General features: G+C 49.8%; 2 protein-coding genes and 4 long non-coding RNA genes across 8 annotated transcripts; 3 read left to right on the top strand and 3 right to left on the bottom strand.

Annotated features, from left to right (window-relative positions):
• Positions 1 to 19,434: 19,434 nt before the first annotated feature.
• Positions 19,435 to 41,750, bottom strand: E2F2 (E2F transcription factor 2). 2 transcript variants are annotated; one of them, XM_038531630.1, is made up of 7 exons: positions 41,499 to 41,750; positions 35,643 to 35,748; positions 33,203 to 33,422; positions 32,369 to 32,527; positions 31,244 to 31,358; positions 29,080 to 29,272; positions 19,435 to 22,893 (listed from the first exon to the last, which is right to left on the bottom strand). In XM_038531630.1, exons 1-7 carry the CDS (start codon positions 41,748 to 41,750, stop codon positions 22,604 to 22,606), a joined length of 1,335 nt encoding a protein of 444 aa, XP_038387558.1. In that variant the 3' UTR covers positions 19,435 to 22,603. The 2 variants fall into 2 exon arrangements, with proteins under 2 accessions (XP_038387558.1, XP_038387559.1); XM_038531631.1 differs by lacking the exon at positions 41,499 to 41,750 and adding an exon at positions 36,159 to 37,422.
• Positions 41,751 to 44,085: 2,335 nt separating this feature from the next.
• Positions 44,086 to 49,952, top strand: LOC111094704. The gene is made up of 3 exons (XR_005355092.1): positions 44,086 to 44,185; positions 49,547 to 49,573; positions 49,694 to 49,952. It is a non-coding gene; the product is annotated as an uncharacterized LOC111094704 (long non-coding RNA).
• A 6,765-nt stretch (positions 49,953 to 56,717) lies between these two features.
• LOC111093589 lies at positions 56,718 to 74,556 on the top strand. Of its 2 annotated transcripts, XR_005356024.1 has the most exons (6): positions 56,718 to 57,038; positions 58,744 to 58,803; positions 60,008 to 60,119; positions 67,174 to 67,248; positions 72,079 to 72,177; positions 73,747 to 74,556. It is a non-coding gene; the product is annotated as an uncharacterized LOC111093589 (long non-coding RNA). The 2 variants fall into 2 exon arrangements; XR_005356025.1 differs by lacking the exon at positions 72,079 to 72,177.
• Positions 61,000 to 62,128, bottom strand: ID3 (inhibitor of DNA binding 3, HLH protein). Its single transcript, NM_001003025.2, has 3 exons — positions 61,766 to 62,128; positions 61,564 to 61,646; positions 61,000 to 61,038 (listed from the first exon to the last, which is right to left on the bottom strand). The coding sequence occupies exons 1-2, from the start codon at positions 62,063 to 62,065 to the stop codon at positions 61,587 to 61,589; spliced, it is 360 nt and encodes a 119-aa protein (NP_001003025.1). The 5' UTR covers positions 62,066 to 62,128; the 3' UTR covers positions 61,000 to 61,038; positions 61,564 to 61,586.
• A 4,092-nt stretch (positions 74,557 to 78,648) lies between the features above and the next one.
• LOC119870427 lies at positions 78,649 to 85,655 on the bottom strand. Its single transcript, XR_005356027.1, has 3 exons — positions 85,549 to 85,655; positions 82,242 to 82,293; positions 78,649 to 78,969 (listed from the first exon to the last, which is right to left on the bottom strand). It is a non-coding gene; the product is annotated as an uncharacterized LOC119870427 (long non-coding RNA).
• Positions 85,656 to 93,699: 8,044 nt separating this feature from the next.
• Positions 93,700 to 114,696, top strand: LOC111093588. Its single transcript, XR_005356026.1, has 5 exons — positions 93,700 to 93,816; positions 94,674 to 94,885; positions 104,048 to 104,173; positions 104,717 to 104,859; positions 114,610 to 114,696. It is a non-coding gene; the product is annotated as an uncharacterized LOC111093588 (long non-coding RNA).
• Positions 114,697 to 135,352: the final 20,656 nt, after the last annotated feature.

Raw genomic sequence — 135,352 nt, 5'->3', positions numbered from 1 at the left:
TTCTTCATTTTTTTTTTTTTTTTAGTGTGGCAGGGGGAGAGAGAAATTTTAAGCAGACTCCATGCCCAGCAGGGAGCCCAACCCCAAGATCCTGAACCAAAATCAAGAGTCCCAGGCTGCCCCAAACCTGAATGTTCAACTCTTAAAGTGGCCTAATAGTATTTTACTCCATAAGGTGATTAAGAGTATTACATACTTGACAGAAAACACACACACACACACACACACCAAAAAAATAAACACTAAGATATTACCTGCTGAGGATATTATGAATAGTAATTTTTTTCTCTTGGCTAATTTCTATACCCTGACTTCTCTGTAAGGAGCATATACTACTTGTGTAATAGAGTTAATAGTTGAAAAACTGTGTATAGACTGTTGGAGGGAACAGGGCAAATATGCTGTGAAATAGAACTCAGTCACCCTTAATTAAACTCACTCTAGTCTGTTTCCAGCTGGAATTCCTTTAGTGTTATTTCAAGGTCAACTAGGATTTCTCTCTTAAAATGCAACAGTCATTTCTCTCGCTTGACTTCTAGGAGCATTTTGCAAGGTTAACCATTCCTTCCTTCTTGAAACAGTCTTTCCTTTGAATTCTGAGACAATTGTTTTCCTTTTCCTTGGTGGTCTTCCTCCCTCTGTGGCTGCTCCCTGGGTTCTTCCTCTGCACGTATCTTAAGTGCTGGAATCACTGGGAGCTGCTACACCCTTTACTCTTTTCTCTCTACCCAGGTTTCCTGGAGACTTGGATCTATCCCCACCAGCTTCCTTCACACCATTAATATTGAAGCTTCTTTTTTAAAAAAATTTTTTTATTTATATTTATTATTCATGACAGAAACAGAGAGAGGCAGAGACACAGGCAGAGGGAGAAGCAGGCTCCATGCACGAAGCCCAACGTGGGAACTCGATCCCAGGTCTCCAGGATCAGGCCCTGGGCTGAATGGGGTGCTAAACCGCTGAGCCACCCGGACTGCCCAACATTGAAGCTTCTTATGTTAGTTTCCTATAACTGCTGTAGCAAATTATTGCAAATGTGGGGGCTGCAAGTAACACACATTTATTCTCTTACAGTTCTGGAGATCAGAAGTCTGAAATGAGCTTCACTGCGCTGAAATCAAAGTACCAGCAAGGCTGCATTCCCTCTGGAGACAGTAAGTGGGCATCCATCTCTCCTTACCTTTCCCAGCTTCTAGAACTGCATTTCTCACATTCTTTGCCCTATAGTCAACTTCCTCCATCTTCAAGGGCATCTTGCTTCTGTGTCATATCATACCGCTTTCATTTCTGTGGTCAAATTTCCCTCAGTCTCCATTTTATAAACACGTTTGTGATTATGTTTAGGACCCGCCCAGATAATCCAGGATAATCTCCCCATCTCAGGATCCTTAAATTAATCACATCTGCAAAATTCCTTTTGGTATATGAGATAATGTCTATAGGTTCCAGGAATTAGGACCTGCATCTATTTGAGGGCTGTGATTGAGCCAACCCCATTTTCCAAGGCTCTAGCTCCAGCTCGGACCCTTCTTTGGCTTAAGATCGGTATATCCAATGGCCCATGGTATGGTTTCCCATGCTTATCTCACAGACGGACCTCTCAAACTCTGCAAGTCTAAAACTGAACTCACCATCTTGTACCCTGCCCCCTGGACCTGGCTCCTTCCCTGTCCCTGTCTTGGTCAAAGGTACCACCATGTACCCCCTCGGGGTCATCCTCCCCCATCTCCTTCCACCAACTTTCACTCAATCGAGTCTTAATCACTGTCTCCTAAGGTCTCACCAGTATGGCCACCTTCTTCTCCAGCCCAACCCCAGTCCAGGCCACGCCACCTCTCACCTCCTCACAGGTCTCCCTGCCCCCAGCCCTGCATGTCTGATCTGATACTGTCCTGCTTAGAACTCTTCAATGGTCTGCATTTGCTCTCTGGGTGAAAGATGAACTTTTTTTTCATGGCTAGCTGGTCCTGCACAATCTTGTTGCTCCTGCCAATTGCAGCCTTATCTCTCATCCCACTGCCCATCCCTGACATGATCTGAGCCCTCTCAGTATCCTGCCTGCTGCCTGTAATACTCCCCGACCTCCTTTCAGATGCCCACATTTAATGTCTCAACCCTAGGAAGCCTTCCCCAACGTCCTAGAGATTTCTCCAGGACCTGGTATACCTTGCCACAGCACTTCTCAGTGTGCACTGTACTGCCCTGTTTGCTGATCTGGGTCTCTGGCCCACTTATTTATTTACTGAGCACTTACTATGTACCTGTCACAATGCCAAGGGCTATACAAGCAATGGTTCACTCAATACTCCCCACCCCCAACAACCCAGTGAAGCAGGTAACACTATTCTTGCCCATCTCTGTGTCATGGGTGGGAAAACTAAAGCTTAGAGAGATTAATTTATGTAAAATCAGGATGAACAAGCAATATAACCAAGATCCCAACCTGGGTCTGCCTGACTTGGAAGCCCGTTCTCGTTTTGTATTATTATTAATCACCAAGCTATGCTACCTAACTTGAAAATATCATCTCTTGCAAGTGAAGTAGATCTAAATGTTCCATATATTCTCTCCTATCATTAAGAAGTGCCACCTACCAGAGGCAAAATACTGTTGTAATATCTTGCAGGCTAACAAATTCCTTCCTATTTTGTAAAGCAGCTACTTCAATGTCAAGTCTTATGTCAGGTGCTCGGACTGAGAGACATGTGCTAGTACGGTGGGCCCCTTTCTGAACCAAAGTTTAATTTCAACATTTTGGGGAGGAAATTAAATAAGTCATAAATAAATTATAGTATTTCAGGGAAATCAGATAAACCCGGCACTATATCAGTGTAGGTTACAAAATTTGGGGGAATTTTCAGAGAAAATATGTGCCTTCAAGGAAACTTCCAGTTCTTTCAAGTTATTATTTCCCCGGGCCACCCTACAAAACCATTCAGACTTTACCAGGGCTATTTCAAGGGAAGACTTGGAGACACTCTGCTTATAAAATAGCTGCTTCAAGGCCCCTAGACCAATCTGTACAAATCTGACTCCTGGAAATTTACTTATTCACTCAACAAACATTCACCAGGTTGTTACAGGTGGATTCCTAAGTGGCAAATGAGCAGTGGGGGAAGCTGTGGATATAAAGATTGGCACGATATAGGGAGGTTCTCAAGGAACTTGCACTCAAATAATCATAAGATCCAGACTGTAAATGCCCTTGAAGAGGTGCTATGGGAATGAGGGGTGGGGAGGGGAAGAGAGAGCCCTTTGGGTGTGTGGCTCAGAGAAGCTGGAGAGGTTTCAGAGAAGGAAGGACAGCTGAGCTGAGCCCTGAAGAATGTGAGGGAGCTGGGGCCAGAATGAGCCCAAGCAGGGAGAAAAGACGATTCAGAAAATCCACTCCCATCGGCACAGATGCATGCCATAACAGCTCTCATAATATAGCAATCACCTCTTTATTTTTTTTTTTAAGATTTTATTTATTGGGGATCCCTGGGTGGCTCAGCGGTTTAGCACCTGCCTTCGGCCCAGGGCATGATCCTGTGGTCCCGGGATCGAGTCCCACATCGGACTCTCTGCATGGCGCCTGCTTCTCCCTCTGCCTGTGTCTCTGCCTCTCTCTCTGTCTCTCATGAATAAATAAATAAAATCTTTAAAAATTGTATTTATTCATTTATTTGAGAGTGAGCAAGAGAGAGAGAGCATGAGCGGGACAGAGAGAGAGGGAGAGGGAGCTGACGTCAGGCTCCTCCCTGAGCAGGGAGCAAACATGGGGCTCCATCCCAGGACCCTGAGATCATGACCTGAGCCAAAGGCAGATGCCTAACCTCTTAACGGCTGAGCCACCCAGGAGCCTCTAAAGCAAATCCTCTTGATCTCACTTCTCCCTCCAGCTATTGCCCCATTTGTCTGCTCCCCTTCGCAGGTAGAGTCCTCGAGAGTCACTGCTGTCTTCACCATATCCAATTCCTCTCCCCCATTATTTTTTTTCAGCAAAATAACCTTTTGCTTTTGTTGAAATATTATGTGAGCAACTCAATTAAACTGCAATTTTCCCTAAGTTTCCATGCTTAGGGAACTCACTGAGGTAATCGATAGGTGTTGGGTATCAGGGTATCATGTTGTGCCCAAGATTATGTTTATACTGGAACAAAATAGAGGAGAAAAAAGTAAGGATGTACCCAATGCAAATGCTTTCTTTCAGTGTCATCACCTTCTAAATAGAACCTCTTAAGATAGCTTCTCTTCATTTCTGCATGCACCCAGTAGTTTAGAGTCGGGAGCAGCTGCTTCGACATCATTCAGTGGCATCATTGGATTACTGTGCTTGATTTGGGATTACAGGCAAAATGTATCTGTCAGGAGGAGAACCCAGGATGTCACTGGGATTGACTGCTGGGGAGGATGAAAAATGAGCTCAGAGGGACCTGGAAGCAGGTTCCATGGAGCCACGAGGGACAACAGGAGTCCCTCAAAGAGACCTGAAGTGCAATATTCTCTTTAATTCCCTCTGTTGGGGCTTTTGCTCCCACCAGCCACTGCAACTGTTCGCAGTAAGTGGTGTGCTTCACGTTGCTGGACCTAGCAGTCAGTGCAACGTCCTCCCCTGCTTGGCCTCCCTTCCTGGTGCCTTCCTCTGTGCTATGTGTGCTTCTCTTGGCCTCTGGGACACCACACTGTCTTGATTTTCTTCCTCCCTCCCTCGTGGCTTCTTCTCAATCTCCCATGTCAGTTCTTATTGTTTCTCTGGCTTTGTAACACCGAGGACCTCAGTCCTCGGTCATCTCCTGCCCGATGTGTGTTCAGTCCCTTGATGATCTCACCCAGTCCCACTAGTTTAAATATCATTTGGATCCTAATGATTCCCAAGCTCCTAACTGCACCCTGGACCTGTCTCCTGAACTTCAGCCTCCTACATCCTACATCGCCTCCTTGGTGCTCCTGGAACACAACTGGGGCATCTTGAACTTACCGAATCCAAAGCTGAACTTTAGATTTCCCTCCCCAAAGCTTCCCCACAGTGAGATATCTGTTGCATCTAAACACCCAAAATAGATCCCAAATCTACCACTCCTCATCACTTCACTGCTCCCAGCCTGATTTAAGCCATATTATCTCTTGCCTGGATTACTTCAGGAGCCTTCTAATTGGTCTCTTGGCTTCTACCCTTGCTCCGCTATAGTCTACTCTCAACAGAGAAGCAAAGGATTCTTTAAAATATCATGTCAGATCATGTAATTTCACTCCTTAAAAGCCTCTAAGAGGCTTCAGGTCCCTCTGAGAGGCACCTGGGTGGTTCAGTCAAGCATCCAAGTCTTGATTTCGTCTTGGGTCATGATCTCAGAGTCATGAGATCGAGCCCCACATTGGGTTCTGTGCTTAGCGGGGAATCTGCTTAAGATTCTCTCTCTCCCTCTCCCCTGCTCTCTCTAATAAATAAATAAATCTTTTCTATAAAGCCTCTAATAGTTCCTCATTTCACTCAGACTAAAAGCCAAGTTTCTACATGGACTGAAAGTCCCTACATCATCTGCCTCTCTCTGATATCATCTATTCTTACTCTTCCCTTTGTTCTCCACCTCTGTTCCATTCACACTGACTTCCTTGTTCCTTAAATGTACTAGGCACACACTCACCACAGGACCTTTACACTGGCTGCTGCTGATTCCTAGAATGCTTTTTCCACAGACATCCACATGATCCACTCCGTCAGCTTTTTTCCAGACTTAGCTCAACTGTCTCCACATGCTTATTCTGTCTCATTTAAAACTGTAGTCACCTGTCTCTCCACATACTCTCTATCACCCTTACTCTGCTCAATCTGTTTTCTATTTAGCTCTTATACCTTTTAACATGCTGCTTTTCTTATTTACCTATGTTTTTTTTTAATTTACCTATGTTTTATTATTTATTCCCTCTAATTGAAACATAAGTTCTGGGATCCCTGGGTGGCACAGCGGTTTGGCGCCTGCCTTTGGCCCAGGGCGCAATCCTGGGGACTCGGGATCGAATCCCACGTCAGGGTCCCTGCATGGAGCCTGCTTCTCCCTCTGCCTGTGTCTCTGCCTCTCTCTCTCTCTCTGTGACTATCATGAATAAATAAATAAAATCTTAAAAAAAAAAAAAGAAACATAAGTTCTGTGAGAGCAGGGACTTCTCTGTCCTTACTAGGACTTGGTGGGAAGCCAGGTTATGTATCCAGACTTTGGAGCCAGACCACCTGGGTTTGAATCCTGGCTTTGCTATCTACCTTGGATAAATAGCCTAATCTCTGTGGGCCTCAGTTTCCTCATCTGTAAAATGGGGGGGGGGATGGCACCTCCCTCATAATGTTATAGAAATGGGTTAAATGAGGTGATGGATACAAAGGATTTGGCAATAGTGCCTGGCACATAGTACGTCTTAGCTCATTAAATGTTAGTTATTGTCTCCATATCTGGTCCATAGTAGGAATGTTGTAAATATTTGCTGGATCAAGTAGGTGTCATTATTCCCATTTTACTGATGCCCAAAGTTACATGACTAGTGAGTGGCAAGCAGACTTAGAATCCAAGCTTATCTAATGTCAAAGTTCTTGCTTCTTCCACTGCTCTCTGATCTGTCTACCTTCTGGAGAGTTGAGGCTGAGTTCCAGGGAGTGGAAAATTCACGTTTCAGGTCATGGGGAGAGATGAGACCAGAGACTAGAAGGAGTGAACAATGAGGATCACCAAGGGAAAGTGGATGCAAAGAGGCGCTTCTCCCCACCCTTAAGATCAAGCCCATAACTTTTTGCCAGGCCATAAGCCCCTTCCAATCTAGCCCCATCTCCCTCCCTCAACCCTCCCTCTCAGGAGGAGAAAACTGACCTCTGCCCAGTTCCTGAGGCCACCAGACCACCACTTCTCTGTTCATGCATGGCTATTTCTTTTCCCTGCACTCTTCTTCCAACTTCTTTGCCTGGACATCTCCTATTCATCCTCATGACCCAGGTGTCATAGATGTCACTGCCTTATGAAGCCTTCCCTGAGGCTGTGAGATGGTCTGGTGCCCTTCCCATAAGTCCCCGTGCTTCCCCATTGCATTTCACATTTCCTTGTTTTTCACTCACTCCCAGTGTGTGTACATGTGTGTAAAGACCCACTCCCACCCTTTGCTAGACTGTGAGCTCCATGATCCTGTGGCTTCAAGCTGTCTAAGATCTTTCCTACCCAAGGGTTCCACAAGAAACTGGCAGGTACTCAAGCACCAAGAACAGCTACTCTCTAGGGCCAAATGGTCTTCATTTGCATATTCTCAGTTCAAGCCACCAGTAGAGACTAATCTCAGAATCTCAACTCTTAAATTCCCTTGAGAGAGAGTTGGGTAGCCAACTCTCACAAGGCTCCCTGTTGTACAACTCCAGGATTATGAATTGTAGTCTAGGTCATGGTGCCCCTTAGAGTTGGGCAGTGCACAACCTGCACAGCTGGGAAGCTGGAGGAAGTAGCCCTGGATGTCCATGAGGGTGGGCCAGACTCCCTGTGAGCTGTGGAGGCCCACCAGCACCCACAGAGTCCAAGCATAGCTGCTAGGACCCATCCCTGTGCACCCAGAGGCAATTTTCAGAGAAAATTATGGACTGATCAGATATATAAAGGTCTGTAGTTGCCATCAGAGTTCCTAAGTGTCCACAAACCCACCAAAGGTTGAGAACTCCTGAAGAGATATTTTGTGAACATGTAAAAATATTCATATTAAAAGGGTGTATGTGCGAATCCATCAGCATGGCTTATCCCCACCACCACCACTGTTCCTGAGAAGGGGGCTTGGGGTGGGGTGGGTCTCCCATGAGATGAAATGATAAAGCAAATAATGATAACAGTTATCAGACTCGCTCTGTGTAGGTAATGTATAAGTCCGTTAGAGACATGCCATAACCCATAGAACACTCTCGAAGGTAGGTACTATTATTTATCCCTGTTTTACAGAGTAGGAAACTAAGAGAGTAGTGAGGGGCTTGCCTGGGACCAGGAGACAAACGCAGGCAGTCTGGCTGTGAGCCTGTGCCCCAAGCCTGGGCTTCTGTCTCCCCTGGCCTGGTTGAAAGCAGACCCACGGCAGGTCTTTACCAGCCTCCTCATGAGAGCGGGAGGATGTCCAGGGTCCTCCAACCACCTGCCCCTGCTCCAGCCAAGAAAGGCCCCCAGCTCCTTGGGCTGAAGCCCACCCAGGCAACCTCAAGTGGAAGCTGTCATTGTGGGCTAAAGTCTTCTCAAGCCTAGTGCGGACGAGCTTTGGGGACAAGTGTGGGTTTCAGTGCTGGCTGTGCTCCTTATTAGTTCCGGCAAGTCTCAGTTTCCCCAAATGGAAAAGGGAGATAATAACGCCCATGCCATGGAGGTATTGTGAGGATTAAAGGGAGCATGTTCATAAAGTATACAACACTGTAAGCACTTAGAAAATGCTGACTAGGGGGCACCTGGGTGGCTTAGTGGTTGAGCATCTGCCTTCAGCTCCGGGTGTGATCCTGGGGTCCTGGGATTGAGTCCCACATCGGGCTCCCTGCAGGGAGCCTGCTTCTCCCTCTGCCTGTGTCTCTGCCTCTCTCTGTGTCTCTCATGAATAAATGGATGGATCTTAAAAAAAAACAGAAGAAGAAGAAGAAGAAGAAGAGAAGAAGAAGAAGAAGAAAGAAGAAGAAGAAAAGAAGAGAAAATGCTGACTAGGGGGCCCCTGGGTGGCTCAGTCGGCTGAGCACCTGCCTTCGGCTCAGGTCATGATCTCAAGGTCCTGGGATTGAGCTCTGCATCAGGCTCCCTGCTCAGTGGGGAGCCTGCTTCTCCCTTTTCCTCTGCCTGCCGCTCCCTCTGCTTGTGCTCTCTCTTGCTCTCTCTCTCTCTCTCTCTCTGGATCAAATAAATAAAATCTTAAAAAAAAAAAAAGAAAATGAAAATGCTGACCGATGTTAGTATTTGTTTTTGATTGAAGAAAAGAAGACTTTTTACAGTTTTCTGGAGGTCTATCCCAGAAGGGATAGCGCTGGAGGTGAGAAGTCTCAAATGGGTCTCATTGGGCTAAAATCAAGGTGTTGCAAGGCTGTGTTCCTTCCGGAGTCTGCCCATCTGATGCTCCGCCTTTCCAGCTTCTAGAGGCTGCCTGCATTCCTGGCTCGTGGCCCCTTCCTCCATCTCCAGAGCCAGCAGTGTAGCATCTTGAAATGTCTCACTGACTCTGGCTCTGACTCTCCTCCCTTTGTCATTGATAAGGAGCCTGTATTACATTGGGCCCACCTGGATAATCCAGAATAATCTCCCCATCTCAAGGTCAGCTGATTATCAGCCTTAATTCCATCTGCAATCTTCATTGTCCCTTGCCTTGTATATGGCATGACATATTCACAGACCCTGGGCATTAGAACATGAACATCTTCCGGGGCCGTTATTTTGCCTATTACGGTGGGTAAGCAAGAAAATGCTGTGGCATTCTGGGACTTCGAGCTATGACCATACCTGTGCTCAGAAGTCTACCATGACTCCCCACTGCCTCTAGGATAAAGAGCCTGGTAGGCAAGACTTTTCATGCACTGGCCTCTATCCCCCTCGTGAACAGGCACTTCCTGGCCTGCTTGCCTCTGCTCTGCCTGAAAGGCTTTTCTTCCATTTATGATCTTTAAAGTCCTTCCACTCATCATGGCCAGGATCAAGTGTCATCTCTTCCATGAAACCTTTTCAGAACCCCAGAACTCTCCCCCTCCCCTGGCACTATAATAGCATGTCTTGACTGGGTTGTCCCACTTTGGTTGGTCTCTGTCTGAGTGTGGACGGAGTACAGGGACCATTATAGTAATGGTCTATGGTTCTCACACTGGAGAACACACAGAATCACCTGGAGGGCTTGCTGAAGCGCAGGTTGTTGGGTCCAATGCCCACAATTTTGGATTCAGTAGATCTGTGGTGGGACCTGATAATCTGCATTTCTAACAAGTGTCCACGTGATCCTGATGCTGCTGCTCTGGGGAACACTCTGAGGACCACAGGCACAGAAGTCGAGGTGTTGGCACGAGGCTAGACTTGGACACGAATCTCAGCTCTTCCTCTCACTGTGTGACTTCAGATACATCCCTTGCCCTCTCTGGGCTGCTTCCTCATCTCTGAAAGGATTCATTCTCTCCTCCTTCTGTCCCCCCACCCACCCCCAACACAGTGTTGATGTAAAGAGAACCAGGCTTAGGACAGTGCCGGGCACCCTGCTGGTGCTGAATTAATGTCCTAGAGCTCTCCCTCTGCAATTGCCCTCTCCCTGTGTCTGGCTGCTCAGTTTAAACTTGTGAATTGGTTCTGGCTTGGATCCTGATGAAAAATGGTGGCAAAATGAGAAGAGCTACAACAGCCAAGCTAAGTATGTCTGGTCAGAGGAATGCTCATTCCCTTCACACCGTGAGCATATTCCTTCTGTGCCTCATGACCACACAGTACAATAACAATCGTGTATATCGTCACAGTGGGAGCAGACCAACTGCTGAAAGTGTGTGGTCATTTATCCCACAAACGTTTCCCCAGCACCTCTAAGGAGCCTACGTGGTGCTGACTGGCTTGTCTCAGGGGATGCACTGCCTGGGGAAGAAGACTCCTGTGGCCAGGACACCGCCTTCGGGCTTCCCCCCAGGACCTATTCCCTTAGGACACCAAACACGCATTCCCTAGGACACCAAACACAGGGTCTTGTATCAGGTTCCCCTTCGGGAGCCTGGTTCTCCCTCTGCTTAGCCTCTCATGAGTAAATAAATAAAATCTTCAAAAAAAAAAAAAAAAAGGATTTGTGCCTCTATGTTTAAGAGAACTCCTCTGTAATTTTCTTCTCTTTCCTTCCTTTGCTGCTCCAGGAGCAAGGAGTCTTCTGACACCTACATTTGCAGGACCCAAGTCACGTTCTTCATGGAAAAGGCTGTCTTTGCTTCGCACATCTAGCGTTGCACACACAAAGGAGACATCCAAGGTCAGAACGGAACCCTCATAATAAAAAGTAGGTGGCTGAGCCACCAGGTGTTAAGATCAGGAGCCTGTGATGGCACAGGACCTGATTCCATTCCTGTGCCATCACCGGAGCTGGGGTTAGGATGGAGCAGGTGAGGGGTCTCTCTTGCCGCCACCTCCTGCCTCACCCTAGTGACAGTCCATCACTTCTGGCTATGTGACTTCAGGCAAGTAGCTTCACCTCTCTGAGCCTCGCTGGGGATAATGCCTATTTTATAAGGTTTTGGGGGGATTATATAAGACAAAACCTGGTCCTTAACGGTCTCAGTAAAGGGTAATTCTTTTCCTAAATTTGGCATTAGACAGAGTGGCCACCAGAGGGCAGTGGTCCCCATGCCGGGAAAGTAACCTGCCTGGTGATGAGTGAGCCCTTTGAAGGAACACACACACACACACACACACACACACACACACACACACACGAGCGTGCATGTGTGCATGTGTGTGTGCACGTACCAGGATGGGTGTGTGCCTTGATTGGGTCAACACAGCCACCATGCAGCAGATACATTGGGCATCCTGGTAGTCACTCGTGGCTGTGGTCACTTGAAGATTGGCAGGAGCCTGACACCAGTGAATTGAGATTCACTAAAACACTCTATTCTACTTTCCTAGAGTTGATGGAAGGATCAAGAGATCAACAAAATATATGAATACATGTAACAAAGTACTATTGTCACACTGCTGCACTCTGTTGGAAACTCTCCTTTAGAACCCCCAGGGACATCTGATCTCCTTGGTATAATCTAGTATATGTGCTGCTGAAGTGAGCACTCCCTGCTGTAATCTAGAACCCTTCACGTACCATAAGAGCTCTGCTGCAGACGTACACCTGCCATGTGCATTCATGGAAAGAGGAAGACTTCCCCCCTCCCCCCCCCCCCAGAAAAAGAGAAAGAGAGAGACACAGGCAAAGGGAGAAGGAGGCTCCATGCGGGGAGGCCGATGTGGGACTTGATCCCTGGTCTCCAGGATCAGACCCTGGGCTGAAGGTGGCGCTAAACCGCTGAGCCACCCGGGCTGTCCAGAAGCCAACTCTAAAAAAGGTCAATACCCTTGACAAGTGAGGAGTGGTAGTTATGATCCCATCCTGGCACAGGGTAGATGCTCAGTAAATGTTCAATAAATAAATGACTCTTGTCTAGGAGAGCACAGTAGTTCATTGCTTTGGATTTGGGGTAGTCAGATCATGGCTTTTTTTCTCCCTCTTGTTTTATTGCTTTGTCCAGAATCACCAGGATGGTGTTGATTTACAACAGTGATAGTAGATGTCCTTGGCTTGTTTCTAAGGTTTTACCATTGAGTATATTTGCTATAAAATAGTAATTCCTGTGTATTTTCATGTATCAGGTTTCTAAAAATCATAAATGAGTGTTGAGTTTTTCAAGTGCTTTTCTTTTATCTATGGAAATGGTCACATGGGTTTCATGGGTTTTTCCTTTAATTTGTTAATGTGGAGGATTGCATATATTGTTCTCTTCCCATTTTTGAAGGCAGGAGTTTATGTGATGCTCTGGTATCAGAACAGTACTGAGCACTTAATAGGCACCAAATATTTGTTGAATGAGTAAATGAGGAACAACAGATTCCTGGGAAAACTTCCAAAAAGTAACATTTCTATGTCACATCACATCGTGCACATGAGAAAAGCTTGGAATTTTGTAGCAAATAATGTGCTTGCATTCCTGGGATCAATCCAACTTGGCTATGATTTTTTTTTTTTTTTGCAAGGCTCTATTTGACTAATTTTTATTTAGGATTTGTGCCTCTGGGATACCTGGGTGGCTCACTGGTTGAGCGTCTGCCTTTGGCTGGGGTCGTGTTCCTGGGGTCCTGGAATGGGGTCCTGCATCAGGCTCCCCTTGTGGAGCCTGCTTCTCCCTCTGCCTAGCCTCTCTCTGTGCATCTGTCATGAGTAAATAAATAAAATCTTTTAAAAAAAGGATTTATGCCTCTATGTTTAAGGGAACTACTCTGTAATTTTCTTCTCTTGTATTGTCTGTTTCTGGTTTGGAGATCTAGGTTATCCTATCCTCATAAAATCAATTGAATGACTGACTTTCCTTTGTCTCATTCTCTGAAAAATGTATATGTTCAAGACTAGAGTTTAATAAAACCTGTCTGTAAATCCATCTGGCTCTGGTGTCATTTTGGAGTCAGAAACTCCTGAATGCCAAGTCAAATTAGCTAATGATTTCTATTTCTTTTTGAGTCCATTTGGGTAAATTTATTATTTTCTAGAAAATTCTCCCCTTCACATACATTTTCAGCCTTGCCTCTCATTGGTTGCATTACCTGGGAACTCCTTTTTTTAAAAAAAACAAGTTTATTGAGGTATGTTCCATGTAATATAAAATTCACCTATTTCAGGTATACAATGAAATTTTATCAAGTAACTATGACCATTGCTGTAAATCAGCTTTAGGATATTTTCATGCTTCCAATAAGATCCTTTTGTCCTTTTATAAAATAAGCTTTATTAAGTTATAATTCATACACCATACAATTCACCTACTGAAGGGATGCAATTCAGTGGTTTTTAGGATATTCACAGTTGTGCAACCATCACAACATCAATTTCATAATATTTTCATCACTCCCTCCTATTAACACCCTGTACCCATTAGCAGTCACTCCCCTCCCCCACCCTCCTAAAGTCTTAAGCAACTACTAATCTACCTTCAGTCTATAGATGTTCCTATTCTGGGCATTACGTGTAAATGACATCATATAATACGTGGCCATTTGTGTCTGGCTTCTTTCACTTATCATGTTTTCGAGGTTCATCCATGTTATAGCAGATATCGGTATATTATTTTATTGCTAAAGAATATTCCACTATATGGATATACGATATTTTATTTGTCTATTCATCAATTGATAGACATTTGGGTTGTTTCACTCTTGGGCTACTATAAATAAGGCCGCTACAAACATTTGTGCAGTTTTTGTGTGGACATGCTTATGTGCGCTCATTTCTCTTGGGCATGTACCTAGGAGTGAAATCACTTGGGCTGCATGGTGGTTCTAGGTTTAATTTTCTGAGACCCTACCAAACTTTTTTCATAGTGGCTGTACTAGGGTGCCTTGGTGGCTCAGTCCGTGAAAGCGTCTGCCTTTGGCTCAGGTCATGATCCCGGGGTCCTAGGATTGACTAGCCCTTTGTAGGGCTCCCTGCTCAGCAGGGAGTCTGCTTCTCCTTCTCCTCTCTGCTGGTTCTCTCTGTCGCTATCTCTCTGTCTCTCTGTCTTTCTCTCCTAGATAAATAAAATCTTTAAAAGCGAAAAACAACAAAACAACAAAACCCAAAGTGGCTGTACTATCTTACATCCCAACTAACAGTGTACAAGGGCTCTAATTTCTCCATTTCCTTGCCAACATTTGTAACTGTCTTTTTGATTATTGCCATCCTAGTCGATGTGAGGTGAGATCTTACAGGTTTTTTTTTACAGATTTTTATTTATTTTTTAAAAGATTTTATTTATTTATTTGAGAGCGAGAGAGCGAGAGAGCATGAGAGGATGGAGGGGTAGCGGGAGAAGCAGTCTCCTTGCTGAGCTGAGCAGGGATCCTAAGTGGGGCTCAATCCTGGCCCTGGGATCATGATCTGAGGTGAAGGCAGACACTTAACAGACTGAGCCACCCAGGTATCCCTTAAGATTTTTATTTTTAAGTAATATCTAACCCTACGTGGGGCTTGGACTTACAGCCCTGAAATCTAGTGTCACATGCTCCACCAACTGAGCCAGCAGACACCCCAACATCTTATGGTTTTGATTTGCATTTCCTTGATGGGTGGCTGATGTTGCTGAGCATCTTTTCATGTGCTTTTTGGCCATTTGTATATCTTCTTTGGAGAAATATTTATTCATATCCTTTAAGTGGGTTATTTATATTTTTATTATTGAGTTGTCTTTTCATTTACTTGAGTGTTCTTTAATTTCTTCCAACGATGCTTTGTAGTTTTCAGAATATAAGTTTTGCACTTCTTTTGTTAACTTTAACTTAACTATTTTATTATTTTTGATGCTATTGTAAATTAAATTATTTACTTAGTTTCATTTTTTGCATTGTTCATTGCTAGTGCATAGAAATACAACTGATTGTTGTATGTCAGTTTTGTATCCTACAACCTTACTGAACTCATTTATCAGTTTTATATTTTTTTAACAGATTCCTTAGGATTTTCTATATACAAGATCATGTTACCTGCAAATAGAGCTCGTTTTTCTTATTTCCTATCTGCATGACTTTTATTTAATTTTCTTGTCTAGGGACGCCTGGGTGGCTCAGCAGTTGAGCAACTGCCTTTGGTTCAGGGCATGATCCCAGAGTTCCAGGATCGAGTCCCACATCAGGCTCCCTGCATGGAGCTTGCTTCTACCTCTGCCTATGTCTCTTCCTCTCTCTCTCTCTCTGTGTCTCTCATGAATAAACAAAATCTTTAAAAATTAATAATTTGGGCAGCCCGGGTGGCTCAGAGGTTTAGCGCCGCCTTTGGCCCAGGGCATGATCCTGGGGTCCCAGGATTGAGTCCCATGTCAGGCTCCCTGCATGGAGCCTTCTACTCCCTCTCCCTTTGTCTCTGCCTCTCTCTCATGAATAAGTAAATAAAATCTTTAATAATAATAATTTTCTTGGCTAATTGCCCTGGTTAGAACCTCCAATACAATGTTGAATAGAAACAGAAGGAATAGATATCCTTATCTTCTGATCTGAGTGAGGAAGCATTCAGTATTTTACCATTAAGCATGATTCTAGCTGTGGGTTTTTCATAGATGCTCTTTATCAAGTTGAGAAAGTTCCCTGCTATCCCCAGTTTGTTTAAGGTTGTTCTTTTTTTAAGTGTTTCATTTTAATTCCAGTATAGTCAGCATATGGTGTTATATTAGTTTCAGGCATATGACTTTCTTTTTTTTAAATCATGAAGTGATTAAAAGTGATTGAATTTTGTTAAATATTTTTTCTGCATCTATTGAAATGATCACATGGTTTTTATCTTTCATTCTACTGATACATTAATTGATTTTCAGATTTTTGTTTTAAGAAAGAGAGAGAGAGAGAGCACCTGTTGGGGGGACAAGGAGGGGAAGAATGAGATGGAGAGAATCTCAAGCAGGCAGCACACCCAGTGGGACTGCACACTGAAACGTGGGGCTCGATCTCACAACCCTGAAATCATGACCTGAGCTGAAATCAAGTCAGATGCTCAACTGACTGAGCCACCCAGGTGCCCCTGATTTTCAGATTTTAAAATAACCTTGGGATAAATCCCATGGTGTGTAGTCCTTTTTATTTATATGTTGCTGCATTTTGCATGCTAGTATCTTGTTGAAGATTTTCATAACTCTATTCATAAGAGCCAATTGATGGATAGTTAGATGTTTACAGTTTGGGTCTATTATGAATAATGTTGCTATGAATACTCATGTGCATGTCTTGTCTTTGCATGGACATGTTTTCATTTCTTTTGAATAGATACCTAGGGGTGGAATTCCTGGGTCCTATGGCAATTTTAGCTTTTTAAAGATTTATTTATTTGAGAGACACAGAGAGACAGAGAAAGAGAGAGAGGGGAGGGGCAGAGGGAGAGAGAGAATCTCAAGCAGACTCCCTGTTGAGCTCGGAGCTGGACTCAGGCCTCAATCCCATGACCCTGAGATCATGACCTGAACCAAAATCAAGAGATGCAGCTCCCTGCATGGGGCCTGCTTCTCTGCCTGTGTCTCTTCCTCTTTCTCTCTGTGTCTCTCATGAATAAATAAATGAAATCTTTAAAAAAAAAAAAAGGTGGGGGGCAGCCCAGGTGGCAAAGCGGTTTAGCGCCGCCTTCAGCCTAGGGCGTGATCCTGGAGACCCGGGATCGAGTCCCATGTTGGGCTCCCTGCATGGTGCCTGCTTCTCCCTCTGCCTGTGTCTCTTCCTCTCTTTCTCTCTCTCTGTGTCTCTCATGAATAAATAAATGAAATCTTTAAAAAAAAAATCAAGAGATGCTTAACCGACTGAGCCACCCAGGTGCCCCAGTAGTTTTATATTTTTGAGGAACTACCAAAATGTTTTCCAAGTAGTGGTACCCTTTTACATTCCCATCAGCTAAGTATGAGGGTTACCTGAGAATTCATTTAAACTAAATGTTTCGGGACACCCACGTGGCTCAGTGGTTGAATGTCTGCCTTCGGGTCAGGGCGTGATCCCGAATCCGGGATAGAATCCCACACCCGGCTCCCTGAGAGGAGCCTACTTCTCCCTCTGCCTGTGTCTCTGTCTCTCTCTCAACTAAATAAGTAAAATCTTTAAAAAAATAAATAAACTAAATGTTTCTTCATCTATAATAACACTGACTTCATAAACTCAGGGAGATTATGGTAATAACACTGACTTCATAAACTCAGGGAGATTATGGTAATAACACTGACTTCATAAACTCAGGGAGATTATGATGTGTGAAGGATTTAGCATGGCACTGGGACCAGACACACATAAATCTCAACATATGACAACTTTTTTATGTTCCCTTGTCTTTACTAATGTCCTAAGCTTCAGACCTGACTTCATCGACCTGGATGAGATTATCTTCATGCCTTCCGCGTAAACTGACTTCTTTATTTTTTTTTTTTAAGATTTTATTTATTTGAGAAAGAGAGCACACGCTCAGGGGGAGGGGCAGAGGGAGAGGGAGAAGACGACTCTCTGGTGAGCAAGGACAGCCATGTGGGGTTCAATCCCAGGACCCTGAGATCATGACCTGAGCTGAAGGAGCTGCATAGCAGACTGAGCCACCCAGAAGTCCCATGTAAACTGACTTCTTGGTGTCAGGTTTCACACCCTTCTCATTAGTCTAACTATTCATGGTCTAACAGGACCCTAGGTCTAACCTAGGCCCCCATCCCACTGCCCTCAGGGTTTGTGTCAACCTGTTTGGCGCGGTGGGCTTTCCCAGGGCAAAAGCTCCAAATTGGCCAAGGTGGGGCAGCAGACAGTGTTCCATGAAACTCTCTTGTCTACTGAATGACAGGACAGAAAATATTCATTGTTCTGCTTGGAAGGGAGGTCTCCTATTCCCCATATATCCTAATTCCAGGCTAATCCTATTTATCCTTTAAGTCATAGTTTGGGCATCGCCTCCCCCAGGAAGCCTTTCCTAATGAACCTCCCTCCTACTCCTATAATGTAGGTTACTGCAGCCATCACGTTATTTGTAATTGTATTTTTATACATCTGTGTCTCATGAACATCCTAAGGATGGGGACTACTTTTATTTACTTCAATCTCCTCTGTGCCTAGCACATAAGAGGTGTTTAATAACCCATAAAGAACTATATCTGTGTGCAAAGTATTAATGGTTACATTGAGTATCTAAGCAAACTATAAAAAAGGCTCTTGGGATGCCTGGTGGCTCAGTGGTTGAACATCATCTGCCTTTGGCTCAGGTTGTGATCCCAGGGTCCTAGGATCGAGTCCCGCAAAGAGGGAGCCTGCTTTTCCCTCTGCCTGTGTCTCTGCCTCTGTGTCTCTCACGAATAAAATAAATAAAATCTTAAAAAAAAAAAAAAGGCTCTTGATATGGGCCTTAAGGAGTAAGCAGGCACCTTCTCAGTTGGAATGGAAGGGAAGGCACGCTGGCTGTAGTGAACAGTATGTGTAAAGGGCCAGCAGAGGGAAAACATTTTTTAAAGATTTTATTTATTTATTCATGAGAGAGAGAGAGAGAGAGAGAGAGGCAGAGACACAGGCAGAGGGAGAAGCAGGCTCCATGCAGGGAGCCCGATGTGGGACTCGATCCCAGGCCTCTAGGATCTCGCCCTGGGCCGAAGGCAGGCGCTAAACCCCTGAGCCACCCAGGGATCCCCAGAGGGAAAACATTTTCGGTAACTAAGAAGTCCAATGTGGCTATGGTGGGTGGGACGCAGTGGCCAGTGAGGGTGCAGAGGAGCCATCCCTTAAACAGGAGTGACATAATCAGAACTGCACTTTAGAGGGAACTCTGGGGTGGTGGAGGGTATGAGTACTCCAACTGCAGCTGCCTTAGAAGTACCTGAAGGACTCACTAAGTTCCAGATTCTGGGTCCCACTCTGAGTTTTAGAAGGTCTGGGGCAGAGCCTGAGAATATGCATTTCTCCCAAGTTCCCTGGTAATGCTGGTCCTCGGACCATACTTTGAGAAGAGTGACACGGAGGATGGGATGGAGAAGAATGGGTAGCCAGCTTGCCAAGCAGTCCAGGTGAGAGGGGATGGTGGCAGAGCAGGGGAGGTGCTCACATTTTAAATCTGGGTGCTGCTAACTCTTCAGTGGCTTAATAGTAAATTTTCAGGCTTGGTAATAAGCCAATGTGAGAAAGAGGGGCTGTTTCTGGGGAGAAACCAGCCAGGTGGTCAGGATAATCCCCACCTTCGACCTGAGAGGACCAGATCCACACCACACTCAGTAATGATTTTCAGAAAGCACAAGAGTCAAGGTGTCTAGAGTTGCCATTTAATGCCCAATTATCACAACAGGAGGTTTACATGGTGCTCATCAAGGCAAGACCCAGTGTAAAACCAGCCCAGAGGTAAAAGACCTGTATAGGGTCCCAGCACAGGGACCAGGTTCCCTTGGGCCTAATCACCCTTGAGACACATGTGCCGTATACAAAGCTTCTTCCCTCACCCAGGAACCAGCAGGCTGGCTGGGCTTCTGGTCACCCAGGGTCCTCGTGGGAGAACAGCGTCCTGGGATGAGGTGGGGACCCTGGGACACAATGATGAGAACCAGACAGCTGCTTGCAAACAACCCCAAAAAGGTTTTCACTTCAAATGCACTAAAGCCACACGGCACTCGGATGTGGGAACACCCCAACGCTTTTACTAAGAACCAAACACAGGGAAGAACGGAGGTTGAGAACACTTGGGGAGGGAAAGTCAAGTCAAAACCATCCCAGAACCAGCTTTCTGATTTTCACAATCCCCCTCTTCCTCCCACAGCAAACACTGGTCCAACCACAGCATTGCTGTGGAGAAGGGACACCACCATGCTAGTCTAGAGAACACTTTTAATGGAAAGGGAAATGGGAGCGTGTCCCTGGTTTGAGGAAATCTCTCTGAATCTCCAACTCTACGCTCCCTGGAGCCCCTGAGCCTCTGGCGGCCCTGGGGACACAGGTGACTTGGGGGTCAGAGAGCAAAGTGGCTTTTCTTCAACCCCTAGTTCTAAAGTTTACATGGCCCCTAAAGGAAATAACCATCCAAAATGCATTCTTACAGCACTTGATGGAACTCTGAGAGGTTTCAAGTGTGTCACTGGCAAGAAAGAGGCGTGAGCTTGTCACTCCCCACAGTCTGCAGCTTGGCCTGGGTGGTCCAGTCCCGGGGCCGGGCAGGGTGTGGAGGGGATAGCCCAGGATGGAGGCAGCTGCTCAGGGCACAGGCCACGGGCCCAAGGGGCAGCCCCTCTGTCCAGCACTATGTCTGGGCATTTGGGGAATGAGCTTGCATTCTGGCCAGACTTTACTATTAAACCCATTCCCAGTGGGTCCTGCAGGCCTCTTCTCCCTTTTCTCTGATTTAATTCTAGGAGAAAACTCTAGACAGAGCCAAAGGCATGGAAGTCAAACATCGGTCTTCAGAGATGGGACATGGGTAAATGGCAGCCCCCCAGACCACAGAACAGCAAGGCCATCTCGGCCGGACTCCCATGCCCCTCTGCCCCCATGCACATTCCACGCATCACTCCCATCCCCTGCCCAAGGGCCAAGGTCATCCCTTGACTCTGGATGTGGTGGGCTTCCAAAGAGATTTCTGATGAGACTCCTGAGTGTCTCTGGGGAGGGGAGGCCAAAGCATTTCCATAAAGCAGACAAAATTAGCCCTGTTTCCAGGGCTGGGCAACTGTGACCTGTCGACGATTCCTATGAGGGCATAGTTTGGGGCCAAGGGAAGTTGCGAAAATGACAAGGTATGACTGTCCCCGTATGGGAATTAGCTCACATCAGACCCCCCCTCTAAAGAAGTCCACCTCCCAAACTTCAGATGCCAGCTTCTGGTCAGCAAAGGAACAATCCCATGAGGCCAACTACATATTTAAAACCAACTTAATGCTACAAACTTAAAAAAAAAAAAAAAAAAAAAGTGCTGCCCAGCTGAGCCCCTGAGGAAACCTAGCTCCCTGAGGGTGGGTGGCAGGCCTCTTAGACCACCATCCCGGGTGGCCTCTCTCCAAAGGGCACAGCCTTGGTTCAGCCCAGGGCAGCCCCGCCCCAAGTTGGGTGGGGAGGAGAGCTGATCCCCTCCCCTACACCCACACCCAAATGGGCCTCAGAGACACTGTGGGATGGACAAGCCTCTGGGTGGGACGTGGCGGGGCGGGGGCGGAGAGCAAGAGACCTCAGGACCCTGAGACAGGTAACATAAGCCAGTCTCCCCATTAGCTGCCAAGGTCTGATCTGCAGTGAAGACTCCTCCTGTCAGCCCTGTGGCATTCCCTTGACAAAAGGAGCCAAAATGCCACCAAGTCCTGGTCACCTCCGTCCTGGGGGGACGAGGAAGGTCTGTGTGACAGTGGGTGTGGAGAGAGGAGATCTTCAAAAGAACGACTCCTTGAATAAACAAAAAAGTCCTTCTAGGGAGGGGATGATAGTACCAGCAGCTACCAGAGGGGGTGCTTTCTGGCAGTTTCTTGTTTTAATCCCATCTTTCTCTATGGGGGACTGCCGCTCCCTCCCTCACTGTAAGACACCCCTTGTCCCAAGCAAGAGGCAAAAATGGAGGAAAAGTGCCCTAGGCAGCCACTCTAGCTGCTTCCACGCTCCTGTCTGTGCCTCCCCGGGGGCTCTTCAGTGCTGACTCCCTGGAGGGTCACTATGCTCTAAGGGGAAGGAGAGGTAGGGAATTCCATAGGAGCCGCCCCTGGGATGGCTCCCGGCAGCCATCTCTGAGACAGAGGAGACCAGGAGTCCAAGGCTGCGCCTCAGCTGGAGACCAGGGGCAGGAGAAGCCAAAGGGCCTGTGGCCACCACCTACTGGCATTATGAGGCCTAAGTGCAAGTAGCCTTCTAGCAGACTGGACGGCTCCCCAGCGACCCAGCCCACTGCTGCGGGGAAATCCGGGAGGCGGCCTGAGGCCCTGGAAGCCCCAGCCGGCCCTTGGACAGTAGACCGCACTGGGCCTGTCTGAGAAGTCTTACTAGAAACTAGAACAATCTCCCTGCTAAAAACTCAGGGAAGACAAACAAACAAAACTCAACCTGAAATAAATACAAAGGCATTAAGTGCTTCTTGATAAATTCAGGGTCCTAATTCTATCCCTGGTCCCAAAGCCAAAGGCAGGGGCAGGGCCTTTCCCTGGACTTGGCTGCCTCACCTGTGGCCCTTCACGTCAGAGGTCAGAGGTCAGAAGCTGGACGGGCCTTCCCAGGCCCAGCTTCCATCAGGAAAGAGAGGACCCAAACCCTGATACACTCCTCCCCCAGATCCTCTACATGCCCGCACCCCGAGACAGCTTCGGCTGGCTGGGGGGCAAGACAGAGAAGAGGCCCCCATACCCTGAGGGCAACACCTTGTGTCCCACGTCCCTGTGCGGGCAGAGGGCCTGTCCATCTGTGAGGAGGTAGAGACAGGGCGGGCTGCTGACGGCAGGCAAGGCCACTCAATTAATCAGCAGGTCCCCGAGGTCATAGGAGTCGAAGAGGTCACTGATGCCCTCACCCCCATCCAGGCCCCACAGGTAGTCGTCCTGGTCCAAGGGCGGGGAGAAGCTGATCAGGGGAGAGCTGCATGGCAGGGTTGGGGACAGGAACTGGTCCTCAGTCTGCTGCAGAAGTGGGTGTGGCAGCTCCAGCATGCTGTCGGTGGCCTCCAGGGGGACAAGCGGTGGTGGCGGTGGTGGTGGCGGTGGGGCTGGCGGCTGCAGAACCTGTTGGGGAGTCAGCGCTGGCGCTGGAGACAAGCAGACAGAGGTCATACCTGGACCTGGAGCACAAGAACAGTTCTCCTGTTCTCTGGACGACTGTGCATCCTCTTCTCTCCTGCCACACACCCAGTGACACGGGACACCCTCCCTCTCTGGGCACAGCTCTAGCCACCGCCCTCATTCTCCCACACTCTCTCTCCAACTCTTGAAGGAGGTGGGATCTCTTGCTCCCCAAATCCTACCCCTTGGGGCGTCTGGAAGTTGGAAGAGCCTGTGACTCTTGATCTCAGGGTTGTGAGTTTGAGCTCCCCACCGGATGTGGAGATTACTTAAAAGTAAAAATCTTTAAATAAAACAAAAAAATCCTACCCACTTGCACCATCAAAGCTCTGGACGCTGAAAGCACAGTCTCTGTTTCCTGCATCACCAAATTTCTTTCTCTCCCAGATCATTCCCATCATCGCACAGACACATTCTGAGGTCTCCTAAAAAGCATCCTCCCCGACCTCATGACTCTTTCCAATTCCCACCCAGTTGACTGCTCCTTTTTATAGCAAAATTTCTCAAGAATTGCCTGTACTTACCCTCCACTTCCCCCCATCATGATTCATTCTTCAACCCCTCCAACCTGGGGTCTGTCCCCACCATGCCACTCAACCAGTGACCTCCTATCACTAGACCTAATAGTCAGTTCTCGGCCTCATCTTACTTGACCGTCCAGCATAATCTGGCGAAGTTATTCACACCCTTCTGGAAACACCTTCTTTACTTGGCTCTAGTACACTAGATTCTCCTGGCTTTCTTTTCTTTTTTCTTTTTTTCTGGTTTTCTTTTTAAACCTCCTTGGCGGGCAGCCCAGATGGCTCAGCGGTTTAGTGCCGCCTTCAGCCCAGGGCGTGATCCTGGAGGCCCGGGATCGAGTCCCACGTCAGGCTTCCTGCATGGAGCGGGCTTCTCCCTCTGCCTGTGTCTCCCCCGCCCCCCCCCCCACCCCTCTGTGTCTCTCATGAATAAATAAATAAAATCTTTTTTTTTTAAGATTTTATTTATTTATTCATGAGAGACACAGAGAGAGAGAGGCAGAGACACAGGCAGAGACACAGATACCTCTGCCTAGGTATCTCAGCTAACCCCAGAACTTAGCATGTCAAAACCAAACTCCTCAAAACCAAACTCCCCTCAATTAAGGGACCACTACCCACTCAGCTGCCTAAGCCAAAAGGCCCGAGAATCACACATAATCCTGCCATTTCCACAGCATCCTGCCCAGCAGTGAGATGGGTCACTGCCACAACCGAATGAATTCTGCAAGCTGCCCATTTCTCTCCAGTTCTACCACTGTGACGCTTGTCTAGCCCATCGTCTCCCACCAGAGTGTGACTGGGGCCTCCTTACCGGTCACCTTGCCTCGACTCTGCTCTAGCTTAAAAATGGCTGGGAAGAAAATCCAGGTTCCACCGGGGATGAGAAGACTCTGCATGATCCAGTGCCTGCCTGACTTCCTGCTCCCTCTGTCCTGCCTCCCTCTGCTCACACTCAGCCTCTCCAGCGACACTGGCTTGGCTGTTTGGAGCACACCAAGTGCATTTCTCCTTAGAGGTCACAGGGTGACTTGCTACACAGGAACAAGGAATAGGCACCGGGACCCCCGTCCCCCACATATCCTGATGCCCAGAATCTCACCATTGGAGTCATGCCTTAAGCCCCAACCAAGCATTCCTTGGAAAATACAGCTGTGCTGGTGTGTCCGCCTGCTTGATCAGCCCCTCACTCACCTGAGTGTGTCTGTGGGCAAGTGACCTAATGTGGACGAGCCTCTGCTTCTTCATCTCTAAAATGGGGGTGATCCTACCCACCTCACAGGGTTGCTGAGAGGATTCAGTGAAAAGTGCTGCCCTCGTCAGTGAGAAGAGCTCCAGTTTACCAAGGGCTTACCATGGCTGGCTCTGTGCTCAAGGAGAGGCGTGTTTCACCTCCTCAGACACTCAAGTGGCCCCACAGGAGGTGAAATTGTGACCCCTATTTACAGATGAGGAAATAGAGGCTCAAAGGAGCCAAGTAAATATATTTGAGTGAAAAAAAATGCAATGTTTCTTTAGCATGTTGCTGAGACCTGCAGGGGTTCTAGAAGGCCTGGCTTGGGAGGAGGGGACGGACCCAGCTGGGACCCCAGCCCCACCCCTCACTAGCCTCAGTGTTCTCTGAGGAGAAGTGAGGCTCCACCTCCCCAACATGCTGAACAGCAGGGAGATAAGGCGCGTGGAAGCTTCTGCTGTGGGCCTGGCCGGACCTTGCTCTCTGGCGCTGTTCATCACACCCACAAGGGCGGTGCTCTTCATCCTGTCTAGGCCTGCACCACACTCTGATGGCTCAGACTCACTTTGGTATCTCCAAACCACACAGAGCAGGCGGCTGGTTCACAGAAGCTTTTTAAAAAATCACATTCATGGGACACCTGGGTGGCTCAGCGGTTGAGCGTCTGCCTTCGGCCCAGGGCGTGATCCTGGAGTTCTGGGATCAAGTCCCACATTGGGCTCCTTGCATGGAGCCTGCTTCTCCCTCTGCCTGTGTCTCTGCCTCTGTGTGTGTGTGTGTCTTTCATAAATAAATAAAATCTTTAAAAAAATAAAAATTAAAAATCACATTCATGCTGTCTCACTCCCTGTAACCCACCCAGTAATCATGAGGGCTTTAAATGTCCTGGTTTTAGAGACGGGAGAAGAGTGGCTCTGAGGGGCTGAGACACCAAGTCACAGTGAGATGCAAACTCAATTCCCTGTCTCCCAGCGTCAACTCTGGCGCTGTAGCCACACTTAGGTTTACCTCAGAATGTCAGAGCCTGGAGCGATGTTAGAGGCAACGCTTAACCAAAACCCTTCTGTTACAGACGAGAGACACTGATGTCCCAGGGGGTAGTGATTGCCCCTGGGGATGCCAGAACCTGGGTCCCAAGACCAGGTATGGCTCCTGGTGCTCAGACCTCAAAATGACTGCTTCAGACCAGACTGAGTGTGGGGGGGGGGGGGGGGGGGGGGGGAGGCGCACGTGCATGCCTTCCAGGAAATGTCCTTCTGTTCCCTTTGCCAGGGACATCACTAAGAGACCACATGGTGGGACGCCTGGGTGGCTCAGTGGTTGAGCGTCTGCCTTCAGCTCAGGGCGTGATCCCAGGGTCCCGGGATTGAGTCCCACATTGGGGTCCCTGCATGGAGCCTGCTTCTCCCTCTACCTGTGTCTCTGCCTCTCTCTGTGTGTCTCTCATGGATAAATAAGTAAAATCTTAAAAAAAGGGGGGGGGGCAGCCCCGGTGGCGGGGCTTTAAAACCTTTAGGAAAGGTTTTAAAACCTTAAAAAAATAAAAAGAGAGAGAGAGAGAGACCACATGACAAGGGTGGAGAGGGCACCCATGGCACGAGCCCTGGCATAGAGCTGGCTTCTGGGCCCCCACCAAGTGCTCTGTCAGCCTCTACTTCTTCTGGGAGAACAGCTGTTCTGTAAAACCCAGGTTAAAACCTCACCCTTGCTTATGCTGGAGGGTCCCCACCTCTGCCCCAGGTCTCCAAGGACATCTGACGTGAACGTGGTTCTAACCTGAAGAGCTGTGCTCTTGTTGACAGCAGAGTGAGAAAGCAGAGCAGAGGAGGAGGGAACACAGGGTGGGGCACAGGTCTGGAGTGGGAGATAGGCCCTGGGAGGTGCCCGGAAGGGCAGATGGCTGGTGCAGGGACAAGCCCGGGTCCCCTGACCAGACCAGGACACAGGAGAGGTCACCAGAGAAGAACTGGAGGGAGGGGAGCATCTGGGTTCTTGTCCAAGCTTTGCCACCAACTTACTGTGTGACCTTAGGGAAGTCGCTTGCCCTCTCTGAACTTCAGCTTATTCATGTGTAAAACGAAGGGCTAGGGGATCCCTGGGTGGTGCAGCGGTTTGGCGCCTGCCTTTGGCCCAGGGCACGATCCTGGAGACCCGAGATCAAATCCCACATCGGGCTCCCGGTGCATGGAGCCTGCTTCTCCCTCTGCCTGTGTCTCTGCCTCTGTCTCTGTCTCTCTCTCTCTCTGTGACTATCATAAATAAAACAAAACAAACAAACAAACAAACAAACAAACAAAAAACAAAGGGCTGGGTTGGCTCAGGGCTCAGCAAACTTCTGTAAAGGGCCAGATGGTATTTTAGGATTGGCGGGATACTTACAGTCCCCGTCACTTTCTTCCCATCCCCTAACTCTTTAAAAACATGAAAACCGGGATCCCTGGGTGGCCCAGCAGTTTAGCACCACCTTCAGCCCAGGGTGTGATCCTGGAGACCCAGGATCGAGTCCCACATTGGGCTCCCAGCATGGAGCCTGCTTCTCCCGTTGCCTATGTCTCTGCCTCTCTCTCTCTCTCTCAGTCTCTCATGAATAAATAAATAAAATCTTTAAATAAATAAATAAAAACATGAAAACCTTTAATAGCTCATGGGCCCCTTAAAAACAGGCCAGCTCTCGCCTGCAGGCAGCAGTTCGTGGACCCTTTGACTTAAAGAAATGGAATCCAGCCTCTGTTCTGGAGACGCCCCACCAAGCCTCTTCCATCAGACCTGCTTGAGCTCCGGTTTGTTTAAACACCAGGGTTCTACTGAAAGGGATTCTGCTGCTAAAATAAACAGAAATTTGGGATCCCCGCGTGACTCAGCGGTTTAGCACCTGCCTTCGGCCCAGGGTGTGATCCTGGAGACCCGGGATCGAGTCCTGCATCGGGCTCCCTGCATGGAGCCTGCTTCTCCCTCTGCCTGTGTCTCTCTGCCTCTCTCTCTCTCTCTGTCTCTCATGAATAAATAAATAAAATCTTAAAAAAAAAAAAAAAAAAGAAAGTTGAACAATAGCCTCCATGGCCTCAAAGTTGCTGTCAGTCTGACGTGATGCATGATGCCAGTAAAGGGCAAAAACCATCCTGGGGGGCTGGTAGGGGGCTTCCCAGGCTCTCATTTCCATTCCTTCCAGACTCCTCCCCCGGACCTCTCCTTGCCTATCTGCCCCCTGGTGACTGCCGCAGGCTTCCAGCCACCCAACCACGTAAGGCCAGCTTTAGCTGTATGGCCCGCCTCCCAGACAGGGTCAGCTCAGCCGCCCCTTCCTTGATTTATTCCAAGCTCACGGAGAGAGGACTCGGCTAGGAGTGTGGAGACCAAGGGTCAAGACACAGTTCTGCTCTCTCCTAACTAGGAGAACTTGGGCAAGTCGCATCATCTCTCTGCCTCAGTTTATTTACCTCTAACCTGGGAACAGTTATGCCTACCTCAAGAATTGCTACAAAGAATAATGTGACAGTAGCTGGACCTTGTATGTAGTTGTGGTTTAAACAATCTTAGTTACAGAGAAAAATAATAAAATAAAGATAAAATTAATTAATTAAAAAAAATCTTAGTTGAACTTTCCTTCCCAAAATCTGTAGTTATGGGGCACCTGGGTGGCTTAGTGGTTGAGCATCTACCTTTGGGTTGGGTCGTGATTCCAGGGGCCTGGGATTGAGTCCCGCATCGGGCTCCCCACCAAGAGCCTGCTTCTCTCTCTGCCTGTGTCTCTGTCTCTCTCTCTCTGTCTCTTATGAGTAAATAAAAATAAAATCTTTAGGGATGCCTGGGTGGCTCAATGGTTGAGCGTCTGGCTTTGGCTCAAGGCGTGATCCTGGAGTCCCAGGATCAAGTCCCACATCGGGCCCCCTACATGGAGACTGCTTCTCCTTCTGCCTGTGTCTCTGCCTCTCTCTGTGTGTCTCTCATGAATAAATAAATAAAATCTTAAAAAAAAAAAAGGAAAAAAGAAGTGTGGTTCTAGCAGTTGTGGCTGATTTACATTGATAAGAATAGCTAGCAGTACTGCCAGGCACTGTTCCAAGTGCTTTACCTATATTCATTCATTCAATTCTCACATCCTAGGAAGTAGATACTCGTAGTTACGACGCCCAACTTACAGATGAGGTTAAGGCAAAGCGGGGTTAGGTGATGTGTCCAAGGTCACATAGCTGGTAACTGGAAGTGCTGGGATTCAAACCCAGGACCCCTCTGCCCCAGAGCACCATCAGCTACCCATTGAGACAAGAACACGCATGCTTTATAAAGTGTAAATGGCAAGCTGGCCCTTCGCTGCCCAACAAATGTTGGCACGTAAGAGGAAACTCTAAGGCTGGTTGCCCTCCCCACCTCCTGTCCCTCTGGACAGAGGGTCCTACCTGAAGATGCCACGGGGTCTGTCATCCCAGGGTCAGTGCTGCTGCTGGGCTGGGTGGAGTCAGGGCTGGGGCCAAGGGTGGAGGCTGGGGGGAGGCGCTCCTTGGCAGGACTGTCCGGGTCCTGAACCTCCTCTGGGCACAGGTAGACTTCGATGGGCCCCTGGGTGCTCTTCAGATAGATCTGCAGGTTCTCCTAGAGGCAGAAGAGAATCCAGGTCACGGCTCTGGGCAGCAGGGCACTGACTCACGGATTGGGGTATACGGATGGACATCCATAGACCCCATCCATGTGAGCAAGCTCAACTCCTGAGCTGGGCCCTGCCGCCTGCCCCATCTGACCTGTGGCGGGCATCTGCTCCTTCTGCCTGTCTGGTCCCCAAGCTCCCTTCTTTGAGGGAGAATATCTTGATTTTCCTTTGAGAAACCACTCCACTCCTATTCTCAAGTCACGTAGTTGAGAGCGGGGGGGGGACAACACCTTTCCCAACCACACCAGGTGAGCTTGGGGTGCAGGCTGGGAAAATCACAGTGATGGTGACTTGTTCAGGGAAGCACATGACTCAGCTCAGTCCACAAGCGTCAGACCCAGGACTCATGCCGGACTTGGAAATGGAAACCCCCTTCCCAACTGGCCCCCCACCTCCAGCTGGTCTCACACGAAAGCTACCGTTGCCACCGGAAGAGGGGAGCCCGCCTGGGAATGGATGCAGCACAAAGAATGGCAGAGGAAGACAGAGGGCATGGGGTGAACCGAAAGTCAGTTTGAGCTCTAGTTTGAGTTTGAACTCTACACCTATCAGTTTGAGCTCTACATCTAGCCCTGCCTGCAATTTCCAAATCTCCCCTCTGGATCTGTCACCCCCCCCTCCCTCCCCCCCACTTAAGCCATTTGGACTGGGCTTTGAAACCAAGAGTCCTGATATTTGGCTTTCCCCTCTCCTGCTTCTTCCCTCCCATGATCAACTACACACGTGCCATTCTAATACGCACATCTCCCCCTATTTCCCCTAACAAAAATCCTGTTCATTCTTTAGGACTCAATACATGTAACCATCTATGGGCTCTTCCTCCAGCTGTCCTTTCTCTGGGCCCTCACAGCACCTTTAAGTCTATAAATGGCAGCATGACTGCTTGCTTGGGTCTTTTTCCCACGAGGTCCTGAGCTCCTTCACAGCAAGGGTGGGGTCTCATTTATTTTAATGTCCTTCCATTAATCGAATTATTTCTTGAGCACGTATTATGTGTCCAGCTCTGGGCTGGGAGTGCCACCGGAAATGCAACATGCTTTTGTAGAGCTTACACTCTAATAGGTAAACTACAACGTAATCACATAATCACCAGTATATCCCAGAAATGGAGGTTAAGTGCCATAGAAAAGCCCAGGTAGTTATGAAATCTGGGGGGTAATCGGGGAAGGCTTCCTTGAGGAAGTGATTTTGAATTGAGACCTGTAGGATGAACAGCAGTAAAGCCGGCAGGGAAAGGGAAGAGCACTTCAGTGGGAGAGAGGGTAGCAGAAGGTCTTATACTGGAGATGAGCTTAATGTGGTGGGGACACTGCAGAAAAGTCAGTGTGGCTGAAGCAAAGCACAATGAGAGAAGAGGCAGGGTGAGGTCAGAGCACAGAGGGCCTCATAAGGGAGTATTAAGAATTGTGGTCTTGGGATGCCTCGGTGGCTCAGCGGTTGAGCGTCTGCCTTTGGCTCAGGTCCTGATCCCAGGATTGGGGATCGAGTCTCACATTGGGCTCCCTGCATGGAGCCTACTTCTCCCTCTGCCTATGTCTCTGCTTCTCTCTGTGTGTCTCTCATCGATAAATAAAATCTTAAAAAAAAAAAAAAAAAGAATTGTGGTCTTGAACCTAGGCATGGTTAGTAGGATTACGGTGAGCACAAATACCACGGTATGTGGGATTCAGGACAGCAGGGGCTGGTGGGATGCAGAAAGATGCCAGGACCGGAGATTTTCTTGGGCCAGTATCTGACGTCTCTTGTCCTTTCCAGCTTCTACTGTCTCTGCCCTAGATCAGAGACCACCAATCCTGCTCTGGGCACCAGAATGGATCTGGGAAGCGTGAGGCCAGGCAGTGCCAGGGACAGAGCCTACAGAGCAGCCTGGGACCCTCCTAACCCTGCTCTCCACCAAATGCTCCCCCCCCACTCACCTCGTTCCTGTCAGGCACTTCCAGTCTTGTCTGTGGAGGGGCCTTGACAGCAATCACCGTCTGTTCCTTAAAGTTGCCAACGGCACGGATGTCCTGGTAAGTCACATAGGCCAGTGTAGAGGCAGGAGAGTCAAGAGAAGCAACTGGTGAAAATTCAAACCCCAGGGGCACCTGGGTGGCTCAGTGGGTCCAGCGTCTGCCTTCTACTCAGGCTGTAGTCCCGGGGTCCTGGGGAGCCTGCTTCTCCCTCTCCCCTGTCCTGCTCATGCTCCCTCTCTCTTTCAAATAAATAAAATCTTAAAAAGAAAAAAATGCTCCAATAGCAACAATTTCATGTGGATCAAGCAAATAGGGAGGATTTGTAAACATTAAGAACTGTCTATGGGGGACACTTGGGTGGCTCAGTGGTTGGGTGGCTGCCTTCGGCTCAGGTCGTGATCCTGGGATCCAGGATCAAGTCCCACATTGGGGGACTTGTCTGTCTTCTGTCAGACTTCTGTCTCTGCCTCTATCTCTGTGTCTCTCATGAATCAATCAATCAATCAAACTGTCTATGGTGGGGGCACCTGGGTGGCTCAGTCGGTGAAGCATCTGCCTTCAGCTCAGGTTGTGATCTCAGGGTCCTGGGATTGAGTCCCTACATCGAGCTCCCTGCTCAGCGGGGTGCATGCTTCTCCCTCTGCCTCTGTTGCTCCCTTTTGCTTGTGGTTTCTCACTCTCTCTGTCAAGTGAATGAATAAAATATTTAAAAACAAACTGTCTATGGTGATAATTCTAAGTGGAAGAAAGCTGGATATAAAATGTTGTGTATAGCAGGCCCACGCTATGTTTAATCACCTGTACCCTGTGTATAGTATAGGTAAGTGACAATGGCTGTGTTAGGTGGCAACGGTTTCTCTCTTTCCTCCATTTTTCAGATGTAAAGAAATGGACTTACTTTTGTGATGAGAGTAACTTTGATAGACTTGTGAGAAAAAGCCAAGGAGGAAGGAAGACACAGACCTGCCAGACCCGGAGGGCGAGTTAGCCTGTGCAGGGAGGTACCACACGAACTCAGGATAGATCTGAGCATGCAACAGGGCCCTGCTCCCTGACCCCCCACCACCCCACCACCAGACAGGATATCTCTTGTTGGCCTTGTCCTCAGTCAGGTGCTTGAAGTTCAGGGAGCAGCTCTGGATGAGCTGGTCCAAGGCCTGCTCCATGCTCATCAGCTCCTTCAGCTCCTGCCCCAGCTGCTGCTGCTTCCCAGGCCGGGTGGGGTCTTCGAACATTCCCCTGCCTCTGGGAACAGAGCAGTCCCCCCAGTTCAGTCTCAGTCCACATCCAGGGGCATCCACCCCAGGGCTGCAGGGCAGACCTGCACAGATGGCGAGGAACCCCAGAATGAGGCCATTCGCATGGTCTACACAGTGCCCCCTGGGTTGTGCCAATCAGTGGTCCTGCCTCGCTTCCAGGGAGCTGCTAGGAATTGGAACTTGAAGTTCGGGGGTTGGGCTAGGGAAAAGAAACAAGTCAAGCCTGATCCCTCTTTTGAGGGGCTCTCAACACTGTCCACCCTATGTCCCAGCCTCCCCCAAATGCCTTGTCTGGATTCTCTTAGGGTCATGCCAGGGGCTACAGGTCTGCTCTGGTCTTTGCAGGAGGAAAGGAGCCCGGAGGACTCATATCTCAGAGCTGGAAGGAGCGTGGGTATGGTCCAGCTCCCAGGAGACTTTCCTAAGCTAGAAGACAGGAATCTTGAGATTCCTAACTCAAGAGGATCTGGGTCCTCTTAGGTCTTTACATGTCCTAGAAATGCCTCTTAAATACACTGGCTCTGCTCCCAGCATGCAAGCCTATCAGATTATTGCTCTCAGCTCCAGCCCTGACACACACCCATTGGATATCACCCCCCCCTCACTTTCACCCATGACGTGTGCACCCACTGGTGCCATTGGCCCCAGCCCAGGCACTCACACCCACTGGATGTTGTTCTTGGCCTTCTTACGGATGAGCTGGATACCCTCCAGCACATTGGTGATGTCGTAGATGCGCCGCTTCTGCACGTCCAGCACCTCGGCCGCCCAGTTCAGGTCCAGGACCCCATCCTTGGATTCACTCAGGAGGTAAATGAACTTCTTCGTGAGCAGCCCCAGCGACGTGTCATACCGAGTCTTCTCTCCAGGGGACTTGGGGGCTGAGGAGGAAAGGGCCCCAGTTACTACTCAGGGAGAGCCAACCTGGGGTCCACTGAGCTGGACCCATTAAGGACCACCCTTCACAAGAACACAGGAGCGACCACTTTCCAGTTTACAGAGCACTGTGAGGCAGGAGGTCATTCGCCACCACTGTCCAGGCAGGGAGCCTGATACCTAGAGAGGGAGCGACTTGTTTAAGGCCTCACAGGTAGGGGCAGGGGCAGGATGGAAACCAAGCGTCCTAACTGCTGGTTCAGAGCATCTTTCCACCATAGCTCAGGGCAGCCATAGCAACACCACCACCACAACCACCACCAAATACTGTGTGTAGGTCACGGTTCCAAGCACTTTCCATAGACAACAAATTTAATCTTACAACACCCTATAAGTCTGCTGTACAGCCATCCCCATTTTATGGATGAGAAGACCAAGGAACAGACAGGGAAAGCAACTCGCTCGGCTCACTCAGCTAGAAAGTGACAAAGCTGGGATTTAAATCCAGGGTCTCCAGAGTCTTTCTTCTTAACCATTCCCCTCTCCTGCCAGCTACGTCAGGAATCTGGAATTAGGTAGATGGAGAAACAGGACGATGCGCCAGGACTCAAGAGCATTTTTAGACTTGCTTTTTCTTTCCACCTGTAGCCTGATAATGATTATCTGAAAGGAATCAGTCCTCTACTATCAAATAGGGCAGGTTCATGAAAAAAGATCCTTTCTTAATGAGGTTGATGTCACAAGACCACATCCCAGCTGCAGCATCTTAAACCGCAAGAGGACTTTGGCAATCAAGTGACTTGCAAATCATACAGCAAGCTCGTGGCCAAAGGAGTTCTGGAAACTGAGTTTTGGAGAGCCTCAGATTCCTCCAGAAGGGGACTTTACGATCCGTCCACATCCGGGTGGCAGGCATTTGGCACACAGGCTGCTTCTGTCAGGTTTCGCACCCTTGGCAGACACTACTAACGGATCAGCGTGCTTACTATCTCTCAATAAAATTCTCCAGGCAGCCTCCACCGATCAACAGACGGGAGGGCCAACTTTCTGATCTAGCTGTGCTTCGTTTTACAGACGAGATAGCCAAGGCTCACAAGAGGAGTGACCAGAGTCCTCATGCTTCCCACCTAAGAACATACTTTCTTCATGGGGGCCTTTGACCCCCTCCCCCCAAACTATTGTTTCCCTCTCAGTTTCTAAAACTCCGACTGGAATCAGGGTATTGACTGAACATATCAGGAGGAAGCAGCAGAAATTCCTGGCGGCTTAGCTTTCAAAAGGCACCCACCCGGGCAGCCCCTGGATCTTCATCTCTGAGCCTGCTGAGTTAGAATAATCCAGGCTTCACTTCCCTTTGAATCACTCACTGAGCTCTCTGCCTGTGGGAGAAAGACCCTGGTTAGCCCTGCTCCTCTTTAAGCTGGATTCTCTCTTTTTAATTTTTTTTAATTTTTTAAATGATTTTACTTATTTATTCATGAGAGACACAGAGAGAAAGAAAGGCAGAGACACAGGCAGAGGGAGAAGCAGGCTCCATGCAGGGAGCCCGACGGGGGACTCGATCCCAGGTCTCCAGGATCACACCCTGGAATGAAGGCAGGTGCTAAACCGCTGAGCCACCCAGGGATCCTGATTCTCTCTTTTTTAAAGATTTTATTTATTTCTATGACAGAGCACAAGCAGGGGAAGTGGTAGCTTGAGGGAGAGAGAGAAGCAGACTCCCAGCTGAGCACGGAGCCCGACATAGGACTCGATCCCAGGACCCTGGGATCATGACCTGAATCAAAGGCAGATGCTCAACCGACTGAGCCACCCAGGCACCCCTGGGTTCTCTCTTTTAGAAAAGGTCAGACTGAACAAAACATAAACTTTTAAAAAAAAAGAAAAGCTCCCAAGTACAACACCAGCCATCACGTTCTGGTCACGAGAGTGGCATATGGCGTGGGAGAAGCAGTGCTGGCTTGGGTTGGAGTCCTGACCCCCACTCACCAGCAGTGTGCCCTTGGGCAAGTCACACAAGCTGCCTCCTCAGTGAAAGGGGGATAGTGTGCCCTACAGGCAGGTCCCCTGAGAGAGCACAGAGGCATCTGCTTTGTAAACCGGGAAGTGCGCCACAAATAGGCTCCTGATGATGTGGGTGAGGCTGCTGCTGCCCTCTGCCCCTGCCCGCCCAGCTTGCCCTCGGAACCCCCCACCCCCGCCCCCACCCCATAAGCTGGGCTTACTTCTGGGGCTGGGAAGGCCCTCCACTCTAATGCACTTCCCCTTGGGAGTCCGGAATTCAGGGATGGCTGGCCTCCCGATCCCCTCCAGGTCCAGCTTCCTTTTGGCCTTGGAGACAGGAGAGAGAGAGGCAGAGTTTGAGAATCATTCTCCTTCAGTCTCCCCCCCACCCCAAGTCGGGGAAAAGAGGCCACCAGCAGCTGCTTTCTCTGCCTCGATTTACCCCCAGTCCTGGTGAAACCTCATTGCACTTGGTGAGGACCCAGCAGCGACTGGCCAAGTGAGCCTCCAGGGGAAAGGGAGTCCCATTTTCGGAGGAGCACACGACACTCTCATCCTGAGGCCCAGGTACTCGAAGGTTACGGAAGCCAGTCTGGCCAAGACCTCAAGGTTCCTTAATTACAGGCCCCAGGGTCACTTCTACATCCGCCACCCCCCACCCCCACGCCCAGAGGATGATGCAGGGAGGAAGGAGTGGGTAGGACTCAAACCACATCAGGCTGGGGAGAGCCTCCCACCCCAGCAAGTGCAAAAGCAGCTGGCCCGCCTGCCCTGGTGCCCATCACAGCCCCACAGCTGGCCCTTATCAGGGTGGGGCTGGGCATCCGCCCGGGCCCAGGGGACTTCCTGGCTCAGTGCCACACCCCAGGGAGGTGCCCACTTCGGGAAGCAGAGCAAACATTCCCCACCCCCATGTTTGGGCTCCAGCTCCAGGGCCCCGGGGCCCCAGGGCCTCCTGAATAGACTCCATTTGCCATTCTTTCTTTGCCGAGAGGGGCAGACAATGAATCCTTCCCCTGCATCTCAAGGACAAACAGCTGAGGTCCCCCTGCTCCCCCTGCCTGTTCCCGCCAAGCTTGGGAAACACCTGCTGGGGAAATCAAACCACAGACCCATCTGCTCTTCTCCACCCCGCTGCCACCAGGCCCCAATTAGGCCCAGAAGCTGCACTGGCCCGGAAGGGGCCTCTCTCCTGCTAGGGCTGGGCAGGGGCAGGGCTAGGCTACTGGGGCACTGGGGCACAGGTCAGAGGCCTGGACCTGACTCTCCCGGCTCCTTCACGGGCTTGCTGTGTGTGTGGGACTCGGGGAAGCGCTCCACATCCAGGAGCCTCAGTTTCCTCCTCTGTAAAATGGAGCAGAGAACACCCACCTTGAGGGACCGTGGTGAGGAATCAAGGAGATAAGTCCTGCAAAGTGCTCAGCCTGTGGCTCAGCACACAGTAGGTGTTCAGAACATACAGAGTCCCTTCCCTGAAATCCAGGCTTGGTGTCTTCCTTGACACACCCTTCAGGGGCCACCAAGCCTATTTTCTTCCTCTTCCCTAATCACCCAGACACCTCTAAGTTGGTTGGGGCAGAGAGGTCTATTTTAACCTTTGACAGTGAGGTCATGCTCGGCAGGGCTGAGACTTCTAACTGCTGCTGAGCACAGCTGGGGTGACAGGTGTGGGAAGTGGTGACAGCTCTTCCGGCCATCAGCTCCCCTCCCCGCTCCTGCCTCCTCCAGGAAGTCCTCCCGGACTGATTCCAGGTCTGACCCCAAAGCCACATACTAGGCTGTCTCAGCTCTATCCCACACCCATTCCCTGAGAATTTGCTGGAGTTTGAGCAAAGGCCTGGCTATGCCCACCTGCTCCCATTACTTTATGCAGGCATACCAGTTCCCTCCATCTCACTGTCCCTCCCCTTGTCCTATACCTCTCCTTCTTTTGAGAAGCCTGGATATGAGGCTTCCACCCCTAGCCAAACCTGGACATGATCCAAACACTTCCCTGCTCATTCCTCTTGAAGTCTCTCTGGAATATTCTTTTTTTTTTTTTTAAAGATTTATTTATTTATTTATTTATTTATTTATTTATTTATTTATTTATGATAGACAGAGAGAGAGAGAGAGAGAGAGAGAGAAGCAGAGACACAGGAGGAGGGAGAAGCAGGCTCCATGCCGGGAGACCGACGCGGGACTCGATCCCGGGACTCCAGGACCGCGCCCTGGGCCAAAGGCAGGCGCCAAACCGCTGAGCCACCCAGGGATCCCCTGGAATATTCTTTTCTTAACCTCTCAGCTGCTGAATCCCAGATTCTAGGGAATGTGACCTATCTTGTCTCTAGAGAAAGGCCCAGTCATTCATTGAGATCTTCCACATGCCCCGGGCTAAGCCCCAACATTCAGCGCCTCACAGAGTCTCCCCAGCACTGCCAACCCCCATTTAACAGCTGAAGTAACCGGGACTTGGCGAGCACCAAGGTCTTTATCAATCCTGGTCAAAGTTGTCCATCCCAGGACCGTGCACACATCCCTCAAGAAGAATGCCAAGAGCAAGGAGAGGAAGGGAAGTCAAGCTGAGTTCTACCTGAGGCAGAGCCGGGACAGCCCAGAGTCACCCCAACCAGGTCCACCTCCCCCGCCCAACAGGAGCCAGGCCCTGCTGAGTTCACAGAACACAGGAGGAAGAACCTCACTACCTGAAGAGCGGGTACAAGATAGGAAGGACCTTGAACAGAATATCTGCATCGGGCCTATCACGTGCTCATCAGTCCTGCAACATCAGTATTGGCAATCTCTCCTTGCAGATGAGAAGTGGAGACTCAGAGAGGGTAAGACACATGCCCAAGGTCACACGGGCAAAGAGTAGAGCCAGAGTTTAAACCCAGGACTGTCTGGCCCCCAAACCACATACTAGGCCATCTCAGCTCTATCCCATGACCATTCCCCAGAATTTTCTGCAGTTTGAGCAAAGACCTGGCTGTGCCCACCTTCCCCCATTACTTTATGCAGACATACCAGTTCCCTCCGTTTCTCAGTCCCTTCCCTTATCCTATACCTCAAGCAGCAAAATGTCCCTCTTCCAAGGCCATCTCCCTGATACCTTAGGGCATAGCCCACAGATGGGCCTGGGCCTACAGAACAGAGGTGGCAAAAGACAAGCCCAGAAAGATGAGAGCCAAGGAGAGCCTGAGCAAAGGCCTGGGAGTCACATCCATGGGGGTTCCCACCTGGGCCTGCCTCCTTCTTAGCTGGGGGAGCTCAGCAAGTCAGTTGACCTCTGGAGCCCCACCTGTGAAGTGGGGATATCTGCTCCACCTCGTCCGGGATTCAGCGACAGTGCTGCAAAGCGCTTTGCTCACACAAGGAAGCTGCTATCACTAAAGCCCCAGGGGTACCAGCATGGGGGGAGTTCAGAGGTAAACTGAAAAAAAGAGAGATGTGCCAAGAGCCCAGGCCAGCCTGGCTCTAACCTGGACCCTCCTAGGAGGCAGCCCCTTTGGCTGTTTCTTAAAGGCCTGGTTAGGATTCGAACTCCCCCTGCCAACCCCAAGGGAGAAGAGCAAAGCTCCTTCCTCCGGCAGCACCAGAAGCCAGAGGGTCAGAGACTACCAGACACAACCTCACCATGTTGTGGGACTCGAAGGTGGGACTCGAAGGTGGGGAAGAGAATTGCCCAAGGTCACACAGGGCATAGAGCCAGGCTTCTCCTAAGCCCTGAGTCCTAATTTAGACGACGGGGGTAGGAGCAAGTGTTCCAGACCCCAGCTTTACCACTCCATAGCCTGCATTTCCACATCTGACCCGCCTTGTATGGTTCTTCCTTAAAATGTTCCTTTGCTTTCATAGTTCTCAGGGGGACTTTGGAAAAGACAGACAAAAGGAAGGAGAACTGTGCAGAATCCTTTCACAGTTCCCGGCAAAAATGAAACCGAATACGTGATGTGCCTGGCAGGACTAGGGACCCCATAGAGGAGCATCCCAAGCCTTCCCCGGAGGGTGCTGGAAAGAGCCTCAGACAAGGAGTGAGGAGACCAGGGCCCAGGCCTTCATTCTGCCGTTGAACTTGGTTGCCATCTCTGAGGTCCCTTTAAACAGCAGCTCCCCAACAAATCCTGCTCACCCTGCACTTTGCAGCCTGGCCACAAAACAGTGGCCACACCCAGGGTTGGGTTTGGAGCTGTTCCAGGTCACACCCTGGTAAAATGAGTAAGCAGGGGGCCAGGCCTGCCCACAGGGCTGGGGGCCATGGGGCATCTGACAGGAGAGGGGGCTCTGGGCCTGGCAAGCCTCTAGGGTAGTCTGATGTAAGGAGACTCTCCCACTTCTTGGCTTGTGACTTGGACAAGTGACTTCACGTCTCTGCTCAGTTTCCTCATCTGTAAGATGCCTCATCCCAGGCATCTTGGCCGAGATAACGAATGTGAAGAGTGCCAAGCAGTGCCTGGCACACAAGAGGCGTTCAGTAAAAGAGAACCATTCTTGCTGTGATCACGGAGCCCCTCTGGGAGGGAGCTACAGACAGATGCACCCGGGCTCCTCTGGGAGGGAAGCAGTTCAAAACCACAGCTGTTACTGAAACGCAGCCACTGAAACCCCGCCTGAGCGCCTGAAAGCAGCTGGCCAGAGGAGACTGCACCCGCCACTGAGCCCCTTCCCCGGGGGCAAGCCAGCTCCTCGGTCAGGCAGTCCTGGGAAAGTCACGGCTCCAGAGAAGAAACTGATGACCACCAGCCTTGGTCATATATCACCCTGTATGACCTTGGACAGATCACATCCTCACTCTGCGCCTCAGTTTCTCCCTGGAGCTACTCATGCCTCCTACTTCACAGGGTACAAAACTGGTTTAGGCTGTAAAATGCTGAACATAAGAGAGATAACCCATTGTCAGTTATCTTTGGCTGCTTGATCTACAAAATGGGAATAGCACCCCTGCCTCCTTCCTCCTAGTTGGAAATCATGAGCAGGAAGAGGTTCTGGAAAGTTTAGAGCCTTGAGCACCGGCAAAGCAAGATTCCAGTAGCAGGGAGCATGTATCCAGGGAGGACTGGGGGTCTGTGTCTGCTCACTGACCCGGGTCCGAGCAGATGCCTCTACGGCAGTGAGGGATGGTCTTATCTCTGCACCTGACTATTCACCACTCACAACTAAGCAAACTGCAACAGCCCCACCTCCCCTCCCTGGAGCCTCTTTCCAAAACCCAGGACCTGGAGCTGGAAATGACCCGAGATGAGTTAGCCCAAGGACCCCATGTACACATGCATTTTCAAGAAAGGGAAATCTAAGTCCGGACTGGAGCCAAGACTTGTCCAAGAACACAGTAAATTAGTGGCAGTCAGGACCAGAAACCAGGCTCCCCACCCAGCACCCAGTTCCCCCAGGGCTTTTCCCACCCCACCCACCCCTTCCCTATGGTTGTTTCCATTCTCAAGGGCTCCAGGAATTCCACTCCCACAAAACACACCCTGTACCTAGTGCCACCACACTTTGGGCCCTCCCTGGCAATGGCCCCTGGGGGGCTTGAGAAAGGAAATGTCCATCTGAATAGGCAACCCAGGGGCCTGCCCCCAACTTGCACCTGCTACTCGCTGTCTGGGAGGGCGGATAATTGGGAAAGAGTTGGCTGTGCTGGAAATCTGAAGTCTGTCCAAGCCGGACTGGACCTAAGAGACACTCCAACCCTGCCCCCGTTTTCAAGTCCCCCTAGGTCAAGCCCTATACCTGGACGGTAGCAGATGCCCACTACCGGCTTCTGGACCACACAATGAATGAATGAAGGAATGGTGGCAATGTCGCCTCCGTGGACCTCCCCAAGGTCACACGGTGCCCTGGGGGGTAGTGGGCTGGGTCTCCACACTCCTCCATCCAGTGTTCACGCCACTCCACGGCACAGGATGAGGTTATTTCATCCAAGCCCGAAACGGAAAGGCTCTTCTACTCAGACGTGCAGGGCAGCGGGGCGCTCTGGAAGCTGCAAGCTCTCTCTTCCCTCCCGAACTCCTCCTGGGTCCCAGGCGCTCCTCCCTCCTTCCCCGCACCCGCAACAGCACAGGGAGAAGCGGGGGGCGGCGGGGGCAGGTCCCCAGCATTACCGGCAGCCGGCCAGCCGGCACGCAGCGCACCGCTTGGCCCTCGGGTCCGTGCGGGGTGGCGTCGAGGCAGGTGCCGGCCGCCGCAGGGGGAGGCACGGTCTGCGGGTACAGCGAGGTGCAGTAGGTGGCGGTGGCCGGGCAGAGCTGGGGGCTGCTGAGGCCGGGCGGCCACGGCTCGGTAGGGCTCATCGCGGGCAGTGCCTTGGAGGGCGGCCCGGCGGCTGCAGCCGGGGCCCGGGGCCCCCGCAGCATGGCGAGCGCCGCGCCCCCTCCCCACCCGGGCTGGCGCGCCGCGGGCACCTGCGGGCTCGGGACCCGCGGAGGCTCACACGGCCGGAGGCATGGCGCGGCGCCGGGGAAGCCGCCAATGGACGCCCGCGGGGCACGGCCGGACCCTCCCCTCCTGGCCGGCCGCCGAGCCCAGGGCGCTTGGAGATCCCCGCTTGGAGATCGCCCCGCGGCGGCGGCGGCGGGGGCGGCGGGGGCGGCGGGGGCGGCGGCACGGCCGGGGCTGGCCCGCCCCGAGGGAGGGCGGCGGCGACCCCGCACCGCCCCGCGCCCGCGGACGGCCTCGGCGCTTAGGGTCCGGCCGGCTCCCCGCAGGGGTCTCTGCGGGCGCCGGGCGCTCGGAGGAGAGGCGGAGCGCGCAGGCGGGGAAGGGGGGCCGATTGCACCGACTCCCTCTCGTCCGGCTCTCAAGCCTTTCTCTGCCTCCTTTTTTTCTTCTTCTTCTTTTTTTTTTTTTTTTTTAGCGCCAAACTGCGTGCCGCGAAATTCGGATCTCCCGCGGAAAACGCCGCGCTCTGATTGGCCGCCGCGACAGGCACAGGCTCCACCCCCCGGAAAGGACCCGTCCCCCTCGGCAGCGATTGCAACACGAGCTGTGCTGCTTAAAGGGGCCGCCGCACCTGCTGGCGCCCGCGCGCCCCGGCCCTAGCAGCCCGCCCACCGGGCTGGGAGGCTGGTTTGCGTCCCTCGGTGCAGAAGCCACCGGAGCGGCGCGGGACCGGCTGAGGAATAGGCCCGTGTTGCCCCGGAGGTGGCGAATTTGCACACGGAGTCCTGTCCCGAGCCCAGACATTACCCAGGCCGAAGGCCTTTGGTTAATTTGCATGGTTGCTTACTTAGCACATATGCCTTTTTTTTTTTTTTTAAGATTTTATTTATTTATTCATGAGAGACACACACAGAGAGAGGCAGAGACACAGGCAGAGGGAGAAGCAGGCTCCCTGCAGGGAGCCCGATGTGGGACTCGATCCCAGAACTCCAGGATCAGGCGCTCAACCGCTGAGTCACTCAGGCTGCCTCACATATGCTTTTATATCCTTTCTTCTGTCCCGCTAAAAAGGAAAGCCAGGAGCTTGTTTTCTTTCTTGGCAGGGGGGCTATGGGTGGAGCCTAACTGTTTACACCTCTTCCTAGGAGGATACTAACTTCTGCTGAGTGCCTATGGTATGCCAAGCACCCTGCTAAGTCACTGCATGACTTGTTTTAGTTCTTTGACTCCTGGGAGGAGGCGTGATGGTGTTCCTGGTAAAGGTGGAGAGGCGGAAAAGCTAGGTAACTTGCCCAAGATCACACAGAGAGATTCACTGACTTGAGAACTGGCAGGCCAATCTGTACAGTCCAGCTTCTGAGCACTTGTTTGTTCAAAAAAAGGTTTCTCTCCTTCCCTCCCAGGCTGTGCCCTACCCCTTGCAGGCCTGGATGGGAGCTGGGGGTCCAGAGTGCAGAGCTCTGTCTTGTCCTCAGTGGCAGTCCCAGAGCACACACTCCGTCAATATTTTTTAACATCTCCATGTGTCTCCGAAACAATCCTTTTGTCACAAGAGCTCCCTCTCTCTTCCTCATTCAAAACCCTCATTGCTGATCATCCATTTACATTCCTGGTCTCTCCAGTTGAGAGATGCAAAGGCTCCAAAAAGTGACCTTGGCTAGTGAGTGGTGGAGCTTCCAGAAGCTCAATTTCCAGGTCCGCTGATTCCTGCCTGGTGCTGTGTGATTTCTATGCACCTCAGAGGCTGGCATTCGAAACCCTCCAGAGTCAGTCCCCTGCTTAATACCTGGTCCTTGTCCTCGGGTCTCCAGGATAAGGTGGCACTAAGGCAAGGTGATCAAGAGCCCAGACTTACCAGCAGACAGCACTGGGTTCAAATCCAGACCCAATCACTTTACCAACCGTGTGAACCCAGGCAAGTTTTATAAACTCTCTGAGCCTCACCTTTCTCATCCCTATTAACACCCACCTCATAGGATTGTGGGGAAATCTCATGAGATAATGTACAGCTGTCAGCACACAGCCTGGTTCCTAAAGAACCTCAAGAAGTGGCAGCTGTGGTTACTTTTCTGTCCTTATCTCCAGTACACAGACTCCTTCACCGCAGTCTACGTATTTCACTGTTTTTCAAGGCCCAGCTTGAACCTCACCTTCTCCAGGAAGCCTTCCCCGCCTGCCTCTCCTCTTCCAGTCAGAGTGCTTCTTGCCCTCTTTCCGCACCTAGCATGTTCTGACTCAACAAACAAACCTCTGTTTAGTGACAATGAGGCTCCGATTCAAGTCCCACTCTCCAGTTCCTAGCTGAGCAACCCTGGGTAGGCTGTTGCTCCACCTCTCAACCATCAAGTACAGACAAGGCTTCTACTCTGCCGATTTCACAGGACTTCAAGACACTATTGAGATGGTAGTGGTAATGACCCTCACAACACCCCTCCAGGACAGGCATTGTTATTATCCCCATTTTACAGATGAGGGATCCTGGAAGAAATTGTGGCCGAGCAGGTTTGGGGAAGGAGCAGAGCTCCAGGGCCAGGAAGGGATCTGGGGGTGGCAGGGTGCGGCTGAGACGAAAGAAGGGAGCCAGTGAGGGGGCCAAGAGCCAGCTCTCTGTGGTTGAGTTTCGGGCCGCCAGGGCTGGCTTTAGTTTCACTGCCTGGGAACCGACTAATTCCTGTGGCTCACATCTATAATCTGTCTCCTGGAACTGGAATTGCTGCCCCATCCATTCCCAGCTTGTGCTCTTGGTCAGGTCACAGACCTGAGCCTCAGTTTCCTCATCTTTGAAATGGGGATGGCAAAAGTGATCTTTTTGTTTACTGTGCAGATTCAATAAGGTGTTGGCTACGAAGTCCTTAGAGGGGTGCGCAGGAGCCATTTAATATATTTGAGCTAAGATCTGTGTGAGATGGACCAGAAGAAGCCCCGGTGGAACCAAACCAAAATACTTGCAGTTTTCCATGTATGTGCTACATTACATGCTCCTGTTTCCAGGCTTTGCTTCCATGGTTCGGCATCCACAAGGCCCCTCCACCTCCCTTCCATCCCCATTCCCACCACTTGCTCAAATCTGACCCACCCTGGAAGCCCAACCCAGATGGTGGAGTGGCAGGAGCAAAGAGTCTGAGGTCAGACATTCAAGGAAACTCCGGGACCTGTGCTTGTCTTCATCTTCCTGCTTTCCTCCCTAAGAGTGCCAGACACATAGTAGACCTCCCGTCAATGATGATGGTGATGATTGTTCACATCTCAGTGTAAAGCACCCAGCTAGGCACTTTACCTGCATTATTATGCTGAAATACCTTTTTTAAAAGTATTTATTTGAGAGAGATCATGGGGGGGGGGGGTGAAGGGCAGAAGGAGAAGCAGACTCCCCACTGAGCAGGGAGCCTGATGTGGGGCTCCATCCTAAGACCCCAGGATCCTGATCTGAGCCAAAAGCAGACAGACACTTAACCGACTCAGGCACCCAGGCACCACCCTATGTTGAAATATCTTAACTACCCTATAACACAGGTACAGTTTGGACAGTTGAGGAAACTGAGGCTCACACATGTAGGGGAAGAGACTTGACCAAGAGCTGGTTAAAAATGAAACCAGGAACTGAACTCAGACGTTTGGCTCCTGAACCACTGAGCCATTCTAAATAAAGAGCTTATCTCCAGGACCCCAGGTGAAGGAGGGTACATTCTGCCAATGAATCCGAGGTCCCAGTGCTGCAGATGTTGTTGGGGGTGGAAAGAAAGTGCCCCACAACTAGATTAGTTAGGGATGCTTAGTCCCATTTTCCAGATGAGGAAGCCAAGGCATGGGAGACGTTAAGCAACTTGCCTGAGGCTGCACAGCTGGTAAAGAAGGAAGACCCTATTCCAGCCAGACCCCAAAGCTCTGGAGAAGTTCCCAAACTGGGGTGCGTGGGTGGCTCATTTGGTTGAGCCTCTGACTCTTGGTTTTGCCTCAGGTTGTGATCTTGGGGTCGTGGATCGAGCCCTGTGTTGGGTTCTGTGTTCAGTGTAGAGTCCGCTTGGGATTCTCTCTCTCCCTCTGCCCCTCCCACCCCTACTCACACTCTCTCACTGTCTAAAATAAATAAATAAATCGAAAAGAAAGAAAGAAAGAAAGAAAGAAAGAAAGAAAGAAAGAAAGAAAGAAAGAAAAAGTCCCCAAACCAAAGCAAACTTGTATTCCAACTGGTGTGCCTCATGCCTGGGATATCTTCTCCTGAAAAATTCCTCAGATTCCCTCTGTTCAAAGTCCTACTTATCAAAATACAAAATGCTTGATAGAAGCTTCTTGAAGGCACAGATCTCCTGTTTTGGGACTCCCCAGGGGAGCTTGTTCACATGAATCTAAAATCAAGAGAGAAGCCAAAAGGGAGCGGTGGGAAGGAAGGAGGAAAAAAAATCTCTGCTCATTAAGGAGAGGAAAATCAAAACCACAATGAGATTCACACCCACGAGGATGGCCATAATCAAATAAGGGTCCGGGTTGTGGAGAAGGTGGAGCTCTCGTACATGGCCAGTAGGAATGTAAATTGGTGCAGCCACCCTGGGAAACAGTTATACACAGAGTTACCATCAGACTCGGGACTATCACTGCTGGATATATACCCAAGAGAATTGAAAATGAACATTCACCCAAGAATGTGTCCATGAATGTTCACAACAGCATTATGCATGACACCCAAGAGGTAGAAACAACCCAACTATGCATCAAAGGATGAACGGATACATTTAAGGTGGCATAGCCATTCGATGGAACAGTATTCAGTCAAAAAAGGGCATGAATTGCTGACACCAGCCGCAACATGGATGAACCCTAAAAACAGTAGGCTAAGTGGAAGAAACCAGACACAGAAGGCCATCTAGTGCATGATTCCATTAATGTGAAATGTCCAGAATAGGCAGAGCCATAGTGCCAGAAAATCCAGTCGTGTCGCCAGAGGTGGGTCAGTTTCATTTCACGGATGAGGAAATGGAGGCTGGAGGGAAGCTAAGTTGCACTATGCCTGCCTCTCTCTGTGACTTTGGACTCATGACTTCATCTCTCTCGGACCCTTCGTTTTCTCAACTGTAAAACAGAGATAATGATGTGCACCTAAGAAGGTGCTTTTAGGTGCTTGGTGTGCTGTAGTTCCTTCTCTCTTCTCTCTGGTGTTTGGGTGGAAGCTGGTGGGGTTTAATGGTTAAGGGTGCCACCTAGAGGTGAACTCAGCCAACTGCCCCAAACCCTGCAAGGCTGTTTCTTCTGGTCAAGTCAGCCCTTGTGGGCTGGGGAGGTGTAATAGGGTGTGAAAGATGCAGCCCTGCTGGGAAGGCCCGGGGGGAGGTGGGGTGGGGAGGCGGCTACCAAATTGGCCAGATTCTTTCCAGATGTGACCAGACCCTGGGGATGTTTTGAAGAGATGTTGGGTCCCGTGAAGGTGGTCCACGTTGTAGGAGGGCAATCGGATTCAAGTTCCAGTAGGGATGCCCTGAATAGCATAGGCAAGCGCCACCCATGATTCCTGTGATTGTCAGCTAATTCTCTCCTCTTCCTGCAGGAACTCTTTAAAACGCACACCTGTTAGGGGTACCTGGGCGGTTTGGTCTGTTAAGTGTCTGACTTTTGATTTCCCCTTGGGTCATGGTCTCAGGGTGGTGAGATTGAACAGGGTCCTCAGATGGAGCCCCTCGTGGGGCTCTGAGCTCAGCTGGGAGTCTGCTGGATCTTTCTCTCCCTCTCCCCTCTGCCCCTTCCCCTGCTCAAACAAACAAACAAACAAACAAACAAACAAACCCTGGCTGGCTCAGCAGTTTAGCATCTGCCTTTGGCCCAGGGTGCGATCCTGGAGTCCCAGGATCAAGTCCCACGTCGGGCTCCTGGCATGAAGCCTGCTTCTCCCTCCTCCTGTGTCTCTGCCTCTCTCTCTATGTCTATCATAAATAAATAAATAAATAAATAAATAAATAAATAAATAAATAAATCTGTAAAAAGAAAACTGGGGCACTTGAGTGGCTCAGTCGGCTGGGTGACTGACTCCTGGTTTTGTCTCAGGGGGTGATCTCATGAGTCATGATCGCTTGGATCATGAGATGGAGCCCCGCACCAGGCTCCCTGCTGGGTGAGGAGTCTGCTTGGGAATCTCATTCTCTGCTCCTCCCACCATTGGTGCCTGCATGCTCTAAAATAAATAAACAAAATCTTAAACGAAACAAAACACCGGATCTTGTCACTCTCTAGCTTAAGGTCTGGCAAGAAGTTCCCCACCATGGCCTGGCCCCTCTGCCCCCAGCCCCTCTGATTTTCTGCCCCCTTCACCCAGCAACCTCAGGCTCTGATCAAATACACATCTTCTGGGGTGCCTGGGTGGCTCAGTGGTTGAGCATCACCTTTAGTTCTGGTCGTGATCCCTGGGTCCTGGGATCGAGTCCTGCATTGGGCTCCCTGCATGGAGCCTGCTTCTCCCTCTGCCTGTGTCTCTGCCTCTCTCTCTCTGTGTCTCTCATGAACAAACAAATAAAATCTTTTAAAATATATATATACATCCTCTGACGCCCCCTCTGATCTCCCTGCTCTCCTTGTTTGCCTATGCTGTCCTCTCTTCTCTTCCACCAGGAAAGAAAAGGTCTGCTCCCAGACAGGAGTTTCTCAGATACACAAGCCATTGAGAATACTGTGATCTCAAACAATGCTCAGTAAAAATGGGTATCCTGGTACTTTTCAGAATGGCAGAACTGAAACCAGGGACACAAAATCAAGAATCCAGAGCAATTACTGGCATTGAAAAATAAGACTCAGAATACTTTTGAAATAAACAGGACATTCAGTCTTTGGAGTCCAGGTGACACTGGCACGGGCATGGGTGGTGACAGCTTCTACCCACCAGGCCTCAGAAGCTGACTCTGATTCTGCTCCCCATGTCCTATTAGGAATCTCAGGCTGTCATAACTTCACAGTGTAATTACAGTTGTTTTTCTGTCCTGTCTTCTGTTCTGTCCCCAGATTTAAGCCATTCCTTGTCTTCTTTATCTTTACACCCCGGTGTTCAGCCCAATGTCCATCACAGAGTAAAAGCGGGAGAATTGCTTACTGAACTCTGAATGTTTTTTAGAATCGTTGAAAGACCACTCCCAAGCTCTTTCCAGGAAAGCCTCTGTTCACAGAACCAGGAGCCTCTGTTCATCAGAATCTCTTTGTGTCCCTGTATGGGAGAAACAGGGGGTCCTGTGGAGCCAAAGAGGTCATAGGGTCCAGTATTCTCAGGCACCACCTTCTCCTGGCTTGTGAAGAGAGGACCATACTTCTTGCTTTCTGATCCCACCTGTCCCCTGCCCTCATGATCATTCCTCCCCCAACAGGCAGATCACAAACAACAATGCTAATAGTAGCAAAGTAAGCTCATTCACACCCCACATCCACTTCAGAGATCACAACAGCCCCATCTGGAAGCCAGGACCAGCCCCATTTTGCAGCTGAAAGAACTGAGGCCAGGAGTACTTTAATGATATGCCTTGAAGGCACCCAGCTTGAGTATCAGGGCCCAGAATTATATTTATTTACTATGTGCCAGTCACCATTCTAAAGGCTTATAAATCTTAACTCATATAATCCTCATAACATCCCTATGAGGTATGTATTGTTATCATCCAACATTACGGATGAAGAAACTGAGGCTCTGAGAGTCTAGGACATTTGCCCAAGGTCACAGGGCTGGTGATGGTGGGGCAGGTTTTGACGCCAGGTAGTCCGGGCTTGTCCTCTTTGACCATTCTGCTATCTATCCTTCCTTCAGGATGTCCTCTGCAAGCCTTGGCTTCAGGTATGTGCCGTAGGATAAGAATACCTACCTCGCACGGTGTTTATGAGGACCAGATCCAATATGTGTGGGCGTCTGGAACACAGTAGATACCCAAGAAGAGGTAAATTTTGTTCCTCTTAGAGACTCCACGGACAATTGAGCACCGCAACTGCAGCAACTGGCCACCAGAGGGGAGTCACGAGCTGAGGACCTAATCCCTTCCCGGGGGCCCCGAAGACCGTTGGGTTGGGGGGGGGTGGTGTTAAGGATTCTGCTGAGCCCTTTGCCCCCTATGCCTAACCCTGGGATGCATCCCAGCCCGTGCCAGAATCTCATGGAATTGACCTTCTTACAAAAGAAATGAACTTTAGGCCTAAAATGCATCCAAGGCCCCAGTTCTGGGACGGAGGGGCGGGCGGGATGCGTGGGGAGGAGAGCCCAGCTGTGTCCCATTTGGTGGTGGTAGTGGTGGGGGGTGGCGATTATCAGCCGTGCCCCCTTCTTCTTGGAGCCACAGCTGCAGGGCGGAGGGTGGCTGGGGGAGCTTTGGAATTGTCTCCCTGGGGGTTTCCATGGTTACAGATTGATGCAGGCAGCCCACTAGGCTGGGTCCTTTATCTGTATTGTCTCCTGGGGAGACAATGGGCTTTGGGGATGGGGAGCACTTGGTGCAGATCACTGGCTGCAGCAGGAGCTCTGTGTGCTCTGCTCTAAGAATTCCCTGACCCCACGGCTGGGGCTAACGGTGGGACAGGAGGGTCAGCCTTGGAAATCACTCCTTGCTTTGGTGGATGACACCACCACTGCAGAGACTTGAAGAGGCCCCAGAACAGCAAACCTGCAGGGGGCTCAAAGTAGGAAATAAAACCCCCACATTTGGGAATCAGCCCTGATTAAATCATGATTCTGTCCCTGACTTCTATCTCACTTGAGTGACTTATTTTGCCTGTCCAAGTCCCAGTTTACTCATCTGGAAAGTGGGGTCAGACCTGCTTTATAAAATTACTGGGAGAGGGGCACTTGGGTGGCTCAGTGGTTGAGTGGCTGCCTTTGGCTCAGGGCGTGATCCCAGAACCCTGGGATCTAGTCCTTCGTCGGGCTCCCCTCAGAGCACCTGCTTCTCCTGTGTCTCTGCCTCTCTCTGTGTGTTTCTCATTAATAAATAAAATATTTTTTAAAATAAATAAAATAAAATTACCAGGAGAAAGTACCTAGCACAGAGCCTGGTATCAAAAAGGTACTCAGAGGGGGTACCTGGCTGGCTCAGTCAGTACGGCATGTGACTCTTTTATTTTTTAAAGATTTATTTATTTGAGAGAGCGAGAGCAAGAGAGAGAGAATCCCAAGCAGACTCCCTCCTGAGTGCAGAGCCCAACAGACACAGGATGTAACTTTTGATCTCAGGGTCGTGAGTTCAAACCCCATGTTGGGTATAGAGTTTATTTTTCTTTAATAAAAATAAATAATATCTTTAAAGAAAAAAGAAGAAAGTATTCAGAGAGCACCTGAGCTCACACAGGCTCCTGGCATGTCTTGGGTCCTAAGACTGGCTCTGTGGTCTTAACCAAAGCCCTTCCTCTCTCTTGGACTTAGCTGTCTCATCTGTGACCTGGGGACTTTGGAAGGCTTATAAAGGATGAAGTGAGATGATGAAGAAAATGCTTAAGGAAATAGAAATCAAACCCCTAACACACAACTCTGCCTTCTAGGACTTAAATCTACTTGGAACATGCAACACGTGCTCATAGGGGGCATGTGGTATTTGGTTGAGTTGAATCTTCAGCACTATGGCAGATAAGGGAGATTTTCTCAGAATCAGGAAATTATTCCCGAAAGGTCTGCCACCCTGTGCCAAAAAGAAACAAAAGCCCAGAGGGGTGAAGGGACTCAGCTACCTGCTGCTGGGTTTCCTCATCTTGCCCTGTTACCATCTTCCCCAAGGGAAGGGTACATGTAGGTGGGGAGGAGAGAAGAGGGAGAGAAAGCTGTCATTTGTGGGACACTTGTATATGAGGCAAGTTGCTTATAAACCCATCTCATAGATAAGGGAACTAAAGATTACTATTCTTGTTATTTAACTGGATTGGCCAATCCATGTATAAGACCCAGGACTGAGATTAATTTATCTGCAGTATGGAAGACAGCAGTTGCCCATGTGAAAGTAAAACAATTCCTTCATCTTTAAATAATCAGCAGAGGGGGGCCCCTGGGTGGCTCAGTAGGTTAAGGACCTACTAAGGACCCTTGATGGCCGCTCAGGTCATGATCTCAAGGTGGTGAGATGGAGCCCCACGTTGGGCTAGACGCCGGCATGGAGCCTGCTTAAGATTCTCTCCCTCTCCCTCTGCTTCTCCCCTCCTCTCTAAAATAAATAAACTAGCAGAGGGAAGCAAAAACCTCTAAATGTCTATCTCTCTTCCCTCCCTTACAATGTACTTAGTCCAGAGCCCTGCACATAGTGGGTGTTCAAGAAATCAAAGTTCTTATCACCATCACTGTTATTATTAAATGTATTACTACACATTCAATGCTGGGGATGCAAAGGTAAACAAAACTCACTCCTGTCTTTGAGGAATTCATCCTAGTGAGAGGGAAGGACGAGTGCAAAAAAGTACTCTCTTCCACTTGTTTGACTTTGCAAAGCACTTTTACATACAGCATCTCATTGAATTCTCAAAACAAGCTCATGAGGAAGGCATTTTTCCCTTTTTAGAGATAAGGAAATGGAGCCTCAGTGGGCTTCAGTGATTTGTCCAGACTTTGTAAAATATGAATAAAATAGGAAATAAAATGTTTGCAGGAAAATACCTTTATTGGATTAACAGATGTGTTTAAAAGGAATAAAATATATTATGTGAGGCATACAAACAGTGGCCCCATTTTATTAAAGAATATGTAAAAGGTAGCTTTTTCTGAATTAAAAAAAGGGGGGGCAGCCCTGGTGGCTCAGCGGTTTAGCGCTGCCTTCAGCCCAGGGCCTGATCCTGGAGACCCCCTGCTTCTCCCTCTGCCTGTGTCTCTGCCTCTGTGTGTGTGTGTGTGTCTCTCATGAATAAATAAAAAAAATCTTAAAAAAAAAAAAAAAAACAGCCAAGCTCTCAACAGCTCTCATTTATGGAACCACTCACCATTATGTGCCAGGCACTTTCTATGCATTTCTTTAATCCCACAATAATCCTGAAAAGGAGAAGTGGTCAGCCCCCTTCACAGAGGAGAAGCCAAGTCTCAGAGAGGTGAAGCTATGTGCACAGCAATAAGGGGATGGAGCCAGGACTGGAACCAAGGCTCTAACCCTCTGGTTAAGAGCTGGAGACCAAAAAAGAAAAAAAAAAAAAAAAAAAAGAGCTGGAGACCAGACTGGCTCCCAAGTCAGTTTTGCCAAAGAATATGCTCCCGCTGAGAGGTGATCACTCTTTCTTGTCTCACTCCACAGAGCATGATGAGTGGGAGGGAGAGTGTAGGCAGTTCTCCAAGGTAAGAGCGCTGGTTGCAGCCCATTTGGGAAGCAGCACAGCGTAGAGCGGCTTTCTCAAAGTGTGTGTGTCTATGTACCTCGGTGTGCGCACATGTGTGACCGTGTATGAAGCTGGCTGGGTGCCGGGTCTCACGAAGCCATGTGATCCAAATCTGTACATCTTCCCGAGATGTCGATTTTACTTGAAAAATTGAGACATGATGAAGTTTATATTAAAGCACAGATGGCTATAGAATGTATGAGAACATAAACTTCACGTGATATTTTAAGATAACAAAAGACAGCCAGTATTGGGAGGCTCTTTTTAGGTACCAAGCATTAGTCTGAGAGTTTTGTATGTGAACTAGATTAATTCTTGCAGCTGTCTGTGGAGGGGCTGTTATCACCCCCCCACACACACACATTTTATAGATGCAGAAACAGAGGATGAAAAGAAGTAACTTGTCCAAGTTCATACAGCCAGGAAGTGGAGGAGGGTGGGCACACATAAGCATTTCAATAGCCAAATATTAGAAAATCTGTATTATCCATTGTTAGTTCAATTGAACGTTTACAAGACGTGCAGATGAGGATGAGGATGATAAAGAAGCAGTTGGCTCCTGCTTGATTTCCCTGATAAAATTATGAGGACTGCCAACCGCAGGCAGCTCACCTGTGCCAGGTACTCTACCTCTGTTGTCTTAATTCCTATGATCCTTTGAAAGAGGTGCCACTGGGAATTTTTACAGATGAAAAACTGAGGCTCAGAGAGGTAGTGTCCTTTGGCTGGTCACACGGCTAAGAAGTGGCAGAGACAGGATTTGAACGGTGGGGCGCGGGGTGGGGGGTTCCCTGTATGACCACAAAGCTGCTGCTCGCACCCGTGACTATGGCACCTCTGACTTCCAGGTCCTCTGGCCTCTAGGTCATGTTCTTCCTACTCCCACCCCTAACTCCCGTACTCTTCTAGAGAGAGGTACTTCTATGAGTGAGCTGGTTCTGGATCAGGCTGAAAATGGACAGGCTCACAGACTCTAAATCTCCATCTCTCCACCAGCTAAAAACACACACCCATCATGAAATAATTACAAATCCCAATAATGAGAAAGTAGTAGCTGGGCACTAACTGGGAGTGTAAAGATCTGGCTTTTAAGCCTTAGCTCTGTGAGGAGACCTTTCCCATGACATTGGATGAGTCACTTCCCTGCTCTGGGACTCAGTTTCCCTTCCAGTGAACTAGGAACAGTAAAGCTAGCTGTGACTTATCGAGTATCTGCCATGTGCCGGTGAATTTCCAGATACTTTACCAAATCGTCCCCACAAATCTGTGGACAGGGTGCAGGATCCTGGCAGGATTACAGGGAGGAAACTGAGGCTCGGAGAGGTGAGGGAGCTTGTCCAACGTGCCACAGCCTGCAAGTGGAGGCACCGAGCTGGAGTCCTACTTTTAGTCCCTGCTCTACTCCTGAGGCATCTGGCCGTCCTGCTGATCAGATGCTCTGGGTGTGTGTGAAAGCGCTCTGAAGGGCACATGCGGAGGGCAGGCAGGCAGTGCTGAGATGCTGTGCTTGGTTTATGTCAACAACACTGCCACGCTGGAAAGATGAGCAAGGAAATTATGTTAGGAATGTGACAACCATGCCTAGCAAGCTCTTTGGTTGGGGTTACCCAGTGCCAGGCACTTCACATATGGCATCTAATTTAATCATCAAAGCAATCATCTGAGGTTCTGAAAGGATAAATAACTTACCTGTAAAGGGACAGCTGATACACAGCAAAGTCAGGATTCAGCCAGCATCTATCTGATTCCCGGACTCACAGGGAGAAAGTGCGGGAGGGCCAGGGTGGCCGTCTGAGGCCAATTCTGTATGACCCATTGGTTTGTACCGGGTTCTAAAAGAGCTGCTGACATCAACAGCACTGGATGTGGAGGCTGTTTTAGAGACCTGGGCTCTGATGTGTACTCCAGGGTGACCTCCGGCAGGTCCCCTAATATCTGTGAGTCTCATATAAGGGAAATGGAGGGAGCCCCCCCCCCAAGCCTCTTGCTACCTTGTAGACTAACATGCCAAGTGCTAGCGAGTGGCGTCTTTTGAAGACACCTTCTTGCTGCTCTCTTTGAATACGGAGTCAAGTCTACAGCGAACAATGTGATTGACAAGATGTGAGACCGACATTTAGGCTCCTGGGGACCCACCTGAATCTTCGATGGAAGCTGGAATCAACCCTTTGTACATCTGGACCCACTGCAAGACCTATCAGGGGGCCTGATGGGGGAGAGATGAGTGTGAGCCAGGGTGTGTGTGTGATGGGGGTGTCATCTGTCTTGATGGTCTCTGCGTCATCTCCTTGCATGACTGGTAGTGGCCTAATACCCTGGTGTATCTTGAAACCCTTATTTTTAAACGTGTGTGTGTGTGTGTGTGTGTGTACACGCACACGCTAGAAAATGGCATAAGGTGGAAACCAAACCAAGTTCTGGAAGAACCTGGATCAGTGAGCGGGAGGGGTATGCTAGAGAATGTGTCATGCCTTGGGTACCCTTATTGCCATACGACGCACACTTTTAGCCCCAAACCAACCAACTGCCAGCTGGCCGGCGACCACCTCGACTTAGGGTAATGAGTTCCATATGTTTCCATAAGAACCAGGCTAAGCTTTTCCCCAGCAGTTCTTAAAAGTGTTCTCTCCCCTCCCCAGCTTCCAGCTCATGCTTGGCCACCCTTGTTTCATTTGCTCCTAATGAGGGCAGAAGGGAGGCGGCTGGGTGGCAATGACAAGGAGGCAATGCTTTAGGGAATCACCATCCCTGACTTCATATTTACAGATCTTCAGGGTGCATGGAAGGTTGGGAAGGTAGGGGGGAGAGGGGGCTGGCAGTCCCTCTACTGGAGCTGTGTGAGGCCCTAAGCCTCTCAGAGTCTCAGCTGCCCCATCCCTAAAGTGGGAATAATAATCCCTGCTCAGGGCAAGCGGGTATCACAGAAAGAACCCTAGATAGGAAGGTAGAGGCTTGGGTTCGTGTCCTGTCTTGACTATGAACTTTCTGTATACCCCCCTGAGCAGGCTCCTTACCCTCTCTGGGCCGCATTTGTGACCTATAAGGGCCCTTCCGTCCCTGGCAAGCTTTAGATTTTTTTTTTTAAGATTTTATTTATTTATTCATGAGAGAGAGAGAGAGAGAGGCAGAGACAGACAGAGGGAGAAGCAGGCTCCATGCAGGGAGCCCATTGCGGAACTCGATCCCGGGTCTCCAGGATCACGCCCTGGGCCGAAGGTGGCACTAAACCGCTGAGCCTCCCGGGCTGCCCAAGCTTTAGATTTATGAACAAACAGCAAAAGGTACAGAGAAGCACATCAACTTAGCTGTCAAACATGGGTGGCCTCAGGGTGGGGCTCAAAGGAAGCCCAAGACCTCCCAGCTGTGGTCCCCGAGTTACTGTCCACCTGGGCTCCCTGTGACCGTGGTCTGGCCCAATCAGAGTTCTGCCTTCCACATCTGGCACAAAGTGGGAATAGGGTGGTGGTGTTGAGGAAGAGAGGGAGTGTCCCCGGATGGAAGGTCAGTCCAACAGCTTGGGTGGTGAAGAGGGGAGGCCACAGTCAGCCCCCCAGCCATGCAGTCAAAGGAGTCTGAGTTCAGAGGGCTACAGCCAGCCCCCGCCCTTTATCTGGCTTGTCAAAGATAAGGCCAAATCCTTGTCATGGAGAACCTACTAGCGCGATCTGGTCTGCCCACTGATCCGACCAAGGACTGACTCACTAACCTCCAGCACTGACGCTCCCCAGACTGACCCTGGCACCGTGTCTGTTAACCCAGGCCACAGGCTGACTGACTGCTGCCCACTCCTATCCAGACTTGCCCCAAACCCTGCCACAGTCTGGCTGAACCCCAGCTCTGGCCACACTCTGCCCCCTCACCCTCCTTTCAGACTGACCTCTGATTTGGGTCACAAGGAGACCCCTTGACCTTGCCACCGACTGACCCTTAACAGGAGGAGAAATAACCAGAGAACCATGAAACGCTAAATTGTGAGTGAAATAGGACGCGGGAGAGGAGAGCGGGGCGGGGCGGGGGGGAGGGAGACTGGGGCGGAGGGCGAGGCTTCCCGGAGCACCCCAGCGGGCCCGGGGCCACCCTCGGAAGGTCGGATGGGCCTTGTGCGGGGCACGTCGCAGGCGCTCGAGGAATGCGAGTTGCCTGAAAGAATGAAGGAAGGAAGGAACGGGGGTGCGATCCAGGGCGGCCGCCGGGCCAGGGCAAAGCCTGCCCAGGCAGGAAGCGGGGTGGGGGCGCGCTGAGGCTGCAGCGGCCCGAGCGCAGCTGGGGGCAGCGGGAGAGCCGTGGGGTCAGCGACTCCGCTGGGTGGGGGGGCCCGGCCGGGAGGCTGGGAACTGGGAGGCCGCGCTGCTGGCAGAGCGGCGGGGGCGCCGCGAGGCTCCGGATGGGCTGGGAGCCCCGCCCGCAGGCTGCGGAGGGAGCCGGAGCCAGAGCGGAGCCAGAGCTCAGACATCCGGGCGCCAGCGAACACCTGCGAGCGGCCCCCAGGGCCCGCGGGGGGGCAGCGCGGGTCGCCGGGCGGGGGGCGGGGCGGGCGCGCCTCCGCCCCGCCGGGCTCGGGCCACGTGGGGGCCCAGGCTCCGCCCCCGCCCGGGCTGCGAGCGGCGGCCGCAGGAGCTGCGGCGAGAGGCGCCGGCGGAGGGCGCGGGGCGGCCGCGGGGCGGGCAGGAGCGAGCGCCCGCAGGCCCGAGCGCGGAGCCCGGGGCGACGCAGGCGAGCGCTGGCCGGGAGCGGAGACGAGGCCGGGAACGCGCACAATGGAAGGTTGTTGGGCGCATCCCCAGCTGGGGACGCCTGTAACCGGCCTCCTCTCAAGGGCACCGTCCCCGGTGTCACGGGCATGGATCTGAATCCCTGCTTTGTTGCTTAGGAGCCGTGTGGCCACGGGCAAGTTCCTTCCTCCGTTCTGAGCCTGCCTGTCCTGTTTTATTTACAAAGTAAAAAATCTCTTCCAAAGGTGCCTATTTCAGAGTCGACGCGATCACGAAGCAAGACAGTTAATAGTGAATCTTGTGTTTCGGGGAACCTGGTAGATGCTTCCTTTGCGCGCGTTACCTCTAATCCGCGTCACAAACCTGCAACAGAAGTACCATCAATCACCCCAATCACAAATGAGGGAGAGGGACCCCGCGATGGCCCTGGGTCTTTCATTCAGCAAGCACCCACTGGGGACTGCACAGGTACCAGGTGCAGGGAATGGCCAGGGAGGAGAGCTGTCCTGGAGTAGACACGAGAATAGGTTTTGAAGCTACGTGGAGTTGGGTTTACTCATTCCTGCTGTGCCACTTCTTTGCGGTGTGACCTGCATCGAGTTATTCAGCCTCTCTGAATCAGTTTCTTACGTAAAATGGGAATAAAGATACCAGCTTTGCTGAGTTGTGGTGAGGATTAGAAAAAAATTAAGATAAAACAGAGCCTGACACCTGGCAGGCACCCGGTAGGTGATTATGACAGACGACACTATCCTCATTCTGAGAGTTTTCCGACCCGCGGCCAAATTGCTTTCACTCTCTAATGACTAATGAATTGGCATCCTGGTTTCAGCTTTTGTCCCAGCCACCTGAAGAGCTCAGTCTCAGCAGACCTGACAGGCAATTTCCTTGGAATTAGCTTAATAATACCTTGTAGGTGTGTGATGCATTTCAAAGACCTTTCCCACCATTATCTTCTGTCCAGGGAGAAGGCTGTAAGAGAACTGCCAGCTGTCGGGCAAAGGAAGGAGAGAGGCTTGGAGAGGTAAAGTGGCTTGCTCAAGGTCACATGGCAGATGAGCCATTTGGCTCTTTTCTAGCCGTCCCCAGTCCCACAGCTTCTGAGTGAGCAGGAAGCAGCATGCTGTGGCAGTAAGGGTGGATGAAGAGTTCAGTGCCTGGCTCTCCTGCAATTAATGGTCTCGTGTAGGGCCAGGTGCCTCAGAGTAGATGGCTCAGGATCAGCAATCTTACATAGATGTGGAAACCAAGGGTCAAGGGAGGCAGTCTCTAGCCTGCATTGTACAGCTAGGATGTGATAAAGCAAGAATTTGCACCCTTGCATGGCTGCCACCAGAGCCAGCACAGCACACCTAACAAAACAAACCAAGGTAGACCCAGGTTGGGAGGCAGGTTGGTTTTGAGGCAGGAGTTATTCACATGGGGGCTGAGGACTTCCTAGGGGATTAGAGGTCTGCTAACACTCTGCAAAGGTATGTGTATATATTTTCTGGAGTGCGCATACCTTCCACTAGAACATCAGAGGAAGCCAGGAAAACAGGTTAGGAATCGCTGGTCAGCTGATTGGCAAAGACAGATTGCCTCCCCACCACATGCCCCTGTTCACCCCTGAAAGCTCACCAGGGTTAAAGCATGAAGGGTGATGACATGACCTGTTTGTTATGAAATATTGAAGTAACTCATGCCAGGGGCCAACACAGATGAGCTCATATCATAAACAGGAATCTGGTGAGGCCAGGAGCCTGGTGGAGCCCACCTGGGGAGCTGCCTGGTGGGGGGCAAGGAGGGATGGTGTGGTTTGGGGGTCTTGCCCTCTGCCCCACTCTTGGACCTGGCACCGTGGGATGACCAGTCTTAGGCTCTCCACTACATTTGTAGTCACTGTCATTGGGTTAAAATCCCATCTTTCTCTCAAGGGGTTGTAAGAAGCTGGCCCAGACCCATTATCCACTGAGCCTCAGTTTCTCCATTTCTGAAATAAAGATGTTCACAGAGTAGACTCCCAATGGAGGTGCTATAGGAAGGAAATATCAGAAGGAATGAGGGGTGTGGGGCTGCTGCTTCAAATTCCCACTTTAGGCTCAGTCTTCCAATTACCTGGTGGTAGAAGAGGGATTGGTACACTAGTGCTCCCCAAACAGCATCCAAATCATTCTGATCAGAGTGGCTGGGGATTTGAGGGATGAGAAAAACCCATCTCCCGTTTTTTCTTTTTCCAAATTTGGAAGCCCAAGAGGAAGCCAAACCAGAGAGCATGAGGAGGGAAATGAAACCAGGCCCTGATCTGCTTATTCATCTCTGAAATGGGTCTATCAACCACCACCCCTGTCTGGGCACCAGGTGAGACGCCACTCTTCCACATCCCCTGCTAGAAAGACATGAATAATTAACGACATTGAAGAGGACAGCCATCGGGTAATGTAGCAAAACGGCTAAGGGACCTAAGAAACTGGGACTCAGGAGACCCAATTTCTATCCCGAGCCCCCAAATTGCCGGGTGAGATTGTGCTAGTCACTTCCCCTCATCCACAAAATGAGGGGACAGGGCCAGGATCTTCTCTGCACCCACCCTTAATGGATATGAGGCTCCCAAGCAGGAGCTCTTTCCACTGCCCCCGCCCCCAGTCTTAGTTGACATTTTTCCATCTCCCTTTAATAAGCAAGTTTGCTTTTCCCAAGGTCCAAGAAGGACATCTATATTTCCCCTACATTCAGCCTTATGAGAGCATTAGCATTTAAGGAAACAAATTACATACTCATATACTCAAGTGTTTAAAAACCGTTTATTATGCAAAATGTTAACTTTTATAAAAAGTTTAATAATATACATTGCATGGTTACAGAAAGTCACCTTCCTGCAAAAAAGGTACAAAAGCTATATACTCTATTATAGAGTTCATAATCAGGGCAACAGAGCCTTTCTCCAAGGAGACCAGAAGACCAGCTCTACTGCTGCCTTGGCAGACTTTGGAGAGCAGCCACTCCCCCCCCCAACTCCACACTGTGAAAGACAGTCTTTAAAACTTGGGGGTGGGGTGGGGGCTGGGAGATGTTGCCCAGCTGGTGCCCAGAGCTAGCTCTGGCTCTTTAGGCCACCCAAGTTCACAGTCCTCCGCTCCCGGGCGCCAGGTCCAGCCTCGAGGCGGGGGTTTGGGGAAGTCAAGTGGGCAGGGCGAGGTTGGGGCCCATCCATGCCCTCGGGCTTCCGGCCGTAGAGGGTCCCGGGGTCCCAGGCGGAACGGGCGCCAGCACCTGCGTTCTGGGCGGGGGAGGAAAGAAGACCAGGGAGCCATCAGTTTCCGCCGAGCGCGCCGAGGCGGGGGCCGTCCGCAGACTGCCCGGCGCCAGGGAGGAAACTTGGTCTCTACCTCCAGCTGATAACTCCGAGCCCTAAGCTGCCCCCACCCAGTTGGCGCCAAAGGACCACAGGCGGAGCTTGCAACCACCCCGCCCTCTTGGAATTGACACTAGTTGGGAGAAGCCTACACTCCCAACTACGGACAGAACGGCTCTTTTATTTACCTGCGCCTACTTTTCCCCCTGTCTTTGGTCACTGGGGGAGGGCAGGGGCAAAGCGCGCGGAAGGTGGAAACGCACATTGGATGGGAATTGGTTCTGTCATTCATTTGATGGAACCGAGGGTTAAGCCACTCTCGCCCCTCCCTCGCCCCGTTTTCCCCAAACTGAGATGGCAATAATCGCTTAAAAGGCCAACCAGTTCCAAGATCTGTCGCTTTAAGCACCGCCCCACCCCCACCCCCTGGGCGACGGCGGGGAGACTCACCTGGAGGCGCCAGGGCTGCCAGGTCAGTGGCAGAAGCTCCTCTTGTCGTTGGAGATCACGAGTTCCGGAGCGAGCTCGGCTGTCTGAGACGAGGAGAAAGAGGGTAAAGTGATGCCCGGCGTTTGGGAGTTTCAGGAGTCCAAGCAGCATCCCGGCTCCGGAGCTCGAGCCCGCCCCACCTCCCGCGCACGCCCCCACGCACCTGGATGGGAAGATGCGGGCCGTCGGGGGGTCCAGGGGCGGGCTCGGCCAGGACCACCTGCAGGTCGAGGATGTAGTCGATGACGCGCTGCAGGATTTCCACCTGGCTAAGCTGAGTGCCTCGCGGGACTCCGGGTACGAGTTCCCGCAAGCGCGAGTAGCAGTGGTTCATGTCGTCCAACAGGCTCAGCGGCTCCTCGGCCGCCGGGCCCTTGCCGCGCCCGCGCGCGATGGCCAGGCTGCGTTCGGACAGGCAGCACACCGCCTCGTAGCAGCCGCGCACCGGGCTCAGCGCCTTCATATTGCAGAGTGAGGCCGGAGGTGCCGAGAGGAGCAGGAGAGCCAGGGAGCCCCGACAGCAGCTGGCAACGCGCGCACGCCGGCCGCGGCCCCACTTATAGAGCCCGGTCGGGGCCACGCCCCTTTATGCAAAACGCGCGCCTCGGCCCCGCCCCCGCCAGCCCTGGGCGTTCACAACCCGGTTAAATTGCAAACAGGCTTCCTCCGGCTGGTCTGACGCCGAATACCGCGGAGCCGCGGATTCAAAGAATGAGGAAGCGCTGATACTGGGGAGAGGCAGGCCTCTTTGCCAGCGAGGATTTTAAAAAATCACTTAAAACCATTAACTTTAAGAATTTGCCTTTTCCTGGCAGCGCCCCAGATCTTTGAGCTCCCCTGCCCCCTGCCAGTCCACCCACAGCCCAACACTAGTTCGAACCCACAGCTCCTCTGAGGTCATAAATCCCTGAACAGCAAAGAAGCTTTTTTTTTTTTTTAAAGCAAAGGATTTTTCAAGGGAAACTTGTAAGGAATTAGTGCCGCCTTGTTCCCCAATTTGCTGTTCGTCTGACCTCCAGACTCACTGGCGTCAGGAATTATCTTGTGACCAGAGGGGAAAAAAAATTAATTGCGGTGAAGCTGAGTTTACAATGAAGAAAACAGATTTGGGCTAGGGCTGAGATTGCAGAAGGAGGAGGGGAAGGGGGTTTGAGCAAAGAACACTATTTGAGCAACAGGGGAAAAGGAAAAAAAAAAAAAAGAAGAAGAAGAAGAAAGCAGGCCGAATCCGTGATTTTTGCATGGGGAGAGAAAGGAGCTCCCACCCTCTGGCCCCATGCGCTCCATAAGGAGCCAAATATTTGCCAGTTGTGTTTTGGAAGTGAGTTCGATTAAAATCTTAGACCGAGTTTTAAATATGGGGCGACAGACAAGATGATTTCTGTATCAATCTTTCAAGGGGTCCCCCGTGGGGGGGGGTCAATCTCTTAACTCTTGCTTTGCCATCCCCCCACACCCCACACTTTCCACACACCTCTATGCAGAAAACAATAGTTTGGTAATTTCATCACTCTATTGTCTGTCCCTTTCTGCTATGGAAGGGTAGGGCCACCTGGACTTGATTATTCTTAGCCTCACTGAAATAGCTCCAGCTCTATCTGAGAGCCCAGGAAAGGGATCAGAGAACAGGGAAGCTAAGCCCTGTATTGCAACAGGACATTGCACTCAGTATTCTTGTCTTCTTGTCACTTCCCAGAACTTTTGGGAATTTGCAGCCTCAAAATGCTGGTTTTCATCTTGGAACTGACCAGGTGGGATTCCCCCAATGGTTGCTTCCTAAATCAATCAGTTGGTAAATATTTATGGAGTCATCTTACACAGAACAGTGGCTCCTGCTCTCAAGAATCTCACAATTTGGGGAGACAAGATTAACACAGGAAACAATTAAGATTTCTATAGTATGTGGCACTAATTAAAAGGACAATGGGAGCTCAGAGCTAGGAGAATCTCAAAATAATAATGGTAGAGAGGACGCTGGACTGGAAATCCACATAGCCATGCGATCTTGAACAAGCCCATTTACCCTGGCCTTTGTTGCCTTGTGACTAATATGGGGAGATGGTGCTAAGTGATTATTTTAAATCCTTCCCAATACTAGAAATCTAAGGCTTTATGAAATTTGGACAGGCAGGTGTGGGGTAGTAAAGGGCTCAGAGAGGGGCTATAAAAACATGTCCAGTGTCACACCACAGCTAATGGTAGACTCAGCCCTGAAGTCCCGTTGTTTGCCATCATACCACACAAGGTTCTGTGTCCCAAGAAAGGGGTCTTCTAAAGATTTCTCCCTAGAATGTTAATGTTTCCAAGTTTCTTATACTTTTTAGCATGAGGAAGAAGAAAATAACCTGTAAGTGCACAAGTCAGTCTATAAATGCTACAGACGTCAGAAGAAGAGAATGCCAGCTATTTGGTCATGGGAAAGGAAAATGGTGGCTCCGCAGACTCCTGAGTGACCAAATAGAAAACCCTTTCCTTTTCTATCACGCAGACTTCCGTGGTTTGTGCAAAATGGTCAAGCCTGGGTTGGGGGGGAGGGTGTTCTGGAAAAATCATGGCCTTTGGAGCCAGGCAGATTTATGTTCAAATCCCGGTTCTTCTCTTTTACTAATGATGTTGAACTAAGTCAACTCTCCATGCCTCAAGTTCCCAATTTATAAAAACGAAGGCTAATTAGATCTAGCTCATTTATTCAACAAATAATTACTGCATGCCTCTGCTCTGCAAGGCACTTGACATATGCTCTTTCCACCAGATCTGGTAGTCTCCTTAGTGCCTGGGGACACAGCATGGGGCCAGGTGTGTGTTAGGTGTTCAGTCCACAGGTCCCTACAGGTTCTCTTCTTGCCTTTTCCCCTCCTCTGTTGCTACCACTGATGCCTCAGGCTCGCGTACCTGTTTGCAAAGCATCTTCACATTTACTATTTCCCAAGATGCTTTCAGGCTGAAATGCCCATGGGCTGTGTGACACAAGGCAGTAGAAGGATGCAGTGGGATTAGCAAGCAGATTCTCTCTTGGCCATGCCAATAACTTGCAATGTGGCCTTGGACGAGTTTCCTTCCTTCCTGGGCAGAATTTTCTGCAAAACTGGGGGACCGGGCGGGGAGGGGGAGGGAGAGGGGTGCAAAAGACCTCTAGGGGTCCTCTCCAACCTAAGAGTCTAATTCTGAAAGAAGCAGGGGACGGTTGGGGACACTGAATAAAGTTTGAACCCTAGAGACTTCTTTTTCCAACAGCAGACTGGAGGGGCTAGCTCGGGCCTTCTGCAACTAGTTTAGTGGTGGCGGGGCCTCAGCCTCTTATTCCAAATGCCTCTGAACTTTCTGTTCCCAGTTCTGCTCCTTTTACCAGCTTTTTCCCCCCTCTTGCATTTTTTATTTTTATGAAAGGATGTCATTAAGGCTTTTGTCTGCGCTGTTTTTGTTTCAGAACTTTTCTCACAATCCTATTTTTTGTTGAGGAATCCGCTCCTTTGCCCAGCTGTGGGTCCCGGTCCCACAGCTGTGTTGATCTAAGACTCAGCCCCAGACAGCCTGGCGCCAGGGTGGGACGTCATGCGTTCACACAGGGATGCGTGTCCCAGGCAACCTTTCCTCGGGCAGTCACCGGTCGGCGACTGCCGCCCCCACCAATGGGCGCCCGACACCCGAGAAAGGGGCGGGGTCTGCGCCTCCCCGACCCGAGAGCGGCTGGTGAATTGCAGATGCTGGGAACTTGATAACGTTCCTTGAATTGGGGCCCTTCAAAGTCTTTTTTCCCTCCCTCTTTTGGTTCTTTCTTTTCTTCCTTTTGTTTTTTTTTTTTTCTTTCCTTCCACCTTCTTCCTTGATCTCTATATGTATGTAGTTTTTCTTTGCCATCTCCTTCTTCCTTTTTAAACTATCTCCTCCCAGTGTCAGGAATCATTTTGTAAGCATTTCCAGGAACTGAATCTTCCTTTGCCAAAATTGAAAGAAAAAAAAAAGAAGAAGAAGAAGACGAAGAGAAAAAAAAAATTCAGTGTTGTGTTCTCTGATTTTTTGAAGTGTTGGCAGAACCATTAAGTGATACTGTTTTGTCTTTAAAATTTTAAAAAGTGGTGGGGGGTCTCTGAGCTGTCGTTTTCAAAGCCAAAGTAATGATGATGAGAACTGCAGATGTCTTTTTGCCTAAACTGAGTTTCTATCTATTTATCTACCTATCTATTTTTTCCCCACTTATGTTGTAAAGTTGGAATCAAGGAAACCTCAGAAACTTGCCCAAGGTTACTTGGGATGTCAGCTGTGGGGGGGGGGGCAGAACCCTGACCTCCCCTAACTTGGCTCCCTGTCCACGCTGTTCCCTAGCCCTCATTAGCATTACAGTGGCCTGCTGTGGTCTCAGAAGACCCCCAGATGCTGCATTTCCTAATAGGTAACTGTTTGCTCTCAAAGTACCTGTAACTGTGTGCTGAGCACTTTCTAGCCATTCACATAAGAACGGACTTCTAAAAAAAAAAATAAAGGAAAAAAAAAAAAAGAACGGCTCCTTCTCCCCTCAGCGAGGCTAGACCTCAAAGTGCTGCTTGAGACTCATGTGATACAAGGAAACCCCAGGGAATTCAGAGTCAAGACCAGCCTCCAAATTCCTGTATGGACTACTTCCCCTCACTCGGCCTCAGTTGTGTCTTCTGTAGAATGGGGAGGAAAATGATAGCCACTTACCTCAGCTGGGAGGACCGAAGGGGAGGAGGATTGGAAAGTGCTGTGGGAACCAATTAGTTATTTTTCTGTGCTACGGTGTGATGCACCCCTGGTGAGTAGAATAGGTGATGCCAGGTGAGTTTAATGGTTCCTGCTGAGACTGTTCTCAGGAATGTGGGTAATACCCTGAAGGGGACTGTAGGAAGCATGGAGATGCAAGGCTTGAGTCCTTATGGGGGTGGGTATTTCAGCAGTCTCCAAGATAGGCTACTCTATAGTTAAGAAGTACTTGGTGCTATCATCATCATCATCCTCACCCTCATCCTCATCCTCATCTTTCATTGAATCATAACTGTTCATCTTCGCATACATTATCCCATTATGGATTTTGCAGACAAGGAAACTGAGGCTTAGAAAGGTTAATATGCTTGTCCAAGATCACATAGCCAGTAAGCGGCAGATCCAAGATTTGTACCCATGTCTGCCTGTCTCAAAGCTTGTGTCCTTCTTCCGTGCCTATGCTTTTCCATCTGTGCCTTCAAGGGACTTCTTGGGAAGGTAGCTCAGTCCTGAAAGTGTTTTATTCTACTGGATAGAGAAAAGCTTGTGTGTGTGTGCGCGCGCATTTGATAGGAAGACAGACACTGGTATTGGGGACATTACGGGAAAAACCTTTGTTTTCTAAGCAGAGAGATTCAGAGAGCATTGGAAATTTCAAGTTTTTCCCCTCAAAAGCCCTCTCCTGTCCATGCTTTAAAGGACATTTATTCCTAAAGTGCAGAATGACTACTTCTGTTCTTAAGGGTCAGTTTGGAATTGAGTTTCCTCCCTCTCTCCTTCTTCTAACCCAAATCCAGCCTAGTTTGGTCCAGCCAGACCACCCTGAAATTCACTAGCCTCTTGCTCCAACAGGTAGGCAGTGGCCATGGGATGTCCAGGAGCTCACTTGGCATCTGGGGTGAGGGGTAGACACCCACAGAGAAGCAGGTAAGGAGTTTATCTTCTGAGAACCTATCCTAAGTTGGGTCTTTTATAAACTCTATCTTACATAATCTGCTCTAGAGGCTTTTGGGGTAAGTATTATTAGGACAAAGATCCTGAAGTTCAAAGAGATTTGTCACACAGCTGGCTGAAAATAAAACCCCACCAATCAAGATTTGAATCCAGGTCTATTGGCTCAAATTCTCCAAGGATGGAGACACATATTCAAACCACACACAGTGTGCAGACATGAAGGACTGGTTCTCTCACCCTAGCATTTCTCGGCCCATGAGTATGGCCAGCAACAACTTGTCAAGCAGGGACAATTTGGAACTTCTAGCATTTGGAGAGCATCAGCAGGTAATGTGGGAGTTTAACTGTAACTTTAAAAAACAACAAAAAGGAAATGAATATATTGCAGAGGTTTTCTATTTCCATAGCACTTTCATTCAGGATTTCTCTGAACACTCCCAACCACCATACAGGGCATATATCTCACCTGCTTTGCAGCCAGGTGGTATTTATCTCTCTGATTTCAGTATACCTCCTAGTGCCTGGCACTTAGTAAAGTGCTGAATTAAGTTCCACCTCAGTCATCACTTTTAGGAGACCACTTGGGGATGGAGGGATTTAAAAGTCAAATTCACGTTATACTGGATGACTCTGATTCTGTGACTCTCAGGCATAATGTCTTTGGTGCAGATGCCAACAATTGGATTTGGGCTCCTACTAACAGGGGTCAGAAAAGGCTTTAGAGGGCAGCCCTGGTGGCGCAGCGGTTTGGCGCCGCCTGCAGCCTGGGGTGTGATCCTGGAGACCTGGGATCGAGTCCCACGTCGGGCTTCTTGCATGGAGCCTGCTTCTTCCTCTGCCTGTGTCTCTGCCTCTCTTTCTCTCTCTCTCTCTCTCTCTGAATAAATAAATAAATCTTTAAAAATAAAAAAAGAAAAGAAAAGAAAAGGCTTTAGAAAGATGAAGTCCAGGGATGCCTGGGTGGCTCAGCAGTTGAGTGTCTGCCTTTGGCTCAGGGTGTGATCCTGGAGTCCCACATGGGGCTCCCTGCATGGAGCTTGTTTCTCCCTCTGCCTATGTCTCGCCTCTCTCTCTCTCTCTCTATTCATGTGTCTCTCATGAATAAATAAATAAAATCTTAAAAAAAAAAAAAAAGATGAAGTCCAAAGGAAGAAAAAAAAAAAAAGCGACCTCCCCCCCACCCCCACCAGCCCGCCAAGGCCTTGCCCAGATATTGTCTTATGTTGGCCTAGGTCCCAGCTGCAGTTCAAAGGCTTCAAGGGTAGGTACTGAGGCCAAGAGGGGGAATCTGACCTGGGACACAGGTGTCCGTGCCAGAGAGGAAAGGGCTCCCTTACCCCCAACCGGCCCAGCCCTGCAGCAAGCTGGAAACGCAGGGGTGTCTGAAAGCACAAGCAGAGACTGCAACTCAGAGAGAGCCTCCTGCCAGCTAAAGGGGCTCCTGAGTGTAATCATTACAGTGGCTCAAGCATCAGCAGGTTAATAAAGGGCAACTTTTGCTGGGTGCCAACAGTGAGCCAGGCATCTTACATGTATTTTCTCTCTCTCCATCCTCATATCAGTGGAAGCTCGCAGGGATGAGGTGACTTGCCCAAGGTCACACAGCTGTTGGGAGGCAGAGCAGGGCTGCCTGAGTCCAAAGCTTGTGCGTGAACCAGGTTACCAACTAGAGGGAAGCAAATGCTGGAGAATGGGGGGTGGGGGGTTGTATTAAGGAGGAATTGAGGATGGAAGGAGAAGGAAATCCAACATTTGAAATCCATTTTGCTCAACAGACCCTCACGGCATCAGGCAGTGGATGCGTGTATGTCTCTGAGAAGTGGGTTCTTCTCTGAATGCCTGTGTTCCTTCCTGAGCGTGTGCCCTTCACCCGCCTCTGGGTTTGGGGATCCTCCTGTTGAGGGTGGCTGCCTGGGCCCTGGTGAGAGTGTGGGTCTCCGCAGCGATGCGGCCTATCTGGATGCGTGGTGAGTCTCCCGGGGCGCCCCGCTCCGTGGGCCCCGCCCGGTACGCGCCTGCCTGGGTGTGCAGCCTTCTCCCTCACGGCCCGCCTCGTATGTGTCCATCGGGCCAGGTGCAAACGGGGCCAAGGGGACAATGCGCTTGCACGCCCGGGTGGCCTTTCCGCCACGCCTCCCTCCGCGCGACCCCCTCCGCCTTCACCCCGCGCCCTGGCTGCCGCCCATCCTGGCCCGCTCCGACCTTGGCCCTCCCGGCCTGCGCCAGGGCGCCCCGCGTCGCCCCGCCTGACCCTCCGCGCCGCCCCCCGCGCCCCCGGCCCCCCCCCCCGCCCTCCCGCCCGCGCCCCGCGCCCCCACCCCCGGCGGCCCCAGGCGCGCAGCTGCGAGACACACAATCGCCCGCGCCCCCTCCCGCCCCCCGCGCAGCCCCTCGCCCAACAAAAGCCGCTTTCTTTCCCCACAACAGATTAAAGACCAGGAGGGGGTGAAAAATAGGCTTCTCCAGCCCTGGCGGGGGAGGGGCGCGGGCAAAGCTGGGCTTTGGGGACTCTTTGATGGCGAGTGTGTGGGAAACCCGGAGGAATGCGGCTGCGGGGACCCGCGCAGCGGGGCGAGGCTCCCGGAGAAGGGCCCGAACCCCCCCACCCCACCCCGACCTCCGCGCCCCCCCTCGGGGCCCCGCGCCCCTCGCGCCCCGACCCCCCTCCCCGGGACCCCAGCGCCGCCCCCCGAGGACCCTCGCTGCGCCCTCGCGCCCTCGCGCCCGGCCTTTCTGCGCCCTTCGCGCTCCTGCCCCGTCCGTCTGTCCCTCAGCCACTTTTCGCAAATTCTCATTTCTCGGTCTTCTGTTTTGCGTTTTTCCAGTTTTCCTCTTCGCGAATCTCCTTTGCTCCTCCACCCTTTTCTTCTCATTTCTAGTCTCTTGGTCTCTTACTCCGTGTCTTTCTTTATCTGGATCTAAACACCCATCCTCTATCTCCTCTCTTTGTCTCGGACACACTCTGTGCCTCTTTGTTGCTGTGGCTCTATCTCTTGGTGGCTCCTTGTCTGTGCATCTGGCTGGGACTCTCCTGGGTTGGCTCCTGGGGACGGTGCTGGATTGAGCACAGTCTCCTGCCTGTTTGGAGCGGGCTGGCAAGAGGGAACCTGAGATGTGGGCAGTTTGTTTAAACATTCCTCTCCCTCCACACACGTATGAGTGCAGATGAGAGCTGGCAAGGGGAAGACTGGGGGAACCCAGAGAGCCCATAGGGAGGAGACTTGGGGAGGCCTGGCCTGCTAGACCAGGGTCCACTAGGAACAGGGGCTCTCTGAGGCCTCCAAGGGTTCAGTATTATTTTCAGCCCAGTTTGGTTCAGACTCTGAAAGGTATTCCTGGCCCAGGACCGGACGGTGGCCTTGGGACCCTGATGGAAATGGGTTGGGTCTCCTGGCCCCCTCCCTGTCTAGTCCTTGGGACAGGGCTTGGGGAGGGAGGAGGCTGATTCAAGACAAAGGCCTTTGAAGTGGCTTGGGGCAGAGATCATCCTTGCAAAGACCTGGAGGTACCCACAGGGAACCTCGGCCTAGAATCCTGGAAACCCAGCTTTTGCACTTGGCCCTGCCACTAGCTGACAATCCTGGGCAAATGCTGTCATCTTTGGGCATCAGTTTACCCACCTGCAAAATGAGATATTTGTTTAGATTAGTGATCCTCAGCGTTTTATTCTACCCACAGATCCAATTTATTCCAAATTCATTGCCTCTATTAATTAATCTGCTTTCTCATTTTGTATTTATGAAAGACAAGCATTCAGAGTTTCTGATTAGCATGGTTCATTACCATGCAGAGCTGTCCTAATTCCAGCCAAAGACACCCCATGGAGACCCCCAAAGCTTTAGTGGTCTATGCAGCAAAATCCCAATGGAAGACTATCTGCTTTGGAGTCAGACAACTTGAATTTGAATACTGAATCTGCTAGTGTCCAGCTGTGTGACCTTGGGGCGAGCACACCCTCCCTCTCCTTCCTTATCTGCCAAAAAGGGAGATATTCATAATATCTACCCCACAGGGTTGTGGTGAGCATTACATCAGATAATAGAAAAATGTAAGAAATAGGTGCTCAATAAACAGCAACTGTGGGGATGTTGATGCTCTACACCAATGCTGTCTGATAGAATTATGATGCAGCCACAAGTGGGAGCCACATATGGGATTTAAAATTTCACAGCAGCCACATTTTTGAAAAGTAAGAACAGGTGAAATTAATTTTAATAATGGATTTTACCTAACCCCAAACACCCCAAAATATTATCATTCAAACATATAATTAACACAAAAAACTACTTGTTTTATGTTAATTTTCACACTGGTGAAAATTCGCACACATCAAAATTCATACACATGTGATTTCATGCACATCAAAATCTGGTATGCATTTTATCATGCAGCACATCTAGTTCAGACTAGCCACATTTCTAGTGCTCGGTAACTAGTTTCCACTAGATATGGCTAGTGGAAACCTATTGGACCGTGCTGATCAAATTAGTTAGAGAACCAAGATAGACCTTAGAGAGGAAAGAATACCGGAGCTGAGTCTTGAAGGCCAGGAAGGATTTTAATACATGAAGAGCGGGCAGGAGGAAGACAGGAAGGAAGAAGGCAGAGAATGGTGTGAGCAAAAGTGCTAACCAGCTTGCTTGGGCAGAAGCTAGAAGGGGGGTGGATGTTGGCCAAGACTGGATAAGTAGATGGAGGTGGGGTGTGTGGGATACCTGCCTTATATGCCAGGCTAAGAACATAAAGAATATGGACATTAATACTTTAGAATGACTGTCTCTTTGAGATCCACCTTCTTTTCAGGGAAGAAGGCAGCAGTACCGTGGGTAGTGTTGATTCTATTAAGATCTCGGTTAGTACCAGCTACCATTTATTGAAGATTCATTATGACCAGGCACTATGGTAAGCACATTATGTTAATTACCTCATTTAATTCTCTCAACAAACCCTCATACATTGCTGATGGGAATGGAAAATTTTGGAAAACAGTTTGGCAGTTTCTTAAAAAGTTAAGCATAAATTGACCAGATGACCCAGCAATTCTTGTAGGCATCCACCCAAGAGAAATGAAAACATGTGTCTACTCAAAGACTTGTACATGGACACTCATAGCCACATTGTTCATTGTAGCCAAAAAGTGGAATCAACCCAAATGTCCATCAACTGATAAATGAATAAATAGATATAGCTCCATACAATGGAATATTATCCAGCAATAAAAAAGGGAGGGGGACCCCTGGACGGCTCAGCGGTTCGGTGCCTGCCTTCGGCCCAGGGCATGGTCCTTGAGTCATAGGATCGAGTCCCATGTCAGGCTTCCTGCGTGGAGCCTGCTTCTCTCTCTCTGCCTATGTCTCTGCCCCTCTCTCTCTGTGTGTCTATCATGAATAAATAAATAAAAATTTTTTAGAAAGGGAATTAAGTACTGACATATGCAACACATAGAGTCCAAAATATTATGCTACGTGAAGGGCACCTGAGTGGCTCAGTTGGTTAAACATCTGACTCTTGATTTCAGATCAAGTCTAACCTCAGCGTCGTGAGACTGAGCCCCACGTTGGTCTTTGGGCTCAGTGGAGAATCTGCTTGAGATTCTCTCTCTCCCTCTGTCCCTCCCAGCCCCCCTCAAATGAATAAATTAATCTTTTTTATTTTTTATTTTTTGAAAGATTTTATGTATTCATGAGAGACACAGAGAGAGAGAGAGGCAGAGACACAGGCAGAGGGAGAAGCAGGCTCCATGCAGGGACCCTGACATGGGACTCAATCCTGGGTCTCCAGGATCACGCCCTGGGCTGAAGGCAGGCACTAAACCACTGAGCCACCCAGGGATCCCCAAAAGGAGTGAATTCTAATGGAACAGTTTTTTGGGGGAGGAGGAGTTGATAAAAATATTCTAAAATTGTCGTGGTGATGTTTTGCAACTCTGTAAATATGCTGAAAATCATTGAATTGTATACTTAAAGTGGGTGAGTTTTATGGTATGTTAATTATACCTCATTAAAGCTCCTTCATTTTTAAAAATTTATTAGAGTGAGAGAGAGAGCACGCACATGAGCAAGGGGAGGGGCAGAGGGAGAGAAAGAATCTCAAGCAGACTCCTCAAGACTCATCACCCCAAGATCATGACCCCAGCCAAAACCAAGAGTCAGGCTCTTAACTGACTGAGCCACCCAGGTGCCCCTAAAGTGCCTTTAAAAAAAAGTTTACTTGGGGCACCTGCATGGCTCAGTTAGTTAAGTGCCCAACTCTTAATTTTGGCTCAGGTAGTGACCTCCAGGTTGTGAGATCCAGCCCCTCCTCGAGCTCCTTGACTAGCAGTCTGCCTCTCCCTCTCCCTCTGCTCCTCCCTCCACTTGTGCTCTCTCTCTCTCTCTCTCTTTCAAATGAATAAATATATAAATTCTTGAGAGAAAAAAAGGAAAGTATCCCAACATTTGTGATAGATACTACTGTTATCTCATTCCACAGATGTGGATATCTCAGAAAGGTGAAGCCAAGGCTGCTGAGCCAGGAAGTGAAGGAGCCGGATCTGAAGCCTGCAGAGCTGCACTGCTGACCTCTGGGCTCTCCCACGTGATGAGGGTTGCTTGCGCTGTGCTCACCATCTTTCCGGGGGCATTTGACGCACCAGTTTGGTGCCAGACATGTTTTCAAGCTGCAGCAACTGCTTAGATGACAAAGGTCAGGGGGAGGCTGCAGATTTGGGACGCTGACAGAGCCTCCTCCGTGAGAAAGCTCAGCAGCAGCTGGGCCGGGGTCATGTGTGGTAGCCCCCATGCTCTGACACCCCCTCCCCAACACTGCCTCCCTCCCAGGGGACAAAGGAACTTGGCTCTGAAGCTGAGGCCAGAATATGAGCCAGAGACCTGACCTGACCCCCACCTTGGAGTCGAGTGGATCTGGGGCCCTGGTGGGGGAGGGGTTGTCCCCAAACCCAACAAACAAACCCTGTTATTTTATAATCACACCATAGAACAGACTTGAATGGAAAGCCAGTGGATCTGGAAGCTTGGAAACCCAGTTCGAGCCTCTACCTCCTCAATCTGCACAGTGTCCTTGAGTAAACTTGCTTACTAACTCCAAACCTCAGTTCTCTTATCTGTGAAATAGAGACAATGATACTCCCTTGGGTGGTTGTAAGGATTTGGGGCACCAGGGGTTAAATTCACTTTATTTTAGACTGCCTATGTTATGTGTCTTAAGTTGTGGTTCTAATAATTTCCCCACTCAAAAGAAACAAGCTTAAAAGAGAATAGAAAAAAATAGTTAATAATTCAAGTCAATGTGTATGGGTGCTGATTTCTTTGTTTCAGGAACTTTACATTTACATTTAACTTTACATTAACTCATTAATCTTCATCACAACCCATGATGTTGGTATTATTATTCCCATTTTACAGATGCAGAAACTAAGGTTCAAAGAAATTAGGTATGTTGCTCAAGGTCACTCAGTGTGGGAAGGACAAGCCAAGTGATGTCAGAGCCTTAGCTTCTTGCCATTTATTTATTTCTTTAAGTAAACTCTAGGCCAGGGCAGCCCAGGTGGCGCAGCGGTTTAGTGCCGCCTTCTGCCCAGGGCGTGATCCTGGAGACCCGGAATCTAGTCTCACGTTGGGCTCCCTGCCTGGGGCCTGCTTCTCCCTCTGCCTGTGTCTCTGCCTCTCTCATTCTCTCTCTGTGTGTGTCTCTTATGAATAAATAAATAAAATCTTAAAAAAAAAAAAGTAGACTCTAGGCCAATGTGGGGCTTGAACTCATAACCCCAAGACCAAGAGTTGCTCTACTGCCTGAGCCAGCCAGGCACCCTGCTTTTTGCCATTGAGAATGGAATAGAATAGAACTCAAGAAGACCCCAGTCTCAGGGTTGTGAGTTCGAGCCCCACATTGGGTGTAGACACTTCTTAAAAAAGAAAACTCCAGTCTGGTTTCCTGAAGTCCTGGTGTGTGAGGATAAGGAAAAGCAGCAGTAAGATGATAAGTTCAAAGGAATTTTTCAACATTTCACCATTTTTTTAAAGATTTTATTTATTCATGAGATACATGAGAGAGAGGCAGAGACAGGCAGAGGGACAAGCAGACTCCCCATGAGGAGCCTGATGTGGAACTTGATCCTGGGGTCCCTGAACCACTGAGCCACCTAGGCGTCCCCATTTCACCATTTCTAAACCTGTTTGCAATGAGGTCACACATATCATCTTCATGGGAGTGCAGTAGAGTCACCATGACAACTATATTTATGTTTATACCTTTCACATGAACTATCGTATATGGAAATATTTTTAAATTTATAAGAGGATCTCAATGTAATGTTTTAAATAGGGAACACACCTGACTCAAAATTCAGAAAGCATGAAAAGGCACACAGTGAAAAGCCTCCTTCTCACCCCCCATTCCTGCCATCCCCCAACCTGCCAGTCTTGCTAGTTTTTTCAAGGGGAAGGGAAGAACTGATACCTTTTGAAATTAGAAAGTGTGTGCTTAATTTGTTCTGAAGTCATGAGGCATAAAGCCTACCTTACTCTGGTTGATTTCTTCAGGTCAGCCTCTGCCTGATTTCCTGTACCCTTTGATGCATCACTGCTTCCTGCAGGTGATGGTTGGTCCCTTAGGGAAATGGTTGGTCCCCTCTCCCTCCAAACTTCCCCCCAGGAATCCCCACCGGTACCCCGCGATGCTCCTGACCACATTCCCTCCCACCGCAGCTTGTTCCTCATACCCCAGAGCCTGCAGAGCCTGTAAATCCAGAGAACATCTCATTGTCTCACTACAGCTGATAGGGTGAAGGTGGATCTGGAGGTCACACCTGAGTGGCCTCAGGCCAAACCTAGCCCATAAAAAAAAAATTGAGGGGGCCTTAACAAATTATTTCAAAATTGGAAAATTTCACCTGAAACACTAAATTTCCAGATTCATTTGAAATGCTGGTAGACCCAGGGACACCTGGGTGGCTTAGTTGGTTAAGCATCCAATTCTTGATCTCAGCTCAGATCTGGATCTCAGGGTCATGAGCTCAAACCCCATGTTGGGCTCCATGCTGGGCATGGAGCCTACTCTAAAAGAAAGAGAAAGGAAAGGAAAGAAAGGAAAGGAAAAGGAAAAGGAAAAGGAAAAGGAAAAGGAAAAAGAAAGAAAAAGAAGGCAGCCCCAGGGGCCCAGCCGGTTTAGCACTGCCTTCGGCCCGGGGTGTGATCCTGGAGACCCGGGATTGAGTCCCACGTCGGCCTCCCTGCATGGAGCCTGCTTCTCCCTCTGCCTGTGTCTCTGCCTTCCTCTCTCTCTCTCTGTGTGTGTCTGATATGAATAAATAAATAAAATCTTTAAAAAAGAAAAGAAGAAAATAAATAAATAAATAAATAAATAAATAAATAAATAAATAAATAAGTAAGTAAGTAAGTAAGTAAGTAAGTAAGTAAGTAAATAAATATCGGTAGATCCAGCCATAGTGAACCTGTATTCATGTGTGATGAAATCAGCTGGGGCAGCTCCCTGGATTAGGAGGAGGATGTGTTGTCTGGATTGTCATGGTTCCCACCACTCTCTGCTGGTTAATGTGGCCAGCAGTTTAATGACCTCTCCAAAGATGTCTGCATCCTCATCCCTGGAACCTGTGCATGTGCTCTGTTACATGGCACGTGGAAACTGAGGTTGCAGAAGGTCGCTAATCAGCTGATCTTAAAATAGGAAAGGTATCCCGGATTATTTTTGGGGTGCAATGTATCACAAGCGTCCTTAAAAGTGGAAGAGGGAGACAGAAGGGGAGAGTCAGAGAAAGAGATGACATGGAAACAGGGTCAGAGAGGTGCCATGCTGCTGGCTTTGAAAATGGAAGAATGGACCATGAACCAAGGAATGTCAGTGGCTTCTAGACAGTGGAAAAGGCAAGGAAATGGATCCTTTTCTAGAGCCTCCAGAAGGGAACACTGAACCTGCGAACACCTTGATTTTAGCCCAGTGAGATCTGGGATTGAGAGAGTGGGGCACAGCTGGTGAGAACTATTGTAAGCACAGGAGATACTTAGCTTAAAATTCTCGGTCAGTGTCACCTGTTGTAGTAAAGGACGGGCTTGTGAGGTGGATCCCAGGCAGAGGGGAGACATCCGTGCCCGGTTTCCATCCCAGTGCCCTGAGAGACTTGGGCTGAGCAGGCAGGCCATGGTCACCACTCAGAGAGCTGGCAGGTGTCAGCCGCCAGGGGAGGAATAGGATCCTTGATTGAGGCCAGGATTAGAGGGCCAAAGTAAATGAGCAGGGACTGGGCCCCAGGCTGGGTGAAAGGGCTGTCAGAGCCGAAGGTGGGAAGGTCGGGAGGAGGTCTTCATATGGGGTGCAAGTGGGGGCAGGATGTGGGGTTGGTGCTGGTGGGTGTGGGCATGACTGGTGGTTCAGGGGTGCTGGCGGGGAATGGCAAGCCGCCTTGCTGGGAAGGAACTCGTCAACCAATCTATCACGAGCAGTTACTGATGGCTCGTAGTGGCTCGCTGTGTCAGGCTTGCCCAAGGTATTCATGTTTAACAGTGCATATCATTTTAACATAAAAAGATGAAGTTGCATTTAAGGTAGCAGTTTTGGGAAGGAAAACTTCATGGCCACGAGGATGGAAATGTCACCTGGGCAGCCACGTGCCTCACCTGTTCACAAAACCCTGCACAACCCAGAAGCTCTTCCATCTTCTAGCTCCCATGCCCTTAAGTGACCCCTAGACTTTCATTATAATTCTTCCACTTATTTTTTGTGTGTGCTGGCCCATTTTCATTATTATTACCTTTTTAGCAACAAGTCATATAATAATATATGCCAGGCACTGTTCTAAGTGATTGACAGATGTTAACTTGCTTAAACATCGTAACAAGTGGTGTTAGCTCCATCTTATAGATGTGAGAAAATGAAGCACAGAGAAGTGAGGGAATTTGCCTAAGACCCCATGAGTGGCTATACTTTCTGAGCCTCTGCTTTCTCAACTGTTAAATTGAGATAGCGGATTTCAGTGTCCTCATCAGAGCAGGGCTTCCCAGCCCCGGAACTACTGACATCTGACATTTGCTGTGGGGGCTGTCCTGTGCGTTATAGGATTTTAGTGGCGTCCCTGGCCCCTACCTGAGAGATGCAGTAGCAAACCCGCTTCAGAAGTTGTGACAAACAAAAGCATCTTCAGACCTTGCCAAACGTCCCCTGGGAGCAAAATCAACCCTGGTTGAGAACCACTGCTCTAATAGGATCTGGGGAGGATTAAACTGGGTAATGCATACAGAATGCCTTCACACATTCATTCCCTTCTCTGCCCCTTCTAAACCTACACTCTTTGAATTGCAACACTTCAGAACCCTCTTTCTCTTTCTGTTCCTTTATTGATCTTGAAGATGTGCCCACCTAAATGTAGACTGTGTGCATGAGAGCTTCTCGCAAACTCGAAGCTGGTTCCAGGGAGTCAGACCTACATTCTAGTCTCCTCTCTTCCATTGACATGCTGTGTGGCCTTGGCCCCTCACCTCCCCGAGCCTCAGTTTCCCATGTGTGAACTGGGGGGGTTGACCTAAAAGCTTTCCAAAAGATCTTCTCACTGCATAAATCAGTGACCGGGTGATTCATACCAAATACCAACAAATTCCCCTCACAAAGTCCAAATTCTTCCAGAGACTTAGTCATTCCAGGGTTTGAACTTTCTCGCAAAAACCATTTGAAAAATTCTTCCAGCTTTAAAAAAAGAAAGAAAGAAAAGAAAGAAAGAAAGAAAGAAAGAAAGAAAGAAAGAAAGAAAGAAGCTATTAAAAGAAAGTAAAAGTTTCAAAACCAAATCCTAAGCAAACAACCCCGAAAACAATACACACACGCGCGCACACACGCTCACAGCACCCAAGGTAATGCCGAGAACAGGATATGAAACCTTGCAGGCCGGCACTAAGAAATGATTCACAGGCTTTTCGAGATGCTTCTATTTCAAGGCATGATCCGCCCACTGGATCTGGTGGCTCCAAAAACAAAATAAACCTTAAAGAAGCTGGCATTTCTTATCTTAACACAGAGCCTAGCCAGCATCCCCAGATCTCAGGGTCTCCAGCCAGGAGACAAGGCTGAGTCCTATGAATTCCCTTTCTGTTCTGTTTCAAGTCTCAAGGTGCTGGCTTGTTTTAAGAAAGTCTTTTGCATCTACCTTTGGTTGGCTGAGTTTAAAGCCAACCAAATGAGCTCGTAAGGTTTAGTTTAGCAAGGCCTCTGTATGGCTCTGTCCTGCTAAATTCCAGGCTGGTCGTTCCAGCTGTCTAGTAGCTGTCTCCAACTAAACAATCCTGCCTGGCTTGGAGATGGTGCAGATCAAGATGACTTGCCCCCAGGTTAGGAAACGTTAATTTTAGCATGCCCTCCAAAGTTTCACGCTCCTGCGTAAAACAGAAATATCGCAGTATTTATTCACTCAACGAAATGCTTATTGAGTGCTTGCTGAGCCGGACACCAGGGTTGCACTGGGCTAAGAGGCAGCCTCTGCCTTCAAGGAGCCTTGCTGAATAGGAAAGACACGCAAGCTAAATTACTAGAAATGTATGGAACTAGTCCCTGCAGGAAATGCCCTGCAGAAAAAGTGATACTAACATTGGAGCAAAATTTAAAGAAATGCAAACACTTGTGATATGGTTAAGTACAGTCTCCTCTGTGCTTACCCTTGATCGCTCCTTTTGGGTTTAGAAATTTCTTTCACTGGTGCTCTAGCTGCCCCCCACCCAAAAGCCCAGAATGCTGCAGGAAGGGTCTAGCCCAAACCTGCTTTTCTTACCAACCGATTTCCTCACACCCGGATCTTACTTTCATGCCACTGTTGCCCCAGAGAGTCTTCCCTCCTCCCCTTCTTATCTATCTTTCAGGGTCTGATTCCAAGCCCGTTTCCCCCAGGAAGCATTTGCAGACCTCCTGGCTGTGTCCCCACTATTCCTAAATGCACAGATCTCGTGCTCTCTTCTTGGCTTTTAGCCTGTCCTGCCTTGTGACCTCTCACGTATTTCTGTCCCAAACTTTAACCTAACTTGTGAATTAGGACAAAGAGCATAAGGACTGACATTAAGTGGTTATGGTGTCAGGCATCTTGTTAACTCCTTACTATACATTACATGCCTGGCCCATAGAAGATGTACAATAAATATTCGCTGACTGAATGCTTGAATGATTTCACTTCAATACAGTAATAACTGTGAGGCAAGTGCTGTTAGTATCCCCATTTTACAAGTGAGAAAACAGAGGCACAGATAGGTTAAAGCCTGCCTTTGTGGTCTTTCTGCCTCCAAAGCTAAGGTTCAGGCTCATTCTTCAGTTCTGTGTTGCTTGTCTTCAGACATATATTTTTTCCCTAGGAATCTTGTACATGGTGTTTAATAAATATATCCTGCTAAAAAAAATTTTTTTTTTAAGATTTCATCTATTTATTTGGCAAAGAGAGACAGTACAAGCAGAGGGAGCTGCAGGCAGGGGGAGGAGGAGAAACAGGCTCCCCGCAGAGCAGGGAGCCCGATGCGGGGCTCCATCCCGACACTCTGGGATCACGTCCTGAGCCAAAAAGACAGACACCCAACTGACTGAGCCACCCAGGCGCCCCTAAATATCTATTGATTGATAGGACACATACCATGTTCCCTTCTTCATTCCATTCCAGACATTATTACTTGCTTTCTTTTGTGGTTCATAGTCTTTATTTGTATGCTTAATTTAAAAACCATCCCACCATGGGATGCGTGGGTGGCTCAGGGGTTTAGGCCTGCCTTTGGCCCAGGGCGTGATCCTGGAGTCCCGGGATCAAGTCCCACATCGGCTCCCTGCATGGAGCCGCTTCTCCCTCTGCCTGTGTCTCTGCCTCTGTGTGTGTGTGTGTCTCATGAATAAATAAGTGAAATCTTAAAAAAAAAAAAAATCCCACCATTATGTGTGTCTGTCTGCCTCTCCCCCTAGACCATGAATGTAACATGCCTGGTGGGTTGAAGGCTGGCACATTGTTGGTGCTCAGTGATTTGCTGAACTAGAGGAGTAGTGGTGATGTAGTGTGTTGAACTATGTCCCCCCCAGAAGATATGTCCAAATTCTAACCCTGGTACCTGCGAATGTGACTCTAGTTGGAAATAGGCTATTTAGAGATGTAATTAAGGCTCTCAAAACAGAATCATCCTGGCAGCCCGGGTGGCTCAGTGGTTTAGCACTGCTTTTGGCCCAGGGCGTGATCCTGGAGACCCCGGATCGAGTCCCATGTCAGGCTCCCTGCATGGAGCCTGCTTCTCCCTCTGCCTGTGTCTCTGCCTCTCTCTCTGTATGTGTCTCTCATGAATAAATAAAATCTTAAAAAAACAAAAACAAAAAAACCAGGATCATCCTATACTTAGGGTGAACCCTAAATCCAAGGACCGGTGTCCTTATACAGGAAATGAGAGATCTGAGACCCAGAAACATAGAGAGAAGAAGGGCTAGTGAAGACCGAGGCAAAGATTGGAATCGTGGGGCCCAAAGACAAGGAACGGTACCAATGCTGGCAGCCACCACAAGCTGGAAGTGAGGATTCTTTCTCAGAGTCTTCAGAGGAAACCAACCCTGCTGAGACCTTGCTTTTCAACTGCTGGCCTCCAGAACTGTGAGAGAATCCATTTCTATTGTTTTAAACCACCAACTTTGTGGTCCTTTGGTACAGCAGTCCAAGGAGACTAATACGGGGTGTGAGTGGGGGATAATCTTAGCTAAGAAATTCAGGGCTTATTTGTTTTCTTAAAGATTTTATTTATTTATTCATGAGAGACACAGAGAGAGAGAGAGGCAGAGACACAGGCGGAGGGAGAAGCAGGCCCCCCGTGGGGAGCCCCACGAGTACCGGGCCCCGGGATCACACCCTGAGCCAAAGGCAGATGCTCAATCACTGAGCCACCCAGGCGTCCCGAAATTCAGGGCTTAATGGAAGCAGCCTCAACTCTGGGGTCCCACCCTCCGGCTTTGGCACCTACCTGTTCTGTGGTCTTGATGGATGACTCTGCTCTTCTGAGCCTCGGGTTCTTTCTGTGCAAAATGGAGAGAGTCATAGTTACAACTAACCTCTTTTTTCCCCATTTTATTTTATTTTTTCATCATGATTAAGTGTAGTCTTTCACGTATAGCTAACATGTGTAGAGAATGCCAAGCAGTGTGGTAAGCCCTTTCCAGGCATCCTAAGACAGCCTGGGTAATAGGCCAGGAACACTCATTAAGAAAAGAAACCAATGGGGTGGGGGGCGCCTGGGGGGCGCCTAGGGGGCTCAGTCTGTTATGCATCTTCCTTCTGCTCAAGTCATGATCCCAGGGTCTGGGATGGAGCCCCGCATGAGGCTCTCTGCTCCAAGAGGTGGCTGCTTCTCCCTCTCCCTCTGCCTCTCCCCCTGTGCTCCCCCCCTCCTCTCTTTCTCTCAAATAAGTAAATACAAATCTTTAAAAAAAAAAAGAAAAGAAAAGATGGGCAGCCCGGGTAGCTCAGCGGTTTAGCGCCGCCTTCAGCCCAGGGCGTGATCCTGGAGACCGGGGATCGAGCCCCACATCGGGCTCCCTGCATGGAGCCTGCTTCTCCCTCTGCCTGTGTTTCTGCCCCTCTCTCTGTGTGTCTCTCGTGAATAAATAAATAAAATCTTAAAAAAAAAAAAAAAAAAAGCTGGGTTTGGAATTTACGATCTCACCTTGCACCCTGCATTTTTCTGCTTTGAACCTGACAATGAGAGCATAGGGTGAGTCAGCCAGAACCAGATTCAAATCCTGACTCTGGAGTTTGCCTTCTGCCATCTGTCTTGCCCTCTGAGCCTTGAGTTTGGCATCTGTAAAATGGGGATGGTGCGGGTCCCTACTTCATAACATGGATGTGAGGACCCAGATCGCACGTGCTATAAGGGCGGTGCCGCTCGGTGCACAGTAGGTCCTTCACGAGAGGAAGTGGCCGCCGCCGCCACCGCTGGAGATGAAGGTTCAGGAGGGGACAGTCCAGAGCAGCAAGCGAGTGAGAAAGGACTGCAACAGCTGGTGGCTGATTTTCCCAGAGGGGGCCTGAGGGACAGCGAGGGCCTCTCGGGCAGCTGCTTCCTGGGGTTGTGATGTCACCAGCCCATCCAGGAGGCCACGGTACCAGTGCCTGTCCCTGCCTCCCAGCTGGCCGGCTACGCTTCCTGCGCCCTGGGCCTGCCCTTGCCTTCTTTCTCATGACCCTTGGGAGGCAGCTGGACCGCAGCTCAAGGAACAACTCACATCTGCAAATTGGGAGAGCAGGGCCCCTCGCCGCTCCCTAGGGCTTCTGCACCTTGGAGGGACCCTAAAGAGCGACTCCTGTCCAGTGGTTGTCAAACCGGGTTCCTCCGAGCCCTGGGATCCTACTGAAATGGCTCCGAGGCCACTGAGGGTGGGGAGGGGGCGGCATGGTGGGAGCAAGGGGTACGCTAAGCAGGCCAGGTTCTGAAGCACCCCCATTTCCATCTTGTTTACGTATTGGATCTACTTATAAAGCTTAATTTCTGAAGAAAAGATTTTGTGGCAAAAGAAAGTTAAAAAAAAAAAAAAACCCTTTGATCCTTCATGGTATGTGAATCATATCTCAGTTTGAAAGAAACCAAAAAGCAAGCCCTCCGGTTCTATTCTACCCTTTTTGTTTTCTAGATAAAAAACAGGCCAAGTGAGAAGCAGCAGCCCCTCCATGCTCTCCTCGTGAATCAGGGCTAGAACTGGGAGCCAGGGTGCTAGCAGAGGGTGCGGGCAGATGGCCCTGATCCCCGCACCTGACAATCACCACCGCATCCCTCCACTCTCCCGGGCACAGCTCAGGTGCAAGGTGAGGCCAAGTCAGTGACCGTTTCCCCCGCTCACCCCCGGCATGCTTGAGGCTACACATGCAACCAGCCTGCTGGAGAGCTTCATCACCTTCCCCTGGGAAAGCAGGGATTAGGAAAACAACTCCTGGGAAGGTGGAATGTATAAGTTGTTCTTTTTTTTTCTTTCTTTCTTTCTTTTTTTTACTTATTCATGAGAGACACACACACAGAAAGAGAGGCAGGCAGAGACACAGGCAGAGGGAGAAGCAGGCTCCATGCAGGGAGCCTGACGTGGGACTCGATCTGGGGTCTCCAGGATCAGGCCCTGGGTTGAAGATGGAGCTAAACCGCTGAGCCACCCGGGCTGCCCATATAAGTTGTTGTTGTGTTTTTGTTTGTTTTGTTTTGTTTTGTTTTATAAGTTGTTCTTTGAACTAACATTCAAAGCACCTACTATATGCCGGGCATCATACTTTGCTTTGGGAATTGAGGCAGGACCAGGATGTCAGACTCCCTTTCTTCTGGAAACTTAACATTTGTGTGGCAGGGGCCGATCCTAAACACGGAACAGGTAAGTCAATGGGAATATATCAGAGTAAGTTCTATGGTAGGAAGAGAAGGGGCAATGGCGTAGAAACGTTTCTAGTTAGATTGGGCGATTGGACAGGATCCTCTAAAGGGGCAATATTTGAACGGAGACCGCAGAGAGGTGAGGAGCGAGAGGATTAACGCTGGTGATTCTCTGTGATTGCCAAGTGTGCTGCGTAAATGCCAGAGCGCAGCAGGAAGGCAGAAGAGTGATTACCCCAGTGTCCACCTGCAGTACAGTTCAGTTATTACTATAAATACACACATGTGACGTGCACACGTTCACGTGTTTGTTCCCGACTTGTGTTTGCTGATGGTACTCATGCTTCACGTGGCACGCACACCTGCAACACGCCACATCCTCTTCCAAACATTTAGATGTGCTGCTCTGTTTAATCCTCATAGCAACCCTGTCAGGTAGGCACTATCGTTTCCCCTATTCTACAAGTAAGGAAACTGAGGCTTAGGGGGGGTGAACTGCCCTGCCTGAAGGTGCTTGATCTGGAACTTGAATCCAGTCGATCTGAAGCCTGTGGTTTTTTTTTTTTTAATTTTTATTTATTTATGATAGTCACAGAGAGAGAGAGAGAGAGGCAGAGACACAGGCAGAGGGAGAAGCAGGCTCCACGCACTGGGAGCCCGACGTGGGATCTGATCCCGGGTGTCCAGGATCGCGCCCTGGGCCAAAGGCAGGCGCTAAACCGCTGCGCCACCCAGGGATCCCTGAAGCCTGTGGTTTTAACCATCGCCCACCTTTGCCTCATCCATGGTCTGCCCACAGTCGGTGCTCGACTAAATGGATGTCTGCTTGTGTTTGGGGAGAGGAAGCTCTGGCCAGATGTTTAGCCATTCCGGACCCATGGCGCAACCGGCCCTGGAGGGGCACACGAAGTTTTGCACTTACCTTTTCTTGCCTTGCTCCCACCAACCTTCCAAAATCAATCCCTGAGGTCCCAAACGAAGAAAAATGAATGTGCTGGCAGGAGTCATGACAGTGTCTGCAATCCTCTATGCGGATTGTGAAACTAGACAAGTTCTGAGACCATGACTCACAAATGTTACGTCAAGAAGGAAATTACAAACAAGTAATAGCTAGGAGCACCATTTCACAGAGCGTCCTTCCCTGGTTGTGTCATCCCGGGGCCCCGACCCTATGTTTTAGTCACGGCAGGCGTCTGGAATACAGATGGGAGCCCCATGTCCCCCCTGACCCCCCACCACCCGAGCCCAGAGCACCCTCCTCCCAGGTCCTCTCTCTCTGAGAGTTGGGGTTTTGCACGTCCCAACAGGAGGTCCTGATCCTCCTGTATTTTTTGGAGATGATGGCTCCTGGCGGGTGGTTCTGGGTTCAGATTCTGGCTCAGCCACTTACCAGCTGAGTGCCTTTGGCAAGTTTCTGGACCTCAACATCCTTCGTCAGGGAATAACTAGGACAACAGAAGCCCGTGTCCTAAGGGCTCCAAGAGGGCAGCATCCTTGTGTGTGTGTTCATTGCTATATCCCCAGGGCTTTGAATGGTACCTGGCATCAGTGACTAAATATTTGCTGAATGAATGAAAGTTCTAGTTACAGGACCTGTTCATATAATAGGCACTTAGTACCCGGTGACTGCTATTATTACTACTAATGCCTGAAGGAGAGCCTGCAGAGCCACTGACCTCCTAGCTCTCAGGATCAGCGAAGATACTGGTATATCCGCTGGTCCCAGATGGGTTTACTGGTGTGAGTCAGGGTCCCAGAGCCTGGACACCTGGGCTGGTAGGAAGAGGGCTGGGCAGACAAAACTCCGATCTTATAAAACTCAGGAAGAGGTTTAGGGCACCAAAGCATTTAGGGATACAGGGACTTTCTTTCTGCAGCAGGGTGGGGAGGGACAGATGGAGAGAACACCTTGATAATAACAGGGAAACTTGCTCCTTGCATCAGTCACCGTTCCAGCAGGAAACAGATGGCCTGCCAGAAGGGGCACCTGGAGAGAGAGTTTAATGAAGGGCTTTAATCTCTAAAGGGGTTGGTAGGGTCAAGGGATGGAGGTGCACCCAGGGCCAGCAACAGCAGGAAGCCCTGGCCTCTGTTAGCCTGGAGGGGCGAATGGTAGGTGTAGGAAACCAACTGTGGCCTTAGGTAGAGCTCTGCACAGTCAGCCCAGCTAGTGGGGAGGAGGGAGCCAGGGCAATAAGTACCCAACCCCTCTCTTCCTTTCAACACCGGTCTTCTGCTGGTGCTTCCACTGGCCAAACCCAAGTGGAAACCAGACAGCAGAGAAGCCCAGGCACTTCCCTGGGCACAGAAGGGAGGGCTGGTCTGGAGGGGCATGTAGAGAACACAGGGCATGCCTTGTTTTTGTTTTGCTTTTGTTTTTAACATACCTAGGGGTGAGGGACTTTATACACATTATTTTATTATTATGTGAATTATATATATTCTGGAGGTGAGGAAACCAAAACTCAGAAAGGCAAAGTGACTTGTTTGGGTCTTCTGACCCCAAAACCATGACCGACCTTCCTTCCTTCCTTCCTTCCTTCCTTCCTTCCTTCCTTCCTTCCTTCCTTCCTTCCGTCCTTCCTTCTTGATGTTTTAATGAAGACTTTAGAGTGGGTTGGGAGATAGGGAGATATTTAAATATCTTAAGCCAAAGAGATGTAATGCACAGGCTCACTTGGATGGGCCAGTGTCACCAGAGCTCAGTGGCAGGGCATGTCTGAATGGTGCAGCTCTGTGTAGGCTGAAGAGGAGAGGCCCCGCAGCTGGCCTCACCCACAGGAGTCCCAGCAGTGAAGCTTCAGGAAGCCCATTGCCTTCCAGTAAGCAGGGTCAACATTATCAATGAATCACTGGTTTATTATAAAAGGATATAATTCTGGAACCAGGATGGAAGAGATGTGTGGCGAGGTATGTGAGAAGGGGCATGGAGCTTCTGCATCCTCCGCAGGCATGTCATGCTCCCCAAATCCCCAGGCATTGACCAGCCCGGAAGCTCCTCATGTTCTGTCCATGTGACATGATTCTGAGAGAGCTCACACTGACTTTCTGGCTGATATGTTCTACTTTCCAGGGGAAATCTCTCTTGACCGGGTGATGCTAAGTTTCAAATGGAAGGAAGTTCAGGAGACAGGGAGGACTGGTAGCAGGGGAGATGTTGTATACTGTGGAGGGTCTTTGGCACTCACCAAGCCTTTCCAGGAGCCACCCCTATTATTTTGAGTCTCATTCATTCTGGGATGCAATAGCTGTGGAATGGACAGGCCAGGGGAGCAGGGGCTGGGTTTGGAGGGGCATTGCTCATGGAGATCAAGGAGTAATTAGCTAATTATTACCTGGCAGCTCCACCTCCTGCAGAAATATTCACTCATCTGTACAAAGAGGCATTTATAAAGATGATCATGGCAGCTTTTCCTGTAACCATGAGAAACTGAAACCTCTAAATGTCTATCATTCAGTGTTTTGATTGTACCTGGGGCTTAATTTCTAGAGATGAGTGGGTGCCAACACAGTGAAGCCAGTGCCATTGAAAGAAGTTTTACTACTTATAATTCCAAAGAGGAGGGACAATCCACACCACACAAGGCCACACAGGGAAGCACTAGGGTCGGTCAGGAGGTGGAAGGAGTGAGGGGAGAATAGGGCACAGAACCTTGGTTGTGGTTTCCTTGGAAAGGAATGGGCAAGCTAGGGTAGGTAAATTTGAACTTAGCCAATGTTGGCAAGCTTTGGGCTAGCAGGTGGTGTCTAGTGGTCCAGTGCCTAGCCCTGGGGTGATTTAGGGCAGGGGGAATATTGACTTAGTGTGCGAGAGTTACGTAGGGTGGTTGGGAGTGTGGTTCTGGATTGGTTGATTTGTACACGAAAGATGGGTTCTCAGGCAACTTGTCTACTATCTCTAGTAATTAGTGAGCCCTAGGAAAGGTGGTTTCTCTAGGATTAGAAAGATCTCAGGGCGTCAAAGCATCATTACATGCAGAAAGCAAGAAATATGATTAATGCATTTGAAGAATGATGAAAAATGACAATACATCATCCTTTGGAATACCGTATGGGAGTTAAATAGTCAGGTAGGTCTCCGAGTTCTGACATACATGGCCTCCAAGACATTGGTAAGTCAAGAAAACAAATTTTGAAACAATACTCACCCAAATTATTCCATTGACACGTGGGGGAAAAATACACAAAATGAATCTTAAGCTTCTGTAGGTCTGTGTGTATATGTGCAGTGCCCAGAAAAATGTAGAAAAGAATAGATCCCAAACTGCATCACAAAGGTCTTTTACTAAAAAAAAAAAAAAATTTAAAAAAGGTCTTTTACTGTATCTGTATGTTCAAAAAAATTTTAAATAAGAATATGTTCACATATTATCTATGTCATTAAATAGAAAAGAATTCATTTAGGGCAGCCTGGGTGGCTCAGCAGTTTAGCGCCGCCTTCAGCTCAGGGCGTGATCCTGGAGACCCGGGATCGAGTCCCACATCGGGCTCCCTGCATGGAGCCTGCTTCTCCCTCTACCTGTGTCTCCGCCTCTCTCTCTCTGTATGCATCTCTCATGAATAAATAAATAAACTCTTTAAAACATAAAAAGAAAAAAAGAAAATAATTCATTTAAAAAAATAACTTGGGGAGGTTCCCTGGGTCATTCAGTTGGTTAAGCACCTGCCTTCAGCTTAGGTCTGCAATTGAGCCCTGCATCGGGCTCCCTACTCAGCAGAGAGCCTGCTTCTCCTTCTCCCTTTGTTGCTCCACCTGCTTGTGCTATCGGTCAAATAAATAAATAAAATCTTAAAAAAATAAAAAGGGAAAAACAACCTGGCGGTGGAGCAAATTGAGTGAAGGTGGTCAAAAGGTACAAACTTCCAGTTATAAGTAAGTTCTGGGGAGATCATGTACAGCACGGTGACTATAGTTTATAAAACTGTATTGTGTTTTTGAAAGTTGCCAAGAGGGATCCCTGGGTGGCTCAGCAGTTTAGCGCCTGCCTTTGGCCCAGGGCATGATCCTGGAGACCCGGGATCAAGTCCCACATCGGGCTCCCTGCATGGAGCCTGCTTCTCCCTCTGCCTGTGTCTCTGCCTTTCTCTCTCTGTATCTCTCATGAATAAATAAATAAAATATTAAAAAAAAAAAGAAAGTTGCCAAGAGAGTAGATCTTAAGCCTTCTCATTAAGGAAAAACATTTGTCACTACGTGAGGTAATGGGTGTTAACTAAATGTATCGTGGTGATTACTTCACAATATATACATATATCAAATCATACTGTACACCCGAAACTAATACAATGTTATGTGTATGTCAGTTATACCTCAATAAATCTGGAAATTAAAAAACAAAACAAATCTTCTACCTGCAGATAATATCAAATCTTCGTGATGAACACAATGATGGGGAAGCGTGGAGGCTGGCTGGTGAGGAAGCTGAGAGGAGTCCCTCACCCTGATTAGGCAATCGGGGAGGCCTTCCTGAAAGAGATGAGTCCTGAGTTATGTTTTGAAGGCTGGGAGAAAATTATAGCTAAATGAAGTAGATGACGACTATTCTATTGAGTATATTGACCAAGGGAACAGTAGGGAGAAGTAGAACAACAGCTTTATTTGGGAGCGTAAGATTTGAGAGGGAGAAGGGTGAAGGATGAGGCTGGAAGTAGATATTGGGGGGCCTCTCTGACAAGCCAGGCTGAAAGGTGTGATTTCCCCCAGAGTGCAGTGAGGGGCCTTGGAAGAGCTTTCAGCTTTGCCTAGAGTGGGCCAGGAGGTGAGGCAAGGGAACGGGAAAAGCAAGAATGAGGCCGAGGGGTGGCTTGCCCTCTCCCCAGCACCACACTCCAGCCACACGCAGCTGTCTTCCTGACCTCTACCCCGGTGACCCTCAAACTTGAAGGTGCATCAAAATCACCTGGAGGACTTGTTAAAAACCCAGCTTGCTGGGTTCCACCCCCAGAAGCGTCTGGTAGATCTGGGATGGGTCCCAAGGATTTACATTTTATTTGTTTATCTATTTAGTTATTTATTTATTTTTACGTAATCTCTACACTCCACGTGGGGCTCAAACTCACAACCCCGAGATCAAGAGTCACATACTCTTCTTCGGAGCCAGCCAAGAGCTCCAGAATTTACATTTTTGACTAATTCCCAGGTGACACTGTTGGTTGGGGAACCCCACCTGGAAAATTGCTAACATTCCTATCCATTCTCACCTTAAGGCCTTTGCAATTGCTTTTCCCTCTCCTTGGGATTTTCTCCCTTACATCTTTGTCACCTCCTCCGAGAAGCCTTCCTTAACCACTCTTGGTAGCCACTCAACCACTATCTTCTGGCCTGTTTTGCTTTCTCTACTGCACCAGTCATATTTAGAAATTATCTTGTTGCTATATTTGTTGACTTCTTTATTTGTTGTCTGTTTGCCTCTATGAGAACATAAGCTCCGGGAAGGCAGGGATCTACCCCTGGGGGCCTAGGACAGTGCTTGGCATGCAGCAGATCCGCAGGAAATTGTCTACTAAAAGAAAAGCGGGTGGTGTGGGCTTCTGCAGCCTGGGGACTCTGCAGGGCCTGGGGTTCTCTGCCAGTGGAGGCCTTGGTGATGGGCACCAGCCCAGAAAGCTGTTTGGATATTGAACTGAACGGTTGACATAGGTTAGAAAAAGTCATCCTTTTTTGGGGGGAAGGGACAGGGTGGGGTGAGACAGAGTTTAAAATAGGTGACCTTTCAAGCAGATGTGGGAGGAAGGAAGGGCCCACTGACATCACAGCTGAGAGGCCCAGAGCTCCGTTGTGGTCCAGGGCCCATGGCCACCAGAGCAGGTCCCCAGCCTGAGTCACTCCCACCTGTAAGGCAGAAGACCAGGCCGAGCCTGGGGGTGGGGGTGGGGGTGTGGCCCTGGGGGAGTGGAGGGGGCAGGGAGGGGTGGCGACTGAGGGCAACCTGGGTCCTCCTTCCTTCTTTCCTCAGCCTCCCTGCATCGTGGAGGCCTGGGTAAGACACAGGTCCTCGATTTTCTCATCTGGGGAGTCGGGGGCGGGGAGGAAGGAGCCAGGCCAGGCTTCTCCTCATGCCACAGTTGACCTCACCCCAGCTACTCACCTCCACTCGGGCACTCATGTACCTGCAGTTTGAACCATTCTGCCTTAGGCCTCCATCCAAGCTCTTTGTGTGCACTTGGGCACACACACTCACACACACACACACACACACACACACACACACACATGCACACGAGGCCCTCTTCTCCTAAGCCGATGCTCTCTATTCTCCAGAATAGAGAGCTGCTGGGTGCAGGCAGAACAACAATATGGGCTTTGGAGCCTGACAGACCTGGTCCCAGATCTGGCTGTCCCTGATTCCCTGGTGACTCTTCCCTCTTCTGACCTCAGCTTTCCTTCCTGTAGAGTGGATACATCTATCGCTTCTCGGCCTTTTGGCGAAGATCAAGTGTAGAGTGGGTATATGCATCTACCTTGTAGATTGTGGTGAGGATAAAAAAAAAAAAAAGCCAATTATGCAAGTTGGTTTCTTTTGCCCCTTTTTTTCCATTTTTGTTTTACTTGTGGCGAAGTACAATAAATGTACCATCTTAACCATTTTTAGGTGTACAGTTCAGTGATATTCAAGATACTCATAAGTGTGCAGCTCTCACCACCATCCATCTCCAAACCTTTTCATCTCATGAAACTGAAACTCTGTCCCCACTCCCCTCCCCCACAGCCCCTGGCACCCTCCATTTGAATCTTTTTTTTTTTTTTAAGATTTATTTTTAAATAATCTCTACACCCAACGTTGGGCTCACACTCACATCCTTGAGATCAAGAGTTGCTTGCTCCTCCAACGGAGCTGGCCAGGTACCCCTCCATTCGACTTTTTGGCTCTCTGAATCTGACTACCCTGAGTACCCCTCGTAAGTGAGATCACACTGGGGCGCCTGGCCAGCTCCATCAGAGGAGCATGTGACTCTGGATCTCAAGGATATGAGTGCGAGCCCCACACTGGGTGTAGAGATTACTTAAAAAATAAAATCCTTAAAAAAAATAATAAATGGGATCACATGGTATTTGCCTTTCTGTGACTGACTTGTTTCACTCCATGCTATATCCTCAAGGTTCATCCATGTTGTAGCATGTCAGAATTTCTCCCCTTTTTAAGGCTGAATAATATTTCATCGTATGCATGGATCACATTTTGTTTATGCATTCATCTGTTGACAGACATTTGGGTTGCTTCCATGTTTTAGCTATTGTGAATAATACTGCTGCTGTAAACACTGGTATAAAAATATCTCTTTGGGACCCTGCTTTCAATTCTTTTAGGCATACACCCAGAAGTGGAATTGCTCGATCATGTGGTAATTGAATTTTTAATTTGTTGAAGAATTGCCAGCCCAGTAGTTGTACCACTTTACATTTCTACCAATAGTTCCTTTGCCTTTTTTGCCCTCCTCTAGTTCCAACTACCGCTGCCCTGAAGCCTTTCAGGATTTCTCAACATGATGAATTCCACGAGCCCTGACAGTCCTTGGGCTGGACTACCCTAAAGCCCTTGACCCCAGCCTTGGTGAAAGCAGAGACCCCCTCACACACCACCAACTCCGCCCCAGCCTCCAGCTCAGAGTTGGTAGCAGAGCAGGAAGGGCTACCAAACACCACCTATGCACCAAGGGCCCCGCTAGGTACTTCACACGCATCAGCCCCTTCACCCTCATCACCGTGCAGCAGTGTTACCCTGCCCACCGGGAGAGCGAGCCTTGGGAAGTGTCCTGACCTGCCCACGCAGACATTGGTGAGCAACGAGGCTGGGGAAGTGGAAAGAGCCAGCCCGGTGACGAAGGTCCTTGAATACATTTTATCTTGAGGGCAATAGGGAGCCAACGCAGGTTTTAGACAGGGAGGCAACATGATCAGACGTGGGCTGAAGCTGAGCAGTGGTAAGACGCCTAATGCAAGGGCCGTGTTGTCTTAGGCAACATACTGTGGTTCTCTGCACCTCAAGTTCCTCATCAGCAGAACAGGCTTAATCACAGTACAAGCTCCCGGGGAGCCGTGGGAGTTCAGTGAGATCACCAATACATGCAAAGCATTTACTGAGGCCAGCCGGGCACACAGCAAGTGCTCGAGAACCACCGAGAGTTGTGGGAAGTGAGGCATCGCCACTATTTTTATTGCAACTCTCACTGTTTCGGGGCAGCCTCCCAGGTAGGAAGGGGTCTTCAGCCCTCAGGAGCCTTCCCAGCCCGGCTCAGTTCCGGTGGCTTCTGTTGGATGACGTTTCTCTGCTTCCTGGTGGGGAGGGTGGGAATGGCAGCCACGCTTGCAGGTGCCACCTCCCTGCCCACCCCCGCCCTGCCCTCCCCTGCTCCTGCTCTCTCCGCCCCAGGTCTATTTCCAGCAGCGTGGCTGCCTGAGGCCAGCGCCAGGTGTGGGTGGTGAGTCAGAGCCAGGCCTGGTGGCCCCGGGGGCCTAAAGCTGTCACAGCCTCCCTCCCTGGGCCTTTCCCGGCAGCCCTCTGGGCACTTTAATGAGGGGAAGCCTAGACTAGTGCCCAAAGGTCCCTCATGGGTGTTCCAGAGCCCCAGCTAGAAGTGGGGGCAGGGGCCATGCCCGGTTCAGCTCCCCTCCTGCTATACCTAGGTCCAGACTTGGCATGCAGCAGGGGTGCAATAAGTGCTCACTGACTGAGTGAGCCAGCCTTTGCACAAGACTTTGGAGAAACAAGATTTGCTTTTGTGAAGACAGAGCATAGGTTCTAGAGACAGACAGACATAGTCTCTATGACCCTTGGCAGGTGGATTTGCCTCTCTGAGCCTCAGTTTGCTCATCCGTGAAATCGGGATACCATGTGTACCTTGTAAAGGACCTTTGCGAGGTGCAAATGAGGCCGCCTCGGAGAACGGTCTACCGTGCCTAGACTAGATCTGTAATAACATGGGCCGCGTTTTGTTACCCCTGTAACAAGTATATTTGTTGCTCTATCTGCTTCTCCCTGGATGTGAACAACGCCTGGGTGGGGGCTGAGTCTTACTTATTTTTGTTCCCCCCCCCGCCCCCGCCAGGCACCGGGCCGAGCACAGAACCAGTGCCCCACCTGTGTTTGTTGCATGACTGCCTGACTCCAGCCAAGACAAGAGCCAGTGGGACTGGATGGTGGTGACTGTAGGCCGCAGCAGGCCACAGGCCACTGGGGTGCTCACCGTTTCTTCGGCACCCGAAGGCCAAGAGCGTTCGCGGCTTACTTCATCAAAATCTCACAGTGCCGCCTAAGCAGGTACTGTTACGATCCCCATCGTACAGATGGGGAAACTGAAGTTGGGGGGTGTTAAGTCGCTTGCTTATGGTCACATGTTGACCTAGAGGTGTCACTGAGACTGCGTACGGGTCTGCCTGGCCTGATGATGTTCTTAACGGTCCCAGAAGAGGAGGTTGGGAGGCACTGCCAGAGGATTTCCTTGCTGGTCTGAGCTGCCTTGAGGTGGCCTGATCTCGGGTCTCTGAAGGTCTGTCTGCATGTCTGCGTGTCCTCACCAGTACTGAGGACTCTTAGAGATGGGACTGCGACTCCCTCACCCTGGTGACTCCAGGGCTCAGCGGGGGCTGTGGCATACAGCAGGCGCTCCATGGGAGTTTCCTGGGTGAATGCATGGTCTTTGGCCTTCTCTGTTGACTGGGTCCCACACTGTTGAGATGGCACAAACCACTCCACTTGAAGGCACCGAATGTCCGGGCACCAGTCCAACCCAACAGCAGGTGAGGTGACTGCCTCCAGCAAAGCTGGCTTCTTAGCGTCAACACTGTCCTCCACTTCAGTCTCCTTGTCCAGCCCCAGATCCTCTCTCCCTCCCTCTGCCTCCCAGGACTTTGGAGCTCCTCTCCCTGACTCATGCCCCCGCTCTCACGCCTGGCTAAGCAGGGACTGGCTTTCGAAGTCATTGAAGCGGCTCTGTGTCGGGTAGGCTGGGCCTTTTACATAATTTCTTGGATCTCTAAGCCTTTAGTTGCCGTGCCCCAGCTTCCACCACAGTGCCAGACACGTAAGAGGTGCTCAATAGATATTTGAGTGACTGTCTTCAGGCTCAATGAATCTGCAGGTCTACTGAGCTCTCTGCTGGTAAAACTTTGGACTGGTGTGTTTGACCTTGGCATTTCTGGGCCTTGGTCTTCCCATCTTTGAAATGGATATGTTTAAAGGAACCAGCCCTGGCCACCCCAGTGTCTACTGCAGCGTGCTGGACGAACAGTGGACATTCCCACGTACAGCCTCCCCCGACTGTGCACACCTAGATTTTGATGAAACCAAAAAGGATTGCAGGGAAAGCCAAGTCCTAACGTGATCTGTGATCATCATGATTGTTGAACTAGCCGCTCACCATGGGCTAAGAGGAGCTCTACAATCCTCAAATCCTCATGCAGGAGCAAGACTGCTTCTGTTCTCTTTGAGGAAGCAGAATGCAGAGCACAGGGTGTGAATGACATCATTACAGGACTCAGTTGTTCATCTCTTGACCTATTTAACAACTATTTATAGGGCAGCTTCTAAATACCTGTCCCTTAGGGACAGGACAAGGAACGAGAGGTTCTTTTGGAGCTTATGCTCTGGTGAGAGACACAGGGAACACAAAAATAAGGATACATAAGAAATGTGAAGATGTTTTATTGTGATGAGTGCTATCAAGGAAGTCAACAGGGTGCTGGGTTAGAGGGGCAAGGGAATGGTGTTACCTTAAAGGGGAGGAGGCCGAAGCAAGCCTCCCCAAAAGCTTTGGGAGCTGCCAACTAGAGGATGAGAAGGTGCTGACCTTGCAAAAAAGCAGAGGGAATAGCATGGCAGGTCGAAAAAACAGTATGTGCAAAAATTGTGAAGAGGAAAGGGATAATTGTGGATGTTTTCTGTATTTTTTTTTTTAAAAATCAGGGGCTCCTGGTGGGCTCCATCGGAAGGCCATACAACTCCTTGATCTTGGAGTTGTAAGTGTGAGCCCGACGACGGATGTAGAGATGACTTTAAAAAAAAAACACAAAACACTGCAATTCCTTAGTTATTAGTAGTGCCAGATTAATTTCTTCATTCAACAGAAGAGCCCCTACTGTGTAGCCAGCCCTGTGCTAGGCCCTAGGGACAAACAGAGCTGCTTGAAAGGGACATTCTTGTCACACACATCCTGGACCTGGCACCCCATGGAGATGGGCTGGTCTGATGTTTGCGAAGGGCTCCCAGCTTGGATCCTTGGGGAATCCAAATAAACCCCGCAGGTTCTGGCATCCCAGGCCTCCCGGCAGCCAGCAGCTCCAGGCCTGCATAGGAGAGAGGCTTCTGTTTCCTGCCTCTCCCTCCCCCACCCACCTGGGCACAGAGGGTCTTTCATCCATTGTTACTGCTTCCTGCCCATCCATCTCCAGCTGCTGGTCTGAACCCTGCAGATTTACACTGACAAGCGGATGCTTTTACCAAGACCCTCGAGGGGGACAAGGAGGGGAGTGGCCTAGGGCGACGGGGAGGCTGGGGGAGGGGGGGCAGAGCTTTGTGACAAGGAAGAGTTTCCTGCCCCAAAGAGGTGTTAGACCTGAGGGCTGAGACGGAGGGAAGCAAGCCTCTGTCCCCAAAAGCTCCCCCTTGCTGGGAGAGGGAGTGATTAATGACCCCTGACTCAGCAGGGCCCCCCATGCCCCTTGGACTGGGTTTGGGTTCAGCAACATCTTCCCTGGCCTCATTTCTGATGCGCAGAATGAGCACGGGCCTTGGAGTCAGGAGACCTGGGTTTATGGTCCATCTCTGCCAACCCTTCACTGAGACTTAGACAAATTTCTAAGTCTCCTTGGGTCTCAGTTCCCTCATTTGACAGGTGGGTCTAATAATCTACGCCCAGCAGTAATGTGACAACGAATGTGATCTCGTAGGACAGATAGTTGTAAAATGCCATAATATGAAAAACATTTTCTCCCCTGGGTTCTCTTATCCAAAGTAGGAGGTTACAAACTGGATCCTGGTAAGGGAGGCTTGATGGAGCACCTACTGTGTGCCAGCTGCTGTGGCAGTGTTGAAGATAAGGAGCAACAAGACTCAGTTCTTGTTCTCTCGATGGGGACAGACAAGCAAACAGACGTGCATCTCGTGTCTGGTTGAAGCCTTTGAGTGCACCAGCTGACTGTGGCTCTGGAGCCAGCCTGCTTGGTCTGTATCCCAGGTCTGTCATTTCCCTGCTGTGTGGCTGTCGGCAAGTCACTTAACCTCTCTATGCCTCAATTTCCTAAATATGTAAGATGAGGACCAATAATTACGCACCTCCTAACACTGTTGTCAGGATTAAATTATTTGATACTTGTAAAGCACTCAGTATAGCATGTGTTACGTACTATGCCTCAATAAATAAAAGCTACTATTAGTATAGAGTCTGCATTTTGCCCGGAATAACAGGAGTCTGGTGTCTGAGCTGGAACTGCAGTAGCCAAGCCCGCAGGCAGCTGATGCCCAGCAGACACCTGCTTGGGCACCAGGTCTCCATGGCTGGCTATGTCTGTCTGTCCTGGGACAGCGTGGGGTCATGCACCTGCAGTCCAGCCAACTGCCATTTGCATGAAGCTGGAGCCAGTCCCGAACCCTGAGATGCCAGAGCTTCGAGAGGAGAGTGGTAGCCACACGGTCTTACCGGGCTGCGAGATGTGGAACCGTGGCCGTGGGAGCTCGGGGCGCTGAGCCCGCCGCCAGGGCACCAGCTGATCCACCCCGCGCTGTCCCACGGGCTGTCCCCGGGCTGGCCCTGCAGGTGCAGGCCCCTGCCTAGTGGAAGGAGAACCCTCAGCTGGACACCAGTGCCCTCACCCCTGGCTGGGTGGGAGCAAGAAGAGAGGGAGCCTTGAGCCCCAAGAGAGAGGGAGGACCGGGAACAGAATGCACTGGGTGAGAATAAACCACTGGGACCTTCTTCCCCTCGGTATTGTGCAGGATTGGCAAGGGATGAAGACCCTTCGGCCCCATTCTACTCACATACACGTGGTCTCTGGACCGTGTGACTCATTTCAGATCAAAGCTAACTCAGGAAAGAGCAGAACCGCTGACCACCGCTCTCACCCTGGACTGTCAGGAAATGCTGCCCGGGGTTTCTTGTTCAGTCGTGACTAAGGAACCACCAGACCTGATGAGTTGGAAATAATCCTACACCTTAATTAATTAATTAATTAATTAATTTTATTTTTTAATTTATTTTTTATTTTTTTAATCTTTTTTTTTTTAAGATTTCATTTATTTATTCATGAGAGACACAGAGAGAGAGGCTGAGACACAGGCAGAGGGAGAAGCAGGCTCCATGCAGGGAGCCCGATGTGGGACTCGATCCCGGGACTCCAGGATCACGCCCTGGGCCGAAGGCAGGCACTAAACCGCTGAGCCACCCAGGGATCTCCCCACGTTTTTTTTTAAAGACCCATACCTTAATTAAAAAACAAACTATCACTTAAAAAAAAAAAGGTCGTTATTACTGCAGGTGCTGCTGAGTCAACACAGAGTGGGGAGTAGGTGGCCTAAGGGACCTCCAACCTAGCCGGGAGGGAAGTCCAAGAAGATGGGAAGAAGAGCGGAGCCTTAGGTGGTGAATGTGAGCAAACCAGCAACAGGAAGGACCCTCCTGGCAGAGGGCAGGGGAGTGAGCAAAGGTATGCAGGTGAGAGACGGTGCTGGGTGCTCCAGGGGATGCAAGTGAAGATCCAGACGAGGCACAAGAGGCACAAGAGGCAGACTCGGAACTCGGGTCCCGCCAGCCACCCCGTTAAGCTGTTGGGTCACGATCCTGCAGATCACGAGAGGGTTGTAAGCTGTGAAGGGACAGGTTTGGAGTTTTGCCAACCACCTTGGCTGAAGCGTGGAGGATGGATTTGGAGGGCGGGGGACGGTGGGCCTGAGGACAGGGAGATCACGCAGGAGGCTGATGTCGTAGCGCTGTGAGTAGTAAAAGGGAGGAGAGGTTTCCTGCCCCTTGGTGTCATTTTATTTTATTTTATTTTATTTTATTTTATTTTATTTTATTTTATTTTATTTTTAAGATTTTCTTTATTCATGAGAGAGAGAGAGGCAGAGACACAGGCAGAGAGAAGCAGGCCTCTTGCAGGGAACCTGATGTGGGACTTGATCCCTGCACCCGGGATCACACCCTGAGCCAAAGGCAGACATTCAATCGCTAAGCCACCCAGGTGTTCCTCTCAATGTCGTTTTATTTTTTTATTTTTTAAAAGATTTTATCTATTTATTCATGAGAGACACAGAGAGAGAGAGGCAGAGACACAGGCAAAGAGAGAAGCAGGCTCCCTGCAGGGAACCTGATGCGGGACTGGACCCTGGGAGTCTAGGATCATGCTCTGAGCTGGAGGCAGGCACTCAACTGCTGAGCCACCCAGGTGTCCCTTGGTGTAGTTTTAAAGGCTAAGTGACAGTCATCCTCCTAGAGAGCCCGGTACAGTGCCTGGGACACAGTACGTGCTCACAGCCAGCAGGAAACAGCTAAATGCTGAGGGGTCTGGACTAGGGCTGTGGTGGTAGGGATAGGGTAGGGGGCTGGCTTGAGAAAGATAAATCTGCAGGAACCATTAACTGACCGGATATGGGAGTGAGAGAAGAGGAGTCCGAGACTTCCTTCGATATTTATGAAGTAGCCACCATGTCTGTGAGCCTTCTTTCAGCTGGTGATCTAGCTTCATGCATCCACCAATTTTTGCTGAGCACCTACTACGAGCCAGGCACCTTCCTAGCTGCTGAGGCTATAAAACAAAGCAGAGCTGGTCTCTGGTGCCCTGGAGCTCACTGATCAGACTTCATGAACAATGGAAGGACCAACAGATGGCCTGAGACTGTGGGGGCCTCGGGAGCTGCCTTCCAGCAGCATCCCTGGCAACCTGCAAACTTCTCAAACCTCCCATGCCCCCAACTGGATTGCCACACCTGCCCCTACCGCCCCGCACGTTTCCCCACCTCAGGAAATGACACTGCCACTCACCAGGTGCTCAGGCCAGAAACCTGGGTGTCCCTTCTAGTACCTTCTTCCTCTCCACCCTCTTCCCACCCTCGTTCCAGTCCATCTGCAGCTCCTATGAAGTTTCTTTCCAAAATATACTTTGAGTTCTCTCCCCATCTGAGCCTAGCCCCCCTGGCACTCCTGCTCAATGCCATTTCCACTGCCTGGCTGGTCTCCGTGCTGCTTGACCCTCCCCTTGTTATCCACACAACAGGCAAGAGCAAGCTGCTGCTGCATCTTCTTTTTCTTTTCTTTTCTTTTTCTTTTCTTTTCTTTTCTTTTCTTTTCTTTTCTTTTCTTTTTTTTTCTTTTCTCTTTTCTTCTTCTTCTTCTTCTTCTTCTTCTTCTTCTTCTTCTTCTTCTTCTTCTTCTTCTTCTTCACTTTTTAAAGTAATCTCTATGCTCAATGTGGGACTCAAACTTACAACCCCGAGATCCAGAGTCACATGCTCTACCTATTGAGCGAGCCAGGAGCCCCAAGTACAAGCTTCTGAAGAGGCAAATCACATCTCCTGATGCCACTGCTGAAAACTTTGCTTCAGTAGCTTCCCGCTGACCTGGAATCAAATCCATAAGCCTGCAGCCCCCAAAGCCAGCAGAGGCCTGCCACCTCCTGCAAGTCCACACCCCGTCCTCCCTGCCCAGCACTTCCAGAACCACCAAGCTGCTTCCTACCTCCAGGGTTCGTACCTGCTGGTATCTCTCCTGGAGATGCCCTCCCGCCATCCTTCTCACTGTCCAGTCCTGGCCGCAGTGCCCCCTCCTTCCGGAGGCCTCCCTGACTATCCCCCAGCCTCCTCATCTCAGCACCGCTTATTTCCCTTGGATCCCTTCTCCCAGTCGGCAGTTACTTTGTCGACTTATGTCATGGTCTCTGGACTTCTTGGACTGGGACCCTTGAAGGCAGCACCCACTGTCTCTTGCTCCTAGGGTTCCTGCAGGCCTGAGGAGCACCTGCCCACCGCCCTACTAACACTGAGTCAGGTCCAGCAATCCCCGCAGCGCCCCCCAACTCCCCTTTGTTCAACAGACAGCACTCTCTTCTCTCCCCAGCCCCAGAGGAATAACTGTGGGTTATCTTGTCATCTATCAATCTCTAATAAACCTGGTTATTTTTAGAACAGGTGAAAGCAACGATCTCACATCTCGGAGAGGATTTTCCACTCACATCTGACTTTCTACTACAATTTGGTTTCCTGTGGTGGTTACGGAGGCTGTCAAGCCAGCAGGCTTTGTTATTCTGGGGCGTAGAGAAGGGCCTACAGAGAAAATCAAGCCTCCCCACACCTCTGCATGGAGTGGAGGGAGAACCAAGGTGCGCAGTGCAATCCCCCAGCGGACAGTGGGAAGCCCAGAGGAAGCCTGGTGCTCTTCACTTGCTGTGTGACACTGGCCTCCTCATGTTCCCTTTCTGAGCCTCAGTTAGTCCTCTTTAAAGGGAGGGATGGGGGGAGGGGGGATCCCTGGGTGGCTCAGTGGTTTGGCGCCTGCCTTTGGCCCAGAGCGCAATCCTGGAGTCCCGGGATCGAGTCCCGCGTCAGGCTGCCAGCATGGAGCCTGCTTGTCCCTCCTCCTGTGTCTCTGCCTCTCTCTCTCTCTCTAAGTCTATTATAAATAAATAAATCTTTAAAAGAAAGAAAGAAAGAAAGAAAGAAAGAAAGAAAGAAAGAAAGAAAGAAAGAGAGAGAAAGAGAGAGAGAAAGAAAGAGAGAAAGAAAGAAAGAAAGAAAGAAAGAAAGAAAGAAAGAAAGAAAGAAAGAAAGAAAGAGAGGGACAGGAGGATTAATTACTAAAGACCTCTGACTGCTAAGAGTTGGAGGGAACCATGAGCCAGTGGGTTTTTTCCGTCCCTGGACATCAGTTAGATGACATCAGTTCTTTCTATGAATGAAATGTACTCAGTGCCTCTAATAGCACAGATGCAAATATATGTAAATTAATACAAATAAAGGACCCCCACCCCCACCCCAAAGCTCCTGTTCATAGAACCGAGGTCAGACCAGACCTGGGGTGGAGGGAGAAACTTAGCTCATGCTTTCACCCTGCTTGGATCTCTCCCCCCACACCCCATTCTGCAGAGAAGAATCTGAGGCCCATGGAAGAAAAGTGATTTGTCCACGGTCATGCTGCAAGACTGACAAAGTGAATTAGCAGCCAGGTCTCTCTATTCTGGCACTTTTCTCACCTGGCCTTCCTGCCATTCAGCCACAAGCCTGGGGCTGGAACCCAGCTCTAAGGGAAGGGAGCTGTATCTTTTGGTCAGCACAAGGTGGACTAGGATAAACTTCCTGAGGAAGTTCAACCAAAATGCTCTGTCTGTGGACCAGGAGAGGTCCTTTTGCTTATGTGATCAGGGTGAGGATGTCCTTTGAGTCTCATGTTGAAAATTGGGATTTAAGGAGATTATTCCATAGAGGGGACAGTGTATGCCAAGGAGAGATGCAGACAACAGGAAAGCACTGCCATGCTCAGGTGTCCCTGCTTATGAAGACAACTTGGAGACAAGCCCTCACAGAAAAATTCTGGAACCTCCCCTGCCTGTAGGATAGTGCACATCTAGGGAAAGAGTGAAGAATAAGCCTCAATAGCTACCTGGGGACCAACATGCCCAAGGCCAGAAATGGTAAGCTAAGGAATCCAGACTTTTTTCTGAGAGCGATAGGGAGCCATTGAAGGTTTTAGAGCAATGAGAGACGTCATTGAATTCATGTTTAGGATGAGAGAAATTAGTTTGAAGACTGGAGCAATAGTCTCAGTGGTAAAAGGAAAGACCTGAACCAGGTCAGGGAAACAAGGGTAATGCATGGACATTTGTCTGAATGGAATAGTCTGAGCTTGTTTGGGTAGGGAAGCAAGCGAGAGGACTGGGAACAGTGGGTTTGCTTCACCCGGAGAGGAAGGGAGCTGAGGCCTCTCCTCTCCATCCTTCTCATGACTGGCTATTTCCCCAAGCTGGTGCCCAGGAAGGCGGAGAAGGGGGTGCCCAGGTCAGTGGAACAGCTGCCTGCCAGGAATCTGGGACAGGGGGCAGCTTGACTGTTCTCTGGGGACTTTTAGTCTATTTCTCTAAATCATTAAGGACAGACCTGAGAGCCCTAGAGGACCACAAGCCAAGTATTTCTCAAACATTTATTTAGGACTCACTAGGGCAAAGTATTAGTGTGGGGGACAGATATGCTGAAACCAGATCTTCTGAATCTCAAACTGTGACATGAGTGGTACATAGGGTTTTTTTCGGGTGTGAGATTTATCTATATGACAAGCACTTTAATGACATCTGTTATGGGTGGAATTATGTCCCCCCAAAAGATAAGTTGAGGTCCTGACTCCCAGGACCTCAGGATGGGACCTTATTTGGGAATAAGGTTGTTGCAGATATAATTAGTTAGGATGAGGTCATATTGGAGCAGAGTTGTCCTTTTGTCCAATAGGACCGCTGTCCTTCTAAGAAGAGAGCTGCAGCAAGGGGAATACCATTGTTGACAGAGGCAGAGACGGGAGTGACGCTGCTGAAGACCAAGAGGTGCCAAGGATCGATGCCTACCGCGAGAAGCTAGGTAGAGGCAAGAAAGGACTCTACCCAGAGTCTTAGACAACATGACCCCGATGACAGCTTGTTTTCAATCCTCTAACCTCCAGAAGAGAGAGAGAGAAAGTATCTGTTACCTTCACCCTGGCTTTGTGGTGCCTTGTTACAGTAGCCCTAGGAAACCAATAACACATTGAAGAAAAATCACATTTAACTTTTGTCCATTGCCCACACTGATCACTTTAAAGGGGGTACCTTTTCTAGGACAGACAAAACTTGTTCAAAACTTGTCCACAGCTCCCCAGTGCCTGGGTGATGCTTGGGGGGAACTCCTTGCCTGGGGCCTGAATGCTCCCCAGCACTTTGCCCTCTGCTATCGGAGCCAATACACCATCTCCTTGGGGGGACCCTCCCTCTTACTACCCCCAACACCTGTTCCCTCATCCTTTTCTTTGGGGTGAAGAACAGCTGCCTGGTTTTGAATCCTGGCTCCCCCATTTCCTAGAGTCTAGCAGTGACACCTTGGTTAAATTTTTATCCCAATGCCTCAATCTTCTCACCTGTAAAATAGGAATGACAGCTGCCCCTATCTCACAGAGTTGAGGATGGAAAGGAAGAGCAGTTACTCTTGCCTCCCTTACGCATGGTGTACCGTCTTCCAGGAGGCCTCTCTGCCCGCTGCCCCCACCCCGGTCACTGGATTGTGTCTCCCAGGTATTGTACCTGTCTCATCATATCTCTGTCTCCATCAGATATGCACTGCTCCAGGGAAGGGACCACCCTGCATCCCTGCCTCTGAGCACACAGCAGGTGCTCAATAAATGCTTGTTGAATGAACTATTGAGCAGAGAATTGACAAAGGACATCTGGGAGGTAGAGCGTGGGGACAGCTTTCATAATACAGTCTGCCCGTCTGCCTAGAAGTGAAAGTTGCACTACTAGTTCTGAGAGCATGAGAAAGAAAGTGAGAACTAGAGAGGAAAAAAAAGGCAGAGGGCAGGGGGCTGAACCTGCACCCTGCTCCAGCACCCCGATCTTGCCCCCCAGCCCCAGCACATCCTGCCCCCCCCCCGTGGTGCCCCTCCAAATGCTGTCACCCACGCACACCTACCCCATCCCCAACCAGCAGCTTCCTCTGACACACATTTTCCATTGCTGGGCGGGGTAGAGCAGGTTCCAGGTGAAAACAATCTCGGGGGGGTTCCTTCTCAGGGTCCTTCCCCCCGTCCCTGTCCCTGCTGAACTGTTCACAGCCCCTGATGTCCACGGCAAGTGTCAGTCTGGGGCCAGAACATTCAAGGCTATGTGAGGTGTCACCTGGTGGCTCGGATCAGGTACAGGGCAGGGGGGGTCAGGATGCTGGCTCCGCTGCGTTTGAGCTGTGTGACTCTGGGCAAACCCCTTCCCCTCTCTGAGCCACCTCTTCTGTAAAAGGGAATAGTAATGCCAGTCATCTGGGACTGTTGTGGGAATTACATGGGACGATGGATAGAGCATGAGTAAGCTCTACCAATCTGATTGTTTGTGGGAACAGGGCTGGAGTGCAGTGGCAACAGGGAAGGTCCCCTGCTTCAGGCCCGGCACCATGCCAGGCACTGAGAGGTTGCAAGTGTTTGGTTGCTGAGTATGGGGGAGTGGGGCCTAGAGCCTAGTGGCAAGAACACAGCATGGGAGTTAGAGACCTGAGCTTGCAGCCTCACCCTTGGCTCTGTGATTTGGCATGTCTTTTTTCCTCTTGAAGCCTCAGTTTCTCTGACTCAAAACAGCAGGACTAACCCCAATGCTCTCCAGGTCGAAATCTCAGACCTTGTGCTGTGCTAAGTGAAGGAAGGCCAAGGAAGGCTGGTGTGGTCTTCTGAGTGTCACCATTTCTTTTTTCTCTTTCCCTCCCTTCCATCCTTCCTTCCCTCCCTTCTTTCTTTTTAGTATTTTATTTATTTATTTATTCATGAGAGACACAAAGAGAGAGGGAGGCAGAGACACAGGCAGAGGGAGAAGCAGGCTCCATGCAGGGAGCCTGATGTGGGACTCGATCCCTAGTCTCCAGGATCAGGCCCTGGGCTAAAGGCGGCGCTAAACAGCTGAGCCACCCAGGCTGCCCTCTTTCTTTCTTCTTTCTTTCCTTCTTTCTTTCTTTCTTTCTTTCTTTCTTTCTTTCTTTCTTTCTTTCTTTCTTTCTTTCTTTCTTTCTTTCTTTCTTTCTTTCTTTCTTTCTTCTTTCTTTCTTTCTTTCTTCCTTTCTTCTTTCTTTCTTTCTTTCTTTCTTTCTTTCTTTCTTTCTTCTTTCTTAATTTAAGTAAACTCTACACTCAACCTGGGCCTCAAACTTACAACCTGAGACCAAGAGTCAAATGCTCCACTGATTGAGCCAGCTAGGTACTCCTGAGTTGTCACCATTTTTTTTTTAAGATTTTATTTATTTATTAATGAGAGACACACAGAGAGAGAGGCAGAGACATAGAGGGAGAAGCAGGCTCCTTGCAGGGAACCTGATGTGGGACTCGATCCCTGGACCCTGGATCACACCCTGAGCAGAAGGCAGATGCTCAACCACTGAGCCACCCAGGCGTCCCGAGTTGTCACCATTTTTAAGCCACTCTGGAAACCCTGGGCTAAGATCCTGGTAGGGGGCTAGTCTTCCTTCATTTCCTCCCACCAGCTTCTTTTGCAGGTTCTATTGTGTCACTGGCCAGCCCACATCACTGGCCAACTCATCAGCCAGGCTGCCTTCTTCTGGCTTCACAGCCCCTGTTCTTCTTTCAAGACCAGCTCGGGTGTTCTTTCCTCGGGAAGCCTTCCCTGACACTCTGGGACACCTGGGCAGCTTCTGCTTGGAGCTCCCACTGTACCTCCTAGAACCCTCCATCACCACACTGACCTCCCTCGCTTAGACAAAGTATCTGTCTATCTCACTGGATTTGAAGGAAGATCTGAGACTTTCTTACCCATTGGTGCGCACTGAGTGTCCAGCATAGGACCGGGTAGATGACAGGATGGGGGGGAAATGAGTGAGTGGAGGAAAGAATGAGGGAATCAAGAGATGGATGCTGGAGGAGTGGACAGGTGGACAGGGTATGGATGGCTGGTAGGATGGACGGATGATTCTATAGGCAGGTGGACAATTGATGAAAGAGGTAAGTGAATACTTAGCTACTGATCATGATTTTCAGTATCACGCACATCCCTGCAGGCACCAGACACATACTTGGACTCGCCAGGGCCCAGGGCACTCCCCTACCTTCCAGCCATTATACCAGGGCTCTGGTTCCTCCTCCAAAGCATGGACATGGGTCTAAGTATCCTCCTGGGACTCTCAGCACATGAGAGCCAGGGTAAGCTGCCCATTAGCACCTCCCAACCGGTGCGGCCTGTTCACAGCTCCCCACAAAGGAGAATTTTACAATTTACCATCAGTCACTGGTTCTCTTTGGCCACCCTATCCTCAGGCCATCTCAGGGACCCTAGACGAACAGGAGTCAGAATCCATTTTGAGGGCTCGTTGCCTTCCCCTAATCTGCCCCATAGAATCAACTAATGTAGAAACATTACAGGATTGGAGGTCAGAGGACCTCAGTTGAAGATTTAACTTCTCAGCCCTCATCAGCTGCTTCACTCTAGGGAGTAGGGATTGGCTAAGAGGCAGAGCAGGGCAGCAGGCAGAGACAGGCTTTGGAGCTACAGAGATGTGGGTTCAAAACATGCCCCATCAGGGAGTGTGACCTCGGGCAAGTGATCTAACTCTTGAGTCTCTGTCTCCTCATCTGTAAAGTGGGAGAAACAGCACCATTTGGCTCGCAGATCTGTTATGATCTGTTGTGAAAATCAACAGACCTTGATCAATGCTGCTCAGTGAGATGCTGCTCAAAGCCAGCCACCTGCAGCTCCTGAGCCCTTGAAATGGGGCCCGGCTGAATGGAGATGTGCCCTAAGGTGTCAAATACACACCGGATTTTGAAGACTTGGGGAAAAAAATGTAAAAATCCTTAAGAATTTTTAGCTCACTTTTAATTGATGATATTACACATTGATAATATTTTGAAATATTGGGTTAAACAAAATATATTACTAACAATCTTTTATTGCTGTTACTCAAAAGTCCCTCTGCTACACAGGCTTCCCAAGCCTCCCCCAGAGTGTGATGGTTTCTCCTCTGCTGTGCCTCAGGGTTTGTACATGCTCCTGTAATGGCTTTTAGCAAATATTGTGGTTGTCTGTTTAGGTGTCTGTCTCCCCAACTAGTCCATGAGCTCCTTGGGGTCAGGAGCTCTATCTTGGTCATTTCTGTCCCCAGCTCCCTGTACAGAGCCTGGCAAGCAACAGATACTCTGCAAATGTTAACCAAGTGGGTAAATATGTGTATGTGAAAGCAGTGTGAACTTTCATCATTCTACCCTACCTGGAGTCCTTGATGAATTCAACAGGCTACATGTCACGCCAAAACCATGATCGGAGCCTTGGCAGGAAACAGATGGTGCGCTCAAGTTGAGTAGTTTGAAGAGACTGTAATCAAGAGACTATTAACAAATCATGGTCAGGATTCAGGGAAACCAGGCGGGATGGTGCGGTATCCTAGGGCTGGCAACACTGGGAAGCTGTTACCACCTATCGCCTGAAGGATGGAGAGAGAGAAGTTACCCAGACCTGGGGTCAGAGATTTGCATGGGGCTGCCTGACAGGAGCCAGAGCCCTTGGGAGAGGGACATGGCCAAGCCATGGCAACCCTGCGAGAAGGGACTGGGGAAATTACTATACACCCTCTGCCCTCCTGCCCCACCCGACCAGAAGCCAAAGGGCAAAGGAGGCCATTGACGTCACCCACAGAATTCACCTATCAGGGCACAGAACAGGATGGAGAAGGGCAGAGAGGGGTCCTAGGGGGGAAATAGAGAAACCCAGTGCTGTAGAGAACGTTACACCCCCAGGATCTTTCAGGGCCTCTGGACATCCTTATAAAGTGCAAAAAAATGGTCACAGCCAACCACAATCTTTAGGTAAACAACTACAGTATGTCAGGTGCTGTGCTAATCCGAGTTCAGGCTCAGAAAGTCCAAGTAATTTGCCCAAGGGCACACAACAGGAAGTGGCACAGCCAGGAATGGGACACAGATTGGCCTGGGGCCTCAGGTTCTTATCACCTCTTCTCAGCTACGTGGCAGGCACGTAGCTACATTTGAGCCCTTTGTCTACATTACCTCTAATCCATCAAAACTCTGCAAGGTCGTGTCCTTTATCTCAGAGAGGTTGAGCAATCTCTCCAGGGCCACACAGCTCCTGGGGGATGGGATGGACTCAGAGAAGTAGGGTTGGTGACATTGCCATTAATTAAGGCAGGTGACTCGCTGATTGCATGGTGGCAGCCTCAGGGATTTATTTAGCCCCAACGGGTGGAGCCACCTCTCACCAGGTGCCTCCTGGAGTCACTCCCCAGCTGCAACCACAGGATTTAGATTTTCAGAGCTGGGCAGGGCCCTCCGCATCCTCTAGGCTGGCTCTCGCCTGTGACTCTGAAACTAATAATTGCAGGAGTGACAGCCATGGACTTCCAGAGCCCCTGGTATGTTCTCCCCCCCAACCCCGTGTGTTCATTCGATGTTTTTCTCTGCATGGTCACTAACTCTGACCATGACTCTCCCTTAGGACCATATAGGGTCTTGTAGGCAGGCATCACAGGCTGCTCAGCTTGCAGATCAAGAACTGAGTCCGAGAAGGAGATGGCTTGTCCATGGTGACACAGCAAAGCTGACCCTGTGCAGCCCGAGGGCCGTGCATGCAGCTAAGAGCACTGGTTTTGCTGGGATCAATCTGGCTCAGCACTGGATGTAGTGACCCGGGGCTGGTCACTTTTCTGTGTCTTCTGTTCCTCATTTGTAAAATAGGGACGGCCGTATCTCCTTCATGTGGTGTGAGAAGGATAGAATGAGTGATTGTACAAAAAGCTCTTACAACAGAGACTAGAACATACCCGGCGTTATCATTCTACCTCCCATTCCACTGAACTCTCTCACCACATCCGGGGAGGCTCTTAAAATTGTGCTCCTGGGTGACCCTGGCTTTAGTGACCGATTGAGTAGCTGCCACCCGGCCGTGCACTGAGTGTTACATGCTCATGCTTTCCTCCTCCAGCCCTCACTGTACCCCCAGCCCCACTTTGCAGGCAAGGAAACTGAGGCTCAGAGACATATAATGACCTGCCTAGGCCTTCACACCTCAGAAATCACAGCCAGGACGACCACACCCAAGTCGAAGCCGATAACCACCCTCTGCCAAGTGCAGGAAACCCAGATTGTTATGATTATTGGTATTGTTGTCCAAAACAATCCTCTAGACAGTGACAATGCAGCAATCATAGAGGGTGCTTATTTCCATTGGCTCCACGATCATTCCCCCCCTCCACCCCTGCGGAGGGGGCCTGGAGCTTTAAGAAGAAGCTCCTCGAGGCAGGATGAACAAACAAGCAGTGAAAAGCTCGCAGCTGGGCCCCAGGTGCTGGGAGAGAGAGTGGGGCAGGAAGCGGGCAGGCCATTTCTTTCTTTCCTCTTCTTTCTTATTTGTTTGAGAAGCAACTTGACTTTCTAAATCGGTCATTGTCACCCGTTGGCCCCCGCCCCACCTGGGCCAGGGCCTCTGGTGCAGGGGCTCAAGAGGAAGCTCTAGAAGGCAGGAGGGACACGGGTCCTAGGTAGAGCAGAGCCCAGGCCCTAGGTGGACCTGGGGGGCCTCTTCCTTGCAGGGACTCCCTGCAAGTGGCCAGTGCCTGCCTGCCTGTGTGACCTAAGTCTTCCAGGTCCAGCTGCCAGGGGCCCCTCCTAAAAAGGGACGTATCAAGGCATGGCTCTGGCATCAGATCTGCTATGGCTTCCAAGCTCTGTGATCTCCCCTCTCTGAACCTCCGTTTTCTCACCTGTAAAATGGGTAGGGTTGCTGTGACAATGAAACAGAATTAAATAACGTGGCCAATGTAACCCTTGTAGCACATTTACTATCATTTGCATATTGACTGGAGGTTCACTTGAGAAGCCAGTAGCTATTGGGCATTGACTATGTGCCCGTCGCTTTTAAAGCATCCTACACCTATTACTGCATCTAATCAGCATGATAACTCTCTTTCCACTTAACCGATGAGAAAACTGAGGCACAAGAGAGGCCAAGTGTGTTGCACACGCAGGAGTGGGTCTACATCCTGCAGGATGTTAGTATAGTCTATACCATACTGGGGAACCCCTTGAAGAAAAATAATATGAAATTATGAATACAAAATGACGGGCAAGGCCATGCAAGTGAGCCACCTGAGGCTTAAACTTCTTGAGCCTGACCTTTATTTTTTTTTTAATTAAAAAAAAAAGATTTTACTTATTTATTCATGAGAGACATAGAGAGGCAGACACAGGCAGAGGGAGAAACAGGCTCCCTGCGGGGAGCCTGATGTGGGACTCAATCCCAGGACCCCGGGATCACACCCTGGGCCAAAGGCAGCAGCTCAACCACTGAGCCCCGCAGGTGTCCCTGAGCCTGACCTTTAATCTCCCCCTAAGCTTTAGATTGCACAGCGAACCTGTGGCACAGCCCAGGTGGCCAGCTCCAGGACACGCATGTGCCATAAAAGCACCATTAATGATAGGCGAGACAAAACGTGGCTACCAAATGCCACCCAGGGTGCCAGCAAATAAGAGGCGAGGCTTCCACTGCACTTGCTGTGTGCCTCATCTAATTTAACCCTCCACCAACCCGATGAGGCGGGCAACATTATCAACAGGCCCATTTTGCAGACCAGGAAATTGAGGCTCAGAGAAGACCCAGGGCTTGCCCGAGGGTACAGCATTAAGAAGCAGCAGAACAAGACTCGCACCAGGCAGCCTGACTTCAAGGACTCTTCGTTGAGCCACTATAAGAACTGTTACCGCCCTGGTCACTGGGGATCGGCGCCTCCAGCTGCAGGTCCTCTTATCCCTTATCTGACAGCAACTCGGGGTGTGGACGAGACACCCCGGTTTTGGAGTTGTTGTTTCCCAGACTTGTGACATCTCTAGCCTCAGTTCTCTCTTCTGTAAGATAGGATTGGATCCTTTATAGGGTGTTAGAGTCTGGACGGATTATTACTTTACATGTCTTGTAATGCACTATCAGTGAACCATGTATTATCGCTGGATGTTTCTAGACATTATGGCTGCCCTGGATCATACCTCCCAGGGTCGTTCAGAGGACCAGAGGTGAAGACAGATGAAATGCCTGGTCCATACTAAATGATCAGCACCGGCAGAGATCGCCGGCATGGAGGCAGAGGAGAGGAGATTTTGGAATAAAGAGCACAGGACCAGGTGTCAGGCAACGTGCATTCTTGATGGATCTCTACCACCAGCTGGTTGTGTGGCCTTGGACAAGTCACTTCCCTCTTTCTGGGCTCAGTTTCTCTGTTTGCAAGTTATATGCAGTGTCCCCCAGTGCATGAATGACATTGTCTCTAAGGGCTTTAACAGATTGGATTTCTGTGTAAGAGCACAGGACTCCCTTCAAGGGCCCCCTGAGGGCTGCTCCTGTGGAGGCTCCCCACTTCCCTGGGGGTGGGGGGGGTTCTTCATGGCTATCCTTGAGACAGAGAGGACAGCTGGCAATGAACTCTCACATCTCATCTGCTCCAACAGAACTACGGTGTTGTGGCTCAGCGTGGGGGCCCTGCAGCCAGACGGCCTTGATCTAATAATCTGCTTCCTCATCTGTGAAACGAGGATGAAGATAACAGCCTTTCTTATCCCCATTTTACAGATAAGGAGAGTTAGGTTCCAGGAGGCACCAGACTTGCTGGAGGTCACAGGTCCCATCTTTGGAATCCTGGAGTCCTCACCCCATCCCAAATGGCCGGATCACACTTTCCCTCTGCCTGCCATCCTCTCTTCTCTCCTTCACCTGCTAAACTCCGCCAGGGGGAGATCAGGCCCCTGGGCCAGCCCCGGTGCCCCCACTGACAAGCATGGTGACTCTGAGCAAGCCGCCTATCCTCTCTGGGCCCCCATTCCCTCATCCATGTAAGGGGGACAATAGTCCCTACCTCATATGCGTGGCACACCCAGTACCTGACCCACTGTGGGCACACATGAAAGGTCAGCTGTTTTTGTCTTCACCCAAATTCTGACTTCTTAGGGGGCTGCCTGGGTACCCCCAGAGGACCGAGTTTCTCTGGGCTCCATAGCCCAGTCAGTCCCTATGGCACTTATCACTTTAGGTCATCACTATCAGCCATCGCATCTCTATCCTGCACTACCTCAGGCTCTTGTGTTCTAGCCTTCTTGACATTTGCCATGTCTGGCACAGGGACTGTTATACAGCAGGTGCTCAATTAAGGACTGTTGAAGGAATGAGTGAATGAATGATACCCCAGTGGTGCTGAATTTATTGGCTGTATTTTCCGTCCTATCAGGACAGCAGGAATCCATGTGCTATTACTTCTACTATTTCTTCCACCAGCACTACACATAGCTCGCATTTATTGAGCACTTACTACGTGCCAGATCCTGAGATAAGCATTTTCCAGAGCCATCTGACTCACACCTCGCAGTCACCCTCTGGGGTGGGTGTTCTGTTGGAATCATCATTTCACAGCTAAGGAAACAGGTTCTGCTGGAGGAGGAGGGAGCACCTATATTGGCTGAACTAGGGCCCACGGCCCTTCCACCCCGGTGAGGGTGGGTGGGTGGAGCCCAGAACAGTAGGAGCCTGTCACCCCTTCCAGAATTTGCCTCTGTTCCCTCCTTGCAGAACTTCTCTCCTCCCTGGAGCTCTCTCATACTCCTTGGTCCCCTTCTCAAGTTCTGTCCAACTCTTAGATGTTGGTGTCCTCAGTTCTGCCCTCAAGCCTTGGACTGAACCTTGGTACAGCAAGTAGGGCCTTTCCTTCTGAAGTGTGAGCTGACAAAATGTGAACATGTGGGCATCTTTCCTGGGACTGGAGGAGTCCTGTCTGCCATGGGAGAGAAGGAGGCCCATTCATTTTTTTTTAAAGATTTTATTTATTTATTCATGAGAGACACAGAGAAAGAGAGAGACAGAGACACAGGCAGAGGGAGAAGCAGGCTCGATGTAGGAAGTCTGATGTGGGACTTGATCCCGGGTCTCCAGGATCGCACCCCAGGCTGACCGCGGCGCTAAACCGCTAAGCTACTGGGGCTGCCCAGGAGGCCTTTTCTTTCTTTAAGAAAAGACAGGCAGAAACCAGCAGAATTGACTGAGGGGCTGGTGGGGAGACAACACAGACATTATTAGGAACCCTGGATCCAGCAGTGCCTGAAGCTGACACACTCAGAAAACTCCAAGGTAAAGGAGCCATTACATTCTCAATGTGTCCGTTAGCTTTTAAATCCTCCCCCCTCCCCCTCACCTGGTTTGAATTGTTTGGATCACTTAAAACCAAAGATTCCTAATCCGATATTCTCTTCTCTCTCTCTCTGTCTGTCTGTCTGTCTCTCTCTCTAGGTTCCCGTGGATGATGCTGGATCTCATCTACTCCCACATCTGGGGGGGCTGGCACAGAAGGCTCTTGAACAAATGGATGTCTGACAGGTACCCAGAAGGTGACCTTCCCCGACTCCTTTCCTGGGTTCCAGAGACAGCAAATCCAGTTGTCCTTACCTTCTCTCCCTCAAACTGTTCTGCCATAAACACTGCTGTTCTGTTGTAGAAAGTTCCCTCCTGTCTGTCCCCTTCTCCTGCCCCTTGCCATTATCTTGGTTCACGCCACCTTCAACTCACTGCAACAACTTCAATCTGTCTTCTCTTTCCTCTTCCTTTCATCCACTCTCCATACCTATTACCACAGCGATCTCTCTGGAACCCACACCTGACCGCATGGCTCTCCTGCTCCGAACACTGCAAGGCTCCCAATTAACTTCAGGACAAAGTCAAGCTCCCTATGGTGGCACTGGAAGCCCAGCCCAATTATCTTCATCCTGCACCCCTCTCTTCTGCCCACCCTGCATTTCAGACATATTTCATGCCCTTCCCCTGAACCCACTACATTCTTTCTTTTCCCAGACTTTTCTCCCTGAATGGTCTCTGCTTGGAATGTGCCTCCCCTTCTCCCCACATGAACCACAACCATTCCTCAGAGTCTTCTCAAGACTGACTCCTCTGAGAAGTCCTCCTCCCTGTGTCCCCTACCCCACTCCCCCCACCCTCAGAGCTCCCAGGACACCTTTGCCTCTTGGCTAACTGGACCATGGACTGCCTGAGGGTAGGATCTCCCTCTGCACCCTTGTGCCCATGAGGCAGGATGGGGTGTGCTCTGCCAGAGAAGGTGAATTTCCAAGTGGCCCTTCTCATGGGAATCCTTGGAAACTTACTGGTTAAATCTAGTTTGCTTCTTGATTAATCCTCCACCCTTCAGGACAAAGAGGTACCTGGGGAAAAAAATATCATAATTTCAGTTCTTTGCATGTGGACAGTACTTTAGAGCTTACAAAGTGTTTCTGGGTTTCTCATTCGATCTTTCCATCTCTACGGATTGTCAGGGAAGGTGTTCTCAACCCCATTTCACAAGTGGAACTTGCTTCAGTTAAAGATGGAACCAGTCTCCAGTCTTGGGGGAGCCCCTGACTCTCAGACTATCAGACTTTTTTTTTTTTCTTAAGATTTTATTTATCTATTCTTGAGAGAGAGAGAGAGACAGAGACAGAGAGAGGCAGAGACACAGGCAGAGGGAGAAGCAGGCTCCATGCGGGGAGCCCGACGTGGGACTGGATCCCGGGACTCCAGGATCACGCCCTGAGCTGAAGGCGGCGCTAAAGCGCTGAGCCACCCGGGCTGCCCCCATCAGACTTCCCTGATCCAAGCCCTCCCCAACCTCCCCATTTCCCAGATGGGGCCCGGGAAGCACAGAAGGCCAGCAGCATCCCTGGATAAGAGGAGAGAACGCGGCTTCGGGATGGGATGGGGCCAAGAGCAACGTTAATGACCCCAAGGACAGCTACCGCCCTGATGGTGCACGAGCATTCTAGGGCACTTCGCTACCATTACTGGCTCACCAGGAAGGGTCAGTCATTCTCACTTTTCAAATGAGGAAACTGAGGCACAGAGAATGCGAGAGACTCTCGCCTCTCTTAGGGTCTTCCCGATGCCTGGGTATTGATTGGTCCCGCACCTACTTTCCCATCTCTTTCCAGGTCTCCGCGGTCCAGCGCCGGGAGGGCACCCGGCCTCCCCCCTCCCCCGACTCCCCCAGCGAGGGGAGCAGGGGGCGCAGCGCGGGAGGGGCGCGGGGCGGCGGGGCCGCAGTGCGCGTGCGCGCCACCTCCCCGCCACCTCCCGGCTCCCCGGTCCCCGGTCCCCCGCGGAGCGCGACAGGTGCGCGTCGGGGCCGCGGCGGCTGTGCCCGCGTGGGCGCGGGCGAGGGACCCGGGCGGGCGGCGCCCCACGCCCCTCCTCCCTCCCTCCCGCCCTTTCTCCCGTGGCTGGTGGCAGGTGAGTGGGTGTCGAGGAACCGCCAGGCAGCGGAGAAAACAGGACGCCGCAGAAATCAGATTACTCACCTGCAGCTGCGACTACCCAGCGCTAATAAAAGCTGAGCTTCCTGTTGTTTCTTTATTACCACCCTCTGCCTCCCCCAGCCCGGCCCAGCTCCCAGCTGCAGCCAGGGCCCTAACTGATGGCCAGAAACCAGCGCCGTCAGGGGCCGGGACCACTCTGCTGCCCGAAATTCCACCACGTGTGCAGCGTGCCCCCAAAGTGGCCCTCCATCACCTGCAGGAGAATCACCTGGGGTGCTGGTTAACCAAGCAGGTCCCCAGACACTGCTTTGCACCTGCTGAATCAGAATCTCTACAATTAGGGCCCAGGAGCCTGCGAGTTCATAGCGATCTCCGGTGATTTGTATGCAGGCTAAAGTCTGAGAACCACGAAGTCCAAATGCTGTGGGTTCACCTGTTTTGTTTTGTTTTCTGGACTGACACCTACAAGTTAGGGATGGATCCATCTCCGAGATTTATCCGAGTAAGTCCCTGATCTCAGGGCCTCTGTTTGCTCATCTGTTAAGTAGGTATGAAAATACAGACTTCTTGGACTGAAACAGTCTCAAACGAGATCATATGCTTAGCAGGAGTTCAGGTGGTTGTTCTGGAAGTTTACAGTCCCACCAGGAATAAAAACTGAGCTAGTATGCTGAGGACCTAGGGGGTGGGCAGGGTGAACGGGAGCTATAGAGGAGACTTTGGAAGGGCCATAATTCACTAGAGAGTGCATTGGGAAAGGAAAGCCCTTCACCGTGGAGATTCTCCAAAGTTCAGTCCTACCATGCTGGGAAAATGTTCCTGCCCAGGGCACTGACCAACCCCGATAGCTAGATTTGGTGGCTTCTTTGGTGCCTCTCTGTGACCTCTGACTTTGGGGTGGGCCACACCCTTCTCCTTCAAGCTCTCACCTCCCTCAGCTTCAGGAAGATCCCACGTTCTTATTGTCCTCCCACCTCACCATCAGCTCTTTTGCAGTCTCCCCAGCTCCTCTTCCTGCCCCTGGGATCATGGGCACCTTGCACTACCAGAAGGGTTCTCCCTCCGTACCTTTCCTGGACAACTTCACCCACTCCCAGTTCCCTTCTCCAAGCTGAGCTCTGCCTGAACTCCTAAGATGTAAATGCAGCACCTCCTAGCATCTCTGCTTAGTGACCCCCACGCACCCCAAAGCAACTCAACCAACTCTGAATTCATGATCTTTCTCTCCCCTCTAACCAGCTTCTCCTTCTGGGTTCCCTCAGGGTATCACACCTGGATATTATCCCAGATGATTTCTCTCCTTTGCCCCCACATGTGGTCTTCCAGTCCAATCAGTTTTACCTTCCCAATTGTTCTAGAATCTGTCCTATCCACTCCTCCTGACCCTGTGTCCAGACCTGCTAGTCCAGGACTCTGTCATCTCTCACCTAAATTATTTTAACAGCCTCTTAAACAGGCTTCCTGGCTCTGGTCTTGCCCCTCACTTTATCCAGATGGAACTTTCTGGGACACAAATCCTGCCTCTGCCTGGTTTTAAACCTTCAGTGACCCCTCAGAGCCACTAGTATTCAATCTAAATTTCTCCTCCCATTCAATGCTCACCTAGGCAGAGCCACACGCTCCTCTCCACCGGATCTCCTCAGCACTTCGTACAAACAGCGACATTTAGTGAGCTCTTTGCTAAGTGTTCAGTAGCATGGTGAACCAGTTATCTCTATTTTTTTATATTTTATTTATTTATTCATGAGAGATATAGAGAGGGAGAGAGGCAGAGACACAGTCAGAGAGGCAGGCTCCATGCAAGGAGCCCGATGTGGGACTCGATCCCGGGACTCCAGGATCACGCCCTGAGCTAAAGGCAAGCGCTCAACCACTGAGCCACCCAGGCATCCCAAACCAGTTATCTTTAAAGCTTTGTCTCAGCCTCATAGCATTGCCAGGAGTGTTATTCCCAATTTACAGATGCGAAAACTGAGGAAGAGAGAGGTTGGCTATCTTGGCCCAGTCACACAACTAGTCAGTAGCAGGGCTGGGATTCATACCCAGGTCGCTCTGGCTCCAAAGAGCTGCCGCTCTTCACTGCTCTGTTTTGAGCCACCTCCTCCCAGTTGGATCATGTTCTTTCCTTTTCTATCTTCCCTTGTGTCTAAGAGGGAGCCTGGCATATGGCGGATGATTGTTGAATGAATGAACAACTATCCACACTCCCATTTGGTCCTTATAACAACCCTGGGAACTACAGATGTTCTCAATTTTTTTTTTTTTACGTTCTCAATTTTTGTTTATACAATTTTTGATGAATACCTGATTTATGAATACCAGCATCTGGGGACCCACTGCTCCAACTTATGAACTAGAACTTCACCAGCACCATTGAGACCCCCTGTGTGCCTCCTGTTCTGTTCCCTGCCTCCCTCCAGAGCACAACACAGTACAGAATTTTGTGGTCACCGTCCACTTGCTTTGAAAAAAAGGGGGGGGGTGTTGCCATATAGGGATGGATTGTATACAACATATTGTTCAGTTTTCTTTTTTACCTTTATATAAACGGTACAATGGGAGATCCCTGGGTGGCTCAGCGGTTTAGCGCCTACCTTCGGCCCAGGGCATGATCCTGGGGTCCCGGGATCGAGTCCCACATCGGGCTCCCTGCATGGAGCCTGCTTCTTCCTCTGCCTGTGTCTCTGCCTCTCTCTGACCCTCATGAATAAATAAATAAAATCTTTAGAAAAAAATGGTACAATGCATAGACATTTCTCTTTGGCTTGATTTTTTCACGTGTTGCTATGTTTCTAAATATGTGACTGCATTTTGGCTGGTATTCATTCATTTTCTCTGCTGTCTAGTACCCTACTGTCTACATAGACCTCAGCTGCTTCATCCACTCTCTAGTCAATGGGCATGTCGGATGTTTCTTGTTTTTTGCTGCCACGATGTTTCTTATACGTGTCTCTTGGTGCAAAACCAAGTGAGTTTCTCTAAGCTACATGTCTAAGATTTAACTTGTGGGTCATCAAGTATGCACATGGTTAGCTCTCCACCTGCTGCCCTGCTTTCCTAAGTGCTGGAACCAACAAACAATTTTCGCTTTGCTTACTGCAGCAAAGGAGAGTTCCAGTTGCTCTATGTCCTCACCAATATTTAGTATTATCAGACTCCTTCATTGTTCCTGATAGGTCAGTCTTCATTTCCATTTCCCTAATCAGATGAAGCATTTTTTTTTAATTTGTTTATTTTGCATTCTGGCTTCTTTTTCAGTAAATTGCTTGTTCAAGCCTTTTGCCCACTTTTCTACTAGGTTGTTAGGTTTTTCTTATTACTTTGAGGTGTTCTCAGGGAGGTTTTGTATTTGTTTCTTTAAAAATAAAAGATTATATTTATTCATTTGAGTATGGGGAAGGGCAGTGGGAGAGGGAGAAGCAGGCACCCAGCTGAGCAGGGAGCCCCACACGGGGCTTGATCTTAAGACTCAAGACCCATGATCTTAAGATCATGGACTGAGCCCAAGGCAAATGCTTAACCGACTGAGCCACCCAGGTGCCCATCTTTTCTTTTTTTTTTTAGAGTAGCCTCTATGCCCAATGGAGAGCTCAAACTTACAACCCTGAGATCAAGAATTGCATGCTATACCAACTAAGCCAGCCAGGCACCCATGTTTTTGTTTCTTAATAGAGTTAGGATCTGTGACTGAAGTTCACAAGGGACAGAGCTGGGTCCCAAACCCACATCTCCCTGATTCCAGGGGACTTTGTACCAATCCCTTTGCCTCTCATTCATTCATTCATTCATTCATTCCTGAAATGTCTACTGATGAACTTCTCAATTAATATTGGAGAGGGATCGGGCTCCCTGCATGTAGCCTGCTTCTCCCTCTGCCTGTATCTCTGCCCTTCTCTCTCTCTCTCTCTGTGTCTCATGAATAAATAAATAAAATCTTTAAAAAAAATAAAATAAAAAAAGAAAGGGGATGCCTGGGTGGCCCAGCGGTTGAGCATCTGCCTTTGGCTCAGGGTGTGATCCCGGAATCCCGGGATCGAGTCCCACATCAGGTTCCTTGCATGGAGCCTTTCTCCCTCTGCCTATGTCTCTGCCTCTCTCTGTGTGTCTCTCATGAATAAATAAAATCTTAAGATAATAATAATAATATTAGAGAGGGAAGGACGCTTGGGTGGCTCAGCGGTTGAGTGTCTGCCTTTGGCTCATGGTATGACTCTGGAGTCCCAGGATCGAGTCCCACATCAGGCTTCCTGCATGGAGCCTGCTTCTCCCTCTGCCTATGTCTCTGCCTCTCTGTGTGTGTCTCTCATGAATAAATAAATAACATCTTTTAAAAATAATAATAATATTGGAGAGGGAGCAGAGACTTGTGGTTAAGAGCATAGACTCTGGAGCCTTCCTGCCTGGATTTTAATCTTTTCCTTGCCACTCACTAGCTGTGACCTTGGTTAAATTTCTTTTTTTATTTTTTTATTTTTTTTATTTTTAAAGATTTTATTTATTTATTCATGAGAGACAGAGAGAGAGAAGCAGAGGCACAGGCAGAGGGAGAAGCAGGCTCCATGCAGGGAGCCCGATGTGGGACTCAATCCCGGGACTCCAGGACCACACCCTGGGCCGAAGGCAGGCACCAAGCCGCTGAGCCATCCAGGGATCCCACTGCTGAGCCATCGAGGGATCCCTTGGTTAAATTTCTAGCCAGTCTGTTCCTTAGGACAGATCCAGCACAGCCCGAATAAATAACTAGCACATGCCAAGCACTATGCCAGCAGGGTACTTATTCTGGGGACATGGAGATGAAAAGACAGGCAAGGATACCGCCCTCGTGGAACTCACTGCTTTGCAAAAGGAAAGTGACACAAAATAAATAATGTGATGTGTCTTGTGATAAGGGCAAGGAAGAAAACCACAAGGTGACAAGAGTGACCGGGCACTGACTCAGCTGGGGGGGCATTCAGGTAAAGCCCCCTGTAGGAGATGACACTTGGGAGGAGGCAGAGAAGATGAGAAAGAGGTCATGCAGGGAAAGCCCCCTGTAGGAGGCGACACTTAGGAGGAGGCATGGAGGGTAAGAAAGAGTCACTCAGGCAAGGAGCAGAGAGGAGAGTAGTCCAGCAAGCGGAAGGGCACATGCAAATGCCCTGAGGCAGGAAACACTTGGCATCCTCAAGAGACTGCAAGGAGAGCAGCATGGCCAGACCCAAGTAAGCAGGGAGCTGAGGGGCAGGAGGGAAAGGTGGGGAGGCCATCTGGGGCAGGGAAGAGTCTGGATTTTACTCTAAATTTAGTAGGAGGTTTTGAACAGTAAAGTGTTGTGATACAGATTTATATTTTTAAAAAATCACTCCAATTGCTGCATGAAGATCAACTATCTATGAATTCATCTAAAGACTTCTTATAGCCACTAGTATTTTTAGCCAGTACCCTCTCTGTGCAAAACAAAACTTCCCCTTATTGGTCTTAAATTTACTGCTCTCAGGTTTCAAGGGGAGCCCCCTTGTGCCTTGTATTATAGGGTTACCAGCTCCTAGCAGGTCTCTGCCCAAGATTTTTTACAGAGGAGGGGTGAGAGGATGGTCCCCTGGGTTGCCCCTTACCTGTGCTGTGATGTTTGCCCACCTGTACAACAAGAGCGGCCGCCTCAGAAAGGCTGTAAGGAGGAAGTGAGAGGCAGCCCAGCAGCAGCTGCGAAGATGAAGATGATGATGGGGGCAAGGAGGATTCTGCTGCGTGATCTTGGGCGAGTCACTGAACCTCTATACCTTGAGCTGGGAAATAAAACAACAACGTTGTAAAATGAACTTGAAAATAAGAGTGTTGCAACAGATGATCTGTGGAGACCTGCCCAGGTTTGAGGTCCGAGAATTCTGTGATTTAGATTCTCTCTTTCTCCACTCAGCCTTGGTTACTGTCTTCCCTGCAATTTTGTTGTTCCCTACTGACGTGTGATGAGAGATGGAGTAGTATGGGAGGCAGAAAAGGGCCTGGAGCCACGGAAGGTCCAGATATGACGTTTACGGTGGAGTCTCATCACCACGTGTTTAACTTACATTTCAACACACACATAGAAGGAAAGAAGAGAGAGCACCATGTGCACAAATCACTGCTAGGGAGTTACACTCTCCTCTCTCTTGCCCTGTAAGCACTCACACCTTGATGGGACATGACCTCAAAGGGATCCTGCCCCCTATGAGTCCCAGGTCCCCCACACCCAGCAAAATGTGTGCTCTCACCATGCCCAGTGTGATCCTGGAGTTCAAAGGTGTTTTGTATTTAGGTGTGGCCCTAAATACAAGCCAACCTTATCATCTGGTGGTCAGCAGAAGCCACAGCTATCTTTTGACAGCACCGGAGAAAGAACCTACACCATCCACTGTGCGCTGATGGATGACCCTGCTTCCTGTTTCACTGGGAAAACAGAAGCAATTAGAAGGAAACTTCCCCAGGCTCCCACCTCACCCCTCTGTTCACCTGCTAGTGTCTATGCTGGTTCTCTGCTTCTCCCTGTTGCGAGGTGCCCTTGTGTGTACTTCTAAGACCACACCCTCCATGTGGGTACTGTACTGCATCCTCTCCTGCCTCCGGGGCACATCCAGCAATTCCTCCTGGGTCTCCTGCAGCAACAGGTTTCCTCCTCTTCTACTGGCTCTTTCCCATCAGCACACAATCATGCTGTCATTCTCCCAGTCTTAACACGCTTGCTCGCGTGCACACAGGCTCTTTTGCCTCCCTCTACAGTAAAAGTTCTCCAAGAGTTTTCTGATTGACAGTCTTTTTCTTTTTTTAAGATTTTATTTATTTGAGAGAGAGAGAGAGAGCGAGAGAGAGAGAGCCTGAGTTGAGGGGGAGGGCAAAGTGAGAACGAGAACCATACTCCTTGTTGAGCAGGAAGCCCCATGCAGGGCTCCATCCCAGGACCCTGAGATCATGACCTGAGCTGAAAGCAGACGCTTGACTGAGCCACCCAGGTGACCCCCTGATTAACAGTCTCAATTGCTTTTTTCTCTTTCTTCCTCCAGTGTATTCTAGTCCGGCTTTCATCCCCTCTGATCCACCGAAAGCACTATCGTCAAGGTCATTGATGACCTCACACTGCCTAATGCAATGGTCATTGCCTGGTCCTCATCATCAGCATCTGACCAGGTGACTGAGCCCTCCTACTTGAACACATCTTCCCCAAATCTTCCTGGATCTTATTCTTTTGGTTCCCCCCACACCTCATGAGGCCCCTTCACAGTCTCCTCCTCCCTCATCTTCCCAACGCCCACATGCTGGAGTTCCCTGGACGTGGGCCCTTGGACCTCTCCACTTCCCCAACTCACTCCCGCATGCTCCCCTCTGGTCCCGAGGCTTGGTATACATCCTACATGCTGATGACTGTAGGTGTGTTGCTCCAGCCCAGACCTTTCTACTCAACTCTAGAATCATATATACCTGCTCAGCTCTTCAACAAGAAACCCAAACTCAATATAGCCATATTATGGAAATGACAATGGTTTTCCCATCTCAGCAAATGGCAACTCCATCCTTCCCATTCCTTGTGGAGGATCATCTCTGACTCCTCTCCTTGTGGAGGATCATCTCTGACTGCTCTCTCTTTTTTTTTTTAATTTTTTTTAATTAACCATTCCTTTTTTTTTTTTTTTAAGATTTCATTTATTTATTCATGAGACACACACACAGAGAGAGAGAGAGAGAGAGAGAGGCAGAGCCACAGGCAGAGGGAGAAGCAGGCTCCATGCAGGGAGCCCAATGCAGGACTCCAGGACTCGATCCTAGGTCTCCAGGATCACACCCCAGGCTGCAGGTGGCGCTAAACCGCTGCGCCACTGGGGCTGCCCCTGACTCCTCTCTCTTATGCTCACACCTGACCCAGCACAAATACCTCCAGCCCCATCTTCAAAAGATGTCCAGAATCTGACCCTCACTACCTCCATGCCACTCCTCGCATTGAAGCACCATCTTTTCTTGCCTGGATCTGTGTAAAAGCCTCCTGGTGGGGCTCCCTTCCTCTGTCCTTTTGCTCCTCCCTCCACGTTCTAGTTAGTCTTCATATAGTAGCCAGCAGGATATTTTAAAAGCATGAGTCAAATCACTACCACCCTCTTTTCAAATGGCTCCCTTGTCAATTGAAGAGCATCTTAGCACCTTTCCGTGACCTAGAAGGTCCTAACTGAACTTGTGTATGCCCCCCCTTATCTTGTCTCCATTTGCTTTCCCCTCTCTCACTTCAGCTACTCTGGCATCCCTGCTGATCTTGGAGCAGCCAAACACAATCACACCTCAGGGCATTTGCACTTGCTGTCTGCCTGCTTAAAGGAGACTCTTCTATATCCATCTGTAGGTGCACTTCTGTTCATCACTAAGGAGGCTTTCCCTGGCCACCCCACATAAAAAAGCATCCCACCTGCCCTCCCTCAGCGCTGCCACTCTCTAGCACCTTCTCCTGCTTTACTTTCCTTCATGGCACTCATCAAACAGACATTCTGAGCATTTTGTTTATTTGTTTAGTGTGTGTCTCCCTATTAGAATGTCAGCTCCACAAAAGCAGGGACTTTGTTTCATCCAGAACAGTTCCTGGTTCCTACTAGGTGCTGAGTAAATATACACTAAATGCATGTAAGTGTTGGGACACCTGGATGGCTCAGTGTTGAGTGTCTGCCTTTGGCTCAGATTGTGGTCTGGGGGTCCTGGAATCGAGTCTTGCATCAGGCTCCCCATGGGTAGGCTACTTCTCTCTCTGCCTCTGTAGGTGTGTGTGTCTCTCATGAATAAATAAACAAAATCTTAAAAAAATGCATGTAAATGTTTGAAAACTGAGAAGTTATTTATTGGTATCCATGGTGGCATCTTCCCCAAAGGATTTTCAAGCATTTGCTTATTCAACAAACATTTTATGGGGTGTTTTATTTATGTGGCGGCTTTAAAACCTCCCTGCCCTGGTAAGATGAATTTCCACTGTTTTCTCTGTGCCATGGCCCTGCCCAGGCCCAGTTGTGAGATGGAGCAATCACACATTCAACATTTATTTGTTGAGCAGCTATTTCAGGCCAACTATTGGGGTGGGGTCTAAAATTCAAAAAGGAGCAATCAAAATAAGATCGTCTCTGGAGAGAGACAGAGATGAAAATAAATGACTTAAATACAAAATTGCCCTAAGAGTAAAAGTATTGGTGAGGATGTGGTAACTGGGAGAGTCTCGTGCATTATCACCGGAAGGGGTAAATTGGCACAACTTTTGTGAACTGCTTGTCCTTTTGCTCCTGAATCTCCAGTCTAGGAATTTACCCTCAGGGGATTACCACCCAAAGGCACAAAGACACAGGGATCTTCATTGACCTTTTTTTTTTTCTTATTGTAGTGAAAAATTAGAAACACCAATCAATCCCCAGCCATACGAGGTTGGTTATGAAAAGTATGATAAATCCATACAGCTGATACTACGGGGCCATTAAACATGATTCTGCAAGGATATTTAGTGAAACTTGAAAAGATATTTGTGGAAAAAAAAGATATTTGTAATATATCACTATTATATGTAAAAAACTTTTAAGAACCAGATTGCAGAGCAGCATGTAAAGTGTGATGTCATTCTTATATAGACATAGACATATTTGTATCTGTTTAGATCCAGAAAGATGTTCAGAAATAGGGCTCCCACATGTTTAAAATGCTGAATTGAGGTGATGGGTGTTTGGATGTTTACTATGCTACTCTTTCAACCTTTCTGTATGTTTCAAAAAAAAATCTTACAACATCAAGTTGAAAGAAAATGTGGTTATTTTTGAGTAGAGTAATTTGGGGAGGGTTTTTTTTTTCTTCTTTGTACTTTTTGTATTTAATTTAATTTTCTGTAATGAGCCTCTACCACTTTTTTTTCCCCTACCACTTTTTAAAAAAAAGATTGTATTTATTTATTCATAAGAGACAAAGAGAGAAAGGCAGAGACACAGACAGAGGGAGAAGCAAGGTCCTAACATGGAGCCGGATGCGGGACTCTATCCCCAGACCTGGGATCAGGCCCTGAGCCGAAGGCAGTGGCTCAACAGCTGAGCCACCCAGGAGTCCCCCCACTTTTTAAAAAAAGTAGGCTCCATGACTATCATGGAGCTCAGTGTGGGGCTTGAACTCATGACCCTGAGATCAAGACCTGAGCCGAGATCAAGAGTCAGATGCCTAACTGACTGAGCCACCCAGGTGCCCCAACTACCACTTTTACAAAAATAATGAAGTGGTTTCAAAAAAAAATGGAGCTCTTGCCACACAAAATATTTAAATCAGTTTTGTTTTGTCTTGTTTTGTTTTAGTAATCTCTACCCGCAGCATGGGGCTTGAACTTACAACCCTGATGTCAGGAGTTGCACACTCTTCAAACTGAGCTAAACAGGCACCCCTCAATAATTTTTTTTTCTTTGAAGAATTGTTGGGCAGCCCTGGTGGCCCAGAGATTTAGCGCCACCTTTGGCCCAGGGCGTGATCCTGGAGACCCTGGATTGAGTCCCACATCGGGCTCCTTGCATGGAGCCTGCTTCTCTCTTTGTCTGTGTCTCTGCTTCTCTCTCTTCTCTGTGTCTCTCATGAATAGGTAAATAAAATCTTAAAAAAAAAAAAAAAGAATTGTTGCCCTGATTTTTAAAAAGGGCAGGGGGAGACAATGCAGATATCTGCAGAAAATTGGGTAAATTAATTGTAGTAGTCATACATATACTGTGCTACTGTTTATTTTTTATTATTATTTTGTAAGATGTTATTTATTTATTCATGAGAGATACACAGAAACAGAGAGAGAGAGAGGCAGAGACACAGGCAGAGGGAGAAGCAGGCTCCATGCAGGGAGCCCGACGTGGGACTCGATCCCGGGACTCCAGCATCAGGCCCTGGGCCGAAGGCAGGCGTTAAACCGCTGAGCCACCCAGGGATCCCTGTGCTGTTTAAAAAGTTATTTGTAGTATGTTGATAATTTTTTTTTAAAAAAGGCCATAAAACAGTTGGAGCTGTGTTAACCCATTTTTGGAAAAAAAACAAAACAAAACAAAAAAACAATATATAATGGCCGCCCTGGAAAAAACTGGAAACATCCACGCCAAAATGTCAGCAGCAGTGGTTTTCTCTGGGAAATGGCATTGCAGGTGTTTTCCCTTTTCCTTTTGCTTATTTGTATGTCATAAATCAGTTTTGTCCAATAGAATGCTCTGCAGTGACGGAAATGTTCTGTATCTGTACTGTCCAGCACGGCAGCCCCTAACCACGTGTGGCTACTGAGCACTTTCAAAATGGCCAGTGAGACTGAGGAATGGAATTTTACATTTTACTTCATTTTATTTAATATAAACTTGAGTGGCCGCGTGTACAAAGTGGCTACTCACTGCATTGGGCAGCACGGTCCTGAATTGTTTACAGAGAACACACACTGGCTTTGCAAAGAAGGAGGGGGAAGAGCTTTTCTTTCTTTTTTTTTTTTCTTGTTTGTTTATTTGTTCTGCTACTTGCAAAAGCTCCTTGGAGATCTCAGTGAGAGGCAGTGAGTGTCAGGGCTTTGCAAACTGTGAAGTGCGGTGCTCAGGAGGTGCTGCCGCCTGTGACTCCTCTTCCTCTTATTCAGGCCCTTTTTCTGCCATTCCCTCTTTGGGCTCTGAGATCGAGCCCTGACTAGCGACAGCATCTCTGCTGGGGGCCTCTGGAAGCAGGGAGGGTGTCCTGGGGCCTGGCCCCTGCTGCTAAGGAAACATTCATTCTCTCATTCATTCATTCAGCAGTCATCACGAGCCCTCCCCCCTCCTGGCTATGTACTACATGAGGGCAGGGGCACTGGGTCACCACCGTGTGTGTCTGCCCACGTGGAGACGGGCAGGGACAGGCTGGGGAGTTACAGAGTGGAAAGTCACAGGGGTAGGACCTGGAGGCTGAGTTTGAGCCCCAGCTCGGCCTCCTCTGGGCGCACCACTTAATTTCCCTAAACCTCCACTTTCTCATCTGTAAATACCAGAAAAGAGTGACACTGCCCCGGGGAAGCACAGGGTTGACCAGGGCTGGGAAAGCCCATGACAAAGGCCTGCAGAGATATTCAAGGTCAGAGAACGTGCTCCCCTAGGGGAATAATTGGGTAGTGACAGCTGACAGCCAGGCCGATGCCGACCGTAGATACTATTAGTCATATTTCATCACAATGCATCATGGATTCTTTAAGCATAATTAAGATCTTAATTGTAGGAAGAGCAGCAGAAGATGTAATCATCCACCTATGGGGTGTTTGCTGGTGCCCTGTGATGTCCCAGGCCAAGGGTGAATAGGGGTCCTGTCTGGAAATACAGACCTGGATTAGGGTCCTCCCCTTGGGATCCTGACAAGGGAGCAGAGGGGACACATAAGGAAACAGGCAAACTCCATGCAGCAGTCCCATTGGTATACGCCGGGCCCCTAGGGCCAGATGGAATAAGCCTCTGCTCTCAGGAAGCTTCCAAAGGAAGCGGGGAGGCAGATGTTCATCAAATAGCTGCTCAAGTATATAATTACAAACTGTGATAAGGGTTAAGAGGAGGAAGTAGAGGGCTGTGAAGACATGTCATGGGATTTAATGGTAGTGAGAGGGTCAGAGACGATGTCTCTGAGGACAGCAGGATCTGAAGGGGCTTAATAAGGGGTGATGGGGGAGGAGGGGAAGAGTGCTCCTGGGGCCAGTGTGGCTGGAACCCAGGCGGCAGAAGGGATGAGGTCTGCTAGGTGGCTGGGGCAGGGGCACAGCCCACTGGGTCGGCCAGACCCTGCTGGGGAGCCAATGAAACGGTCGCAGGGAAGGGGCGGGGAGGAGAGTTGTTCATTCTGGGATGAGGGCTGCAGGGGCAGGGTGGAAGCAGGGTGGGCACAAGGTGGCTGATGTAAGGGGTGGCAGAGGGGTGCAGAGGTGGGGAGAGACTTGGGAGCTGTTTGGAGACTTGGCATTGGCTCCGCCCTGGGGGGTGGTGGCAAGAGGGGTCCTAGAGTGAGAAGTTCTGTGAAGGAGGAAGGTCTGATTAAAGCTGACTTGAGGGGCTTTGGGGCAAGCGTCCCAGGTGGAGCCCATCTCCCCGGGGCTGTGGAGAGGGTTGCAGCGCCCCCGGTGGAGGCAAAGGGGAAAGACAGTCTCCGAGGTCAGGTCCACTAAGTCCCCTGGGCTTTGAGGAGCTCGCAGAGAAAGGAAACGGAGGTTTGTCGAGTCCTGGCCGTGTGCCAGGCCCTATTCCAAGTCCTACCTTCATGGCCTGGTTTAGTCCCCACAACAATCCTAGGACATCGATGCTGTTACAACTCCCATTTTACAGAGGAGGAAACTGAGACTCAAAGAGGCATTGATTCTGGGATGTGAAGTCCAGCCAGGCTGACCCCAGTCTTGCCTTTTCACCAGGGTGTCATACTGCTCTCGTGGTTTGTGGTGACTAGAGCCTGGAAGAGTTGGAGAGATGGGGGAGGGATGAGACTGAGGCTGAGACGAGCTCCCCAAACACGGAAGGGCTGCACGTGTCCGGGTTAGGGGGTCTGGACTTGGCTGTGACAGATGGGTAGCATGTCCTTAGGGTGGGAGGCGATTAGGTCAGACTTCTGGAGAAGTCACTCTGAGACCTGATAATGGGAGCGGATGGAGGGGGGATGGAATTCCAGGGGGAGAGAGACTGAGGCAGGGCCCACGGGCACCCAGGGAAGAGGCCACTGCCCCAGTGGGGAGCAGTCTGTGCTGGAGCAACAGGGCTCCAGGCAGCAGGGGTGGATTCCAGACAGTTCCAAGATAGGAACTGGCCCGCAGGATGTCAGGGGTGAGCCATCAAACTTGGGTAACAGGAGGCTGCTGTTTATTTTATTCATGCATAGACCAAACTCTTACTGGGCACCTACTAAGTGCCAGGTTCCATGCAAAGTGCTGAGAACACAGAGAGAAAAGATGAAATTCTTCCCAAGAAGGGAGGTGGGAAGAGAAGGGGAGACAGGGAGACAATGATGAGTTTGGTTGGGGACCTATTGAATCAGAGGAGGGGTGGACAGCTATGTGGCAATGTCCAAGGGACACTGGATCAAGGGTCTGGGACTCAGGAGGGAGGCACCTTTGAGATTTAGGGTTTAGAAAATCAAGCCTTGAGCACAGCTTGGTAACTTTATTGAACATCCCTGAATTGTACACTTAAGATGAGTAAATTTTTATGATATGAAATATATCTCAATGAGGTTCTAACATGCAATTAGGGGGAAAAAAAAAAAAAACAACCAGTTTCAAAAAGTCATGAAAAGGGGGAGAGGGTGAACATTCCAGAGGGAAGGCAGAGGGCAGGAGTGAAGACCTGGTGACAGGATGGGAGGAGGTGGGGGGTGGGGGGTTGTGAGGGCCGGCTGATAGCCAGGCTATTGAGCGCTGGCCCCCTGCAGGTGCTTTGGAAGCCTTTGCTTCCTAGATTGAATCGACCCTCCTGACAAGCCCAGAAACGAGATGCCGTCCTCATTTTACAGTTGGGGAAACTGAGGCTCAGAGAGGTTAAGCAAATTATTCTCAGTCACATTGCCTTTATTAAAGAGTAGAATCAGTTCAGCCCAGGTCTGTTAGTTTCGAAGTCTGGGCTTTTAATTAACACTCTGGACCAAGTTTTGCCATATGTAGTAAATGTTCAAAAGTCCCCATCCAGGAAGAGGCGGGCAGTGGGGCTGGAACCAGGGAGCCCCCTGCAGGGGAACCTGGGGCCAAGACACCGGCGCTACCATGGCGCCATCTGCTGGCCCAGATGTGGAGCTTTGCCGGCGACGAGCAGGTGCTTGGTCCCCGATCCGCACAATTCTCTTGATCTTCCCCTCCTAACATTGCTTTCTCCCACCAGCCCTGAGAGGCTAAAGGCAGGGATTATAGTCTGGCCTCAATTTACCAATGAGGAGACCAAGGCTTAGAGAGGAGAAGATGACTAGAGGACTAGAGGAGGACCCAGGATTCAAGTCCACGTCCATGAGATGCTCTCGACATCCTGTCTGCCCCCAGTGTGGACTTGAGCCCCACAGTGTCCCCCGAGTGTATCCAGGGGCATCTAGGTCAAGCCTCTCCCTCTCTGCTTCACTGGTGGGAAAAACAGATTCAGGGAGTGACCTACCAAGGGGTGTCTTTGTGCGGGCTTGGGGGAGAGGTTGACTTGCAGGGGTTACTTTAGGATCTGCAGGGGGGTAAGCTGGTTCTCAGGCTGGGCGGAAGCCCCATCCCCTCTCCATGGGGGAACCTAAGTCAGGCAGCGTCACTCTTTGGAGAAATGACTGCCCTTTCTCCTTCTCTAACCCCTCTGGTTTTCTGAGTCTCAGGTTCAGGGAGGAGGGAAGGCAGAGAGAGAGAGAGAGAGAGAGAGAGAGAAGGAGGCCCAGATTCAAGGGAAGACAATGAGCTGGGAGAGGCAGCAGCAGGACCCTTGCTGAAGGGAGAGGGTGGGGCCAGAGTGAGGCCCAGATGCATGATGAGGACAGCCAGGATCCGCTGCCCGCTGAGCTGCCACTACTGAGGAACAGGCACTGAGGCTGGTACTTTAGGGGGATATGCCCCGTGACCCTCTCAATGACCCACAGACAAGAAGGATTATTACCCTCATTTACAGTTGAGGAGCAACATGAGGGAGTTTGAATAATGTGCTCAAGGTCACACACAAGTGGACATGAAGCTGGCATCTAAACCCAGGAAGCAAGCCTCCCAGGAGAAAGGGAATGATGAAAAGCAGAGAGAAAGGGGCAATAGGTTGTTGGAACAGAGGTCAGGCTGGGTGTGGGGACGGAGCAAAGGGGTCCTACTGCTGGGGGGGGTCTTGTCATCGAGTGAGTGAATACATATGTGTCACAGGGAGGGAGCATGTCTGAAGGTCTCTTGTCATGTCTTGGTAACAGCCACGCTGTGAGTTGTTGGACTGTGGCTGAGCAAGCCGGGGTTGGTGAGGGGCCTGACAGTTTCTTGTTCCCCACATTTCTGGGCTGACTCCTAGTCATCCTTCCCAACACAGCTGAGAAGTGCCCTCCCTCGGGAAGCTGATCCTGGAGAGGCTGGGTAAGGCCTCTCCGTCCTCCAGCTGCTCTGGCTCAGCCAGGAATCAGGTGAGTCTGGTTCTCTGACCCCTTCTCTGGGTTCTCCTGGGAGGTGGGCACTGAGGCCAGGCCCAGGGGACAGGAAGTAAGGAAGGAGGGCAAGGCTGGCAAAGACAGGCAGTGTGTCCCCCACCTTCTCTAACCACCATCTCGGGTGGCTGGACTCCTTTTTTCCCATGCCCTCCTTCTCTAGGAACCAAGGGGACTAAGTGAACCATCCCAGGACAGCCAGGCCAGGCCACCCTACGGGGCACCTGGACAGGTACTGCCGCTGGACCCCCCCCCCAACACTGTCACCCTCAGCATCCCTGGGAACAGGGCAACAGAAATAGGAAACTCCCCTGCAGCCCCTCCACCCCCACTTTAAGGCCTCATCCAGAAGCCGGGCTTGGAAATAGTGACGTGGGGGGAAGAGGGTGTGGGAGGGCGTTAGATGGACCCTGCATGTGAGCCTCAGCCTCCTCACAGGGAAAGGGGGCTGAATAGTACCAATAGTACCAATTCCAGAGTTTGCCGTGAAGATTACATAAAGTTCTGGAGCATAGTTAGGTGTCCAGTACTTGCCAGATGCCACCACTACTGATATCAAATAGTGAAGAGTCATCCTTCCTATTTCATCCCTCACTAACGTTAATACCTCACCTTTACTGAGCACTTACTACCTGCCGATTCCATTCTTAGCGCTTTACCTGTACCAAGTCATTTCATCCTGACTATGTTGTTGTGCTTGTTTTATAACAAAGATAGGGGGTCCCAGGCACGGCAGGGTGCGGAGCTGGGATTTGAGCCAGGCAGTCTGGCTCCAGAGTGGGTGTCCCTAGCCCCTTTGCCATATACTTGTATGTTGGGCTGTTAGCAGTTTTCATGTGACTCCGTCATTGTGAATGATCATCGTTTTTTACCTCGTTGCTGTTTGTTTGGTTCAGCATTTTCTGATCACTCATTGGTGCCGGGCCCTGTCCTGGGATAGAAAAGGAGGTAACGGAGAGCTCCCTGTCTGGTTGGGGATAGACACTTTAAGAAAACCCACACTAGCAAGGGATAGGTTCCACAGCAGTGCTCCTACAAGGCATAGAGGAGGGAAAGACAAACCTTAGAACAGAGGACCAAAAGCAGAATGATTGGCTGAAAGAGAATGAATGTTTGTACGCTGAGCAGGGTCTTGAAGGATGAATAGGAGTTTCATAGGCAAAGAGGTAGAAAGAACATTCCAGAGAGAAGGAACAGCAGGGGCAAAGGCAAGGGGGCATGAAACACTACAGTAGGTTCAGGGAAACAATCATTTGATAAAACTGGAGAATAAAGAGGAGGAGGTGGTATGGGTGTTTCTAGGAATCAGAATTTTTTCACTGTATAGCAGTGTTTTTTGTTTTTGTTTTTGTTTCTCTGGTGACTTTTCTTTTTTTGCACATTTCAGTATTTCTCAAAGTCTTGTCTTATTTCTTTAATCATAAAAATGTATATAAATATGATTTTTTACTTTAAAAATTATGTTTTTATTTTATTGAAGTATAGTTGATGCACAACGTGACATTGGTTTCTAGTGTACAACACAGTGGTTCCACAAGTCTATACCTTAGGCTGTGCTCACCACCAATGTAGCTGCCATCTGTCACCATACAACATTATTACGATACCTCCTTTACATCCCCTGTGTTGTACCTTTCATCCCCGTGACTTATTCATTCTACAGGCCAATGTTCTAAAAGCTGGCTGTGTGGACTTACGTAAGTTCCTTAACTTCTCTGAGCCTCTACTTTCTTTTCTGTAAATTGGAGTATAATATAAACTACTTCAAAGGACTCTAGTGAGGGTTGGGCAGCCCCGGTGGCGTAGCGGTTTGGCACCGCCTGCAGCCTGGGGTGTGATCCTGGAGACCCGGGATCGAGTCCCACGTCGGGCTCCCTGCATGGAGCCTGCTTCTCCCTCTGCCTGTATCTCTGCCTTTCTCTCTCTCTCTGTGTGTGTCTATGAATAAATAAATAAAATCTTAAAAAAAAAAAGGACTCTAGTGAGGGTTAAATGAAATAATATCTGTTAAGTGCCTGAAACCGAGTATTTACTAAATGCTAGCTGTGGTTACTGTTATTGTGAACAATTATTATGAATATAGTTACTTAAAAAATATGCAGTTACTTAGAAAAAAAAAAGAAAAGGAACAAGCAAATTCCCTCTTTTCAGATGGGCTCCCAGAAGTGGACAAGGAATTTAATAGACCAGACAGCACGTGCTGAATTAATGAGGTGAATTATTTTTTAAAGACTTTATTCATAGAGACACACAGAGAGAGAGAGAGAGAGAGAGAGAGAGGCAGAGACACAGGCAGAGAGAGAAGCAGGCACCATGCAAAGAGCCTGACACGGGACTCAATCCCAGGTCTCCAGGATCACGCCCCGGGCTGCAGGCAGCGCTAAACCGCTGCGCCACCGGGGCTGCCCGAGGTTGAATTATTTACGCAGAATCTCCCTCCCTCAAACTTACAGGCAAAGTTCACAGTTTTATATTAACCCCCTGGAGCGTCCAGAGGCAGGAAACATGGGAAGAAATCCAGTGTCTCCAATAATCCTGGGGTTTTGTTTCAAAGTACTTACTATAATCTACGGTTATGTATCTGTGAGACTTATCTTTTTAACTTTTTCTTAAAATATAACACACACTTAATCCTAAGTGTC

Source organism: Canis lupus, chromosome 2, assembly GCF_011100685.1.
Source record: "Canis lupus familiaris isolate Mischka breed German Shepherd chromosome 2, alternate assembly UU_Cfam_GSD_1.0, whole genome shotgun sequence".
Classification (NCBI taxonomy): Eukaryota; Metazoa; Chordata; class Mammalia; order Carnivora; family Canidae; genus Canis; species Canis lupus.
The sequence above is the reverse complement of the archived record's forward strand: the minus strand, read 5'-3'. Positions and strand labels throughout refer to the sequence as shown.

What these genes read in the sequence shown, in the direction of transcription:
- E2F2 (XM_038531630.1), bottom strand. Translation starts at nt 41,750, where the DNA reads ATGCTGCGGGGGCCCCGGGCCCCGGCTGCAGCCGCCGGGCCGCCCTCC. An exon ending in TGCCGGCTGGCCGGCTGCCG is followed by an intron (nt 35,749 to 41,498) that starts GTAATGCTGGGG and finishes CCTGTCTCCAAG; the next exon opens with GCCAAAAGGAAGCTGGACCT. An exon ending in AGACCCCGTGGCATCTTCAG is followed by an intron (nt 22,894 to 29,079) that starts GTAGGACCCTCT and finishes GCTTGTCTCCAG; the next exon opens with CGCCAGCGCTGACTCCCCAA.
- ID3 (NM_001003025.2), bottom strand. Translation starts at nt 62,065, where the DNA reads ATGAAGGCGCTGAGCCCGGTGCGCGGCTGCTACGAGGCGGTGTGCTGC. An exon ending in GCCCGCATCTTCCCATCCAG is followed by an intron (nt 61,647 to 61,765) that starts GTGCGTGGGGGC and finishes TCCTCGTCTCAG; the next exon opens with ACAGCCGAGCTCGCTCCGGA.